Source organism: Micrasema longulum, unplaced genomic scaffold, assembly GCF_059751315.1.
Source record: "Micrasema longulum isolate JH-2025_06_02 unplaced genomic scaffold, ASM5975131v1 h1tg001296l, whole genome shotgun sequence".
Lineage (NCBI taxonomy): Eukaryota > Metazoa > Arthropoda > Insecta > Trichoptera > Brachycentridae > Micrasema > Micrasema longulum.
In genome coordinates this window covers 1-107,394 of record NW_028278483.1, presented here as the reverse complement: position 1 = coordinate 107,394, position 107,394 = coordinate 1, and the positions used below count along the sequence as shown (strand labels likewise).

At 37.2% G+C, this 107,394-nt stretch overlaps 6 protein-coding genes and 1 long non-coding RNA gene across 16 annotated transcripts; 4 read left to right on the top strand and 3 right to left on the bottom strand.

The window, feature by feature from the left end:
• Positions 1-412: 412 nt before the first annotated feature.
• On the bottom strand, positions 413-16,343 carry retm (real-time). Its single transcript, XM_088234840.1, has 8 exons — positions 16,114-16,343; positions 14,722-14,871; positions 8,175-8,306; positions 6,899-7,028; positions 4,628-5,428; positions 1,637-1,758; positions 1,106-1,361; positions 413-991 (listed from the first exon to the last, which is right to left on the bottom strand). The coding sequence occupies exons 1-8, from the start codon at positions 16,174-16,176 to the stop codon at positions 672-674; spliced, it is 1,974 nt and encodes a 657-aa protein (XP_088090966.1). The 5' UTR covers positions 16,177-16,343; the 3' UTR covers positions 413-671.
• Positions 16,344-27,368: 11,025 nt separating this feature from the next.
• Uba1 (ubiquitin-like activating enzyme 1) lies at positions 27,369-33,851 on the top strand. Its single transcript, XM_088234868.1, has 4 exons — positions 27,369-28,229; positions 29,180-29,828; positions 30,273-30,448; positions 32,051-33,851. The coding sequence occupies exons 1-4, from the start codon at positions 27,495-27,497 to the stop codon at positions 33,605-33,607; spliced, it is 3,117 nt and encodes a 1,038-aa protein (XP_088090994.1). The 5' UTR covers positions 27,369-27,494; the 3' UTR covers positions 33,608-33,851.
• Positions 33,852-41,034: 7,183 nt separating this feature from the next.
• Positions 41,035-55,909, top strand: Not3 (CCR4-associated factor Not3). 7 transcript variants are annotated; one of them, XM_088234873.1, is made up of 10 exons: positions 41,035-41,174; positions 41,804-42,036; positions 42,125-42,280; positions 42,367-42,546; positions 42,616-42,805; positions 42,879-42,982; positions 43,098-43,257; positions 43,350-43,424; positions 54,942-55,468; positions 55,553-55,909. In XM_088234873.1, exons 1-10 carry the CDS (start codon positions 41,138-41,140, stop codon positions 55,649-55,651), a joined length of 1,761 nt encoding a protein of 586 aa, XP_088090999.1. In that variant the 5' UTR covers positions 41,035-41,137; the 3' UTR covers positions 55,652-55,909. The 7 variants fall into 7 exon arrangements, with proteins under 7 accessions (XP_088090999.1, XP_088090998.1, XP_088091002.1 ...); XM_088234872.1 differs by having other exon boundaries at positions 42,601-42,805; XM_088234874.1 differs by having other exon boundaries at positions 41,043-41,427.
• On the bottom strand, positions 55,814-62,508 carry pths (probable ATP-dependent RNA helicase DDX47). Its single transcript, XM_088234878.1, has 6 exons — positions 62,299-62,508; positions 61,964-62,222; positions 61,716-61,882; positions 60,524-61,117; positions 56,223-56,351; positions 55,814-56,138 (listed from the first exon to the last, which is right to left on the bottom strand). Exons 1-6 carry the CDS (start codon positions 62,407-62,409, stop codon positions 55,962-55,964), a joined length of 1,437 nt encoding a protein of 478 aa, XP_088091004.1. The 5' UTR covers positions 62,410-62,508; the 3' UTR covers positions 55,814-55,961.
• A 4,914-nt stretch (positions 62,509-67,422) lies between these two features.
• Phf5a (PHD finger protein 5a) lies at positions 67,423-68,779 on the top strand. Its single transcript, XM_088234870.1, has 3 exons — positions 67,423-67,717; positions 67,802-67,992; positions 68,080-68,779. The coding sequence occupies exons 1-3, from the start codon at positions 67,666-67,668 to the stop codon at positions 68,170-68,172; spliced, it is 336 nt and encodes a 111-aa protein (XP_088090996.1). The 5' UTR covers positions 67,423-67,665; the 3' UTR covers positions 68,173-68,779.
• Positions 68,780-73,614: 4,835 nt separating this feature from the next.
• Positions 73,615-98,837, bottom strand: LOC148276025 (kinesin-like protein KIF12). Of its 4 annotated transcripts, XM_088234846.1 has the most exons (11): positions 98,636-98,837; positions 97,287-97,391; positions 96,934-97,213; positions 87,668-87,808; positions 87,443-87,584; positions 79,925-80,161; positions 75,153-75,271; positions 74,909-75,013; positions 74,157-74,277; positions 73,871-74,081; positions 73,615-73,798 (listed from the first exon to the last, which is right to left on the bottom strand). In XM_088234846.1, the coding sequence occupies exons 1-11, from the start codon at positions 98,794-98,796 to the stop codon at positions 73,672-73,674; spliced, it is 1,749 nt and encodes a 582-aa protein (XP_088090972.1). In that variant the 5' UTR covers positions 98,797-98,837; the 3' UTR covers positions 73,615-73,671. The 4 variants fall into 4 exon arrangements, with proteins under 4 accessions (XP_088090972.1, XP_088090970.1, XP_088090973.1 ...); XM_088234844.1 differs by having other exon boundaries at positions 73,871-74,277; positions 98,636-98,828; XM_088234847.1 differs by lacking the exons at positions 73,615-73,798; positions 74,157-74,277 and having other exon boundaries at positions 73,884-74,081; positions 98,636-98,828.
• LOC148276026 (uncharacterized) lies at positions 84,861-85,712 on the top strand. The gene is made up of 3 exons (XR_015823877.1): positions 84,861-85,057; positions 85,176-85,366; positions 85,518-85,712. It is a non-coding gene; the product is annotated as an uncharacterized LOC148276026 (long non-coding RNA).
• Positions 98,838-107,394: the final 8,557 nt, after the last annotated feature.

The window sequence follows — 107,394 nt, the reverse complement described above, 5'->3', positions numbered from 1 at the left end:
TCCGGGGAATGGTACATCTCATAGCCTAACTATATCTATAATTGACCTAACTACAGATTAGGCAGAAAATAAATTTTCTCGCCGGGGTTTTATCCTTAAATGTGTAAATATTGTAAAATAAATGCGTGATTCGATATCAGATCTACGGGGGACAGATTGACAATAGCAATGGATAATATAAGTGCGGATTCAATATGCTCAGAGCACAGAGTAACGAGTGAGGGGCAATAGTGGAATATATAAATATAACTACCAGCGGATTAACTCTCCTCGGTTTGCAGATTACACTGTCCAATTATCGACAATGCAGTTCCTCCTTATAATTCAGGAAGTAGTGTTATTGCCATAAACCTCTCAGTTTACCAAAGATAATAAACTGGAATGCGATATGTCATTTGTATTAAAAATAATATTTGTATATCTTTGTCTACACTATGTGTAATTGAACTAAAAATATTATAACTAATTAATTAATGAAAATTATGTCAATAAATTCGATGTTTATAGATCTGTACTGGGAATTAAGATTCCCAGAGAGTAGATTGAGGATTGACTGTGTAATAACCGTCGCAGCAATATATGAACGCAGACTAAGCGTAGAGTCGCAGCGGGGGTCAGGGCGACTCGAGCTGCGGAGACAGGGGAGGGGCGGCGCCCAGCGGAAGCCCGTATCACCGCGACGGGCACGACGAGCCGGGCCCTGACAGCGCGGAGAAGCCGCTGGCCCCAGACTGCAGGCTGCTCATGGAGCCGCGGTAGTCCTCCGAGTTGAGCACCTCGTAGAAGTACATCAGCTGCGCGCGCGCGTGGGTGAGGTCGTGGTGGGGCACGTGGCGCCACTGCAGCACGTACGCGCCGCGCTCCGTCATGACGTGCGAGCCCTGCACGCTCTCGCCGGCGCGGCACGCGGCCGGCGGCTCCGCGCGGCGCCAGTGCTCGCCCTCTCGCCAGCCCCGCTCCAGAACGCCGCGCGGCGCCACGGCGCCCGGCCCTGCGGACAGAACGCTCGTTACAGTCACGCTCCCACCCGGCGGCGCGCGCCCACCCGGCGGCGCGCGCCCACCCGGCGGCGCGCGCCCGGCCGCCTCTCGCGCTATACACTTACCCTTGTCCGGGACATCCGCGTGCGGGATTGACGCATCCACCTTCAGGACGGAGAAGCAGATGTCCTGGTGGACCACGTCAAAGTCCCAGGTGAGCACGCTGCAGGGGTCGTCATTACGCACCAGGACCTCGTGCGTCTGCCCCCGCGACAGTCCGACGCATCGGTAGATGGCGTCCTCACCCAGGGGGCCGCGATCCGCGTCCGCGCCGCTCACGTATAGGCCTTTGGGGACCAGGGAGCCCTCCTGCGCGGCGCACTACACACACACACACAGACCACATGTCAGAGCCGATTGGACCAAAACAAAACGCTATCAGACAAAGCTACGCAGTACGGACACAGAACAGGTGACTGTAACGGAACAGATAGTGCTGGGTGCCTGTTTCCTTACGTGGTATTCGTAGTCCGAGAGGAGGTAATAGTGGTGTGGTACTGGACTCCACGGCTCTACAATATGAGCCTATAACACGATGGAAGGGATTAGTGAGAGGCGAGTCGCAGCGAGAGGGGGACAGTGGAAGGAACACGTACCTGACAGGGACCCCCCAGGAAGTCGGGCACGTACTCTTGAGGGATGTAGTCAACCAGCCCGCCGGGACTCTGCAGGTAATCCTTACCACCATAAAACAGAAATTTGCTACGTGTGTTCTCATCTGCAACAATTTACAACAAATTATAAACTTTTCGACTTTGTCTCTTAGTTATTTAGCTCAACACGGGGCATCCTACTGAGGGAACATTCTCGATTATCTATATATATATATATATATAAAAGGCAATGTTCCTACGTGTATCCTCGATAGACTAAATAACTACTCAACCGATTTATGTGGGTTTTTTGCAAAACGATGAGCTTTGCCCCGGGCATTTTTATAGCTCTTAAATTTTCAATCTAATCCATAGAAAGAAAGTTAGGAGCGTAAATATTTTATTCATTGACAGGGCTGCATTTGACAAGAATGCATTTACTAAAAAAATGGGAGGATGTTATTTTTAAAAGGCATTAAAGGTCTGACATGCAGTTGTTTCTTTCCCACAGTATCGGGTGGGCATCTGCAAGACAGTGAAAAAAAAACATTGTTCAAATACGTATTTATCCTAATTTTCATGCTGCATATCTTCGCAGTCTATGTAAACCGAAACATGTCATGAACATATCTAATTTTAACTAAATACAATAATTGACATAGAACTTTCAATTGTGTTCATGTAATCCTCAGAGTATATACATCTGTAGAGGGATAACAAAACATTTTACCAATCCAATGCATGTTGCCTGTTATAGCGGACTAATTTTTTACAATATGTTCTAAATGAGAGAAAGGGAGACAAAAAAGAATCTGTGGGTATGGTCCTCATTTTTTGATTTGTAGTCGATTTTAGAATTTTACAATGCTCATTTTTTACGTACGCGGGCAGTATTGCTTCGAACTGTCAACGCTCTGTCGGTATTTTGATGATTGTTTAACGTATTTAGTGCTAATTACATCAAAATTCATTATGCCGACTTGTGCCATGAAAGGATGTTCAAATAGAACCGGAAAAGGGAGAAAACGCTTCAGTTATCACAGGTATTCATCAAATATTATAAATTTTTACATTAATAGGTTTTTTGGTAGTTTTCAACATAAATGTACCACTATTTTTTTACTATCAATTGAGCAATTATTATAGCATTTGTTTCTGTGTAATTCAAACACCTTATACATTGGATTTATGTAATTTAAATCATTTTTTTCAATCGTTTAAATCCAAATATTTCTTTAAATGTTCAAGACGTACAATCTCGATGACCTTTTACCGAGTCAACCGACATCTGGAAATAATTCTTTCTCTTTTTATCTCACTGAAAGAATGAGAAATTGTCGTTTATTGAATGTAACTAAAAGAGATGACAATACATCTGCGCCAATTTTTCAATGGTATTTTTATGATCACGTTTTGGGGCGGCTCTTATAATTAAGACTGCCAGGGCTGTGCATTACCTTAAAATATTACGTATTCACTTGAATGTTATTTAATAGTGTAATCATTAAATTTATAAGCATAATATAGTTAATTAAGGTTGTTTTTTTGAATTCCTGATAGATGAAATAGTAGAAAATAACAATTGGGTGTGTTCCAACCACTTTCTATACATTAATTTGGACAAAAAAAAAAATTGGTACGTGTAATAAATGGTGCCAGGCCGTGTTTTTAAAAACCTAACTCCCTATGGGTAAGTATACATTTATTTCATATTTATATACCATAAAGTCGGAAAAATCAGTGTACGTGCATGTATGAATGTTGAGGAAGCAAGGTCTACATGCAAAGACAGAGTGATATGGCGTTCTATCATCTCTGCCTATCTCTTCGGTGAAACGGCGTAATTTCTCCAAATCACTAAATTGGAAGTGGAGAAGTTTAAATAAAAAATTCAATTGAGATTATTGTTTTCAGTTCTCAAATCAAATAACGAATTCGGAAAATATTTTGGAATTTGAGATCTCGTTTAACCAGTTTTTAAAGATGTAAGTTACAACCTGCCGTCAGAGTAAGACAACATTTCAACAAATTTGTAAATTTTTAAATTCAATACATTAACTTTTTTGCAGTTTTACTTTTTTATTATGTGTAATTGCATAATTGTTTATTAGATAAATTATGTACCCAACAATGTCATTTATAATGTTTATTATTTGCTTACTTTTATTTATTAAAAATGTTTTTAGTAAACTTGTTTCTAAATTAAAATAGACATTTTTATTGTACTCCCTACTCCCACCGATCTCTGTAAAAAATCGCCTAAAGTCGTGCATTTGTGACAACCCTGTTTTATAAACATCTGGAAACGAAAACCGTCTTCACTAAACAAACGACCACGCCCCCTTTCCAAAAATTCTTACAAACTTTGGAATAGTACGGACTCTAAGATGTATATACTCTAAGATTTAATCTATATATGACTATTTTCTATTGATTTTTCTCTTTATTTCTTGTCATCAAATCAAATGCAATTTTCCACTCCTACTTTCCTTCGTCCATCCTCCACCACTCCTCACCAATTTCCTTTTTTTCTTTCCTTCTATCTCCTTGTTCTGTCCATATTTAAAACCGTCGTCGCTTTATTCTAGTATAATTAAGTGAATACGTGTCATCGGATGGAGGGCCATACTATTCTTATATTTACATTTATTATAGTTTCTATTTATATATGTACATTTAACCTGTACATCTGTTTGTATTCTAAATAAATACATATTATTTAAATGCATACTCAAATCTAGCAATGGCGAAGCATTGCCGGGTTCAGCTCGTACTAAATAAAACAAAATAGGTAAAAATAATAAATAAATGTACAGAGCTTGTTCATGTGAGCCGATGCAATGCGGCGCGTATCCTTAACTCCTTATTTTAAACAAAAACACACAAAAGACTTGATGTGTATTCTGTTCAAAGTTATCTAAAGTACAGTGCAAAGATAAATATAAAGTAACAATAGCAATCATGTAAAATAGTAACAGTAAAGAGAGTCGGTACCTATAAAAGTAGACACGATGGTCCAGAGTACAGGGAAGACACGCGGGGCCCGTATGACGAGCACGCGGCCCATGGTCTCCGGGTAGTTGGCCTCCACTATGGTGATGATGCGCAGCAGCGCGCGGATGCCGGGCCGCCACAGGTGGCGCATGGTGAGCCCCTCCAGGTCCAGCAGGAGGCACCAAGAGGCGGCGCCGCAGGCCTCCATGCGCGCCAGCCCCGCTTCGCACACGTGCAGCGTGAGCCGCAGCAGCCCGTCCTCGCCCACGGACTTGAGCAGCCCCTTGACGTCCATGTGGCCGAGGCGCAGCACGTAGAGCGGGCGGCCGTCGCGGTCGCGCTCGTGCCAAGCGCCCGGGAAGTAGTCGCGCACCACGGCGGGCGCGCGGTACTCGGCCAGCACGCGGCCCACGCGGTGCCGCTTGCGCCAGAGCAGCGACTGCGCCAGCATGTCACGCGCGCGCTCGGCGCTCCAGTCGCGCGCGCGCAGGAAGCGCAACAGCGTGGCGTCGCCGGGCGGCTCGCCCGCCGGCAGCTCGGCCGCCCAGGCGCGCAGCTGCAGCAGGCGGCGCTGCTGCAGCGGCGACAGCTCCCCGAGGCTGCCCCAGTCCGGCGGCGTCGCGGCCGTCTGGGGGCACGCGCCCTCTTCCCCTTCGTACACCGTCACGGGATGCTCCTGGCCGGCGCAGATCAGCTCCCGCACCTTCAGGTTGTCCTCCTCCGCTCCGGCCGTCCACTTGGCCACCGAGGTAATCCCCTCCGCACGAATCTCCGCCATGAAGTATTCTATGATTTCCTTACCTGCGTATGTTAATGGCTTTAACATACAAGTCATTATTTTATATTCCTTAAACTTAATAATTAATGCTAGTCTGAAAAAAATTGGAAATTATACGATTTCGTTTTTTTTAAACGTGTCTCAGTACTTTTAGACTATTTATTTAATAGCATTGTTTTATACTTTATTCTTAACAAAATATGTGACAAATAGTGAACAATGGAAATTTACAAAAATAGTGCGTCTGTAACCTTAAAATCATAAAATTTTATATGAATCCTTTAAAACCGTTTAAGAATGCATCAGTTTTTGACGCGAAAGTACCTAAATTTTGCTATTTAGAACACTACACCCATAATTAAAAAATTACAACAGTGCTACTAAAAGTGAACTGACATTTATTGATAAATATAATAATATACAAAATGATAAATCAAACCGCTTATACACGCGTTTGTGTAATATTCATGTAAAAAAGTGAATTTGAACAGGAATGTTGCGTCTCATAAAACGAAATAATACGGTCCAAAATGGACACCAAGTCATTGGAACAAAAGGCATAATAGTACTACACACGTGCATTTCCGGAAACTATCTACCAGCCAGCGGGCCACATGGCGACGGTACCTACCTACTGTCTACAAAAGCTTCTCTTCGGACATCTATCTCCCTTTGTTAACCATGGAGTTGAAACAGTGTTTGATTTATTTCGTTTTTTATTGCTTACTTCTTGGCATGAACACTTGACCAATTTACTACTATACTCTATTTTTTATAAATTTATTGATATTGTTTTAACTTTGCTGGAATTCCTCTCGTCCATGCGCTTTGTAGCTGCACGATGATTGGTTATCTAGCTTTAATATATCAACTTTAAAATACCTAAATTTTGTAAACGGGGTCTAGAATTCCAATCGTCTATGCGCTTAGTAGCTGCAAGGCGTGTTGTAATCTTACTCCTTTTTATTATTCATATTATTATTATTTTGTAATACACTAAATTTATTTGTCAATTTTTAAAATGTGTAAATGGGGGCTAAATTTCTAACTGTCTATGCGCTCTGTAGCTGCAAGAAGTCCTGTAATCTAGCTCCTATCTGTTATAATTATTGATTGATCTTAATTGAAAACGAGGAACTAGAATCCCAACCGTCCATGCGCTGTGTAGCTGCAAGACGTACTGGGATATTTATTAATTGTACAGCGCCCTTGAGGTGATTTTCACAAAAATGGCGCTTTATAAATTATCCAACTATATTTATATATATATATATATATATATATATATATATATGTAAGTAAGTATATAAATTGACAAAGATGCTATGGTAATGGATTTTTAATTACACGCTCGACAAAAAATTAAATATTTTAATTGAAATTAGTAAGCTGGAATCAAATTCATAATTTGGGATTGTAAATAGTTTGCATGTTCCGGTCTCATAATGGGAGACAACATTTTTCTATAGCACGGAGATTAACAATAACTATACCTTTAGATATATTCGCAGAATATTGTTTCATGGCAATCTTTTCAATGGCATTCTCGAATCCATAAAAATTCTTAACATCGAGTGTTACAGTTTGTTCGAAACACGTCCAGTCGACATTCTCCGGATGGACCTGAAACAGGACAACGTTAGAAAACTCCATCCCGATGATCTAGATTAGATCCTCGATACAATATATAAGTAACGCTTGACTGGTCTTCTGTGGCCCTCATCCGCACTGCAACGGAAAACTAGACGGACTTTATCTCAACCATTTGTCACAAGAAGGTAATGATAGCTTCAAATACCAAATTTCGACACTTTTCAAATTATTATATTTCACGAGACCTCATGAATGGTGGTAAACACTGCACAGGTGGATATGCCGGGATTTAATATGCATCCTCTCACAATTACTGACCATCATGACTGTCATTAGACAAAAGCGGCATTATAAAAAGCATCTCTAGCTACTTTTCTCTATGCAGAGTTGAAATTAACCTTTAGACAATAAAAAGCTATTTCTGCCTTGTTGATGTTATTAAACGCAGATAGAAAAACTAGAATAAGAAACTGACGATGAATTGCACACTCGCAAGTCAGTGTGAATTCAATATAGGTAAATTTTAATTTTGTAATTAGATATTTTCATCAAATAACAGAATCAAAATACATTTCAACATTGCTAGAATACGGTCTGAAAAGTTAGGTTAACTGCTAATGGCTTCTTTATTGTACTTTCAACAAAATAAGTTTAGGAAACTTGTGTTTCTATATTATTGTGAATATTGGAGGTCCGATCACATTCTGTTTTGAATAAATATTGTATTATATTTTTATGACACCGTTTCTTTTTACAGAACATACAGAACACAAGAGGAAATACATATTGCAATGTGTATGAAAAGCAATGTTCAGGGAGTGAGAAAGAATAGTTTTTTAAACTCGACTCTAAATAATTTGATGATGATTTTTTTTTTGTAGAAATACATAATATTAAATTGTGAATTTAAATGCTCAACTTTTACTGTCACAAAAATTAAATAAAAGAATTGAAAATTTGCAATTGATTTCCAAGCATGCATGCGTTTGTAATAATGGATACATTGCAGTTACATTGGTAGTAGCAATCAGTAGATACTTAAAGTAAGCGGATTCTACTAGAAATAATATGATCAGGCAGTAAAGTAAAGTAAAGTAAAGTTAGACAAGTCATCGTTCAGATAAGAGAAGACGGAATTCTCAATTAAAGTGCTACTCTACTAGAATGAATACCTACAAAATATCTGCACTTCTCAATGACTTGAACCCGGGTATTGAAGCTCTCGTTGGTGGCTTCGATATAAAGAGATTTGTTCTTCCTGTCCAAGTGGTTCTTCTGAATGAAATATATACTGTCCACGCCGATCATCTGCAATGGAAAGAAGAAAGATCATTTTATAAATACCCGTTACGAGGAGATGACCAAACCTATACAGCTACTCTATTATACCTGTACCTTGAAGGATAAACGGCGGGAGACACTTTAAGCCAAATGTTCAGGAAACTAGATTTTGTGATTGTGCGATTTCCAAAACATCATAACTTTTGAACCGAATGAGATAATTTCAATCTATAAAGAACTTTTATAAATAGTAATTATTTCGATATTAATAGTTCATATTAAAAAAAACATATCTGGGACTACTGATATTTTTTTATAAAGAAAGTGGAGTTCGGTGTTTTGTTCGCATATAAAATAGTCTTTTACGATAATTTCTGAATTTTTAACTTTAAAACGGCGAAAAGTGGACTCCCGTGTTTTATCCTCCGAGGTACAGATATTATCCCAGTAATAATCAGGAAGTACTGTATGCTGATGAAGCCGTGCTTCTTTCTAGCAACAAAGAGGACCCGCAATTTCCGGTGACAAAGGTCTGCGATGTTTGCAAGAAGAGAGATTTGCCGATGAATGTTGATAAATCCAAAGTGATGGTTTTTGAAAGAAATGCAAGTATGACTAAATGTGATATCATTGTTAACAGAATTTGTCTGAACCAGCCAGAAAGTATATTTACTAAGGATAGAAAGACTGAGAAAGATGTTAAAAAGAGGGGCCAGTGAAATAAACCTTGACAAATAAAGAAACTCGCAAATCTGAAGATGCGTGAATGTAGAGGGAGCGAGGTCTGTATGCAAAGACAGATTAAAGTGGCATTCTATCCTCTCTGCCTACTCCTAGGGGGAAACGGTGTGATGGTTTGTTTGTTTGTCTGTCTTTAAGAAGCCACTTAAACCACCCGATGACAGGTCATAATTCCAGGTAAGTTCCTGGACTTTCATATACCATTTGAGTAGACCCCAAGGGGGTAAAATTCAATACTCGTCTAAAATTGTTGATGTAATCAAATATTGTCGATCAACCAAATAAACCTACTGAAAATATAATGTGGTAGCAAAGTTTATTCAATAATGGAAATGTATAAAACATTTTGACCAACTATCACAAGTCTGTTTTTGGATGGACAGAGGATACTGCTTTTAGAAATAAGACAAATTAGAGTATGGCAAAACAAGGAAGAAAGAAAGGTGATCTTTCTGGCGCGGTGGGACGATGGAATCAAAAAACTAGAGCAAGAAAAGAAGAAAGCAAGGTTGAATCTGCTTAAGAAATTGCTGAAGGAAAAAGTACCAAGAACTTTCAAGAAAATACAATAATATTCTGGTAAGGGTAAAGTTTCCAAAACAGTAATGAAAGTGGACGTATAACAGCGGTAAAAGGAAAAGATGGAAAAATGGTGACAAATGATAGTGGAATAAAAACTCCTTGTATTCCAACACTTCTTTTGTTTGCCCATGGTCTCGACTGTATTATTCTGGGTGTCCACCAGCCATCATTTTGTCTCGCCAAGAGTTCTGCCCACTGCCATTTCAATTTCGCTGCACGATCCATGATATCCACGACTCCGGTTCGGCGCCTTATTTCTTCATTTCTTACTCTGTCTCTTAGACATACACCGAGCATCTGTCTTTCCAAGGATTGTTGCGTGCATTTTAATTTCTGACTACTTTTTTGTGTTACAGATATGGTTTCTAGTCCGTATGTTGTCACCGGCAATATGCACGATTCATATACTTGTCTTTTCAAGTATATAGGGACTTCTTTATTTTCAAAAATATATTCAAGTTTGCCAAAATCAGCTCAACTTAGCCCTATTCTTCTTGGTAACTCCGCTGTCTGGTTATCTTTACCAAGTTTGACTTTGTGTCCTAGATATATGTTTTCATCAACCATTTCGATTTTATTATTGTTAATCAAAATGTCTCTCCCCGTTGGACTCATAATCTTTGTTTTAGGAATATTCATTTCCAAACCAATCTGTTTTGAAGCCTCATGTAGTTCCATAATCATTTCGCCTAGTTCATCCATGTCTTTACTTATGACCACTATGTCATCTGCGAATCTGAGGTGACTCAAGTACATGCCATCGATCTTTACACCATTATTTTACCAAGTTAGTGTTTTAAATACATGCTCTAAGGCTAGCGTAAAGAGCTTTGGCGATATTGTGTCCCCTTGTCTGACACCTTTCTCTATTTTGATTTTATCAGTGTTTGTATCCTCATCAATCCTCACATTCATAGTAGCGTTGTCATAAATGAATATCATAAGATGATGGTACGACAGAGATAAGTATGGAAGAAATGAGAAGTGCTGCCAAATATATGAAGAATGGAAAAGTGCAAGGTTTTGATAATGTCGCTACGGAGTTTACAAAGGGTGGTGAAATAATTTTTGTATGGCTCCACAAGCTTTTTAATCAATGTTTAGGAAGAGGAATACACTCCTCCAGATTAAAGGAGGGGTGTTGTTATGCCTCTATATAAGGGAAAAGGCTCTAAGGTGGAATGTGGAAATTATAGAGCAATCAGCCTTATGAGCGCTGTTGGCAAAATGTACAGAAGAATACTGATTAAGAGAGTAAGAAAAGTTACTAAGGATAGAGTGTGGGATATACAGAACGGTTTTATGAATGGAAGAGGATGTATGGATATTTGCTTTACGAAACATGATGGAAGAATTTCTTGCTAGAGACCAAAAGCTTTTCATAGAGTTGACAGAGATACATAATGGAAGGTATTGTCGAAGTATGGAATGAGCGAAAATCTGACACGGGCTATCGCTTCTCTGTATAATGACAGCACAGCATGTGTTAAGGTAAATGGATCATACACATCGTGGTTTGAGGCAAACAGGGATGTGTGATGTCACTATGGATGTTAAATGTATGTATTGATAATTGTATGAGAGAACTATTTAAGAATGAGAACAAAAATGGATAATTTGACTGTCAATTGTCTTTTTTATGATTGTCTGATGATGCCGTGCTTCTTGCTAACAAAGAAGACCTGCAATTCTCGGTAACAAGTCTGTGATGCATGCGAGGGAAGTGATTTGCTGATGAATGTCGATAAATAGAATGTGACGGTTTTTGAAAGAAATTAAAGCGTGACTAAATGAGCAATCACGGAGAAGGGGGTTATACTGAAACAGGTAGAGGAATTTTTGTACCTGGAAAGTCCGTTTATTAGGGATGGAATTACTGAGAAAGATATTGGAAGGAGGGTGAGTGAACGGTGCACTTAAATCAACCTTGGCAAATAAATGTTTGTCGCAAGAGACAAAATAAGCAGTACACAATGGAGTCCCGGTGCCGTCTGTGACGTATGGACTTGGGAAAACAGGGATGAAAGTAGGGGGAGTGCTTCCAAAATGCAATCTCTCAGGCGAATGTGTGATAAAACTATCTATGGTAGATGCACAAATGTACATTGTGTTAGGCTGAGATAAGGATTATCGTCAAAATCAAGAAAGGAGCTCAGCCTTGCTTTGGACATGTAGAGCGAATGGACAGCGAAAGAAAGGCTAAAAAAAATTACGATGCGAATGTCGACTGATGCAGAAATGGAGAAAGCCCGAGAAAGACACGGCAAGACCAAATCCAACAAATGCTCGAAGATGGACATGTCATTAGTCGGAATAATCGGCGTGCGTGCATGAGAAGATGTATGAATGTAGAGGAAGCAAGATCTGGCTCAAGATTGGCGGCCTCCGTGGTGTAGTGGTCAAGACGCTTGACTCACGTACGGGAGGTTCCGGGTTCGATTCCCGGTGAGAACACAAAAATTAAAATGTGATTTTTCTCAAGCCTGGGTGCTCTGTGATGTAATTCACCACTGTAATTAGGCCTCCTGGCCTGTTGCGGTGCAAAAAAAAAAAAAAAAAAAAAATGTAAAAAAAAATCTGTATGCAAAGACAGAGTGATATGGTGTTCTTTCCCTCTCCGCCTACGGCATGATGGTTTGTTGTTGTGTATTCCCAGAGCCGGACCTGCTCTATAGCCTGCTCCATGTTCAGTTGGCACAGAGACCCAGGAATTAATTAGTGTTTATTCCCTCCAGCTATATTATAATAGTATAGGCTCATGCGAGAAATTTCCATCGAGTGTGGTAGGAGTAAGAAAACTAAAATTTGCTACGAGTCAATAAGTAAAAAGTTATTAAAATAAACTTTTTCCGTTTGGTATAAAGGGTAATCAACGCTATTTTCCCGAGTACCGATGACAGCTGGTGGCCAGTGGCCAGTTCAGTTATGAATAATTCATATACATATGCAAGTTCACACATAGCCAATCAATACAAGTACTAATTGGAAGGCTCTCATTATTAATTCATCGTACTTTCCATACCACGCATACACCGGAGGGCAACTAACACAACGTCGGCCTCCGGTAACTGTGAAACAAAGGCACACATTTTAACCAGTAGAGGTGTTTAAGATGCGTATTTCCAGTTGATGGTAGCAATACTGGGACGAGGATGAAGTTCAGCAGAATTTATTTTTAAGACGCAATTTCTTTTTAAAATATAATCATCGCTCATGTAGCGATGCTCGTCTGGAATCGTAAAGCAAAAATAAGAACACACAATGTTCAGACCAGATCAGTTGGAATAAGATAAAACTTTTATTTTATAGGTTGGTTGGGAGAAATTGCCATTTGGCAATAAGCCCGCCAATGTACAAAAAACATTATGTACAAAAAGTTAAATAATAATAATAATAAAGATTGAGGCGTAGAATGCGACTCCGAGAAAACTACTATTAATCACTTTGGATAATTGCAGATCACCATAGTCAACATTCAAGTCCATGTTAATTCATTTTTTTACCATAATGTTTTTTTTATGATATCGATATTATTTTTCAATTAAATAATGCCTAAAGAACCTTAAAAACCACTACGTTCATTTTACGTATATAACAATATAAAATGTATCAGTAAAAGTTAACCATATAAAAATATCACATTAAATCTTATTAATATTACTTAGGTTCAAAAGATCTTAAGAACTAATATAAAAAATACGCAACAAAATATTAAAATAACACGTAATATTAATTGTAAAAGGATATAATATTTTTCAGTCTGGAATAAAATGGCAAATAAGTGTCAGGGGTGAAGGTAAACCTGTAATCTATTCTGTACTGCTTATAGTTAAGTTATTAGTATATTATACAAATATAACCTTGTGACCGCATGTCATGTATCTACACGTATATTATATTATTTATCAAACAGACACCGAGTGATCCATAGGAATAAAAACTTTTTATATTCATTATTTAATAATAAATCGATACATTTTACAAAAATAAATTAACAAATAATATCATTTTGAGTAAACATAAATTTTTATAGAGCACTGCATATAACCCTCAGAATAAATTTTCAGTTAATTATAAAAATTTTTTTTTTTTTGAAAATCAACATTAATTATTTGATATTTATCATCATAACCAAGAAATACATCATAACCAAATAAATAAACAAACATATATTTTATTTGGTTATGACGTATTTCTTACAGGGAAATCTCATGCCGAGGAACGCATACTCCAATAAGTTTTTTTGACAAAGAAAAGTTTTTTTAAAGTTATAAATACACAAATAATTTTTCGGCACAGTAAATTGCACTGTTGCTAAAAGACAAATGACATAGTTTACATTATTAATAATACCCACCATAGAAGTCTTTTTTTTATTTTGCGGGTTCTAGAATCGACTATCACGTGTACTCGCCTGTCCCCGGACCTCACATAGATGGTAATGAGTATGATGATAAGGAGGATATATTTGGTCCCGGACATACAAGTTACAAATCGAGTCTGACTTTGTTTTTCTATTTAAAATATTATTTTTATTCTTAGTTTAAAAATATTATTTCCTTTTTTAAAAAATATTTTAGTGTTTTGCTATTATTATAAAAAAAAAAAAACCATCACGTCTTTAATCATGGGGGTAGGCAGAGATGATAGAAAGCCACATCACTCTGCCTTTGAATACATACCTCGCTCTCATCCTTACATCTTCTCATGCAAGAAAACCGATTATTCTGACTTTTGACCATCTTTGAGTATTAGTTGAATTTGTTCATGCTATGTCTTTCTCAGTCTTCCTCGTTTCCTGCATCCATCAACGTTCAAATCGTAAATCTTTTTAGCCGTTCTTTCGCTGTCCATTCGCTCTACATGTCCAAACCGATGCAGAATTCTTTTCTTGATTTTGTCGATAATGCTCATCTCTGCCTTACGGTACGGATCCCCACATTAGTGCACCTATCATACATAGTTTTACTATACATCCGCCTGAGAGATCGCATTTTGAAAGCATTCGGCTTACTGTTATCCTTGTTTTTCCAATTGCAATTTATGCCGTTTATGTAAAAAATATATCTTTTTAAATGATGATTATTCAGGATATTACAAGAACGAGTAGTCTGTTTACCTTCTTGAGCAGGTAGGGGGCCTCCACGTGCAGCTGGCAGCGTCGCGTGGTGTGACGCTGCGCCCAGTCGGCGCTCCAGCGATCCTCCGTGACGGTGCAGCCCAGCACCACGGGGATCTGCGGGCACCGCGGGAAGCGCCGCTCGTACGCCTGTCGGAACAGCGCCACTACATACAACCTTTCTATCCCGTTTGCACTTTAACAACAATAACGGCCAAATCGTATTGCGCTAATCCAATAGCCGGCAGAACTGTGACAGCAATTGTTATCAAGAAATAGGGTCACCTATAGAATGTGATAATTGTGCAGTACATCGATAATCAACAATGGTGGAATCCAAATCTCTAGCTATAAAAGTGTTAAATTACCCTTGCACGGTGTTATTGCGCCGGCTGTAATCAAATAACTTTATCTCCGCATCCCGCAAACTGCAGATTTGCCGATGACACATGAATCAGCTGCGGACACGCGAAACCCGATCCCCGGAGTGTTACATATACAAGGGTATTTCCAATAAAGGATTACTAAACATTACTCTCGAGTGCGGTGGATACGGCTCCCGCTCGGTTAGATGCACTCCTTATACTTGTCGATACAGCTTCTCTATTCCGTTCCATCGGCTTTGTCTTCACCCGTCTCCTTAGTTGGAAATGACCTTAATCTGTATAAAGCATCCGGTCTAGACGTAATTACTAATTACGCTCTTGTAGAACGGTGGAGGAATGAAGCCCCTAAACTTTGTTGATATTAATATTAACTTATCAGAAAGTGTTTTACAAAATTGTTTTAAAGCGGAATGAATTATAGAACACAGATTACCCTGAAGGTGATTCCAGCAATGGTAGTCGAAACGTCGGAACGAATCCAACATATACGGGATCACCCAAAAAAGATACATATCGATAACAGTGACCGTGAAAACCTACGCACCTATCCTTCTTGGACTCGTTTATTTTATTTAAATAAATCTTTACTCGACAAGATAAAAATTGTTGTGGATCTAATAACTAAAACGAGTGTTGATTTAGAAGCAGAAAAATATGCGTACTAATTCAAGCGAGAAAGGGTATCCACGGAAATCACGGGTGTATATATCACTTTCATATTATGCAACTTCCAATGATTGCGAATTTAACATTCCTAAACTGGCTATCGTAATTATGACAGTTTGAGCATGACCATATTTATCGTTTTTCTTAAGGGCACAGACTCGGTGCCCTTTCTCAATAAATTAGGTTAGGTATTAAAACAATATTTAGAAAAGTAGCGTAATAAAAGCGTTTGATAGCGATTTATAGTGGCCCTTTCATACATAGAAATTACCAATTATGACATTAAGAGGCCACAATTTGTGTTGAAAACATACAATTTATTATACTTTGAACTATTTACCACCATTACATCCTCGAATGGGTATTTGTACACCCTCATGGGTGACTGGTAGTCCTGCACCATAATTCATCAATGTGTAGCTAGTAAATAAATATAGTTCTGAAAGCGACAACACCTTCACATTTACTCGAGAGCTTTCACTATTCTCCACTCAATCCCTCAATTGACTGATTTGACTCAATGAAAAATAAATTCAATGAATTCGCATTGTTTCTATGGATTTAACATCTGTTGACAAATCCATAGAAAGAAATAGAAATAGTGGCTATATAGTGGTTGTTGTTTTTTTTCCTTTATTAGGGCCTTCTACCAAAACATGACAACATCGGCCAAAAACAAGTTACATTTATTTACAATAAAAATAAAAACAACACAAACAGAAAGGAATAACATATAGATACAAACAATAGACAACAAAAATAAATGTACTTTTTTTTTTGTTGTACATAGTGTTATTTGTAAATTGGCGGGTTTATTGCCAAATGGAAATTTCTTCCAACCAACCAAGTATAACATAAAATAATAATTGTTGTAATAAACATACAAATAAATTAACAAAATTTCAACATAAATTCCACTCCACTTCTCAAGAATCGAAATTAACTACTCTAATCAAATTGGAAATATCTGAGAAATCCACCCGGTTGTATTTTAAATGACCTATTTGCAGTTCCCATTTGCAGTTGATCCCCACAAAATGCCAGCCGTGGACTTTAAAATATTGAAGCTTTAATTACATTTCGAAATAATATACTGAATGCGAGTATGCCAAGCTAATTTAGAATCGAAATGAATGCCCAAAAATTTAATTTTGTTGGTAAATCCAATGCAAAAGTTTTCAATCAAAAGATTGGGAGGGAGTGATAAATTCGTTTTTCTCGTGATAACCATAATTTTACATTTTTCCGGGGCCAAAATGTGTTCATTTTTGGTAATCCAGGAATCAAACAAATCAAACAAATCAAGCGATAATTGTATTTGGTTCAACAGAAAAGGAAGTTCTTTATCTAAAATATAAATGTTGAAATCATCTGCAAATTGTAAAAAATCACAAGAATGATTGATACAGTAAAAAAGATCATGGGTATCAATATTAAAAAGAAGAGGACTAAGGGGACTACCTTCAGAAAGTCCTTTCCAAATGGATCTAGATCCCACTGTGTGGCCGTTGACCAAAATATCAACAGTTCTGCTAAGAAAGAGATAATTTACAGTTTTTGAGGACACATTCAGATAAAAAAGTTTTTTGATGAGAAGTTGAATTTTGACGTTATCATATGCTCCTTTGATGTTCAGAAAGGAAGCAATTAGAATTTCTTTTATACTTAAAGCGATTTGAATGTCTGTAACAAAAATAGAAAGGTTGTCTCGTGTTTTCTTTCCTCTCCTGAATCCAAATTGAAAATTTGGAAGAATTTTATTGCTTTCAACGAACCAATCAAGTCGATTTTCAACTAGATGTTCCAGATTTTTTTGAAAACAGGAAGATAATGCAATAGGTCTATATGAGGAGCCAATATGTGGATTTTTGCCAAGTTTCAAAATGGGAATGAGATACTGCACTTTCCAGGAGTCTGGAATACAACCTGAATCGAAAAACTATTAATGATCTCATTGTACTGTATAAAATTGTAAACTCTCTTTTTGGCGTACCAAAACTACTTGAATTGATTAATTTTAGAGTACCTGCTGTCAACACTAGGAGTACTTTATTGTTTTATTGCTACAGTACTTCTTCTAACCAACAAAACAATTCATTGATACCGAGACTGCATAGGTTAGGTCAGGGGTCAAACTTTGAAGCCATCGGGCCATAGTGATTTTTTCAGTTTGTTCCAAGGGCCAAACCAGTTTTAATTTTTCTGCCCTTAACTATATTTCTAGACTAGAATAGTCGCAAAGTGCTCGACCTAAGCAAACTTACGCTTTTTTGCATTTCAATTATTATTGTGTATTGTGACACTTAACGACATCTAGTGGCGAGTAGTGGTACTATGTATTGTACTATGTACTATCTATTTCAGCTACCCGCTAACAGGTGACATTAGTCGTAATTAAATATTTGGAATTACCGCGTTGGTTCGAGAAAGTTCTGGTTCTGGCTAGTGTATTCCGATCACTTCGAGTGATATGTCTGAAGTGTGAAAATGTTTGTATATGTCTGAAGTTCTAAAACCAGTCATATCAGTTGTTAACTTCATCAGATCCACTGGGCTGAATCACCGACAATTCCGCGAGTTTATTCAAGAGATTGGAGAAAATGACTTACCATATCATACTGCCGTACGCTTAGTTGCGGAAAAGTCCTTAAGCGCTTTTTTGAACTTCAAGCAGAGATCGATTTTTTTTTAAATGACTTCTCATTGCTGCTTCCAGCGCCCCTTTGCCGATTTAGAAAATAGTGAATGGATGTGGAAGTTAGTATTCTATGTCGATTTGACAAATCATATGAACGAACTGAATTTGAGATTGCAAGGAGGAAATCAGCTTCTTCCTGATTTATACACCAATATCAAATCCTTCAGGCAGAAAATAATACTATTTCAATCGCAATTACGTAAAAAATGTTTCACAAATTTTAAAACATGTGAAATATTCAGCCACACTATAGAGACTGAATTTCCCGTCGATTTTGCAATCGAAACTTTGAGTACTTTGAAAATAAATTTTGATACTTACTCGTTTCTCAGATTTTGATGTCATTGCGAATGAAATTAATCTTTTTCAAAATCCTTTTGATTCTGACATTGAAACCCTGGCTCCGGAAGTCCAAATGGAAATTATTGATTTACAGTGCAGTGATATGATTAAGAACAAATATCAAAATTCATCTTTGCTGGAATTTTATAAAAGTCTTCCACTGGAACAATTTGATAATTTGCATAAATTTGCTTGTGGGTTGTTTTCTGTTGTTGGTACTACTTACTTGTTTGAGAAAACGTTTTCCAAGATGAAGTATACAAAGAATGTTTACAGATCTCAATTAGCCGATGAGAATCTTAAATCTCTTTTGATAATTGGTACAAGTAAAATTGATCCACAACTACAAACTATTGTCTGTGGAAAATCACAATTACATAAATATCATTGGTGTTTTTTTTTTTACTGTGATTAGTGGGATTAATTTCAGTTATTTGTTAGTTATTAATATGTTTAAATTGAGATACTTAAGTTAAGTTTTCTGCGTCATCATTTCTGTCGTTATGTTTTACCTTGCAAGTAAATAAAACTGAGTAATTATCATTCTGTGTTTTCTTCTTCAACTTATCACAGCAATAGTAACAACAATAAATCATTGGCTGTCGCGGGCCAGATTGATGACAATAAATCATTGGCTGTCGCGGGCCAGATTGACGACACTGGTGGGCCGATTTGACCCGCGGGCCGTAGTTTGGAGACCCCTGGGTTAGGTAACACTTATGGAACGGCTGCAGACATTATGTCCAATTCTTTATTATCTTATAAGTCCACAATACCAAGTTTATTTGTAGCTGCTCGTCAAACTATTATTGACAATTCAATTCCTTAAATTAAAAAAATACTTACTTGTTTGTTTTTATTACCTTATACTTGTTTTATTATTTTTTTACTATTAGATCAAATTGCATTGTAGTATTGGTAAATACGCATTTCATATATACATATTTTTATTTCTTCTTTTTTCGTGATAATATAATTTATCTGTTTGAATAATTTTTACTTATTATTTATCTGTTCGAAAAATAATAGATGTTTCGATAATATCTGCTTTCAGAAATTTAAAAACATAGGTAATTCTTCTTCGTTTTTATTGGCTTTTTTCACCCCTAACTGGGGTGTTCTAGCCAGTGTCAAATTTAAAATAGACATTTAAATATTTACACATGTGTTAGTACTATATATACAAGTTAGTGTGTTAGTATTTAATATTACATGCACTTTACATAATATATAACTTATTTACAACTTAATACCATTTATAGCTACATATTTACATAAAACTTTAAATAAATGTTTATTGGGTGGGGACAAAAGAGTGAAAATATAAGTAGGGAATGGGACGCTGATTTTAGAGAGGTCAGATAGGAACTCAGGATAACAATCATTTATGGGGCATCCAAAGAAAATATGATTAAGATCTTCCTCCGTAAGCTGACATTCGCACATAGCAGAGTCCCGGAGATGGATTCTAAACAAATGAGAACTATTACAACAATGTCCAATGCGCATTCTGCATATGGAAGATGTCTCGAATTTGTTCAGAATAACTTTGAAGAACCAAGGCTTTTCTGTGACATTTGGTTTCAATTGGAAAAGGTGTCTTCCCTTTGCTTGGGAGGAGGCTACCCAATATTCTTACCATGTGCGAAGTTGCTTCTCCTTTGTCATAACGAGGAGATCACCTAGTGGTAGGAAATTACCATAGGCAGGATCCCCGGAATGGACCGCCTCCTTTGCCAACTCGTCCACCCTCTCGTTACCGGGAATACCACAATGGCTAGGGATCCAAGACATAAAAATGCTTTTATTGGATGCCTCTGATAAAGGTAGAAGAAATCGAGTTTCCACGCAGAGTTCGTCCTCGGGATAAGAGAATGGGGGGGGATTTGATTTTTTGTAAGGCACTCAGAGAATCCAACAAGATAAGAAACTTGCTATATTGTGAGCTTAAAGCGTACTTGACAGCTTCTCTGATTGCAATGCATTCCGTTGTAAATACAGATGCATTATTGAGCAATATGTACAATCTTTGGTAGTCGTCGTCTTCACAATATATGGCCGCACCCGTGTGGGATGGCGAATCTGACCGAGATCCATCAGTGTAGATCATTTTCCAACCTATCCGTCTTGACGACCGAATACGGTTGAATGTACACCGGGGCTGTAGGTGGCTTTCAACTCCGAATGTGAGTTCAATATTTGGGGCGTATATAGAAACATTAAATGGAAAACGATAAAGGGGAAGAAGGTCTTTAGGGTTAATGTTAAATTCAAAAGATTTGTAAAAATTAAAACTTTTGACTAGTAAAGGAGGCGGTTTATGGGACCAAAAGGATGATGATGTCACACAGTCAGAGAGAAATTTTACTTTTTTGATGAGTAGATTACTTTTTTGGACGGAGCATTTTAGCAAAAACCTATCCGCCAAATATTGTCTTCTCATTCCGAGTGGGGCATCAGAAGCCTCTACCTGTAAAGCGTTATTTGGAGAGGACTTCATTGCTCCGATGACTGGTCTCAGACTTTGGGATTGGATCCGGTCTAATCTTTGGAGATTCTTTTTTGAACACGGCTCTAAAAGGAATGAGGCATAATCGAGATGGCTCCGGATATACGCAGTGTAAAAAAGTCTCTGTATAAAAGGGTGGCTCCCTCACCATACTCGCGAGACTGCTCTTAACGTATTCAATCCGGCTTGACACTTGTTTACTCTATGGTTTATGCATGAGTTCCATGTAAGGTGAGTGTCCAAAATTACTCCCAAGAACTTAATCTGGGTCGTAAACGGGACTATCTCATCTCCGTGCTTAATTTTTATGGTTGGGATTTTTCACTGTCTACAAAAGGTTATGGCGTTACTTTTACCAGTCGATAGATCTAAGCCATGTTCCACTAACCAATTCTTGATGTTACTCATACTTAAATTTAGAACATTTTCTAGATTCTTTGGGTCCTTCCCACTTGCATACATGAAAAAATCATTCGTGTACTGAAGCAAACTTGCTTCCATAGGAACAATGTCGCTGATGTCATGCGTATAGATATTGAAGAGAATTGGGCACAGAACAGAACCCTGGGGCAGTCCCTTGCTCAACTCTCTCTCCACCGCAGCATGACCACGAACACTGATTTCTACCTTTCTGGAAAGAATCAAATTTGCTATGAAAGACGTGAGCTTTCGCGGGATTCCAATTTGCAGCATTTTAGTTTCTAGAATATGAATGATAACATTGTCGTATGCTCCACTTTTGTTCAGACAGACACCTATTAGGAACTCGTTCCTAGTCAGAGTGGCTCTGATCTCGGATGTCAGAATTGACACGCTTTCAATGGTGCTCTTTCTTTTCCTGAATCCAAATTGAGATTCGGGGAGAGTTTTCAAGCTCTCCACAAACCAGTCCAAGCGCTGTCTCACCATATGTTCCACCACTTTCAACAGTGTGGAGGAGAGGGCTATGAGGCGGTGGGAAGATCCAAAATTTGGGTCTTTGTTGGGTTAAGGGTAGGGATGATGGATTGGATTTTCGATGAAGGGGGGATGTTTCCTGATTCAAAGATCATATTGATCAGTGACAAGATGTAGTAGAGGGTAGGATCGCTGTTGTGTTGGATAAAACTATATAGGATACCGTCAATCCAACTGAGTCGGTAAGTCCGGCCAGAACAGTCTTCAGTTCATCTAAACTAAAGCTATGATCCAACCAGCTTCTATTAGTAAACTGGTACCAATAGGAAGACTCATTCCAGTTATTTGCGGTCTGCGGGGCTAGCCTGTTGGCAAACTCCTCAACCCACCCAAGGAACTCAGGATGTTTCACTAAAGGAGTAACAGAGTCTCTAAATCTACGTATCATGTTCCAAACGGCTGAAATAGGCACATCTCGTGACAAAGAGCAACAGAAGTTTTTCCATCCCTTTCTTTTCTTGTTTCTCAAGAGACGTTTTGTTTTGGCTTCAACCTGTTTGAAAGTTAACAGGTTTTCTAGGCTCATGTTTAAAGAGTAAACTTTAGCTTGCCCTTTTCTTTTCGAAACTGCCTCCGCACATTCGCTATCCCACCATAGGGCTGGAGGGGATTTATTTCCATTGCTTTTTTTCCTTTTAGGGACATGTTTGTCTGCTGCATCGACGATGTATGATGATAATGCTTCATAGCATTTCATTACATTTTTCTCTCCACTTAACCTTTTCTGTGATGTATCTCAGTCTACGTCTTCCCTCGTGGGATAGACCACTTTGGCAATATCTATGGCTGAACATGATGTTAACCACTATAGGATAATGGTCACTACCAAGAGTATCATCACTAATTGACCATTGTAGCGATGGTGCTATTGCAGCGTTGCAGATTGTAAGATCAACAAGAAAGGGGAAAGCACCCCCGTTAGATCCCGAAGGAAGTAGTCCATTCAGGAAAAAAAGAAGTGAAGGATAGCTTATGAACTGTCAAGCTGTAGCCCTGTAGATGCCTAGACTTCTATATTACCTTCTCTTAAATGTTTTTCATCTACGTTGTAATATGTTAATAAATGTGTAGTGTAATAACAAAGACAGGCATGTGTCGATTTGTCATGTAGATGAATTTAAAAGCTAGCATAACTTTTTTTACTGAGGTAGGTAGTCTGTGGCTAATTTTTTGCTTTTGCGCAAAATAATTATTTTACGTAATGAAACTAAGCTGATTTGGTATTTTTATATCACAATCAGCAATGACAGATTATTAGCCACGTGACTTCTTTTATCGCCCCGCCTCCGCCCTGCCTCCGCCTGCCTTTTATTGGTTGATTGACAGATAAGTGGTTTTTTAATACTAAATCAATGAGTAGATATTCGATTTTAAAATCAACGTCGATTTTTGATTACGTTTTTTTTATTCATGCTTGTCACACGAAATGAAACTATTCGAAAGTGTGAGTGAAAAACAAAAATCATTTTTGATTAAATTTTTACTTGAATGGCAGATTCTGTGCAGTCTTCTTCATCAATGACAGTCTTCTTCAAGTTAAGTCATGTCTTTCTCGGTCTTCCTTATTTTCTTCATTCATTAACATGCATTCGCATGGTAAATTCTTCAAGCTGTTTTTTTGCTATTCGCTCTACATGTCCAAACCAACGCAGAACTCCATCACATTGCAAGGATCTTGATTAAGTCAATAATGTCTGTCTCAGCTTTATATGATGCAAGAATGTCGACATAATCGAAATCTGATATTTATTAAATCTTCTAACAGCAACTTTTGGTTTTATGCCCCAATGTCCAGAATGTGTAGATTAGTCAATTAGTTACACAATTTGTAATTCTTTGGAATAGATTTCTCGGCTTTTTATAGATCTCATCACCATTAAAACAGTGGATGAAAATGGATTGGCATGGTTTAGCTCAAAATTTTACATGTTTATCGTGTTCATGAATATATTTTATTGCCCTTGTTTGTCTTTGCTACATAGTTTTATGTTATTTTTGTTCAGTTTCTTGCATATACTCGTATATTTCTTCGTGTAACTGTTGTAATTGATTAAGACTGTATCTATAATAAAATAATTAACATGTTCACCTTTCATATATTGTTTTAAGATGCATTCGCTTGAGATATTATATTTGTAGCTAACGCGCTACCGGCGTCGTGTAATGGTTCCACTGCAGTCACTAACGCACACGTCCCGATCCACTGGTTGTAAGGCAGCGGAGGCTAGGCGATCTTGTCAAACTCGTCAGGGCCGGAGATGTCCTCAGAAGGGCTTCTTACTTCAGGTTGAAGTTGCCGGTTCGCCGTGGTCAGGAATCCGTAGGGAGAGAAGTCCAAAATCCAAGTCCAGGGTGAAGCGAAGTGAAGTAGAATCGAGTAGAAAGCCGGGTCGGGGAGAAGCGAGTAGAGATGAGTAAAAGCCAAACGTCAGAGAAGAAGTGTCGTTTATTTTTGTCTGTACACGTTATATACCGTTCGCGCTACGTGCCCCACCATTCACCCCGCCGAGCGGGTCTAGCCGTCGTATGCCGCGCGGAGAGAGAGAGAGCGATAGAGAAGGCCTCACGCCCGCTCTATCTGTCTCCCTCCCTCCACGTATATAGGCACTACCCCCTCCAGCTCTCACGGCATTCTTGCGGCGGCAACGCAGCGCGAAACGATGAACATTCATAAATATACTTAAAACTAATTTATGAACTAAATGCCTATTCTAAATGTCTCGGTATGGAAAAGGCCAACCCCGAAAGTGACAAATACTAATCTTTATTGGAGGGCAGCTCATTTCTAACACATACCGAGATCCCTAAGTCTAAACATTTTAATATAGCGCAGTGGCGGTCCCTACAAGGGCCGCTTTCCGTTTGACGTCCGTAACAATATTTATCAGCTTACTTTCATCTTTGTTTTTCTGATTCTATATTTCACTCTTATGCATAAATGTCGGCACCAGGCTGAATTGCTAATTATGAAACTTATAAACTGTTAATTATGCCTTTGGCGATGAACATTTATTTGCATATGTTGATTTTAGTGCCCCGTTCATCCTTGTTCCGGGTACTCACCTTCCTTTTAATATCTTTCTTTATCTGATAACGTTTATATTTGGTTAAAATCACTTCTTTTAAAATTTTGTATTTTTTTTTTATTAAAAACTTTTAAGTCACTTTTTTGTAAAGTTTGAATGGTCTTTAGATTTAAACCACCGGTGAGCTCTGTAGCTGCAAGACATGTTGAAATCTAGCTCACGTATGTTACTGAAATTCAACAGAATCCCAACCAAGACGTGTTTATATGTTTATTGTGAAGATTTTTACAAAAATAGTGCTATAAAAATAATCATTCTAACAATATATTACAACGTCTAATTTTAAGGAATATGTTTTAAATGGTAATAGTGCAATGTTAATAAAATGTAAAACATATCCATGTATAAATGTTTGTGTTTATATATATATATACATATATATATATAGATATATATATATGTATATATACACTTTAAAAATAAATGTAAAACAAACTCCCTCTCTAAACACGAGTTTTCACTCTATTAGAGAGATAAAAACGTTATTCTTAATTATGTGTGTACAAACTATTTGTAATTTTATACTTATTTTGTCACGATTCTTATTCAATAAATAAATTTTAAAAATAAAAAAACATGCTACCGCGTTTTTCTACATGGATGAGTGACAGGGAGATCAAATTTTATCATCGGTTCGATGAAGATAATATAAGAATTTCTACATACTAATAAAAACAACCCGAGCACAAAAAAGTTTATTCTAGTATACCAGTAAAAAAAAATTTGTCATTTTAATTATGTTGCCGGTAACATTTATGTACGCGGTGTTCAAAAACACTGAATAGTGAAAAGTGTATGTTGTTATGCACAAAAAGGTTATTCATATTATAGAATGACTTACAGGACAAACGTACAATTGTAGTATACTTTTTGAAGGTATTTTTACATTTTATTTACCAAAAACCAAACACCGGATTGTCGTATTAAATGATTCTTTCTAGAGTTTCCCACAATCGCCACTGGCGGTAGCACCTCGTGATTGAATAATTTTAATTAATTAAAAAATGTGCTTGCGTTAATAATCCGCAATATTTTTATTTTTATTATTATTAGCAAATTTTATAAAAATAATGCAAACAGCTTGTTAGGGATGTTTTTAAAAAAAATATATTTTTTTTACTTTTTTGATAAAAATATAAAATTTATTAGATATATATTAAATAACTGTCAATAAGACATCACGTGTTTTTTTTTTGTTTTATTTATTAAAATAAGAAATTTGTCAATTCACCTTTTTTCATTTTGAAAACGTGGTTTGAAATTTTCTCAACTTTAATAATCTTTTTTCAGAAAACTGCGGTGTTTCAATTTTAAAAAATATTTTTCTCATATACCTTATTACACCATCTACCAACATACAGAACTTGTTTTCCGAAAATTTTTCATAAAATATATGTGAAGAACCCCCTTAAGGAAAAAACACAATAATGAGGAACTTTAGCCCTACGGGAAATTGAATACAAAAAATGTTTTCTTACGCGGGGTAAAAATTAGAGCATTAAATTGTAAGCCAAAGTTTCTTGAAAATGTACAGAAAAAATAAAAAAAAATATTTTGATAAAAACGCACTACTGACGTCACTGGTGTATGTGAATCAACCTATGATCTGAGAGCTATGGAAGATTTCCGGTCTGCTTGTCGCTTCTGGACCAATGGGAAGAACTGAATGAGAATAAGCGGAAATGAACCTCTGACGTTACACACGGAGTTATTTCAGAAATACAAAACTTTGAAAAATCGATATATGAAAAAAAAAAAAAATAATAAACTTAGTTTAACAGTATATTAACAAATATATTTTTTTTTTAAACCACTTAACTTGAGGAAGTTACAAGTTACAATTACAATCCAAGACAAACAAAAACGACCGCCACCACTGTTGGTCATAGACAATCTCCCACTGACTAGAACACCCAAGAAGGAAGGTGAAAAAGTCAATAAACAATAAACGAAGAAGAAGAAAAAGATAAAATAAATCATTTTCATATGCATCGTCCGAATAATGAATCATTTATAATTTTATCTCTGGTTCTGATTTTCCGGGAATACAGAAGGCCGTGATATATTTTTTTTATTGGTTGCGATATAAAAGACCGAACTTAGCGAAATACTGCGAGCCTTTGTGCCCGATGTCTAGTGCTGAAGTCGCCGATCATTCCGTTGACCCTCCGGCGAAAAAGCGGAAGCTTTGTGCATCAGACTGCAGAGCTTATTCTTCAGAAATGGCAAACAACGGATCTCGCGCTCACGATGATATCGACGATTCTCTGTACTCCAGGCAGCTTTACGTCCTGGGGCACGAAGCTATGCGACGCATGGCGCGCTCCGACATCCTGATATCCGGGATGGGGGGCCTCGGCGTGGAGATCGCAAAAAATGTTATTTTAGGCGGCGTCAAATCTGTCACTGTACATGACCGTGCAGTTTGCACACTGGCCGACTTGTCATCGCAGTTTTACTTGTCAGAGTCATGCGTCGGCGAGAATCGAGCGGAAGCTTGCTGCCCGCAGCTCTCGGAACTGAACCACTACGTGCCGACTGCCGCGTACACGGGGGCCCTGACCGAGGACTTTCTGAAGAAGTTCCGCGTCGTGGTGCTCACGTGCAGCAGTCTGGAAGAGCAGCTGCGCGTGGCCGAGCTGACGCGCGCCCTCAACATCGCGCTGATCGTGGCTGACACGCGAGGCGTATTCTCGCAAGTGTTCTGCGACTTCGGCGAGCGATTCGTGGTGGTGGACGCCAACGGCGAGAACCCCGTGTCCGCCATGATCGCCTGCGTGTCCCGCGATTCCGAGGGGGTCGTGACCTGCCTGGATGACACTCGCCACGGCTTGGAGGATGGCGATTACGTGACTTTCAGCGAGGTGAGTAGACTGCCTGTCGATACCTCGTTCCTTTATTTATAAATCCCATTTTTCGTGTTTTGTATTTATAGTAGACATAGAATACAAACTTGTTACGCTAAAATAGTAAATATTGAGATAATACGTCAAAGAGGTATGGGATTATTCCGAAGATTTACTTTCTTCATTTTCCATACTATATTATTTGTAACCCAAAGTGGCGACTGAAACTCGTGTAACAATCATTACAGAAATTAGGCAGGATTCCACTAGGATCCAGAGCGAGTATAAGGGGATAGATTTCATTCCTATTTATACCTTACATTTTTTATTTAATTCCCACTGACTTTAGATTTAATAATATATTATGTAATAAGAAAAAAAATTAGAAATTGGCTTCTTAATCGAGAGTTTTTATATTAATGTTCTATAAATAACTTGTTCAAATTTGATTCATATGTAAATGAATTTTTCATGATATATTTGTTTTTCTACTACTACTACTACTACTGCTACTGCTCCCTATTTTGACTAATGTTTATGTAAAGATATTTATTTCTAAGTAGGATTATGATTTATATAGGTAAACTTCACCAACAGGCCACAAAAAGTGGCTCGGTGACGTTTTTGTATTTATTAGGTGTATTTATTTTTATTCATGTGTACTTTTATAATTAATAAATAAATGAAAAAACTTAATTTGCATAGTTTTTGAAAACTTTCAGGACCTCATTCGGGAAATTGAGAAAAAAGCTATTTAAAATATCGCAACATAATAACAAAGTAACTTTTACATGTAGTAATCATCAGTGTCTCCAGCAATCCTTCCTAAATTCTCCTGTAAAATGTACCGAGTTAATAAATGTACAAATATATTTTTTACAGACTTAAATATTTAAATATCACGGTTCGGTGGCGAATGAATTATTTTTATTTACAAATGTGCACTAATGGAGTTGTCTGTGACGCAGGTACTAGGAATGACCGAACTGAACGGTTGCGAGCCCAAAAAAATAAAAGTTCTCGGGCCGTACACGTTTAGCATCGGGGACACGTCGGGATTGTCGGACTACGAGCGCGGAGGTGTGGTGACTCAAGTCAAGATGCCGCAGACTCTCCGCTTCAAGCCCCTGAGCGAGTCCCTCCGAGCTCCCAGCTTCCTGGACACCGACTTCAGCAAGTGCCACTTTCCGCGGCAGCTGCACCTGGCCTTCGCCACGCTGCACCGCTTCGTGGGGCGTGAGGGTCGCGAGCCGCGCGCGTGGAACGAGAGTGAGGCCTCTGCCTTCTTGGAAATGGCCCGTGAGGTGCGAATCGAGCTGGGACAGGATGAGGAGGCGGATGCGGAGCTACTGAGTACCTTCTCGCGCACTTGCGCCGGCCGCCTCGGGCCCATATGCGCCGTGGTGGGCGGAGTGGTAGCCCAGGAGGTCATGAAGGCTTGCTCCGGCAAGTTCAGCCCGGTGTTCCAGTGGCTGTACTTCGATGCCATCGAGTGCCTGCCCAGCGAGCCCCCTACCTTTTCGTCCGGGACCCCGGAGGGACGCTACTCCCTGCAAGAGCTGGTGTTCGGCCCGGACTTCCAGAACAAGCTCGGCGCGTTGCGCTATTTCGTTGTCGGTACGTACTCCCTCTCCATGAATGGTTTGAAACCGACCTTCCTGAAAATTAGCTTTGAATGTGAAAATGACAAATTTCTATTTTCTTTAGACGTAACGGTCCTTTCTTTAGACGCAACAATCGGCCAGCGCGTCGGTCCTGCGTATTGAACACTGAACAACTGAACAACATACAACAGCAACATACAACAACAACACACATACATTAATCAAATCTTTCTTATTCATTTCCCCCAATGTAATTCATATTTTATTTATATTGTCATAAATATAATGGTAAACAAAATAATGATAATCACAATGACTTTTTTAGTATGAAACAATATATTAACAATGCAACACCACACTGGGTGATGAATGGAGTCTCGATTTCATCTCATTTGGAATTGTATCCGTTTAAGTGAAGTATAATTATTAGTCCTTTAGTGTAGAATAATGTCGGCAGGTGCTGGTGCTATCGGCTGCGAGCTGTTGAAGAACTTTGCCATGATGGGAGTCGGGGCACGAGGGGGGTTGATCACCGTCACTGATATGGACTTTATAGAGAAGTCCAACCTCAACCGCCAGTTCCTGTTCCGTCCGCAAGATGTGCAAAAACCTAAATCCGCCACTGCTGCCAAGGTTACAACATTGATTCTACATTTCCAAACATTTATAGTGCTTATGGTCTGTCAATGGCAGGTTTAAGCTGCCACCTTACACACTGTATACCTACGGTCAGCATTTTCACATCTTTCTGTAAATGAATGAAAAACGAAACTATGCCATGCCATGCCGCCTTCTCAGTCCGCGTACTGTAAATATAATTACCTCTCTGTACCTAAGAAACGTTCACGGATTGCTTCAAAATAACACAAAAAACATTTTGTATTTCAAAATATCTACGTGCCAGTGACGATCCGTCTATAGAAGCGACGTAGGCATTGCTCGCTTAATGAAAATCGATTGTATCCATCCAATGAATTCGTCAAATCATTTTCAATATTGCTCTATTTGTTCTTCAATGTGATTTATTTTCATGTATATTTAAAATAAGCGCTCGATTACTTATTTATTTAATTCATTATTTCAAATATCTATTTGACGTAAAAAAAACATTATTAAATGGTCGAAAAAAGAATTTATGAATGCTGAAATAACAATAATTAAATTAACTTTAGTATTTTTCTCCGTGTCCTGTCGAATTAAGAATTCAGTTATGTCTGTAAAATGTAGCCAGAATCTTGGACCAATGTTTTCGACTCGATGGCTGCTGTCAGGTCAAAATCCTGAATAAGGATATCAAGTAGAGAAAATTACACCTCGGGGTCCTGGGCTTGATTCCTGGGAAGGAAATCTATACTGCAATATTTCATGTTATGGACTGGCACCTAAAGCGTCGGGCTGATTACCTCACCTTACCTTTGTGTAATGGATTACATCAAGTGTGCTAATACAGTTTCCTATGCACCGTCGGGTGCAGATGCAGATGCAGATGCAGGGGTATCATGATAATGATGAATGTTAATAACCTTTTATTTGAGATTTAAGTGACGACGAATCACCCACTATGGATACATGTCACCGCACGTCACTGCTAGATATACTTCACATGAAGTTCGGCAGACAGATCAAATCCTCGTATCTCACAAACACTGTGCGCGTAGCCTGTGCTTGGGCATTTATTACAAACTGATTGAACAAATATGCCGTTAAAATTATTCGAAAACCTGCCAATATCTGCAGAAAAGAGTTATTGATTCATAAATAGTAACGTATATGCCAACTATTAAATAAAAAATATCGAAGTATGTTAGGTTAGGAAGTAAAATTAAATCGAATCTTAATGAAATAACAGTAATAAAAAAGAATAACAATAGTCATGTTGTCGCTATATCATCTGACTGATGTATAAAATGTTGTAAATGATTCTTGCACCTTGTTCTAGGAATTTCATTTGAAAAACACTATAGGGTGTTGTAATCGGAATTTGAATGTTTATCTCCATTTTTTCTTCCTCTCATATCTCATCTTCATTTTTATATTCAATTTTAATTTCTCAAATTATTGTCTATTCATTTATGCAACTTGTAAAAAACAAATGTATGTGCATAGGTATATATAGAACTTGTGTTACTAATAACAAAAATAAGAAATAAAAAAATTGAAAATTGAAATATTTTTGTCGCGTAATTAAAGGGGAACCATTGTGCATTGTAGTAATTATAATATTATCCACTTCAGGTAATCAAGCGCATGAATCCAGAGATGAATATGCTGTCGCAGGAAAACCGAGTGGGAGCGGAGACGGAGAGTATCTACGATGACACCTTCTTTGAGGCTCTGGACGGTGTAGCTAATGCGCTGGACAACATCGACGCTCGCACCTACATGGACCGGCGCTGCGTGTACTACCGCAAGCCTATGCTGGAGTCAGGAACTCTGGGCACCAAGGGGAACACGCAGGTTGTCGTGCCCCACCTCAGCGAGTCTTACAGCTCCTCGCAGGATCCGCCGGAGAAGAGCATTCCTATCTGCACCCTTAAGAACTTCCCCAATGCCATCGAGCACACGCTGCAATGGGCGCGAGACGAGTTCGAGGGGCTGTTCTGCCAGGCGGCGGAGCATGCAGCGCAGTACCTGCGCGATCCGGCCGCCTTTCTGGAGCAAGCCGTGCGCCTGCCGGGTGCGCAGCCGCTGGAGGCTCTGGAGAGCGTGCACAGCGCCCTCGTGGGACGGCCTCTGTCCTTCGACGACTGCGTGCTCTGGGCTCGTCGCCACTGGCAGATGCAGTACTCCAACCAGATTCGTCAGCTTCTCTTTAACTTTCCTCCTGATCAGAGCACGACCTCCGGCCAGCCCTTCTGGACCGAGCCCAAGCGCTGTCCTCGGGACCTAGTGTTCAGTGTGGATGACCCCTTGCACCTGGACTATGTGGTGGCCGCGGCTAATCTACGTGCGCGAGTCTACGGCCTTCCCCCTTGTCGTGATGTTCGGCGTATTGCCGAGATCGCAGCTGCGATTCAGATCCCCGAGTTTGTTCCTCGTTCTGGAGTCAAGATAGCCGTCAATGATTCACAGCTGCAGCAAAATAACGAAGAGCTAGATCAAGATCGAACAGCAAAGCTGATATCGGAACTGCCGAGTTCCGAAATGCTAGGTGGTCTGAAGATCACTCCACTGGAATTCGAGAAAGATGACGATTCCAATTTCCATATGGATTTCATTGTCGCGGCATCCAATTTACGCGCGACTAATTATAGAATCGCTTCGGCTGACCGTCACAAATCGAAACTTATCGCTGGTAAAATTATCCCGGCTATCGCTACAACCACCTCTGTAGTGGGCGGGCTGGTGTGCTTGGAGCTATATAAGCTGACGCAGGGTATCAACTCGCTGGAGCGCCTTAAAAATGGATTTGTGAATCTCGCATTGCCCTTCTTCGCGTTCTCCGAGCCTATAGCTGCACCCAAGCTCAGCCCCGGTACGGATTGGACACTATGGGACCGCTTCGAGGTGGAGGGCGAGCTCACGCTGCAGGAGTTCCTGGACTACTTCAAGCGAGAGCACAAGCTGGAGATCACCATGCTATCGCAGGGTGTGTGCATGCTGTACTCCTTCTTCATGGCCAAGGACAAGCGCGCCGAGCGCCTGGGGCTGCCCATGTCGGAGGTGGTGGCTCGCGTGAGCAAGCGCCGCGTGGAGCCGCACGTGCGCGCGCTGGTCCTCGAGCTGTGCTGTAACGACGAGGAAGGTCAGGACGTGGAGGTTCCATATGTACGCTACACGTTACCCAAATAGCTGCCTTCCGACAGCCCCGGCTAGTGTGTTTCCCGAGTGTGCGTATCGCTGACAATGTACTACGCAGGGCCGCATTTACACCAATACGTAACAGACAATCCCCGAGAGGATGAGTGCTCGTCATGAGAATACTGAAAATTGTGAATTAAAAGTGAATACATTTATTGTAACCATTTTCCATAAAAATATTTATAATATACATATATATATATATATAATGCTGCACATTAAAATTAAAATAAAACCGATTTATTTTATTATTTTCACCAACGTTAATTCTGTTTAATCTTACTTCAGTTCTAAACACCCTCACTACGGAATAATGCAATGTTCAGATTTTACTGTATTGATTAATAAATGAAAACTGTGACATACACTTGACAATTAATTGACATAATACATGTTTGTTTAATTTATCTCTACAAAATTCTTAAGGCAGGAACATCCGCTCTCGGTATAGGTTTATATTATAATAGTATGTCGCTCACAGCCGATAATAAGATTCCCACTATTCACCCCCGATGGAGGATGGAGCCCGGGGAGCGTGGTGGAGAAATACCGAATGTGGCGTATCTCGATCATGGAGGTAAGGCGACCGGTTCGGTTCTTTGTGCCGACTGAACTGACGGTAGTTCGGTCTCTGAATATTACACATAGAATAATAGATATTATTAAACATCAATATGTCCTGAAGTCGTTGAAAATAATTTTTTTGTCGGAAAAAACTCAACTCTGATGAAAAACTTGGATAGAGGACCAAACTTACTAGTTATTAATAAAAAAACTCAACATTCTATACATCAATGTTTGTAGTCTAAAACCCGAAATAGATAGTATAGAGATGCAAAATTATGACAAATGTAACAAACTTCTGCTGGGAAGGCAGAGAAGGAGGGGTGGGGTAGTGATATGCATATTAAGAAAAACTTAAGACAATGAAGAAAAATATACCTCAAATATTCTAATAAATCTCACAAAACGGGAAATCAATTTATGCGCCACCTATAAACAAGTTGACCAGATAAAACTGAAGTCTTTGGTTTTATAATTTACGAGCTGAACCCGGCAATGCTTTGCTGTTGCTTGATTTGAGTTCTTGCTAAATAGATTAAATGAACACAATCGAAAGTTTGAAATCAGTTATTGTATTTAGTTCAAATTAAATAGGTACATAAACATTATTATTTTGGTGTTTCTGTTTACATAAATTATGAGGACAGAGAATTTCGATAAAAAGTTATTCGAACATTGTTTTCCTGTCACTGTCTTGCAGATGCCTCCCCGATACTGTGCGAAAAAGACAACTGCATGTCAGACCTTTTGTTAGTATTGACAAAATTGACATTTCGCTCTACCGTTTTCCGCACCTCAAAACTGAACTGATTATGATATTTTTTTAGACAGAATAAAATTTTCTGTATCGGAATGTTTTGCGTTTTCCAAAAATAGTTATGGTTGTATACCGTGCGCCCGAAGACAACAGATAAAATTGTGCTTTTTTATGGGTTTGAATGGTTCTATTTCCCATAATAAACCATTTTTTTTTAATTAAACAATTTAGGGCACACGTGTTTAAATATCTATAGTAAAAAAGAGCTTTGCGCTGGTTTAGACATGTAGAGCGAATGGAGAACGAAAGAACGGCTAAAAATATTTACAATGCGAATGTTCATGGACCCAGAAATAAAGGAAGACCGTGAAAGACATGGCAAGACCAAATCTAACAAATACTCGAAGATGGACATGGTAAAAGTCGGAATAATCGGCGCGCGTTCATGAGAAGATCTATGAATGTAGAGGAAGCGAGATCTGAATGCAAAGATAGAGTTATGTGGCGTTCTATCCTCTCTGCCTACCCTTACGGGATAGTTTGTTGTTATTCTAAAAAAAACATTTCTCTAGTGCCATAATTCAGAGAGAAAATACTTGAACACGTTTGTATGAAGAAAAGTCAGACCGAGTTTCCTCTTAAGGTTAAACGTAATTAAGTATACTTAAAAAACTTGAGTAAAAACCGTTCGGATAAACGTAAAAAAGATGTTGTAACTTTTCATTGGTAAATAAGTAGGTACTTGTTTATGATTTAATTTTAAATCTAAAAGTAATATGTAGATATTAAAAAATTGAATTTAAGTAGGTACCGAAGTATTTTTTTTTTTTCTTTATTAGGGCCTACTACCAAAACTTGATAACATCGGCCAAAAACAAGTTACATTTATAAACATAAGAAAAACATAAACAGAAAGGAATAACAATATAGATACAAACAAAAGACAACAAAAATATTAGTACAAGAATAACATCAAAATATCAATTGTAATAATAAACACATATCCAAACCAACAAAAATTTCAACATAAATTGAAATAGGCACTAACAGAAAAACCCACCAAAACCTGATAGTGCCTATTTAACAAAAAATAGAAACTTACAGTAAAATTAGAAGGAAGATAGAAAATAACTAGAAAAATTACAACAAAACAATCAAAATATTACTTGTTTATATTTGAATTCCAAATCATATAATAATCAATTATTTTCAAATAAAGAATTCTTTTAGCACATGTCTAACTCTGCTCAGGGATGCACTTGAGTCAGGAATGTGATTTTCAAAAATGTATAAAATCTCAGTTGATATTATTTTAGTCTAATCAAAAATCCAGTAAAATGAGATAAATGGGTAGAAATTATAAGGAATTAAATGAAGAAATCTCATTGGGATCCACAAAAAAACTAATGCTGTCTGTAAACATTCAAAAACAAACTTTTTTTATACTGAAAAAAATTACATCCATCCATTTTTTTGTACATTCTCAGTGAATACAACCCTGGTAATGAATAAAAAAAAGATTTACGCTCCTAACCTTCTCATGGCAAAGATGTACATTTATATGAAAACTGCACGTAAATCGGACCGGTAGTTATCGAGTCTACCGAGGAGAACCATTGGAACATTGCCTTTTAAATATATAGATTTAGAAATAAGAATTTATGAAAATAAAGGAAAATCAATAATAGTAGGTAGGGTATTCTAACATCAATATACTGGGAAATTACTATGTATTGACTATTGATGAAATTTCACCCAAAAAATATACAAGAGGGAAAAATGAAATGTGATAAAAGTTTATTTTTTTCCCTTTATTAGGGTTTATTTCAATTTATGTTCAAATTTTACAAGTTTAGTTATGCCGCATAACTTATAATAAACGCATAACTTATGCGTTTATTATTACAAATATCATTAATTTTGTTATTCTTATATATTTGTTTTTTTAAATGTTTATGTACATTTTGTTATTCATTGTCTTTTCTGGTCTTGTATATATGCTTATAATTTGTAAATGCATGCAACTTGTTTTTGGTCAATGTTATCATGTTTTGATATATGTTGATGATATTAATTTGATCGTGTAATTACAAATATTACAGAAATCAAACACACCATAGACTTTGAAGACGCTCCTATGCACTCTTCTCAGTGACCATAGAGCGCTCTATCTAAACTTAGAATTACCTGTTGAAAAACAAACATGCACCTTAGAAATAACATATTACACGAAACTAAAAGAAAAGCCATTGGCTAAAATATATGAAAGCAATAGTTATAAACAATTACAAGATACATCCATCTAAAAGGAAATCAAAAAGAACACAAAAACCAAAGTGAGAAACTTCACTACATCCATAAAAGAGGGTTGGCTAGCCGAAGTAATGTACCCATACAAAGAAAGGAAAAATAATTAAATAATATTCAAGAAACAAAACCAGAAACATAGATAAAGTATATATCAGCAAATTAAAAAAAAACAACATTACCGACATTATGCAAGACAACAACAATAAACATGGTAAAATAATAAGAAATATCTGATTAGGAACAAAATTACAATCATAACTCTTTGCAATATTATCATATTACTCTAGAAATGATTGAATGTGTCTGTCCTCTTTCTGTACGGGCCCATTTTGCCCGCTGGACGTCCGGTCACATGGGCAAACTAAGCTGCAGACCCCCCCGACCTCAGACCACCCACCTCACCCTACCACCTCATCCGACCACGGAGTAGCCGGATTACGAAAGACGCCACTCTTCCAGTCAACGAGGACGACAAAAATATTGTATATATGAAACTCCTAGCGATCGGATCCTCACATGTGTATTTTAAAAAAATATTTTTAAAGTTACAAATGGCAGATGAAATATTTATATACATTCTGGTAAAACAGTTTTTTTTTCAATTAATAAAAAAAAAAACAAAAATCTTAGCTTATATAATATTTTAATGTTTCACAGATCGGCCGCTAGATGGTAGTAGTAAAAGGAGTTTTTAAATGTTTTTATAGCATTTGGTATGTGATGAATTAAAAAAAATATATAATAACAACAGACAGGCAGAAAAAGTAGCATGCTGAGCAAACAGAAAAAAGTGAGTATTTGGTTTGTGGTGTAATTAAAAGAAATAAAAATAATAACAGACAGTCAGAAAAATTGCTTTAATCACATTTAATTTTTGTGTTCTCACCAGGAATCGAACCCGGAACCTTCCATGCGTGAGTCAAGGGTCTTAACCACTTTATCATGGAGGCTGCCGGGATAATAATAAATAATAATAATATTTGGCTGATTTATACAGCGCCATTTTTGTGTAAAATCACCTCAAGGGTGCTTTACAATTAAACTTGCATGCTAAAGTGACATATTATGTTTTCTAATTTAAAATTGAGGGTATGATAATCTAAAGATGTGAGATTTTAGTTGGGATCTGAACTGACTGGGATTGTCAATGATTCATAAGTTTGAAGGTAATTGGTTCCAGGCAGAAGGGCCGGCCACGGCAAAAGCACGATCTCCGAATCTAGTGTTTGGGGAGCGCTGGATTTTGACAAGTTTTCCTCTGCCTGAATCTGATGCTGATCTAAGAGTAGATTTTCTTTGACATGTATTATAATACAAAGGTCCAATGGGTATCTTGGAGCCATTTCATGAAGGGATTTGAAATACTGTCCAGCAAAGCTTGTATTTTATTATCTCTGGGCTTTTTAACCAGTGCAAATCTCGAAGATGCTGTAAGATGTGAGAATATTTTTTACTTTCGTATTAAGCCTTGTTGCTGCATTGAAAACAGATTGAAGTTTATCAGTTTGGTATTTTGGGAGATTTGCGTATATTCTATTACAGTGGTCTAGACGCAAAACGACATAAGCATTCACAAGAACTTTAGCCGACTGTTGCCTGCTAGTTAGCATATAATTTAAATAAAACTGAAAGATCAGCTTTTAAAAAGTGACATAGGGGAGATTTCAAATAACAAATGTATATTACACCAATGTAGGGGAGAAGGGAGAACCTTGCCAGTGAGTTAAATGGAGCATGTCTGAATATTTCAGAAAAATAAAAAGTATTCTTTATCTCAGGTCAATAATGATAAAAGAAATCTGTCAAAGAATTTATTGTCTCAAAAAACTGCATCACCAGGATATGATAAAATCGAACGCGCAATAGTAAAAAATCCCAAATGAAGCTTGGTCATAACAAAATGAATTAACACGCATATAAAGTTGGGGATCTACCTGGAGGAACTAAAAACTGTAAGAATTACTCTTATTTGTAAGGGTGGAGATAGAACGGAACCTAGTAACTGTATTTATAAATTTGATATTTGAAGCACTAACTTTGTGGTTATTCATGTAATAAAATAAATACAACAACTTTGTTTAATTAAAAAAATAAATACAACAAGTTTGTTTAATTAAAAAAATTAAAACATGGTTGAGGATCATGTAAAGAGCCTAAACATATTGACTGAAAAATAACATGGGCTCCAAGAAAAGAAAGGAACTGGAAGAACTCTTTTAAACTTGGTAAAATACATATTGCAAATATGCATATGCAACATATGCAAATTTGTGTAACATGCGTTGTAAATCATCTTCTAATTCTATTGTTACGTCTGCGTAACATGTGACGTTAACAATCATAAAATATCTCCCTTAGTTCTAGATTTACCACTTCCTTCATTCTTGAAAGAGTTTTTATTTGTTTATTTATTTTGTTTGTAAATGAAACTGTTCAAGTTTTATTGGTTTATATTTTGTTATATCTTTCATCTTTTGTTTAACTTGTTTTGTTTCCTTGTAGTTCTGAACAAAACATACTTTAAAAAAAAATAGTACTACTTTAATCCCTAATTGAGTTGTAGCAACTCCTGGGAATATAATAAACTCTAATATGCTTTGTATTATATGATAATTAAATAAATAAAAATAAACCAACATGGACCTAGGTAAAACCTATAATTAATACTTAATACATTATTTATTGATTTGGTGTTTATTTTGTAGAACTCCATATTTAAACTTATAATTAGAAATCAAACACTGATTTGAGTATACTGAACACTTTATTCTATTTTTACAAATATAAACATATAAAAATAAAGACATTCGTTTGAAAATGCCCTAATAAGGCGAAGCTACTGTCACGAAGTTTTTATTTTTATATGTTTATATTTGTAAAAATAAAATAAAGTGTTCAGTAGACTCAAATCAGTGTTTGATTTCTAATTATAAGTTTTAAGACTTAATAAGTACTATACATAATTACTATATGCAAAGTTCAAAATCAAAGCAAAGTAAAATAATATTTACAAATCAGGAACACTGCGTAATGCTTTATCTAGGGAAATAAAAAATAAGAAGTTAACTTTTGCCTTCAGAGTAAAACAGCATCTAATCAGTCAAATAAATGAGTGCATGACGTATTCAACATAGGTAGATAATTAACATATTTTACGAATAATCCTCAATTCTTTCTTTGGGTTTATGTATAATTTTACATAAAATAAAATATATGAAAAAACACATAAAAATAAAATTGTTCTCAAATAAATAAAAATACAACGTAGAACTGTAGCACACCTACAATCAAGTAAAAAACAACACCAATGAAAAATTAAACAGGATATTTTTGTTGATCGACTGGAAGTTATGGCATTGACAAAGTTGTAGAAAATGTCTTTTGACTATAAGTATTTCTTTGCATGAAGATAAGAAGAGAAATCTTATTGAAAACTGACAAATCTATCTAAAATCTACCAACCTTTGTACTTATACCTTTCATGTGTGAATATGATATATTTATTTCAACGGGGACGAAGCAGTTAATAATACGAAAGTCTGGGCATTTACAGAGCTTATGTGAGTTTAAGGTGATCTTAATTTAATCGGCAAGTTGTACTTAGTATGTGTTGCAACCTAGAAAGGTATTTTTAAATCAATAATTGAAAGCTCGTACTGTTGAATTTAGTACTGGGAAATTATTATCACGTTGCCTATATTTATAAAAGGCATTATAAAACAATACGGATTTAAAAATAACTCGTTATAAGGAATTGTCAAATTTAAAATACGGGCGCGCAATGAATAAATAAACATGAACTTTGTGCGCGTGCGCATTCGTGCAAGTGTACGCTTCTGACTTGGAAGAGAATTTGTGGTTAAAGTATCGATAAAAGCTTTTAAATCCAAATGAGAGATAATTGTTTTAAAGGAAAAATCAAATCCTGTAAGATTGATATATTAGTCTTGATTTTAAGTTACAATACAAATAATGATATTTGAACGTTTAAAGTTATTAAATGTAAGCGGCTTTCGGTAGCCATCTTGAAAAGGAACAAAGCTTCTGATGTGCAGTTTATCTGTTTATCATTTTAAAATTGTGCATTTTTTCACTGTAAATAAATTTGTATGATCGGGATATGTGCGAATCATTCTTCCACATGTGTACATAGCCATGGCCGCGACGAGGAAATTGCAAGGTAAGATCGAAACCTGCTGTCAGGTTAAGGTTTGCCCCATATTTTTGCGGTTGTCGAATCTTGCAGAATACAATTATATTCCCATTCTCCTCGTTCTTTAATCCTTTTAAACGAAGAAAACATGTTCTTTTTTATTTATTCCGCTATCTTTAGTAATTTTAATACAGAAAATCAGAGTTTTGACGACGCTGTCAGTGGCTAAGCGAACTCGCCAGATCGCCGTAAATAGCGCGTTCCGGCTGCACTAGGCGGTATAGGTAATGTTATCATGTTTGACGCGCGCAGAGGAAACTCGGAAACGGCAATCGTCGTTCTAGATAATCTACATTAATATTATTATAAAAACTTTAAGAGGTTATTGCGTGTGATGTTTCAGGTGAAATAGATCGCTGTTTAAAGAAAGTAACGGAGGGTGTAGAAACGTTCGAAGATATTTGGCAAAAGGTGCACAATGCCACCAACAGTAATCAGAAGGAGAAATACGAAGCGGATCTCAAGAAAGAGATTAAGAAACTGCAGAGGCTACGCGACCAAATTAAGTCGTGGATTGCTTCCGGGGAGATTAAAGACAAAAGCACCCTGTTCGACTATAGAAAACTTATTGAAACGGTAAGGGGGCTCATTTGGCGGTCGATCGTCGATAGATAAGCATCGTGCTCGTCCGGCACGGTAGCGTAATGTTTAATTTCCGTTTCAGCAAATGGAGAGGTTCAAGGTAGTGGAGAGGGAAACCAAGACCAAGGCCTATTCCAAGGAGGGGCTCGGGGCGGCCCAGAAGCTGGATCCCGCGCAGAAGGAGCGCGAGGAGATCTCCTTCTGGCTCATCACGTCCATCGACGCTCTCAACTTGCAGGTGCGTTGCGTTCGCGGGATTCGCGCGTCGCTCGGCCGCCACTCGCACGCGCGCCGCCCTCATTAACGACCGCCTTTCTGTTACAGCTCGACCAGTTCGAATCCGAAATAGAATCCATACTGGTCAGTAAAAAGAAGAAACTAGATAAAGAGAAACAGGACCGAATGGAAGAATTAAAGAATAAAGTGGAAAAGCACCGGTTTCACATTAAAAAGTTGGAAACACTGCTGCGGATGCTGGACAACATGTCGGTGGAGGTGGACAAAGTAAGTTATTCCCGACATTGGCGGGGAGAATATCAGTGGCAGCGCGTAATGCAGACCTTTACTTCCCAGATCCGGCGGATCAAGGACGACGTGGAGTACTACGTGGAGTCCTCGCAAGACCCGGACTTCAACGATAACGACTACATATACGACGACATTATCGGCATCGACGAGATCGAGCTCTCCGGCACCGGCCTTCCCTCCTCCACCAACACGGACAGCGACGGCAGTCCCGGCTCGCCCGCCAGCGCCGTCTCAGGTGCGTGCTCCTCTGGCCGCTTTACGCTTCTTTCAACTCGTCTTTCTCTTTCTCACGTACTCGTCTCTTGCAGGGATCAGCCCGGTGGCGTCGCCGATTCCCAACCCGCTCGACCGCTCGGCCGACTCGGTGGATCTCATGGAAAAGAAGAAAAAGATGGAAGATATCATCTCCAAAGTGAGTGGGTTCGAGTTGTTCTGTCATTGCACCGCCCGAGTGCCTCAGCCGACAGTGTGATCTTGCGAGTATCGTCCTATACCCGTTATAGTTTACCGAGCGTCTCTTTTTGCAGCCGGTGAAGCCGACGGCCGTGCGGGCGGTGAGCAGCAGCTCCAGCAGCGGCAGCAGCGCTCCCGAGGGCCACACGCCCCCCAAGGGCGCGCCCGCGTCCTCCACGCCCAGCAAGGCCCTGCTGGGCAGCCTGTCGCCCGCCACGCAGGCCTTCATCTCGGGTGAGCATCCCCCGACACTCCTTCCCTCCTCCCTCCCGCCCGCCCGTCCGGGAGTGTATTTACTAATCTGTGTTGGTTGCTTGTGGCCGCAGCTCCCACTAACCCGCCGCCCCCGCCGCCGGGCTGCCCCCCCGCGCCCCCCGCCCCCCTCGCCCAACACCACAACCGTGAGTTCCGCTCGAAGAGAAGTTCTATAACCTTTCGAGTCACTGTAGTATATGTGTGTCCTTTTTGTATTATTCAATGGTGCTGTGTAATTATGTTTTATAGTTTGCAGTAGCAGTAGAGGGTTGTTTGGACTCAGTTGGTCCACCTTAATTTTTAATTTAAACCATATGCATCAAACATTTTTGCTGAACACAAAATAACATCAAAAGCTATTTAAAGATATTTTTCTGAACTTTGTGGACATCATCTAGGTACTTAAACTATGACAATTATAAAAGGTGGATATAGGGGTAGGTAGAGTGGATATGGATTATTTTCTTGTATACTTATGTACACGTTGATCATTCCATTTCCAAGTATTAGTGGAATCTATCATGGCATGTCTTTCTGTTCTCACATCCCGCTATTACAGCACCTTACATTAGTTCTCCTAGCATACGTTGTGTCGCTTTTACATAGTGCGAGAAATGCTACAATAACTTTCCAATACAAAAAAATATAAAAAGTGGCTACTTTACCCACTGTGCAACATTCACTTTTCCTCTGCCCTTTCGTAGATTTTGTTTGTGAAGCTGCATTATTTCCCCTATCAGGCGATGCCTGAAAAAGCATGTCAAAATGTTCCACTCCCCGGGGAGTTCTAGTTAGTTAAGTGTTTGTTTGATTAATATATAGATTGTACATGAATGTTGAATGTGTAAAATACAGACTGCCCCATCCCTGCCGAGTGCAGTTTTTCCAATTCTATTCATATTTAAATTTCGCCGGTATGACGGCCGTGAAAATAACACCCTCACCGATATCCGCATTATTGAACAATAGCTGTTTATTTTGTCACATCTTTGTCAAAATACGGAATTAATCTGTAATTGGCCAATTGAACAGAATTAAAAATACAATTAGATAATATCGTATCGTAAGGTTTCTGGCACGAGTTGGATTTCGCTAGTTGTGGGATATTTTTATTTTTTTCATTTGGTCTTAAAATAGTACAAACATTATAATATATGAGTGTTCTAATATTAACTTGCATCTCATTATCATTAAACTATATATTAATTATCAACATTTTTCAACTATAGTACACTTGAAGTTTACATTTCATCACAACACTAAGGTGGTAATGAAAAAGATCGCAGATAACAAAACATTTTCAATTTCGGGAAGAACCAGAAGATTTGATAAGGGTTCCGACACCGACCCTTCGATTCAATGATATTCGTTGAATCACATCAACGAGTTCTGCGGCTTTGTCTTCTTGCGAAATGACAGCCTTACTTATAATTAAGTTTCATATCCGTGTTCACATTGATTAGAAAAACCTTAGTAAACTTTGTTGAGGAATAACCATTCATTATTTTGTGAACAAACATTACAGTTGACGCACTGCCATAATTTTTGTTTGTTTTAGCATCAATTTGATCCTAGTGTATCCATTTCGTCTCAAAATTAATCTCCTAGTCCTATTCTGCAGAACGGTAAGTTTATTTTTTCCTCTTCAGTAGTCAAAAACAAAATACTACTTCTGCATGAATCTGCACTTACATATCTTCTAATTCATCCCATAAGAGAAACTTTCCTTGCTATCTTCTTCGTCATATTCTGGGAAAAGGTCAGCCTAGAATCTATGATAATCCCCAAATATTTCATCTCTTTCACCTCCTTCAATATTTCTTCATCCATCACTATTGTTGGTGAAATAGGTATTTTTCTATTTCCTACGCTTGTAAACTTAGTTTTATTTGTATTTAGCTTAAGTTTATTCTTCTTGAACCGTATTTTAATATTTTTAAGGTGGAATTTTTTAATTGTTTATTATTATTGAGATATATACTAGTGCATCATAAAGAAGATAATAAATAGTATAGGCCCAAGAACTGATCCCCGCGGTACTCCCAATGAAATCAGCGTCAAAGTCAATCAAGCAATCAAAGTCTTCCGTGCGATTGGTTTGCTTCATGCATGGTCAGTCTCCGCCCGTCTCTATCCTCGGCTCGTCTCTTCAACTCGGGGTATCCACTACAACGCATGTCGAAGATAATCTGGTCTGTAATTTGTGCCTTCGCACATGCCCTCCGCAATCGTAAGAAGCAGGCCTGGGGGTTTTATGTAATGGCCTATCCATTCGGCTCGCTGTTGCGCAACTTTATTGAGCGAGCACCTGGACTGTTTAATACCTCGGTGTTCCCGACATGTTCCCCAACATGCGCCTGTAGCACCACATCTCAAACGCCTCCAGCCGCCCCCGTTCTGCCTGTCCGACTGTCCACGTTTCGCTTCCATACGATAGTATGCTCCAGACCAGAGTTTTAATGAAGTTTTTTCTTGTTTTTGAGCATATATTATTAGATTAAAAAATCTTAGATTTCTTATTGAATGCTATTCTCGCTTGTTTTATCCGGCTGACTATTTCTGATTTTGATCGACCATCCTAAGTAATTTTGCTGCCCAAATAAACAAAGACAGTCAATAAGACTATCGGATAGAATATCTCCAATTTAGTCTGATATCCATTACTTTCAATATTCTGTGAACCATTTTCAAGCAATTCCATGTATCCCAATTTTCTTAAGTTTTAAAATAATTATTTCTTTTAAAATCTAAAAATACTGAAATTGTGTATTTATTTTATTTACTATGGAAATCATACAGTCTTTTTAATAAACACAAGGTACGAGATAACAATTAAAAAAAGTAAGATCAATTACAGATTTCACATTAATTTATTATGAATACAGAAGGAGAGGGGAAAAAAAGAAATATTATAAAAATGCAATTAAAAGTACACAAAAGCTTTTACCTCTTCCAATCTGCCTTCCAATCTTCTATTACAAAATGAAGGGCCATTTCACACGAGTGATTATACCCAAATCCACTCTCTTTCCAAAAATGCTACAAGCTGGTTTTTTACAATATATTCCTAAATTTGTTCATACTTAGGCAGAGTATTTATTGATCTTATTTAAATCTTCACATTCACAGTGTAAGCTCATCTAAAATCAAATAAAACCATAAGTAGAATATTATAAAACATTATTTTTTGTATTTATAAAATACTCAGAGTAATAATGCGCCAAGCTATAAAGGAGCCCAAATGTAGGAAAACCATTCTATAACTATTGGGTATTAAGTTAGCTACAGTTCGCAGCAAAACAATGGGCCGTACTCAGGTCGAGAATTGCCAAATGGATATTAATTTGCATTGTAAATATTTTTTAATATGTACGTGTATTTATTATTGCAGGGTTATTCCAATTTATATTTCTATAATTCGCCTATATTTATTTTATAAAACTTAAAATACATGCGTGTGTTTATTTTATTTATTTATTTATTCATTTTATTCACAATATACTTATGTTACATTTATTGAGACATAAATCCCAACTCCATGAAACCAAACCGTCCGTCACATCTCCGAAATGGCGAGTCGTAGCGGCCTGAAATTTGGACACGTCATTTTAGATGTGATTTCAAGGTTAATATTGCTATTTTCGAGCAAAATTTGAATCGACCTCTACTCCATAAAATCTTAAACTTTTTTTCGGCCCCGTCATATTGCCCGTAATTATAACTGTCATTATCAACAGTAAACATACTTTAATTCACAAATTTATCTCCTAAATTGAGAAAAAATAGTATCTGAAGTAAATATGTTGATATAAGGAAAGTTTTTAAGCAACATAATACACGTGTCGGGACAATAAATGCCAAAAATCAATGTAAATCATGGGAAAATATTCGAAATCAATTACCTGTAAAAATTGACTCCTTTAACACCTTTGACGCTCCTACTGCTGCAATCAAACATACTGCAATTCACCATAGTTGATTTTTATTTATTATAATGTAAATATCAAAGTTATTTACAAACATAGCCAAGCATATTGACAAAAGCATCCGATCGAACCGTTGTGTTTATGTTGTCAAACAAAACAAAATGACCACCAATTGTTTGCTAACCAACATCGCTTGCGTTCTATGAAACATAGTGATAGGGCTTCTCTACAGGTTCACGCATTATTACTCTGAGATAAAATACGAAATATTTATATTTACTTTTTTGACAAATATTATTTGATGCCAGTTATGAAGAGATCTCACTTTAAAAAAAAAATTGTAGTTTCTAACTTGTTACAGAAACCCGAAGATATATTATATTATAAGTATTATATTGGGCTGTAAATTTCTAAATCAAAAATAAATAAATAATAATTTGAGTGGTAATGATTTAAAACTGTTAAAATTCTAATTTGGTGTTTATTATGTGCGGTATAAAATAACATAATGTAAGTTAACCGCTCGCTTGCACGATGACAGAGTAGGGGGATGCAAAATCTACCCCAACTGCCGAGCATTTTTCTGCGTGCACTGATTTTTACTTATAAGTATATTAATACTTGCATATTTATTTATTTATATATACGCTCAATGGGCATTTTTAAGGACATATGTATACATAGAAAATTATTATAAAAGAAAGTAGAAAGACACAGTGGTATATAGTAGACTCGGTGGGAGTGGAAGCGGGAGAGAGGTGTTTATAATTGGATTTGATGAATCAATCAGTGATTACGATCATCATACGTGAAAGAAGACAACTTGTTATCAAAGAAATCAAGACTGGTATGTTTGTTGGCAGACCTGAGAATTCTGGGCATAGGGGAATGAAAACCATAGTTAGTTCTATGATTATCGGTATGAAAAAGTAAGTTTTGTCTGAAGTTTCTAGTTGGGATATTTAATTCTATCGAGCTCAGTAGTTCAGGCGCATCAAAGAGTGAGTTGAGAATTTTAAATATGACTAGAAGGTCGGATTTATTTTGATGGTCTTGAAGAGAAGATATATTTAAGCTAGTTTCTAACTCATACATATATTGGTCTCTGGATAAGCCCAACTTCCAGCTTCTATCATAATATGGAGACCGGATAACAGAGGAATACTCTAGGTGCCGGCGAACTAGGGAACAGAAGACAGTTTTAAGGGTATTGATATTTTTTAAGTCAGTTGTGCTTCTGTTAATAAAAATCCAAGGAGTTTTAAGGATTTATTGATAACATGTTCAATATGAGAGAGGCAATGAAAGATCTATTATCGACTACGTAGTCATTGACTCTAGATTGAAGCCTGTGACAGTTGATATGCGGGGGTGTACATAGGAGCTGAAATGGAAACAGATCACTTCTTGGTGGTATCAAGAGTAATCTTGTTTCAAGGATGGCGGTCCAAGACCCGCAAAATGCAGGCACCTTCTAGAGTCAAAGTTGAAAAACTCCAAAATGATTGCATAAAAGATAATTTTCAAAGGGCCGTAAATCTTAAGACTGATAGATGAATGTGTGGAAAATATGAGTATTGATGTAATTTGGGAATGTTTGAAAAACGGTATGTGTGAATCAGCGATGGAAGTATGCGGCATAACGATACAAGGAAGAAAGAAAGGTTATGCTTGGTGGGACGATGTAATAAAAAAAATAGTGCACAAAAAGAAGGAAGCGTGATTAAATCTGCTGACAGTGAATAAAGCGGTTGGTAGTACGCAGAATTAAAAAGCATATATTATGAATGTAAGAAGAGAGTGAAATAAGGTGTGTGTGAACGAAAGAAATTGTTGAAAGAAAGAGAGGGAATCAAAATGACCGAGAGCTTCCAAGAAAATATATAAATATATTTGGAAAGCGGTAAAAAATTCCCGAAACAGTAATGAAAGTGGATGTATGACAGTTATAAAAGGAAAAGATAAAAAAATGGTGACGAATAATAGTGGAATGAAAACGAGATAGAACGAGGTGTATGAAACACATACAGGAAATATAAGCACTGCAGCACCTCCTCAACTAAGTTTAAATGCAGATGGTGGTACGACAGAGATAAGAATGGAAGAAATAAGAAGTGCTGCCAAATATATGAAGAATGGAAAAGCGCATGGTTTTGATAATGTTGCTACAGAGTTTATAAAGGCGGGTGGTGAAGTAATTTTTATATGGCTGCACAAGCTTTTGAACCGATGTTTAGAAGAGGAATACACTCCTCCAGACCGGAGAAGGGCTGTTGTTATGCCTCTATACAAGGGTAAAGGTTCAAGGGTGGAATGCGGAAATTTTAGAGCAATCAGCTTTTTGAGCGCTGTTGGCAAAATGTATGGAAGAATACTGATCGAGAGAGTAAGAAAAGTTACAAAGGATAGAGTGTGGGATATTCAGAGCGGTTTTATGAATAGAAGAGTATAATAATAATGTTTGGATAATTTGTATAGTGCCATTTTTGCGAAAATCACCTCAAGGGCGCTGTACAATAAATAAATATCCCAACACGTCTTGCTGCTACAGAGCGTATGGACGGTTGGGATTCTAGTTCCTCGTCTCCAAATATGATATATTACAATTATGATATATATGAGCTAGATAACAGAACGTCTTGCAGCTACAGAGCGCATGGACAATAAAAAATCTAGCCCCTATTTACATTTGTATGTATGGATCAAATCTTTGCTTTACGAAACACGACAGATAAATTTCTTGCTAAAAACCAAAAGCTTTTCTGTGCATTTGTCGATCTGCAAAATGCGTTCGATAGAGTTGACAGAAAAATTATGGAAGGTGTTATCGGAGTATGGAGTGAGCGGAAATCTGACACAAGCTATTGCTTCTCTGTATAAAGACAGCACAGCATGTGTTAGGGTAAACGGATCATACACATCGTGGTTTGACATTCATAAAGGAGTGAAGCAGGGATGTGTGATGTCACCATGGTTGTTCAACGTGTATATCAATAACTGCATGAAAGAACTGAAAGGCTTAAGAATGGGAGCTAAAATGGGTGATTTAAATGTCAATTGTATTTTGTATGCTGACGATGCCGTACTTCTTGCTAACAACAAAGAGGAACTGCAATTCTTGGTAACAACGGTCTACGATGTATGCAAGGGAAACGATTTGCTGATGAATGTCGATAAATCGAATGTAATGGTTTTTGAAAGAAATGAATGTATGATTAAATGTGAAATCACTGTGAATGGAGTTATACTAAAACAAGTAGAGGAATTTGCGTATCTGGGAAGTATTTTTACTAGGGATGGAATGACTGAGAAAGATATTGAAAGGAGGGTGAGTGCCGGGAACAGAGTGAACGGTGCACTTAGATCAACCTTGGCAAATAAATGTTTGTCGCAAGAGTCAAAATTAGCAGTTCACAACGGAGTCCTGGTCCCGACCCTTATGTATGGGAGCGAAGTATGGACTTGGTAAAACAGGGATGAAAGTAGGCTGAATGCTATCAAAATGCGATCTTTCAGGCGAATGTGTGGTAAAACTATGTACGATAGATGCACAAATGTTAAGATCCGTACATTATGTAAGGCTGAGACGAGCATTATCAACAAAATCAAGAAAGGAGCTCTGTGCTGGTTTGGACATGTAGAATGAATGGACAGGCGTTCTATCCGTGATTGTTTGTTTATGTTCAATATGAGTTGTAAAAGAAAGTTTAGTGTCAAGTATAATACCCAAATCTCGTATACTAGACACACGGATGATAATATTTCATCGTTCAGTGAGTAGTCGTATATGATTGGATTTTCCAGATGAAAAAATCTCATAACCTCGCACTTACTTAAGTTGAGATGGATTATTGGATGAGCACCAGGTGCTAAAAAAACAGTAAATCAGATTGTAATAGTGAACAATCGGAATGGTTGTCAATCTGTTGGAGAATCTTAGTGTCATCAGCAAACAGCCAAATTGATGAAGTAAAAAAACATTTTTTTAGATCATTTCTGAATATATTGAATAGCAAAGGAGCGAGGTGAGCACCTTGCGGTACACCCGGAGATATATTAATGCTGTTTGAGGTGGAATTATTTACCCGTACAAACTGTTTCCTTTCACCGAGATGTGACAATAAAAATGGATTATGAATTTCAAACTAAGAAAGTTTGGTCACCAGCATTTGGTGATCGACCTTGTCAAAAGCTTTGGAAAAATCGGTATAAATCACATCAAATTGTTTATTTTTCTCCAGACCCCTAAATATGGTATCGGTAAAAGACAAGAGATTGATCATGGTGGATTTACCAGACCGAAAATTAATTTACCTGACCGAAAGTAATTTTACGCATTGATATTGCTTGGAATAATTAAGATATGTGAGATAGAATTGAGATTGGTATAGACCAATAGTGTTAGTGACATCCGATTTGTTTCCAGATTTATAGATAGGTGTAATAAAAGATGATTTCCAAGCTACTGGAAAGTCACCGGATTGAAGCGATAGATAGGGGTAGTTGGGGCTTTTTACTAAACAAATATATTCAAATATCATTTAAATTCATTTTAAAGCAACTATTCCTATGCCACGAAGCGCTAAAACCTTTTTATTTTAAATATATATATCTAAGTAGATTGGAGAGCGATAAATATATCGTCGGTCGATATATTATGGCAACAACTAAGGTCAACTGTATTGTGGTAGTCGAATGTTGGGACAATTAGAAGAGTATAAGGTTGAAAAGTGGGAGGCGAGAATATTAACCATGTCTCGTTCATTGTTAGCAGACTGATTTCCAAACACCACACTGGAAGGAAGTCCATTTTCTTTCAGTTTCTGAGAAACAAATTGCCAGAATATTTTAGGATTTGTTTAGGTCATTCTCTGTAGCGTAACATGTCCGTGATTCGATTTTAGCCAGATAGCGGATGTGGGAAAAGATATTATTCAGCACCAGTTTGCTTAAAGATTAAACATTTTAATTTAAAATACCTCAAGGGCGCTTTACATAGTGATTCTATTGTTAAATTAATTTAATTGAAGCTTTTAAATTTGTAATTTAATTAAAACCATTTATTTTGTTTTCACATGCTACGGATTTATTCAAATGATTTAGAAAACAAGTGGGTTTTAAGTTTTTTCCAAAATATCACTTCACTTTCACAGCCTCGCACCTTTGCTGGGAGAGCATTCCATGCCATAGGGCCTGCGACCGCAAATGCGCGTTCACCAAATTTAGTGCGCTGTTTGCGTAGAGGTATAATAACTTTTCCTCTCGCCGTAGACGTAGCTGATCTAAGCGTGAGACGCCTGTCAGCTAGTTCATCTGGAATGCATAGTTCCCTTAGATATTCCGGAGCAGAGTTGTGCAGTGACTTATACATAAGCCAACAGAGTTTGTATTCGACCCTCTGTGGAAAACGTAGCCAGTGTAGTTCCCGAAGAAGTAGTGGAGTGATATGACTGAACTTAGAGATTCCGAAAATAGGTCTCGCTGCGGCATTCAATACAGATTGTAGGCGAGTCATTTTGTTCATTGGTAGACCTGCATAGATACCATTACAATAATCGACTCTAGACACTACAAACGCGTTTATTAATTGACAGGCGGCATCAACTGGCAAATTTTTGCATATGCATTTAATTTGTCTCAGCTGATAGAAGCATGAACTTATCTTTCTACTAATTTGAGCGTCAAGAGAAAGGTCAGAATTGAGTAAAACTCCCGGTAGTTTAATGGTGGGTAAAGCGGTACTCCCTACATTGGGTAGAGCCGTATCCTGGATCAAATTCTGTCGTCTGGCTGAAGCCACCCACAGTTGTTCAGTTTTTGATGGGTTTGATGTTAGTCTGTTTTCAGCCATCCAGTTTCCTATTTTCTTGATGCATCCATCAATTAAATTGACAAGCACACTTCTCTCGCCTGGTTTGCAATAAAAATAAATCTGCGTATCATCTGCATAGCACCACACACACATTCAACCACATTTGACTACAATCCACATTCTTTGATAATGTTCTCTATATGTTTAGTGTAAAGGAGATAGAGGAGTGGTCCGAGTACTGACCCTTGAGGCACTCCTGCAGACGGATGATGGATGATATTAATTTGTGGGGGCCTAAAGTCCACATTAATAAAAAAAAATATTTTATGGCGCAGATCTGCGTGTACCGACATTGATAGCCGAGAACCGAGCGGTTAATTCACGTTAAATCTAATTGTTGATAACGACTAGTAAGGATTCGATTGTTATGCTAGATTTATTTGGCGCATGAATAGTAAAGTTGTATTGCACCACCCACCGCTGTTTCACTCATATTGCCGGAGTTCCGATTCTGTTCTAATTCTCTAGCAATACCCCTTGATACCCCTGATCTACTGAAATTGATTTCATTCTATGTACCACCTAGGTTAAGCAGAACATCTACAATATTTTATTGTCGAAATTCTCGAACGGTAGCTCAATATAACTCACCTATTGTTAGATTACAGAATACCGGGAATGAATATGCATCATATTTTGATATATTTAGTTTATCTCTGCCTAACTTAAAAAATAAAGTGACCAACATATTTTTATCAAAAAGAGCAAATCATCTTCAGAAGATTGGGTTGGAATAGTTATAATTTGATTGATTAATGTATTTTATTATTGTATAATTTTTTTTAAATATATATATTTCAAGTAATTAATAATGTGTACAGTACGAGTATATTAATATTTCATACTCGATTTAAAAAAAAAAAAATTTTTTTAAGCACTTTTTATACCACATATATGTAAATGGCAGAAATGCCGTATATAAATAAATAAAAAAATAATTAAAAAAATACATATGTACAGCTGTACACTGCAGCTCTATACTGGACTTGTCACAGTCACAGTCACCGGTCGCAGCAGTCCTCTTAATCACAGAGGGGCAGCACGTGCCCAGTATCTGTGTTGTTTGGATGACAAAACCATAGTCGTGTTTCATAACAAGGCTACGGAAATCTAATGGAGCATTTCTCATAACGATGGCATGAAATAGTCCTCGAGTAATGAACATAGAATATATTTGGGATGCGATTTCACCAAGAAACGCGCTGGCATTATGTGCCGAGATAACTTTAAACTATTAATCCTTTATATAACCACTAATTTTTATTAGTGGTCGAAAACAAAGTTGTTCTATTTATTTTATTATAATGAATAAGTGCACAAAGTTAGTGCTTCGAATATAAAATTTATATTAATCCTTTAATTATTAAACACGAGTAATGTTTTTTTGAAATTTTGTGATAAGCTAGGTTTATATATTTTTATAGGTAAATAAAAAAACAATACTTTTCTTCTCTCTTAAAAAAATCAAGTTTTGAATAAATGCTTATTAAGTTCTAATAAATTTGAAATTAAAAATCGTAAAATCGATTCCATATAGATAGGACACTTGGAATAATTTTTTAGTGTAGCAATATTAATAGAGTATTTTTTAGAGTGGGATCCCAAATATAAAAGGAAGAGTTGACATTGACAGTTGGCAGTTGTCAGTCGGTAGTTTCGGCTTCGCTAAGACAGGAATATAGTTCCACACGAAGGGGAAAGTTGGCACTGTGCCAACCTGTTCAGTCAACAAGTCCCGTTGGATTCGCTCCAAATATATCACAGTCTCAAAACCACTGTCATTGCGAGAATTATAATTTGTGTAATTTCTGGACGAAAATAGCTTTTCATAATAGATAATAATGAATCCGGTTGTCGGTGTGCAGACGTAGTGGAGAATGGCGCGGAGATGAGCCCGCCCGCGAGCCTGCGGCACATGGCCGCCCAGGCCGTGCAGCGTGCCGGGCTGGCGGGAGCGCGCGGCGCGGGCGCGGGGGCGCGCAGCGCAGGCGGCGGCGCGGCGCACATCCCCCCGCTGCTGGGCGTGGCCCCGCTCGGCCCCGAGCCGCTGCAGCCCGACCAGCGCCTGCAGTTCCAGCTCATGGAGGCCGCCTTCTATCACCTACCGCACCCCTCGGACTCCGAGCGCATGCGCACCTACCTGCCCCGCAACCTGTGCCCCACGCCGCCCTACTACAGTCAGGCCATGCTGCCGCACTCGGACACCGTGGACTTCTTCCAGCGCCTGTCCACGGAAACGCTTTTCTTCGTCTTCTACTACATGGAGGGCACCAAGGCGCAGTACTTGGCGGCCAAGGCGCTCAAGAAACAGAGCTGGCGCTTCCACACCAAGTACATGATGTGGTTCCAGCGCCACGAGGAGCCCAAGATCATCAACGAGGAATACGAGCAGGTGAGTACCGAGCGCTTGGTCTCCCGTGCCCCGCCGGCGGCGGCGCCGGTGCCCTAGTAACCGCCCCCTTTCCTCCTGTTGCAGGGCACCTACATCTACTTCGACTACGAGAAGTGGGGGCAGCGCAAAAAGGAGGGATTCACCTTCGAGTACAAGTACTTGGAGGACCGCGACCTGAACTGAGTGCCCCTCGGTGTGCTGACGGCCAATAGACTTATCCCCAACTGTCGATAGTTTTCACTTGTGTAAAAAGTTTATCGAGAAAACGGTTATAAATAATAATTTAAAATATCTGTACAGATCTATTCGTATAGAAATAAATAATAATAAGTAAATACGATCGTGTTGTGATTTTTATCTCTCGCGTAGATAAGTTTTTTATTTGTTATTTTTTATTTATAAAAATTATTATCCTCGATATAATAAAAGGTGTATCGGAAGGAGATGTAGTTTGATTTAATCCAAAGGAGAGGTCAGCGAGACGTTGTTCATTCTAGTGCTTTGGTTTGTGTCCCCCTCTGCCCCTTCCGCCGCCCCGTCCGCGCGGCGCGCCGCCCCCCCCGATCCGTCTGCGCACGCCGCTGGCCTCCTCGGTGTCGTCGTCCTCCCCGCCAGCCTCGCGCCTCCTCTTCCCGCCTCCGCCCCTCTTGTCGGTCAGCTCCTTGAGCTCCTGCAACAATACGGAATGCGGTCAGTAGAGAGTGGAGCCGGCCAGTGCCGCGCCGTGCTGCGACCACTCGCACGAGGTACTTACGATCTTGGTGAGGCGCTGCGCCTCGGCCACCCGTTCCTGGAGGACCATGACCTCGGCTTCCTCGGTCGGGTAGAGTGGCAGCCGCTTCCCGATAAGTTGCTCTATCCGCTGGTACAGCTCCACATCGTACTGGGGGTAAATGGAAAATTTATTTAACAATATTTTGAGTTTGTTCAAATTTTTGTGACTGGATTCACCCCTTCTAGGGAGTTATTAAGATTAACATATTACAACAGAAATGGAGAACAATTTAGAAAAGAAAATACGGAAGTCTAGGCAAGTGTAAATTAAGTAAAAAATAAATAAGTACATTAAGTGTAAATTTGAACATTCATACTTCTTCAATGAAGTTCAGTGGTTTTTTATATCTGTTAATAGACTATCAAATTAAGCAAAAACAAAAAAATATGTCTCAAGTTCTCTTTGTCGAGTAATCCTGATTGGTTATTTGGCTTTCCGGTAACTGGAAATCTATCACCACACTCTTATCATTGGTTGATTTCGCAGAACTAGCAACTTCGTTCGACATTTTTATGTATCGTGTTATCAGCGCTATGAATTTTTCAATATAGTATTTTTGAGATCACTCCGCGGGTGACGCCTCGAGTTCTCTCCCCATTCTCATCTGGCAGTTGTGCTGATTTGTCAGTTGACTTATCGTAAACCGGAAGTTCATCACAACTCTCTTATCGTTGGTTAATTCATAAAAACTAGTAACATCGTTCGAAGTAGTTTGTTTTTATTAAAATAATATATTTTTAAGAAACTCTGCTGTACAATTGAACGCTCCAATTTTTACCGTACGTAAGAAAACATCCAATTTCCCTAGGCATTGCACTTAATTTTTCCATATTTGGATTTTTGCATCTTTAACTTCACTGTTGTAATATGTTATTTAGTATTTACAATTTTGATTTATTTTTTATTAACTATGAGTATACCTATATGTAAAAAAAAAACTTCAGTCAGCATTTCAACCATTTATTATGGTAATTATTTTTTTCTATTTATTTGTTGTATACTACTGTTTATTCTTATTCTTAAGTAAAATTTTATTCAGATCTTTAGACAGACAATTGAATCTCACGTTAATAAACATTTTCATTAAAGAATTATCATAATAAATTGAGAATAAAATTTTATACTTTTCAAACCAATTTGAGGAAGTAATCGAGATGATAACTTCCGGTAGTGACCCGCACCAGAATGACGCAAATCTAGCGGACAATGAGAACGTGGCATTCCCGGTTAATAATGTGGCAGGATCTTTGTTTTATTATTATACTATGTAAAATATCTTCCTCGAGTCCTCCTATTCTAAGGGGGACCGGACTGTGTAGTGTTTACAATTGGAGAATTTTGCAGAAAAATAATCCTAGGACCTTTGTCCAAATATTGTGTTAATGGGAAGAATATCGACCATGATATTATTTCTCGGCCTTGTTATTTATTCATGTTCATGTTCACGAGCAGGGGATGACGAAAAGTATGAAACCTTCTCCCATTTGTTCTAAATCATTCTCAGTGACAAAATAATCATTTTGCTGAGATGGAAACTCGATAGTAACAAGAACCACTAGTTTCAAAGCAAACAAGCTTCTTTGTCGAGGTTTTTGTAACTAAAAAAAAAAATTGTGATTAAAAACAAAGTTGTTTTATTTATTTTATTATAATGGATAGCCGAAAAATTAGTGCTTCAAATATAAAATTTAAATTTGAATGATAATTAATAATGTTTCATAAAAGTCCCCAGTATGACCGCCTGTTTTCACTAAACATTAATGTTGTAAAATATTGTGTGTTTGCATTTACTGTCACTAATGTCAAATAATCATCGTTTGTGCATGAGATGTATAAATACAGAGGAAGCGATGTATGTAAAGATAGTGATGTGGCGTTCTATCTTCTCTGTCTATTGCCCACTACGGATAATACTGTTTTGTAATTTTCTTTCTGTATAGTATGTTTTTTATGCATATTCTCACATGCGAAAAAATACAATATATACTGTTAAGTGTCCTCGGCACGGGTTACGCACTGAGGACACATTATTTTGAATGTTAAGAATTTTATAAAATGCAAAAAATGAATGAATTAATTAATTAATTAATTAATTATTAATAGGTACTAATAAAATAATGACTGATTATACTGTCGATATTATGAGATGTACATATTTTATATTTAGAAGACACTGAGAAAAATTAATAACCGGGAATGCTAAGAGTCCACGTTCTCTCAGTTGCGTTTCCGTAAGAATTATATATTTTTTTCAGTTTTAATAGAATTTAGTTTTTTCTAATGCTACTAAATATTGAAAATCCCGAAGTTTAAGTTGGTGATCGGTGGCTTCCGAGTGATAATTAAACTCTTCTACATTTACAATGAGGTATGTCCCTATAATTAGATACATGGATACTTTACCAGTTACTCGATAGCATCATAATGACGTATGATTAAACCGACGATGGAACATCAGTAAACCGATGACAGACCGCACACTACACTCGATGGACAAAAGGCGTAAAAGCAAGAACAACACTGATTAATATAGAAATCTCCAGAGGAGAATGAGGAATGAAATTAGCGAGGCAAAGGAGGAACGGATGAAGTGTCAGTGCGAAGAATTGGAACTGCATTTATTTAATAAACGCCCAGAGGGCTTTAAAAATATACGGTTAAAAGTACATAAAGCATTATGGAAAATAACATTAAATAAAATCGTAACGAACACACAATAAATTCTAAAAAAAGAAATAAAGTGAAGATGAGTAGAGAAACACATTAAAAAGAGGAGAATTGAGGGGGTGGCCATTCGATAGATAGGATAGCTGATTCGATTGCAGCAGGAGTGTTGTGGAGCAAGTCCAACAGTTCAGCATAATTATTACAGTTCTGTGGATGCTCACTAGGGGAGGGGAGGATGGTGGGTGAAGTTTGTCCTGCTGTACTCGCACTAGAACATGTGTCTGGTGGTCGTTGTGGGCACACGAATATCACTTTGTGCATTAGAGTGAGGTCAGCAGTTGTCTTTCTGGCGGAGATCAATGATAACCTCAACTCGGACATCAAAGTTTGGTAGCAAATTTCGTCTACAGGTTTACCCTTTTTGAACTGAATGTAGCATAAAAACTTCAGCTGAACTCTTTCCAGGTTAAAAGAGTTGAAGTTGTACATAGGGCTCCAGACCGACGATGCGTATCCCAGTTGTGATCGGACCAGAGCGCAATACAAAGATTTTATTGAAACGATGCTACTAAAATTTGTCGTATTCCGGATAATGAAGCCCAGCATCTGCATTTTGATCGTAATCATAAAACTTTTATACTGCATAAGAGACTAAAAGAATTAAAAGGTACCACATGAAAAACAACTCCATCATGTTTGATCGATGACTCTGATAAATTGATATTAGACTAAAAGAAAATTATGCTTACATGGGAGAAGTATATTCTATATCTGGTTGAGATCCACATTTGTGACATAGGTCATAAAGCAGCATCATTAAATGCAGTGACTACAGACTAATTAGTCTGATAAGTCATGTCCTGAAATCGTTAGGATCACTTTCAGGAGTTTAAAGTTCAGATAGAGATGGCACGGAAGTGCTTTTTCCATATTGGGTATGCGAGTTGTGCGACGCAAATATTGTCATGGTTGTAGAATAATGACGCATGTGATTTTCTTCAACTTAGCACGAGAGCGGTAAGTACAAAAGTATATCCTTTGATATTTTTTTTTGAAACCCGGAAGATAAAGCCTTTACGAAATCTTTTTAAGATCAAATATGTAAAAAAGTCGATGTTGCGTTTTTCACATATCCGTCGTTTTACGATCACATATCACGTATCTTATCAGTATTTCTCTAAGCTGGACTCTCACCCCAGGTATCACAAACTTCAAGCATTAAAATTGTGGTACTATAGAAGAATGCTTAAAATAACACAAATAGACAGAGCTCGCAACGAAGAAGCATTAAGACATATGAAAAAAGAAAGAGAAATGATAAATATACTTAGGACATATAATGCGGGGAGAGAAGTGCAAAATAGTCTATCATATTTGAAGGAAAATGCAGTGTAGCAAGAAGACGTATCTCCTGGCTTAAAAATTGAAGAGAGTGATTCCAGGGTAGCTCTAAATCCTTATTTAGAGCGGTTGCGGACAAAGTGAAAATTGCCACGATAAGAAGAATATTGAATGGGCGTTTATTTCATAACCTCTTCGTGATAAATGATAGTTGAGCTATATCCGGATAAAATACAAATCCAGTCAGGTTAAGGTGGTAAAAGTTGCTATACCTGAGTGACAAAGGTGATGGACTTGCCGGCGCGACCGGCGCGCGCCGTGCGGCCCACGCGGTGGATGTAGTCCTTGCTGTGCATGGGGATGTCCAGGTTCAGGACGACGTCCACGTGCGGGATGTCCAGGCCCCGCGACGCCACGTCCGTGCACACGAGAACGGAGCGGGCGCGAGCCCGGAACTTGGCCAGCGCCGCGAGGCGCTTGTGCTGCGTCATCTGCCCGTGCAGCGGCACGGCGGCCAGCCCCAGCTGGCGCAGCAGCAGCGCACTCCGCAACGTGTTGCTGCACGTGGAGCAGAACACGATGAAGGAGTTGCCGGCCATCTCGTTGAGCACGTGCACCAGGTACACGTCCTTGTACTTGACGGGGATGAAGAGGTAGTATTGCTGCAGTTTCTCCACCGTCTGGTACTTGCTGGAGACCTCCACTTTGGCGGGATCCTGGAGGGAGGCTCGCTGCAACTTCTGCACCTTCTTGGTCATGGTGGCGGAGAACAGGAAAGTGCGGCGCTCTCGAGGGATAACCTTGAGAATTTTGTCCACCTCTACTTCGAAGTCCATGTTGAGAATTCTATCGGCCTCATCCATTACCTTGAACATATTTATTTTTTGTAAATTAACCTTCCCTCGGAATAACTAAGATGTTCACCTCACTCGTGAAAGTTTTAAGTTCGATTCCCGGTGAGACCGCAATAATTGAATGTAACTGTTAAAGCCTAGGAGTTTTACGCAGTAATTCACCACTGGGATATGATCCCCCGCACGTTGTGGTTCTAAACTACTAAGTTCTTTTAGTAGAAATATGCCTATTCAACTTTGGGAGAATGACATCGCCATGTGACTCGGTCAACTCTGCCGCGACATGACAGTTACCTCGCTTGTTCCTCGAGGCATCACATCATATGAATTTCCGCACCTAATGATGCATAGGGCACTACATACACCAATCGCAGCTTATCTTTATCATTTGTTGTCACATGAAGGTAAGATGATCAGTCTTACGCTTCAGGCGCTAGTCCAGACTTTGAAATATTATAGTGTAAAAACATATTTTTAAATAAATATTCCATGTCAACCATGCCAGGAATCGAACCCAAAACCTCTTGCATGGTAGGCGAACGCGCTAACCGCTGCATCACGAGGTTGATTCCTAAAATAAATTAGGCATAAAATAGAATGGCAAACTCACCAGGAATTTGATGGCCTTGAGGTTGAACCCTTTGGTGTTCTCCAGGTGGTCCACGAGGCGGCCCGGGGTGGCGATGAGGATGTGCGGCTTGCGGGACAGCTGCAGCGCCTGCGCCACCATGTCCATGCCCCCCACCACCACGGCGCACTTCACCCCGATGCTGGAGCCTGTAACGAGCCGGGCTGTAATGCGTGTTCGTGCGCGCGCTCGCGCCGGCGGCCTCCACTCCTACACTCGACTCGACTCACCCAGGGCTTCGAACTGCTCCGCGATCTGGAAGGCGAGCTCCCTCGTGGGAGTCAGCACGAGGGCGAAGTAACGCTGGGGGCGCTGCAGTAGCGCCTGCAGGATGGGAAGGGCGAAGGCGCCCGTTTTGCCCGACCCCGTCTCCGCGAGCCCTATCATATCTCTGCCACCGAGCGCCACGGGAAGCGCTTCGCGTTGGATCTTCGACGGAGACTTCCAATTTAAGCTTTCACATGCCTCGCACAGAACATCAACTAAACCCTGTTAAAAAAAAACAGAAAATAAAAACGAAACAACATAACCTAAGTGAAATGTCAAAATTGTCATTTTAACTAACCAAACTTTGCCAAGTAACTTCAGTGTCCTCCTCGGGGATATCTTTATGGTCGATTTCAGTTTTGCTTTCTTTTTCTTCATCGGAACTAACTAATTTATCGTCGTCAGACATTTCAACTTTACTTTATCCGACTGTTGGTGAAAAATGACAACACACGTGTACTGTCACACCGACGCACACACCCTCGCATATACTATTGTAGTATAATATGTATACCTCACGCGCCGTTCACAGTGCATATTCGCTGATGTAAACACAGTTACTTATAAAAACAAACCTAATGTCTATGCTGGATGATTGTCTATGATATAAGAGTATAGTTTGTGGTCTAGGTTCAAATTATTATGATCAACAGTTTTTTGGAATAACAAAGTGAAATTACAATAGGGAAATATCAGTTTAAAAAAAAAAAAAAGTAAGAAAGGTTGATACGAGCTATACATACGTGTCTACGATATTTATGCATTAAAACTACCGATGAAAGTAGTCGAAGGAAAGTAGTCGACTACATTCGATGGGTAAATGTAGTCGATTGAAAGCCCGAATGCAGTAATGTAGTCGAATGAATTCACTCAGAATATTGGGTAGCCTCTTCCCAAGCCAAGGGTAAACATCTTTTCCGACTGAAACTAAATGAAACAGAAAAGCCTTGGTTTTCCAAAGTGATTCTGAACAAGTTTGAGACATCCTCCATATGCAGAATGCGCATTGGGCACTGCTGCAATGGTTCTCACCTGTTCAGAATCCATGTCCGGGATTCTGCCATTTGCGAATGTCAGCTAGATGAGGAAGATTTAAACCATATTTTTTTTGGAGGCCCCATAAATGATTGTTATCCTGATTTCCTATCCGACCTCTCTGATATTAATATCCCATTCCCTATTCATATTCTAACTCTCCTGTCCCCTCGTGTATTTAAAATCCTATGTAAATATGTAGTTGTAAATGGCGTAAAGCTGTAAATATGTTTTATCATTATATGTATATATTATATTAAATACTAACATACTAACTTGTACATATTATATTACTAACACATGGGTATATATGTAAAAAAAAAAATACTAGACACTGGCCAGAACACCCAAGTTGAGATGTGAAAAGGCCATGAAAATACGAAGAAGAAAAAGAAGAATGAATTCACTCGACTACAAATAGACCAATGGGCGAGCTTTACGCCGACTATCGAATGAATTAGTAATTTCCAAACTAATGAATTCACTCGACTACAAATAGACCAATAGGCGTGCGTTAAATTCATTCGACTACAAATAGACCAATGGGCAAGTCTCACGCCGAATATCGAATACATTAGTAATTTCCAAACTAATGAATTCACTCGACTACAAATAGACCAATAGGCGTGCGTTAAATTCATTCAACAACAAATAGACCAATGGGCGAGTCTCACGCCGAATATCGAATGAATTAGTAATTTCCAAACTAATGAATTCACTCGACTACAAATAGACCAATAGGCGTGCGTTAAATTCATTCGACTACAAATGGACCAATGGGCGAGCTCTACGCCGACTACTTTCATCGACTACTTTCATCGCCAACTAATTCGTTATTACGTAATGGGTGCTGGGATCTGGCGGACGCGATAGTTGAAATAAAATGCTTTTGTTTTTTGTAGTTATGTCAGCACAGATAAAATAAAAATGTATATTAATATAATTAATATATAAAGTGCATCATTTTACAATAACAATAAAATAAAGTGACGTTTGTTTATAGGTCAGCTGCTAGCCTATTTGTGTACTTAATAATAATAAAATTTATATTAAATCCATCCGATCTGAAATATCAACACAATAACAGCTGATTGTAGTTTTACATGCGTGACCTAAAGTATATACTCTAATACCCGTATGCAGAGACAAAACTTAAGGTGAGGAAAGTACATTCTAATTTCAAATGCAGAGAATAACCCGAAGGTGAAGACAATAGAATGTACTTTCCTCACCTTAAGGTTTGTCTCTGCATACGGGTATAAGGACCTAAACAATAAATATGAAACAAAAATATTTTAATTTTCATCCTTTATTTGGCAGATAAATATTAGGTTATGTCAAGTAATGATAACCACAGACTATAATAATACCCATGTAAATATTCTTATTATAATAAAGTAAGGATCATGGTTTACATTATTATTATTGCCATAGTTTAAAAAAAAACAAACTGACGTACCTAATGTTTGGATAATTTATATAGCGCCATTTTTGTGAAAATCACCTCCTATGCAGGTTTATAATTTGTTGCTCTACGGGTGGTATTTTTTAATTTTCAAACCATGTCTCCATTTTCCCATTTGTTTGTTTGAAAATCAGTATTAATTTGTTTTTTAAAAAAAAAATATTTTTTAATTTTTTTTTATTAGGGTTACACACAATAAACACACGACTTTTTTTATATTCACGTCCTGGCTTTCTAGAAATAAAATCCGTATTAGAACGTGACTTCTGTTTTTCATATAATATTATTAGTTTAAGTAAAATAAAAATTCAAAACATTAGAAAATATTCTAGAATGTAGCCAACTCTAAGTTTTCATACAATGTAGGTATCAGTTTTTGCTTGTGTTCATATTGTTATTCCTTTATATTTGTGTTGTTTTTAATTTTAATTTGTAAATCTATGTCACTATGTTTTTGGCCGATGTTATCACATTTTGGTAGAAGGCTCTTTTTCTTATAAAGGAAAAAAAAGTACCTAACATTCCCAAAGCATGGATATTTCTCCCGAAAAACGGAGTTTGTCTTTGAATAAATTTCTGTGTCTATTATCTATGGTATACCGGAAATAAATGATTCATTCGAATGATTAGTTCGATTATTTCCTTCATTCGATTAGTAAATTTGGTCGATTATTTTCATCTCTAATTAAAACCTTTTTTCCCGTAAAATAAGCCGGTATTTTCATTATTCATTATAAAGTCAACCCTTGATAGTATCGGGAAAAACGCGGCGAAGTTTTCAAATATTTAAAGAATTAATATAACCTTCTAGTAGATGTATATACTCTAAGCTTCTAGTACAGTTAACATTGAAAGCCCCCACCCACTTACCCGAATCTGTTTTAAAGGTCTTGTGGCCCCTTTTCAGATCCGGACATTGGAAAAACAATTTATTTATCTCTAGATTTAATGAACGGTAAATTTAATTATTAAAAAAAAAAATCTTTGTTTCCAAAAGATTCGCATATTTTTATTTTTTGAATTTACATTTACTGCTTTCAATGCGCCGATCGCCATCAGAGCAACCAGTCAAGTATATACAGTCAATGTGTTTGTCACCCTCAATCAAATTTTCCCAATTCTGACGGCGATGGGGTATGTTAGTTCATTAGCTTGTTAGTCAACCAGAAGAAACAAGTCCGATCGGAAAAACCAGAACCGTTACCACTCCTCTACCAGCCAAATTGTTCAAACCGATAAGGACCAAAAAATATAAATCATTGATCATAAATTCACTCCATTCCTAGCACCACTCGGGCGCCGACAGGGGCCGTGGCGTAGTTGATTAGACGGCCAACTATGAAACTGGCGTCGCGTGTTCGATTCCCGCCAGTTGCAAGAAAAAAAATTCAAGAAAGATTTTTTTCTCAATTGGTTTGGGTGTTGTGGTGTATATTTCATTACCTCCTTTCATATCCCCTCTATCCTAACTGCTGACAAGCCTCGAAATAGAGGCTTAGCGGGTTATTCCTTTGAAAAAAAAAAAAACTATTCAAGACGAAAACCTAGAATCAACTTATTCAAAATCTAGTATCCTAGTCAAGACCTATCAACTAATTTATCAACCGACCGACAAAAGTTGACAGATGGAAGAGTTGAGGAAATGTAGATGTTTAAACATAGGCAGAACGGTGAATGTTACACAGTTTGTAAAGTGGCCACTTAAACCAGCCAATGACAGTACGTAAGCCCAGTAAATACCTAGACTTCCATATTCCCTTCTCAATTTTTTTCCCCTTTGTTGCAACAAATTTTGATTTGAATATCGGATACTTTTTACCATGAGAAATCCCGCTAGTCAAAAAGCTAGTAAGTCATAAAACAGTTTTATTTATTTGTTTCAGAGCTGAGAGACAAAAGAATGCACCGGACTTTGATCTCCAGTCAAATTAGTGTCAAGTCTGTTTTCTGAGAATTATTTGACTTTCTTGGCAAAAATAACCTTTAATTTTTATTATTTATTCAAAATAAATATACCAAGTAATATGATAAGACATTTTATTAAACTTAAATATTTTTAAAAAGCTTCGAGTTTTTCGTGGCTTTGTAGAAATAAAATTCTTTTGGGCTTTAAATTCATTTAGTTAGAATTAAAATAATATTATCATGCCGGGGATTTAAAAACAGGGAAACGTATGGCGAATTAACTTTTACTCCACATATCCGATACGGCACCGGGAAGACGCGATCTTCCGTTTCAAGTTTCCGTTCGGTGGATGTTCCCGTTTCCTCTTAGTTAGCGGAGAGACGGACAGCTTCCGTCCAGTCATACGCGCGAACGCAGAACTTCATTTTTACAGCCTCCAAGATAATCAAATCTCATTTTAATTTTCTCAACCTTGCCGCCATCTATCTCTCGAATAACTAAACTACCGCATAACATACATATTTTTCATTTTCCATTTATTATAAAAGTATATAAAATACTGTCCAGTAAAAAAATCGAATCATTAGTAGCATAAAAAATGCTTTGAATTTTTTAATTTTGAATTCCCGCTAAAACGATCATTTCATTGGCCACGCCCCTAATACGTCATTATTCATGTTTATTTTTTCCTGGCCATTGAAATTTGTTTGGAACATTATCGCGAATCTCGACGTCAAAACAACCAAAGCCATAAACATCGCATTTTTCTAGCAAAGTATTTTTATTAAATTTATTTATGAAAACATTTCTCCACAATATCAATGATTTTGAAAATACAATTAATTATTCTAAATTCATTTCATACATTTTTATCGATATTAGTAGAATACGATATTTCCCTATTAGAATTTTCAATATTCAAATTCAAATTCAAAGCCGAATATGAAAATCGCATCGAAATATTACACGCAAGCCATAGACAATCCGTAATACTAACTAAATAGTTTGTGGTTGTTGGTATAGTGCAGTAACCAAAGTATAGGTGGCGTTATTGCATCCCTGCAACATGTCATAAAATGTATGTAATTTCTATTTTCTATGGTCTGTGTACGGGTTATATCAAATGGCCCGCGCTAACCTAAATGTTTTTAATTGTTTACAATAAATTCTCTGTATTTATGTCCATTATATCGTTAGCATAGCAATACTCGTGTAGAGTTTTACGAGTCGCTATAAATAGTTGTAATAATTAATACCAAATGGCAAAACATCACCCAGATTTAATTTTTTGTAGGAAACAACCCGGCGTCGGTAAGAATTTACAAATATTCAATCTTATGATAATAATTATATTTTTTTGATGGATGTAATCGGATACCTATCTATTTATTACAGCTATCGGCCGATTGTGCGAGAAATGCGACGGCAAGTGCGTTATCTGCGATTCTTACGTCAGGCCATGCACTCTGGTCAGGATATGCGACGAGTGCAATTACGGCTCGTACCAAGGCCGCTGTGTCATCTGCGGCGGTCCCGGGGTGTCGGACGCCTACTACTGCAAGGAGTGCACCATCCAGGAGAAGGACGTGAGTACCTGTACGCGTAGCCAGAACCGGCACTTATCCGAGTACTCATCTCTCACTTCACCCGCTGACCCGCTTCTTGTGTTTCAGAGAGACGGCTGCCCCAAGATCGTCAACTTGGGAAGCTCCAAAACAGATCTGTACTACGAAAGAAAAAAATATGGATTTAAAAAGTTCAACTAGGGCTGTATTCCGCATATTCTACAAAAAAAATAATTAAGAACTCGGAGGCTTTATTTCTATTTGTCCGCAATTCCATCTTTTACAGTCGCCGTAGTGTGGAATGTTCTTGACGTCGTATTGTCTACGAAAGCCGCTAGTTCTGGATCCTCACCATCGCTGTGCTTATGCCGTGTTTGTACCCGGGAATCAATCTGTTGTAATATGAATAGCTATCCTGCTCGTAAATTCAAATTGCGTTTTTTGTCGGAATCAAGGAACCAATTATATGTATTTTATTTCATTAAACATTGTAAATATGTTGGAATTGGTGATCCTAATATTATCTTTCCTTAAAACTGCCTTTTAAATCTTTACCGTAGCTAAACCTTTTTTCCAGATATGATTTGTCTTAAGTATGATATATAAAACAAACTAATGAAGACAATAATAAATAGGTTGGTATTATTGCATAAGTCAATGTGCTTGTTCTGTTGAATTAAACGAAGAGGAGTTGTGTACTCTATGTTCATACTATTCTGTATTTATTTAGTTATTAAAATGGACTAATCTTTAAGTAGTGTCTAAGTTTTTTGAATAATGCTGATAAAAATGCACTCGATAAAATGAATTCTCGTGTGTTTTATATGCCTCCTTGAAGTATTACCGTCGGGACAAACTCCGTATACCTATTATATCGTTCCTCTCGACCTATCCGACGATAATCCGCACACCACGGCCACTTCGCAACGATGACTTTCATCATTTGTCACTAATTTTCCCTCTTTGCCCATTACTGTTGTCGTACATCCACTTTCATTACTGTTTGGAAACTTTTTTTTTTCCTCTTTCCTTCGGCAATTTCTTTCCTTCGCACACATCCTGTTTGACACTGTTCTTATGTAATGATAATTATATTTATTTATTTTGTTCGTTACGCCCGAGGGGCATTTACAAAAATGAAAACACACGCTAACATTCTTAAAAATAAAACGCAAAATATACAGAAAAAACATGTGAAATTAGTTATAAAAATTAGAAAAGATGAAATAAAAAATTTATACAAAGTAAAAACAATAAATAATGAAGGGAACCAAGAAAAAACAGTAAGCGTAAAAACTAAAAATGCAAAGATATAAGCCGAGAAAATAAATTCTGTAAAGCACACAGAGTAAATAGTAAATACAGTGTTACGGTAAGCAAGAAAGTAAAATAAATAATAAATTGAGCGTATTATCGCAAAAAAAGAAGAAATAAAAAAATATTTAAAATGCGTATTTGCCAGTAACTTAAATGCAATTGGATATTATACCAAATAAAAACAAGTATAGTGTAATAAAAATAAACAAGTAAGTAATTTCGTATACATTTTTTAGAACAGTGTGTCCTAAAAAACAGCTCAACTCAGTTGACAAATTTAGCCATGCTTCCTTCTTTTTTGATTTTTTTTTACTGTCCTACCAAATTGTATTTTATGCCAGCATTATGGTATGGTATGTAGGTGAAATAATTCAATTAGACGAATCTCACCCGCATAAATAAAGGTTTCAACTCTTTAACTTCACAAACATCAACAGATGAAAGAATTGAAGGAATATAGATGTTCAAATATAGGCAGAATGGTGAATGTTACACAGTGTGTAAAGTGGCCACTTAAACCAGCCATTGACAGGTCATAAGCCCTGTAGATGCCTAGACTTCTATATTACCTTCTCTTAAATGTTCTTCATCTCTGTTGTAATATGTTAATATAAACAGCTCCCCAGGGAGTTGAATCCAGTCCTTGTCTACAAAAATTTGGACAAACTCAAAATATTCTTCATTATGATGGTTTAGTTTTAAATTGACACTTTTTAAAGCAATTTATGAATCAGTTTGTTAAATTTATTGCTGATGCTCATTTTTATAAAATATGACTAATTTTCAGTTTTAATCTAACTTAGAAAATAATTTGCCCTATAACATTATGTATATTGTCCGCTTCATGGTCTAATGGTCAGCTCAGTTGCCTACCTTGCGAGAGGTCTTGGGTATAATTCCTGACATGAACAAGTCATAATGTTCCTTAAATCTGGCCCTCGAACAGTTATATTTAGTGTTCCTCCCTCGGTGCTTCACTCCTTGGTTTCCTTCTCCAAGTTGGCTATTGATTGGGAATTACACAAAGTCGGAGACTGGGTCGATTACTTAAGATGCGGTCATTGTCAACTTTATGGCCACATAGCATCTCGATGCACCGCTGACTCACCTACTTGTTCCCACTGTGCCAAACTCTGACGTAACCGTGGTGCCTGCCCTAGCCCTGACTAGTCTCCGGTTTGTACTACATGCAAATTCTTTACAAAACCTGCCATCCACATAACGGGAACTAGAGACTGCCCCGCGTGTCAATCTGCCGAAACAAGAAAATTGTCACAGATTGTTTTTTAGTCCAAAACTAAAACGTCTGAATCTCTAACATAGTTTCTCTATTTATTATCAGAACATTCGAGGTATAAACACTTAGCTAAATACCTTGAGATGTAATCTTTCTACAGGATGTTAATACGATTTTCTATTTTTTTTTACTGAAACCTGGTTATCTGACAATATCATGTCATCCAAACTTGACTAACTGAGTACAATGTATTTCGTTGTGATCATTCAGCAGCTTCAAATAAAAATCGAGGCGGTGGTGTTATGATATGTGTCAATAAGTTGTATTCTTGTTACACCGTTGAGTCTTCTAGCAATGTTGCAGATCAAATTATATTATATGTTTTAGTTGGTTCCAAGAAAATTATAATTGGTTGTGTCTGTATGCTACGTTCTTCGTCTATTGATACTTACAAGGTCCATACAGAATTAGTAGAGTGAGTTTCCACTGATGCGAGTTCTGTGCTAATATGTGGAGATTACAACTTGCCTAAAGTATCTTGGATTTATGATGGAGATGGGGTTAAAACACAAAGCCCCAAATAAATATTTAATATTTGGAAAAAAAATCACAAATTGTATAAATCAACTGGCAACCTAATAAAATACCAAATATTTTTTCAATTGAGAAAAATTGTAAAAGCGAAACAAAAATCTGTTGGTGTTTTTATTAACAACACTGAGCAAATAATAAACGAAGACCCAAAAAAGTTCTGGAAGTTTGTCTTGGATAAGCGTAGTGGTCATCGTATACCGTCCATTATGTTCCTTAATGACGAATGAGCAACTAATGGTGCTGGCATTACAAATCTTTTTGCAACTCATTTCTCATTCATTTTTGTAGAAAATAATTCTCCATGCTGCACTTTCCCATTGCTTTTTTCTAATTCTGTAGATCTAAACAGTTGCACAATATCTAGTAATGATGTTTTCCTTTCTATGAACAAATTAACCAGTAAAAAGACTACTAGACCCCCCGATGGTATACCAGATATATTATCAAAAAATTGTTGCTACACTCTCGCTATACCAATTTTATTCTTATCTTACTGGTAGGAAACTCTTGCTTTTGGCTCTTCGCGGATGATAGCAAAATTATTAAAATAATTCAAACTTTAAAAGACTTTTTTCTTCTTCAATCAGACATCAACTCTTTTAACCAATGGTGCAAAGTCAACAGATTAGAACTGAATATTAAAAAAATGCAGAATAATGACATTTCATAGAACAAAACAACCGATTTCCTTCAAGTGCCGTATAGAAAACTACAAAATTGATGTAGTTAAGTCCATCAGAGATTTAAGAGTTATTTTGGACTATAAATTAACATGCTTACAACAAGCACATAGTAAATAAATCACTGAAATTACTTGGCTTCATTTACAGAATATCCTCTGATTTGACTAATGTCCGCACTATCAAAACTCTTCATTGCTCCACTGTTTGCCCTCTTCTAGAATATGCCTCTGCAGTTTGATCTCCATTCTATGTGAATTGTATAAATCACATTGAATCAGTCCAACATCGCTCGCTTTGAAAAGTGGGGTGGATGCTTGGACTAGAGAAAGGTAATTATTCTTATGTTGATATAGAGTCAATGTTAAATATTTCTAGTCTACAAAAACGTAGAACTAATATTGACTATATATATGTTCGGTATTCTAAATGGTATAATTGATTTGCCATTATTACTGGGACAGGTAAAATTATATATTCCGACTTGTAGGTTGAGAAAGAATGAAGTACTGTTTATCGATCAGCATAGAACAAACTATGGTCTTAATTATCCAATGACCTGTTTTTGTCGTATTGTTAACTCAAGCCAATATTCTTTTTTAATGTTTTTAACTGTTCTTATAATGTAATATTTACCCCTATGAATTGTATAAATTAACAATGTCCGTACATAAAGACTTTATAGTACAGCAATGTTTTTGAGTAAAATGGACATGCTGATTTCAAAACTGTAGTTCACATTTTTTTTTTTCTCTACAGATTATCGTAGTTTGACGACTCTCACGACGATTATTTTTTTTATTTACAAATGTACTTCTTTCCTTTCCTTTAGATAATATCTGTCTATCATTTTGCATCCTAAGTGCTTAAACAGACCCAATGTATATATGTGGGGGTTTACCATTCCCAGTCAAGCGACAAACATCGATGCATTTGTCAGGCTCTTTTGAAATAGAGGAATACAAGTATGGAAAATATCGAAGTGACACCAACAATGCATATTTTGAAATTGAAGATGGTTTCGTTCATAAGGGATTTGATAAGCATAAGTTCAATGATTTGATATGAGATTTGGGACTATCCAAAAAGGATTCAGAACTCTTAACATCAAGACTAAACAAGAAAAACTTGCTTGAAAAGGGAGCTAAGGTATCCTATTTTCGATCAAGAGAAAGTGCTGCTGAATACTTTCGTAATGTACATTGTATATATAGTTTAATAGAGGAGTTGAGAATTCCAGCCTATAATACAATTATTGAATAGTGATTGTTCTTTGTTAACTCAAAGCGAAGCTGTAAGTGAAATTTATTACCTACATATGTTTGTTTTGCATTTGGTAAAATAATTTTACTATTTATATGAACACAATTTGACTTACAGTAACATTGTATGAATAAAATGATTCTCTGTGAACAGAATATTGAGAATTTTTTCATTTATTTTACTTTGTATGCATATCTTGTACAATTTTTGGGACAAAGAGAGGGTATCCTGTAACATAAAAAGCTGACCTGATAGAAAACAACCGGGGTTATTTTTGGATTCAGACGCCAAAAGTTGGTCAAAAACTAGTCTCAGATTTAACTCGATTAAAATTGTGTTCCCCGGTGAAATAAAATATTAACGAGAATATTGTATTTTATTTCTTGAACATGTAAATATATTTATTATATTGTTCTCGCTAGAAGGTTCGCTGAAACAGATTTCTCTCATTATGATATCCAATTAAATTGAATCTCTCTTATTCAGCCAACTTTTCTAAATTAGCAAAACATTAAATAATGTACGAGGTAGGCGGAGAAAGGAAAAAGAATGTGTAGTTAACATTATATACATTTTATTAACACTTTCTAAAGGAGCCGGCTGGGGATTTCAGCTGGAGTTGCGGGGGTTCGTCCACACATTGGGCGGAGAGCCGGGAGTGTGCACCGTGGACATGCCCAGCAGGTCTGAGGATAGGGTCGGTCGCGCCGGGATGATGGGGGAGCGGCAGCAAACCCTAAAACCGATGAGTCCACTTGAAACTGGATTATATCTATTCACTTTTCGTGACAAAATAAAGACAACTTACGAATTTACATCCTCCAGCTTCTTGAGTAGCCTTTCGTTTTCCCGACACAGTATCTCCTGGTCGCGCAGCAGAGCTTCCCTGGTGGAGAAGAGTTCGGAGTTGTCCCTTCGCAGCTGGCGGTTGTCTCGCATGTAGAGGCGCGTCAGGTCCGCCAGCTCGGCGCCCTCCAGGAGCTCAAGCTCCACGGGTGGCGTGGAGGCTGCACGGGGACCTGCAGCAGGAAGGGTGGATTGTGTGAATACAGGCCGGCGCGTACAGTCACCAGTGGGCATATGACAACACTCACCGGCTGACTCGAGGGCCGCCGGCTCTCCGTGGTAGTGGAGAACAGATTTCAAATGGTCATTTTCTATCTGTAAGGCGTCCACATCTCTCTTCAAACGCAAAATAAGGGCATCTCTAGGATCCTATAATTATTGATCAGAAATAATATTAATAAATATATTTATTAACTTTTTCATAGTAACTTAACGGAATAATGTAAATACAATAAAGCCAGATAAATGTAAATGTGCCAAATTGACAGGGCCAATGGTGCCAATTGCCGCTAATTGTTAAGAGTGTGTGCCGAGTTTTTTCTTACGACTCGAGGTGTCCGCAAATTCGCATTCATTTGAAAATGCTCTAACAAGGCGAAACAATTGTCACAAAATTTTTATTTTTATATTTGTAAAAATAAAATAATGTGTTCAGTAGACTCAAATCAGTGATTTCTTATATTATAAGTTTACATATAAAATATATCATTTTTGAAGACTATCCCTCCGAGATACTTTGGGGATTGCTAGTGGAGATTTTCATTTGTAATTACTTAATAATAACCTAAATTAAAAGTAAGTATTTACAAATATAACAGTCGGAAAAATCGGTACATACAGATGTCCTATATCCATGCGGTCCAGCGGAAAATTCGGAGAAAAGTGGTTTATATTACTCAATATGGGTTATAGCGGCGCATCAGTACCTTCGCTTTTTTACCGTTGATATGGTTTTCTCTATATTTAAATATATATTTTTTTAAATGATGAAAGGGCATACCATTTTTACTACTGGCCTAGTTTTGATTCTTTTTGCCCTCGCAGCATACCGGAGGGTGTTACTGGACTCGCTCGAGTTAGACTGGGACGGGGAAATGCACGCAATCTGTAAGGAGACGGTAAAGGTAAAGAGTCAGAAGCGAGCCACAGCTGCTAGCACATCGGTGTGTAGTCAGTGAGGATATAAGAGTCATTAATAACCACTGCCAGCAGAATGACAATGGGTTGAAATGTGCATTTCTAACCATGAGCGTGACTCCACTGCCAGCGAGACTATCCGCCAGTAGCTTGGTGAGTTTACTGTCTCGGTATGGAATATGACCGCTCTTGCGTTTTGAATCACTCAATGACGCTATACAGTATCCTGGAACAAGAACGTCCATAAATAAAATATAAAGTTTAGTGTTGGAGGGGCCGGAGTAAAGCAGGTGTCTTCGTAAGGTTTTAATGTTTTAGAGGCCAGTCGAGAAGAGTTAGAATAACAATAATTATATAAATGGAAATCATCTATGAATAAATATTGTTAAAATGCTTTACGAGTTTTTCTAAAAAATCCAATGAATATTATATAAAGTTATCTAATAATATTTCCAGATAAATAAATGCTTTACAAAACAAAAAGATAATATTAACTCACTTTTATTATATTTTAAAAACTTATCCCTATCGGTGCATCACATCACATCAAGCAAGAGCTTCGAAATTGCCGTTTACAAAAAATTATATTTATATTTGAATATTAATTGTTATAAGCTTTGTTAATCACTCATGAACAAATATTTACCAATGAAAAGTTACACAATCCTTTTTATAATGTTTATTCGAAAGGTTTTTACACGTTTTCATGACATGAGTAGGCATTTTTGTCAGGCAACTTAAGACGCGTTGGGCATGAGTTGAATATCATCATTTTTAAGGCTCAGGGCATGTCTATGTTTTATATTAAAATATAAGGAATTCAAGGAAAGAACCTTATAGGGATCCACCATAAACTAATGCTGATTGTTAACGTTAAAATACAAACTTTTTTATATGTTTATGATTCATATAATTAATTGTATTTCTTTCACACTTATAGATTACGCAGACAGGGTATAGTTTAAGCTTATAACCGAATCATAAGTACCTACCAAAAATGAGTAGGTACCTTTCAATTTTTGGTAGCATATACATGCTCGTTGAATGCAGCCTTGGATAATTTAACAGTACTTTACTAAGTTACTACTATGGGTACGTTTTCATGTCACTGCTTTTTAAAAAAAATAATTCTAGAGGGCATGCCTATGTATTACCTATACATTATACGTCAACGGTTCGGAACCACGCTTCAGTAGGTACCTACCTGCCATGGTCGATGCAGGGAGTCTCCCGAGCGCACGGTGGTTCTGCGTCTATGGAGGGGCGGTCATAGCCTTTTGCTGTTGTAATAAACATTCAAAGCAAATGCTACTGTATTAAAAAAAAAAACTTTTTCATAAGAATGACTAATTTCGGATAAAAAACAACTAATTTTGATTGAAATATATGGTTTAATAGTTAAATAAAATAGGAAAAAAAAATATACAACAATGCCCAGATAGCAGTGAAACTTGGTACAAACTTGATTTAAGATTGATGGAAGGTTGAAAAGGAAAATTTGACGCGACAAGTTTTTATCAAAAGTTGCTGGAATATTGTTATGACAAATTTAAAGAGATGGGTTTCATGTCATTTTAAATGCGCGGTTATTTAATTACGCATTTGTCATTGGACTTTTTTCCGGCGATTTTAAAACTTTTAGTATTGTCGAAGTGTTAATACTCTGTTTAAAGGATAAACTATTAATATGCCACTGAGGAAAAAAACATTAAAAATGAGTTTTTGTTGCACTGTCACTCAACAAAACCGTCTTGTCAAGAGCTCTTTAAAAGTAAGTATTATATTAATATCTCATCCACTGCATAATGCTTACAATAGTTTAAACTGATTGATTATTAAATATCACAAACATTATACTATTATTGAATTGAATTATGTTTTATTTACAGAACGAAAAGGCTGTTGATAATATATCGATATAATAAACCAATACTTTAACCCCAGAGGCTCTTATACTTCACAAAAGTTAACAGATGGAAGAGTTGAGGAAATGAAGATGTTTAAACATAGGCAGAACGCTTAATGTTACACAGTTTGTAAAGTGGCCACTTCAACCAGCCAATGACAGTACATAAGCCCAGTAACTACCTAAACTTCCATATGTCCTTCCCAAAATGTTTTCCCTTTGTTGCATCAAATTTTGATTTGAATATCGGATACTTTTTACCATGAGAAATCCCGCTAGTCGAAAAGCTAGTGAGTCATAAAACAGTTTTATTTATTAATTTCAGAGTTGAGAGACAAAAGAATGCATCGGATTCTGATCTCCAGTCAATTGACATGAATTATTTGTCATCACATCATCTGACTTTCTTGGCAAAAAAAACCCGTAATTTTTATTATTTATTCAAAATAAATATACTGAGTAAAAATAACAAGATATTTTATTTAATATTATTATTTTTAAGAAGCTTCGTGTTTTTTGTTTTTTTTTCAATTTTTTTGTTTTTTTTTTGTATTTTTTGTTTTTGTTTTTTGTTTTTTTTTTGCTAAATAAATCCAAACATCATGCAAGTTTGTTGAATGGTAACTAGGATGTTTGCTTTAAACTTGCCTCAAGCTTACAGAGTTGCAATCTCAAACTTGGGTCAAGCTTGAACTCTTGATACTTCAAACTTGATACAAGCTTGAGGCAAGTTTAAATTGCTATCTGGGTGATGCTTAGTATAAACTCATAAAAACCTTATAATTTCTTAATATATCGGTTTATTTAGTAGGTACACAAAAATTACATTTCGACACAAAAATACATAGCGAAAGAGTACAAATATAAAACTAAACATACAAAAAAGTAACGGTTTATGAAAAATCTAGTATGGGTGTAGTCATTTAAAAAAAAATAAAAAATTAACACATAATATTTACAAAAATCTACATTTTCAAAAAAACTTATTAAAAACTATTAGTTGCACTTAAAAAAAATAAATTAACACAAAACAATTCTAATATCTACCTCTTTGGACAATATAGACTTCTCCTTACGAGGCAAATTCCTAAGGCTTGAAATTAAGGGATCTGAAGTAAGAAGAAGTCTATGTTCTTACATATACGCGATATCTTTATCGGTACCTATTCGATGAAGTGCGTGACATTTTTCGTGTGTTGTCGCGCCTATAAAGCTTAATATTTTTGTTGCCCGTTTCCGCTGCTTCCTCAGATAACTCTCCATTAGATAATAATGCATGCTCAATCTCCTCAGACCCATGAATAAGTATTTTATGGACAAAATATGGCAAGTAGCACCATGGATATTCCTGAACTAGTTGTTGATCAGTTGAGAGATAGGTACCTACTACTTCGTCAGTACTGACTTGTGAAAAAGATGTATTAAATCTAATAATAATAAATCTAATCGATCGGAGTAATTTTATAAAATATTTACGGCAGAATCGTGTACCTTTGATAAAGTTGCTAATCTTCTACGTTTTTTTCCTGTGTCGGATCATTTGAAAACGGCATCTCTTGTAGCTGCTTCTGGACTCCCTCTGTACGTTGCATGGATCGCAAAAGGTCGCATTCTTCTGTCACATTTAACGATTCAACCAATCAGAATATTTACCGACCATTTTTGGTTTTGAACGGGCACATTGCATCGAATACTTCGTTTTTTTGCATAAGTAATCACTACGATTTTTCAAGTTATTTGTGTCGATATTTTCTTCATTGGGTAATTGTTCGGCCAACACATGTAAAGTATGGCGTTTTTTCCACATTTTTAGCTAGCCAAATGTCAAACAAGTGCATCCGCGTAAATAAACACTTGTAAAGAGATCCTAAAAAAAAAATTACAAAAAAATCAGGCATGTAATTTTCCTTAAATTTTTTATGCGTGTGTAATGTACGGAGTGTATGGCTCATATCAAACCCCGGAGCAGAGTTGTGCAGATAAAAATGTATATATAATAAATTAAATGTTCTTATGAACATTATGAAGTAAATAAGACTGGGGGCAGAGCGGGTCAAAATAGTTAAAAGTTTATGGAAACAAAAATAAAATTTAAAATTTAAACAAAATTTGTGCATTATGTAGCAGGGACACTAATCAAAAACAACTATTCATTTACGCTTCAAAGTATATAAAAATTATCAAACATACCTTCAACTTGAATTTCCATCACAAAAAACACACATTAATTCCTAATTCCGAGAAATATAGAACGGTGACTAAAAAGCGCACTGATTACAATAATTAGCACTTTCTTGGATGAACTCACTTTCGATGCTGAAATACAAATGAACCCTTTAGGAATCCTAGATAGTTTTTATACTTTCAGTTAATTTGGCTATTAGTCACTAACTACCTGCAATGACACATCATAATTCGGACATCAATATAGGTCCCGTTACAGGACTACATACAGGACTACCGTTGAGCGGTGCGGCGCGTGGCGCGACTCATTGTTTTTATGATTAAAATGATTTTATTTTTATTAATACATTTTTGTATATATTTGTTGCAACAGAAAGGAAAAACATTTCGAGAAGGTAATATGGATGGTCGGTCTGCGCATGTACAGGGCTTATCACTTGTCATTGGCTGGTTTAAGTGGCCAAAGTGGCCAAAGTGTAAAGTACACACTGTGTAACGACATAAATCCAGTAAGTTTGCAAACATTTGGATATACTCGAAATATTGTTTTTAATGTTTTTTGTCGGTATATTTTTTATATATTTTCATTTGACAACGGCTGGTCAGATGAGCCAGGGCCATACTGTTTATTCGAAAAGAACCTATTGTGCGATGTCGTTAAAGATGCATTCACATTAATATTCGCACTGGCCACGGCGCGGATCTGAAGGGCAGGCTAGGTAACTAGTAACTAGGAGGAAAAGTAAGTGGGCAGGTAACATGCGGAACATAGTTGGTAAGCATTCTCACCGAGCACCATAAGGCTCTTGTTAATGTTGTTGGCTTCCTCGAGCGTCTTTCCCTGGCTGTGCGTCTTTTTGGTGACCTCGCTGCCCGCCAGGTCCACGAAGTTCACCTTCCCGCGCCGGCTAAGGAACACGCCCCCCTCGGCCGGCTGCTCCGAGCCGATGTGCACCGTGAGGATGGTGTGACTCCGCGAGGAGTGCTCGTTCATGCTGTGGGACCCCACGGCTCGATTTCTCATACCTACCTCCGCGACAAACCTTTACTTTAATTTTGTTCTTGAACACTGACGGTATATACAATGACTCACGGTGATATTCGTACAAGCGCGCATTCGGATATTTGTGTTGAATATCTGCAAAACTATCGTGTATATTTTTGTCCTTTGTTATAATTTCCGGGATAGTTTGGGATGTAAAATAAAAATAAAGGACGAAAATAAACATAAAAGTCAACATAAATATCCGAATACGCGCTTGTACTGTTATGTAGGTAGTGCATATTTATCTCAGAGTAATGATTCGCTAGAGAAACCCATTAGCTCTATTGTATAGAACAAAAGTGTGCCAATTTTTTGGTCTGTCTTTTAGTTTAACAACAAACGTGTAACGGACGCTTTCGGTGTGCGCTTTCAATTCTCGAACTGAGAACATGCGGCCCGTTGTATTACTGTAAACTGTAGCTTACTTCGTGGTTGATAATCACATAATGTTTTTTCTCCGTATGGGCGACTCTATTAGCCAGTGGCGTATTATTACTCTTAGATATTTACTAAGCGAAGAACATTACAATTTAAATTCTCTTTTATACGGATGAGAAAATTGGACAGATTGTGACTTAAAAGTAATTATTAATTGTATTATTATTATTATTATTACCATACCTTTATGTTAATATTATTCTGTCCCAAAGTGAGTTTGTTGTAACTCCCGGGAGTACAAAAAAAATTGTATGATTTAATAAAAAAAAAGTGTTGTGACTCGTGACACAAATTGAAATATTGTATAGTACCTATGTGAAACATGTGAAATATAAGAAAAATTAGAATACACCCTTGGAACTTTGATGAATTTTTTTACTCATATTCTAAACTTCCATAAAAAAATATAAAGATATTGGATAAAAGGCCACCAAGACAATTTTTAAGAAATTGGATTCTCGTTGAATCCATTCCGTTTCTGACTACTGGGGTATTATACAAAATATGTAAAGATCAAATGAAAGGCCGCCAAGACAAGTTTAAAACGACTAGATTCTCGTTAGAATTCATTTCGTTATTCAATAATGGAAATAATAATTTTTAAAAACATACTTGCTAAATAATCAAACAATGACTGCTGGTAAAATTATGTTATAAATCAGTTGATTAGGCGACAATCAATACCATTTTAAAGTTGTAAATGCGTCTAGAGTGTCTCGTTACGAGGGAAGCATTTGACATTATTTTGAAACATGCCCTAAAATATATAATAAACTTATGTGTTTAATTACTAAAATCATATAAAAACTTACAAATAAAAAACTTTTTTATCTATCTGCCTGATCCTGATCCATTCATATAGTCGTTATATATTGTTATACGTATTATATGATGATAACATAAAACCCTCCTATTCCGAGGGTTGGTATTCTGAACGGGATTGCGCGCGAAGAGATCGCTCAACAAGCGTGTATTTAGTAAGTAAATACGCGTTAAAAATGCGTTTTCTACGCGCGCTTTTGCGTTCAGAATACCACCCCAGAGCTGGCAATCCAAACGGTCTCGCGGTCGTATTATCTCGTGTATTTACATACAAAATACAAGAGTAAAACGTTTATTCGTCCTGCGAGAGTGGTTCAGAATAGGACCCCAGGTGACGGTATACGCCTTCTAGTATATAAAAAATCTGATCTCAAAGCAAGAAAATACTTCACCTTTTTCATTTTGTTTCTGCCAATGATCCAGGACACGGTATTTAAAAACAGTGTAAATAGCATAGACTCACAAGCAAAAAGGGTAAAACATTGTAGAACAGGCATACAATTGAAATACTGCACGGCAATAAATCGACTCCGACGACAAATCACCGTATTATTGTGTTTAGATCATTTTTTCCAGAGTTTACTACAACAGCCACTGGTAGCAGCACCTCCCCGTGCAGTAGTTTTGATTAATTATTTTAAAATCTATCTTCGTTAATATTCCCAATACTACCTATGTGTTTTGTTTTGTTTTTAGTAAAGACTAGCGGACTCGACAGACGTTGTCCTGCCCGAACGTTGACTTGCATGAATTAGCTATTAGCTGGTTGAATAAACATTTTTTTCGCAATCAATTACGCACGTTATTTATTTCGGACTTTATTGACATATTTACATACCTATTCGTAATAAGGGTTTGTTTCTCGTTTTATCTCCACATGTGATTGGCTGAGAGGCCTCATTGTGCTCTAATCAAAATCGTGCAAAAATCACTACTCTAGTGTCACAATCTATGGAGAAAATACGTGAATGCGTGTTAACGTAAGTCAGACCGCGTTTTACCCTGAGCCTTTTAAAATTATGACACTCAACTCATACCCAACGCGAATTTAGTCATTCTTTAATCACCAGCCGTGTTTTGATGTGTGCTTGACATTAATTTAGAAACAAAAATTAAATTACAAAAATACATCGTTTTAACTTTACATTTTTCGTAAAATTACATATTTTATTTGTACGAATAATTCCCAATCAGCAAAAGTGCTGGTATGAGGGGATATAATTTATAATGACACAATAGTATTAATAAAAAGTCGATAAAATGACATCACATATCACTTAATCGGGCTGTAAGAACTGTTGTATTCAGGTGTTTTTTAAGTACGTATATATTGTTTTGTACATTTTTTAGGTCATTAGAAGGTGAATTGTAAAAATTTATTGCGGTACTTTTATACAAAACTAAAACTTAATTGTTTAACGCTCTTATATTTCTTGTTTGTATATTGCAGTTAAAATTTAATTGATTATTTGTCTTTAAATGAAAAGAACTATGCTTGATTGTGTCGTGAAAGCGTGAAAAAACTATTCGAACTAAAGGAAAAAGACTTTTCATTGAAAAGGGTACTTGTTTATGATTGAATTCCAAAACTAAAAGCTATTGATATTCAAATATTGAATTTAAGTAGACACTTAGGTACTTGTTTATGGTCGAATTCCAAAACAATTTTTTTTTATTCACGAACATTTGCTTGCCTGCTATGAGCTGGTTCAACAAAAGTTATTTTGTAAATAAGGACACACGTTATTTATTATTCCTTTTTTGAGCTATTTATAAATTGGTAATATGGGTAATTTTTTCGTTCGTTTCGTTTCGTTATCCTCATGGCTAAGAGGCCTCGTTGTGCTTACATCAAAATTGTGCAAAAATCATTGCTCTGTTGCCATAATCCAGGGAGAAAATACGGGAATACGTGCTTATGAAAAACAGTCTGATCGCGAAACATCTAAGCCTGTTGGTTTAGCATTCGTTTTTTGTTTATTTTATTAGTTAAGAGGCCTCGTAATACTCAAATTAAAATCGTGCAAAAATTTCTACTCTAGTGCCATATTCCGTGGAGAAAATACGGGAATACGTGTTGATGAATAAAAGTCAGACCACTTTTTACCGTGAGCGTTCTAAAATTATGACACTCAACTCATGACCGACGCATATTTGGTCATTCTTAATCCACCAGCCAGGTTTTTACGTGACCTTGACATTAAATTCGAAACCAAAATAAATAAAAAGAAAAATGCCTGATTGTGTCGTAAAAATGTGCAAAAACTGTTCGAATAAAAGAAAAAAAACTTATATTATATATTCGTAATAAGGGTTAGTTTTTCGTTTTCTCTCCTCATACGATTGGCTAAGGGGCATCGTCGCGCTCAAATCAAAATCATGCAAAAAGCACTACTCTATTACCAATAATCCATGTAGAAAATATAGGAATATGTGTTAATTAAGAAAATTTAGAGCGTGATTTACCCTGAGCTCTCTAAAATTATGGCACTCAACCCATGCCCAACGCGAATTTAGTAATTCTTTAATCGTAAGCCGTGTTTCGAGGTCACGGACCTTGACATTTAATTCGAAACCAAAAGAAGAGAAAAAACTAAGATAGACCAGATCTTGTCTTATTTTTTTTTGGCCTGGCTTAAAAAATGATTTCGTTGTATTTTATTTTATTTGTACCCGTATTTAGTATAAGAAAATGTGTTTACCCTTTTTGCAATGGACTGTATAAGTCCGTCAGTAAATAAATAATAATCTGTATTGTGAGAGTGTGCAAAAACTTTCCGGATAATACTTTTCATTGATATGTAGGTACCTACCCAGATAGCAGTGAAACTTGGTACAAACTTGATTTAAGATTGATGGAAGGTTGAAAAGGAAAATTTGACGCGACAAGTTTTTATCAAAAGTTGCTGGAATATTGCTATGACAAATTTAAAGAGACAAGCTTTGACAAAACTTGCTGGAATCTTGTTATGTCAAGAATGGTATTTCAGAATCCGAAAGTCATATAGTGATGATCAACACATTGCCATATACATAAAAATATGGAGAGAATTCCTTTTTTTATTTTTTTTATTTAAACTGTTATATTTAATCCCAGGACTTTTCTACAAGACCGATTTTTTTTTTGGCACCACAACAGGCCGTGAGGCCCAATTACAGTGGTGAATTACAGCACAGTACGTCCAGCCTTAAGAAAATCACATTTAATTTTTAAGTTCTCACCAGGAATCGAACCCAGAACCTTCCATGTGTGAGCCAAATGTCTTAACTACTACACCAGGGAGGCCGCCGAATTAAATTAGTGCATGACAAATATCCAAAAAAATGGTTAATTCCAAACAACATTCAGATTGGCAATACTATCAAAGTCACAGAAAAATTATATATTTCACCGTTTTTGTCCGTGGGTTTCATGTCATTTTAAATGCGCGGTTCTGTAATTACGCATTTGTCATTGGACTTTTTTCCGGCGATTTTAAAACTTTTAGTATTGTCGAAGTGCTAATACTCTGTTTAAAGGATAAACTATTAATATGCCACTTAGGAAAAAAACATTAAAAATGAGTTTTTGTTGCACTGTCACTCAACAAAACCGTCTTGTCAAGAGCTCTTTAAAAGTAAGTATGATATTAATATCTCATCCACTGCATAATGCTTACAATAGTTTAAACTGATTGATTATTAAATATCACAAACATTATACTATTATTGAATTGAATTATGTTTTATTTACAGAACGAAAAGGCTGTTGATAATATATCGATATAATAAACCAATACTTTAACCCCAGAGGCTCTTATACTTCACAAAAGTTAACAGATGAAAGAGTTGAAGAAATGAAGATGTTTAAACATAGGCAGAACGCTTAATGTTACACAGTTTGTAAAGTGGCCACTTCAACCAGCCAATGACAGTACATAAGCCCAGTAAATACCTAGACTTCCATATGTCCTTCCCAAAATGTTTTCCCTTTGTTGCATCAAATTTTGATTTGAATATCGGATACTTTTTACCATGAGAAATCCCGCTAGTCGAAAATCTAGTGAGTCATAAAACAGTTTTATTTATTTATTTCAGAGTTGAGAGACAAAAGAATGCACCGGACTCTGATCTCTAGTCAATTGACATGAATTATTTGTCATCACATCATCTGACATCACATCATCTGACTTTCTTGGCAAAAATAGCCCGTAATTTTTATTATTTATTCAAAATAAATATACTGAGTAATAATAACAAGATATTTTATTTAATATTAACATTTTTAAGGGGCTTCGTGTGTTTTTTTGGTTTGTGTTGTTGTAAAAAACAAACATCATTCAAGTTTGTTGGATGGTAAATAGGAAGTTTGCTTTAAACTTGCCTCAAGTTAACAGAGTTTTTTCTTTCAATATATTGAAGATGTTATTATTTGTAAACGTTGAGTACAAAGATATAGATATAGATATAGATATAGATATAGATATAGATATAGATATAGATATAGATATAGATATAGATATAGATATATATATAGATATAGATATAGATATAGATATAGATATAGATATAGATATAGATATAGATATAGATATAGATATAGATATAGATATAGATATAGATAGATAGATAGATAGATAACATAGTGAGTGCACTTAATCTATCTTGGCTCATTGTCCGGCGTTTTTTAAAGGTCTCAATTGCTTTAACTTCGAAAAACATCTTTCACTCTGAGCTGTCGCCATCGTAATTCCGCTAATAAAAATTACTATTAACTTTTAAAACACAAAGAAACTACTGAAAATATACAGGATTTAAATTTTAAGAGTCAATATGAATTTAGTGCATATGAAACAGGAAGCTAACAATATATTTAAATAATATTAATTTACAAAGCTCAATCAATCATTTCAATCTTGTAAAAGGGGACGGGAAACTATAACAATGTTTTGGGTATATCCAAATGTTTACAGACTGGCTGAATTTCCTCCCTAGGGATCTAAATTTAGATCTAAATTTGTTGCAATTGAGAGTATGTAAAATACATAAGAATTCATTTATCATCATATCGCTTCCAGTCTAGACCGATGCAATGTTGTATTACTATTATCAATGTTATTTTAATATTCCTTGTTTCATATTGGTATCTCTACCGGGACAATGCTCGCGTTCGAACTAATTTTGGGTGAAACGTTTCGATATTCATGTACGGACGATACGTTTCATCTCATTCTTTCTTATGCAAAAATGTAAGGAGAATACATTAGCTTTGGGACAGTTACAGAAATGACACGCGCATTCGACATAAAAGTAATATAGTGGATTTGACGGGCACGTGCCGTGATTTTTCTCAATAATATTCTAGAGAGGTGATTTTCACAAAAATGGCGCTTTGTAAATTGTGATAAAATATATAAAAAAATAAGATTAATAGGTACTTACATGTTTGAATAAACGATTTTTAAAAAATATTTTATGAAACCTTATTAACACCTTACAACCGACATAAAGTACATTTTACAGAAGAGAATATAGAATTCCAGGCATCCACAGGGCTAATGATCTGTCATTGGCTAAGTGGCTACTTTAAGCTCTGTGTAACATTTACCATTCTACCTATATATTTGAACATCTATATTTATTTATTTATTCACACTCTTTATCAAAATACAATTCCATGTTCACTCGACTCTTCCATCTGTTGACGTTTGTGAAGCTCAGAACAGCTCCCTATGGGCCTGAATCCAGTCCTTGTCTACAAAAATTTGGACAAACTCAAAAAATTGTTGAAAAAACCTAACTACATTATATTATATGCTTTCTTTATAATAAATTTTAGGTACATATTTTTTAAATTAGTAGCAAATTTTGGGGGGTCATTGACCCAGTGGACATAAAGGAAAGCCGCCATTGTGTACACACTTGCCGCGGGATACTACTTAAAGAAAAATAAAAAACAATTTTACGTGGTCAGTTAGGCATTTTGTGCTCTATCTCTATACTAGTTTATGCAGGGAGTTTACCTTCTTCTAAAACGGCGAATAGATCATCGAGCTGCTCACAATCCACCGTGAAGAGATTCTCCACGAAGAAGCCGCGTGCCTTCTGCGACCAGCGAACTGCCAGCGGCTTGCGGGCGCTGCCCGGGTTTAGCAGGTCCATCACCTGCGGATCGAGAGACGAAGCGAGATGTAGGGGACGCCTCTCGGTGGGGTGCGGGGGGCCCCCGGGAGGGCCGCGAGACTCACCTTCTCGTTGTAGATCTCTAGGAAAGAAGCCTTCAGCACGAAGTGTATGTCGCTGCGCCGCTGCAGGAGCTGGAACAGGTGCACGAAGGAGCGCACCACGAGCCCGTGCTCCCCGGAGGCCAAATTGGATCGGCTGTCGAACTGCAACACTCCTAATATCAGATATCCTCCGCCGACACGATGATTGTACTAATACCTAAGTATTAACTTAAGTTGTGTCTGTTTTCTTCAAAATTAAAAAAAATATTCATACATTCATACGTCGGCGTCGTTAGAAAGAAAAATTTCTGGCCGATAAAATATTGTGTTTGTTTTTACGATACAATATATTGTTAATTTCATTTGATTACAAGTCTTCAAAATGGAATGTCAAGTAGACAAAAGTGAACATTTGAACATCGACACCATTTTCTGTACTCGTTGAATCGAGGGAATAAAGCTGTTCGCGACATTTACCCAGTGTACTGGAAGATGCTATGAATAATTGACTAATTTATTGTAAAAAAGTATTAAAATGTTTTTAATTTGAAATAAGAACTTTTTGTGTTACAACGTTTAATTATTAGTGTGGCCAGATATGAAGGAAAGTGAAAACGCGTACAAAAAGATCCAGAATACCACCCCTGAAATATCGGTTTATACAATCCAAAACAGTAAGAAAACATAATATTAGAAACATACAGCACAGTATTATACACTATTAATATATAAGTAAATAGATTCAAGTAACATTTTTCAATTGCTACACTTTTAGATTTACTATTCCACTTTTCGTTTTTTAGTTCATCGAGCAGTTTATTAAAGTGAGAACACCCAATATTTTCAAGAGATGTCAGCAAGCTGAACTTCGTTGAGGGAATACATGAGCGATTTTTTGAGTTTAGTGTATTGTGGTTGTGAATATCATGATAAAATGTGTGTTTAAAATTTGTGTGAGCAGAAAAGTTTATGATATTCAAAAAGTGCTGATGATGTCATGTAGTGCCATTCATTACCATGAAAGGAAGTATTTTTGTCTGTACCTGTCTGTCAAGGATATTTCGGTAAATAGATATTTCGGTAAATAGATATTTACCGAAATATCCTTGACATGAGAGTCCCATTTCAGTCCAAGAATGTTTCTCAGAGCTCTATTCTGGAGAACTTGTATCTCCGAGATCTGATTTTTGTTAGCTAAATCCTAAACACATGATAGGTATATAGGGTAGGTGGGAATGCATAGATAGCATAGCAGACGGCTAAATAAACGGGGTGAGGAAGCAAGCCACGAAGTCTATGCAAAACGCCAGTGACAGATGCTATTTTCGATTTTACCTGTTCAAATTGGTAGCTCCATGAAAGTTTGGAGTCAATAAGTAGTCCCAAGTAAGTTAGTAATATTGGTCTTTTTAAAACAGCCAGTTCCGAGGGGAATGCCCTGCTTGTTCTCATTCAGACTTAATTTATTTAATCTCATCCAGTCAGCTAGACTATTGAAATCTGTCTCCATTATCTTTTCGAGTTGTTTCAGGTTACTATTATGGTAGAAAATAACATTATCATCGGCATACAATTTAAGAGTGCCCCTTAACACTTAGTAATGTCATCAATATAAATGAGGAACAAAAGTGGACCTAAAATAGACCCCGGCAGAACTCCACAAGTTTTTCTACCCAGACCACTGGATTCTTGACCAACTTGAACCGCGTAATATCTGTCAGTAAGAAAGTTTCGAAATGTTTCCAGAGGCATGCCAATTATGCCCAAATGCTCCAGTTTACTTAATAGAATCCCGTGGTCCACCGTATCAAAAGCTTTTTTTAAGTCTATAAAAATAACCGAAGTAAATTTACCATCATATATTTTTTTTGTAGATTTGAGACAAAGTCATAAGCAGCACATTTAGCGGCGTATTTGAAAACATTCGTAACCCGTACTGTTGACATGCAAGAATTTTATTGGCGGTCAAGTACTTAGAGAGCATGTCTTTTAGAGTTTGTTCGAATATCTTAAAAAATGTATGTAATTATGACCTATGTACATTACAAACATATTTAAAGGCATACATAACACGAATAAATTAATGCTAAAATTTAAATATACAAAGATGGCAAAATAAAAATACCCAGCAATTATAGAAAAAGGATGCTATCCTCTATGAACCTTTTTTCACTAATATGAAAGATGTCGATATCCGAAGAGATACGGTTGAGTAAAGACATATGTGACATATTATGTCCTGTTTCTATGTGGAGTTCGGCAGAAGCCGACTTTTCAGAGTAGCCGAGCCGGCAGCCTACAACGAATGCAACACGGGACAATTCTGTGTCTACGTCCGCACAAATAACACTGATGATGGGCGCTGTAATGCGATACCGAAAGTTGAAAATAGTGCGAATGACACACGGCATAATTATTAGAGATGCTACGAATAGTGATTTGGCCAAATACCAAATATTCGTCCACGCTCTTGGCCAAAGCGCCGAATATTCAGCAGCCGAATGTTCGGCAAAAAGCGTGTTCATTTTGCTCGTGACAGGTTATGACCTGTCTCATTGCGGTGCGGGCGTATTTGTTTAATTTGCAAGTAGATCATGTCACATCATCACATTGTGTTTTAGGTAACTCAATTCTAGTTGAGGCCATCCAATACATTCAAATAGTACTTTGATGTCCCACTTTGATGCCACTCTCGAAAAGGTGACGACCACAGGATGCGCTCAGGGATCCTCCTGCAGACCGAGCTTCTGGAATTACATCTTAGATGATGTACTCCAGAAAGACTTGGGTTCGGGAGTCAAACTGAAGGCTTTCGCGGACGACCTGCTCTTGACAGCCGTGGCAGAAATACAACAGAACTTAAGAGGATGACAGACGATGCGCTAAATATTATCACAACATTGGGCTCTAAAGCCAAACGCCAATTCGCAGAAGACAAAACCGAAGCAATGTTATTTATCAAAAGAAAGGACCGCCAGCCAGCCATTCACATGAACGGAGTCCAGTTAAATTACGTGGGCCACTTTAAGGTTTTCAGTCTTACCATAAATCGCAACCTTAATCGGTCCAAACACGTTGCCAGTGTTTGTAAACAAGCCGCGGGCATTACAAATAAACTCGTGAGAGCCGCCAAATCTACATGGGGCTCGTCGCTGGAGGATATGCAGCGAATAAATGTAGGCGCTGAAGAGCCTCTGATCACATACGCCTCAAGCGTGCGGGTGAACGCGGTCAACAAGAAAGTCAACCGAAAGAAAAAACTCTATCCAATGACAAATAACCATCAGTTCATGCAAGGGATACATAACAATCTCCCTGGTATCAGCACAGGGTTTGAGTGGATTTATGCCACTCGATCTGAGGATCAGAGATCTTACAGAGGCATATGAGGTAAAGAAGAGTCTCGCCTTGCAAAACTTGCCACTGAGCAGGTTTTATCAGGGGATAGTGATAGATTTATAGTGAGAGGCTATTTCTCAGTTCCTCATCCAGCGGAGTGCTATCCGATAGATCACGGCTACGAAGATCAGGTCCTGCCTGGGATGGCACGGAACGAGTTGAAGATCTTCACAGATGGCAGTCTCTTGGTCGGCAAAGTGGGTGCAGCTTTTGTACCTTACAATAGCGTCAGAGAGCTGCCGCCGAGAAAGTTGAAACTCGGCGATTTCTGCTTCGTATTTCCGGTGGAACTTTTTGCAACCAGAAAAACCCTAACCTTTGTTTTGAAGAAGCCACCGAACAGATGGAAGCAAATAACGATATTGACAGACTAAAAATCTGGTGTCCATGCAATAACAGACTGAAATTCGGTCAACCCTATTTTATTTTTATTTATTTCGAATACAAACAGACGTACAGGTTAAATTAATATAAAAAAACTTTATAAAATGTATTCATTGTAGGGCCTGCTATCCAATTATATGTATTCACTAAATAATACTGTAATAAAGCGACGACGGCTTAAATTTTAAAGTTTGTAAAAATATTAAAATAAGATAAATATGGACAAAACAAGGAGATAGTAGGAAGGAAAAGAAGGAAATTGATAAGGAGTGGTGAAGGATGATTGAAGGAAAGTAAGAGTGGAAAATTGCATTTGATTTAATGATTAAAAGAATTATAAATGAAGAGCAAGAAAAGAGACAAAACGTCTATTCTCTATTAGTTCTCTTCTGTACATATCGTATGAAGTGTTAAATATATCAAGACTATTATATTTTTGTTAAATACTTCACATATACGAGGGATCGTAGAATGTTTCCGATGATTAATTTTAATTTTACGAATATAGAAAATATCAGAGAGTTTAGTTGGCCTGGAGGGGACATGATAAGCAGACTAATGAGTTCTGGGGAATCGAATTTATTATTTACAATTTTGTAAAGCAGGATGTGATCAAAAATATCTCTGATGTGTGCTAATGAATCAAAGCTATGACATTTTAATGAAGCTATGTAATTTGGAATATGCAAATGTAATTTGTATTCTAGTATTTTTAGGAGTTTTTTTTAACACTATCGATTTTATTAATATTTAATTTATAACCAGGAGACCAGATAGCAGTGCAATATTCAAAATTGGGGCGTACGTATGTTATGTATAGCGTTATAAGTGTACCTAAATTTTTAAAAGATTTACACAGCCGCATGATAAATCCAGTCATTTTGTATTCCTTGTTAATTATTGTTTCTATATGACTATTGTAATTTAATTTTGAGTCCAAAATAATTCCCAAGTCACGTATTTCGTTTGCTTCTCTAATTGTGTTTTCATTTATCATATAGTCACATTTTATTTTATTTTTATTTCGAGTAAAAGATATTTTGTAACATTTTGAAACGTTGATATGAAGTTTGTTTTCAATACAGTAATTTAATAATGCATTATAAGTCTTGTTGTAATTTTTCACAATCATCTCTACACTTGACTTAAAGGTAAAAAAAATTATCGTCAGCAAAACAAAGGTAATGGGCATTTTCGAAACATAATTGAATAATATAAATAAAGGCATTTGAAAAAAAGTGGCCCAAGGTGTGATCCCTGTGGTACACCAGAAGGTACACTATTGAAATAGACATCAGATCAGACATCTAGAAGCTACAATGCAGACGCCAGAACGTCTAGGTACATCGGCTGGATAAGGGGACACTGCGGAATTCTTGGCAACGAAAAGGCTGACAAAAAGGCTTAGGAGGCTACGCTCAAGAAGAAAGCCCCCAATTTTGCCAATTTCCCGCTCATTTTTGCCAAAAAAAAAATTCGAAGCTGGACCCTTCAACTCTAGAATGATCGTTTTTTTAGCGAAACTACCGGAAATGCGACTAAAATATGTTTTCCTACCATTTACCATGCCTATGATTTCAGGAAAATGCAGAAGGCTGGCTTCAAGCTTACCCACACGGCACATTTAAAGTCTTCTTTTTTTTTATATTTATTTAAATGTATTTATTTAATGCCAGGCAAACGCAATAAGGTGACTAATCCGTACTTGATTTACTTTAGCTAGATTTCCCCCTAAGAGTAGCCCCTGAATAATTTTTAAATAAATACAAAATAATATAATAAATGTCAAACCACCTTAATTTTACCGTGCCGTGTGGATTTAGACGATTCGTGCAAATTGGGACTAAGTGTTCAATAAACACACACTATATTCCTTCGGAAGTCTATGAATGTATTGGTTTGCCTCAACTAGAATTGAGTAACCTATACCTATTTATTTAACATGTCATAATAAAGATGTACGTGCCATATGATTTATTGGGTTTCTTTTTAATCGCACGGAATTAATGAATGAATCCATTTTTATTAAACCATGGTATTTTTGGCTTATACATGGCATCTGAATTAGCCCCCGACCTCGCAGAGTCATGGATTTTTTTAACTTCAGTCAGGTAAGTTGACCGCAGACTTTAAATTTTCAATTTTAATTCTTTAACAGAGAAACCTAGGTTTCCAACGGTGGCTATAATTGCCTCCACGGCATTTTTTTTTAACATTGTTTGTCCCTATAAATTGGGCAATCAATGTGCCGCGTTATAACCAGTCGTGTTCGCTATAAAGAGTAAGTAAGTACTATGTAAAATGTAAATGAACTTAAAAATATGTAAAAAATAATAAAAATTAAAAAACTTCCAAGTGACACAATCTCACGCCGAGAAAGTCGCTGTCGTCACAAGGTCCTGTCTCCTGTCTGTGCGTGTCCATACGAGGACAATACGATGCGGCCGTTGGCCAGTGTTGGCATGCCGAAAAAATAAATATCCCAACTTGGCCATTTTTCAATTACCTATGTTTTTAAATTTCTGAAAGCAGATATTATTGAAACATCTATTATTATTCGAACAGATAAATAATAAGTAAAAATTATTCAAACATATAAATAATAATAAGTAAAAAAGCTCATTCATAAATTCTCGTAACGGTAACGTGAGACGAGGATGACCAAGGAAGACGAGGCATGATCAGATACGCCAAAATCTTAAGTCTGGTCATGTCAAAATCAAGCAGAACTGAAAGGCATGTATGACAAGATGTATAAATTTGGAAGAAGCTAGGAATGTTTGCCAGGATAGACGTGTGTGGTGGTCTATTCTCTCTGCCTACAGAGGGGTAGGGACGAGGAAATGGCGTGATGATGATAGTAGCAGTGGTAGTAGCATAAAATCTCGTGATACATAAAATTTGAGGTGTACAAGTTTTAAGATTTTTTATTTATCTTGCTGTAAGTATATGTATCCCAGAGACTTATTATTCGAGACTTTCGGAACTCAGGGCAGCAAAAAACACATTCTTATTCAATAGCATGTATACACAATATTAATAAGACGACAAAGGTATACACGGTATTGAGGAAAACAAAATTAAGAATTATGAATTTAAGTAGAAGTAAGAATAAACAAAAAAATATTGCTAGGATCATTTTTCGAATACTTACAAAAACTAACATTTTATAAACTCGCATTTGCAATGATTTAAGTAAGTATAATAGTAATAATAAAAAAGAATTTAAGTTTATTCAAAATTTAACATTAATTAATAAAATAATTAACAAAACGATGTGAACGAAAATTCAAAATAAAAGCATATCACTAATTTGAGGTTAAAATAAAACAACAACATGTATTACTTGTTTTCATATATTATACTCTGATTATGCTTATTTACTAAACCTTAACCTATTTTATACGTATAGTAGGTACTGCTAGATATTAAGTTTTTTTGTGTGTAAAATTCCTGCTAATGTCCTCGTTGATAAACGAAAACGTATTATTCTGTTGCTCAAAATTCCACAGATTTCTAATCTTTTTCCAAAAAACTCCCGCTGGCGGCCGCGCGCGGTGGTGGGGGTAATAATTGTTCCGCCGAAATAGCTTGTCTGTCTATCTCGGTGGCGATGTCCCGAGACATGATTTTGTCCTACAATTGCTCTTTACACGTGGACAATGGTCGAGTCCTGCGCGCGGTGGTGGGGGTAATCATTGTTCCGCGGAGGATAATTTGCTCCCGGCCTGCCCGTCTATCTCAAAGGCGATGTCCAGAGACAAAGTCTTGTCCTACAAATTGCTGTTTACACGTGGACAATGGACAATGCACGTGGACTTGGGAAAAAACAATGTTGTATTGTCCACGAGTAAACAAGGCTTTAGACTCACCTTAACTGTCGAGGATTTTACTAAAGAATAAAAATACTAAAAAAACATAGATGAATATCTCTCGATATCAAAAGAAGAATGAAGCCCTTTATACAAGCATTTTAGGTTAAATATTTTTGTTTTTACGAAAACTACCCATAAAAACATGATCTGTTTATCTTGAGTAATCCAATAGGACCTTGGAGTAATAACACGCCACTGGCTGATAGAGTCGCTCATGCGGAGAAAAACCATTATATGATCGTTTACCACGAAGTTAGCTACGGATTACGTTTAGCTCGGGTCGAGATTTGCAAGCGCAAACCGGAACCGTCCGTTACACGGTTGTTGTTAAAATTATTTTAACCAAACCAAAAGGAACGCTTTGTTCTATGCAATAAATAGAGCTATATTACTTAGACCTAGAACAAGATTTTGTAACTGTAATTACCTATGAATACTAGCAGGCAACATGCTAGGAGGTTCAGCCCTTCGGGTCGTACAATTTATCTTTAGTTGTCAGGAGCAAACTAAATATAATAATGAATCAGGTCGTCTGTACAGTAAATATGTCCTTAAAAATGCCTATTGGGCGTATATATAAATAAATAAACAAATTTTAATTGAAATTAAGTCGATACTACCTTCGATACGGAGAAAATATTTGTACCTCAGAGGCAGATGGATGCAAATCCAGAATTTGATGAAATGACATTTCGATTTTCGTATCAAGTTTATGATCGTGTCCATTGATTAAAAAAAATAATTAGTCTTATAATGAAATAACCAATGTATTAAGATACTGAATATACATATTAATACTATAAATTATTAGAAATCACTTAGAGAAAGTATATTCTTTAGACTCTTGTTGAACATTTGACATTTGGATTTGCATCCGTCTGCCTCTGAGGTACATATATATATATATTATATACACTTGTTTTGAGTTTGTCAAAATATTCGTAAACAAGGACTGGATTCAACCCCCTAGGGAGGTGTTAATGTTGATATTAATGCATGCGATTGAATTATTATTATTATCATTAATCATAGGTACTTAGGCGTATTTTGATGGACGAAAACTGCGATTATAATAACGCGTCTCGGTGAACAGCGCAACAGCGCAACACCGGGAAGACCCGGTCTTTAAGTCAAGAGAAATGAAACATTTTATCGAGTTTTACTGATTTTTGATATCCCTATACTTTCACTTTTCACCCACTACACTTCGCTTTAGGTACTCGGCCAAGTGGGTTGATCACAGTCGTGTTAATGTGGGACATGCATGTATAGGGGGGAGGGGAGGGTGGGTGGGCACCATGCCTTCACCCGCCTAAAACGGTCACAAATTATTGATCCTGAAAAGTGTAAACAATTTTTATCAGTCTTAAATACTCGAGACTCGACGTAGAATTTTCTTTGGAATATATTTTTGTTTTTTTGTAGTTGTTAAATTTGACCGCATTCGCTATATCGCATCGCTCGATTGATCGATCGTACATAATCAATACTCAGTACTCAGGTTCACGTATAACTTAGTATATACAATATGCATGTGGGCAATATGGCTATCTACGAACTGCACGTAGACGCAGTACCCAGTGTTAAATGATGGGTAGTTTGTAAAGCTTCGAAGGCCGTTTGACTTACCAGGTGAGGGGGACCCGTGAGTGTGTGCGTCTTGCCGCTGCCCGTCTGGCCGTAGCAGAAGGCGGTGCACGAGAAGCCCTCCACGGCCATCTCCAGCAGGCGCGTGACGCCGCAGTGCTGCAGCACGTCCTGCTGCGTGGCCGCCGGCTCGAACACGGCGTTGTAGCTGAATAGCTTGGGCTTCTGGCCCGGCGTCGCGCACAGCACCTGCCCGTCCCCGGGGAACTCCACGACGGAGCGCTCGCCGGCCTGGCGCTCGCGCTGGCTCAGCGGCCGCACCCTGCAAGCACGCCACCGGAGTCAGTCACTGCGCCGTTGGCCCGCACCGCGTGACGCGCGCCGGCGACACTCACCTGACCACCACGTTGATGTTGTCCTCCCCGGCGCCCGGCTGGGGCGTGTCGCCGGACAGGCTGCGCTCCGGCCCGTCGGAGCTGCTGAGGCCGCTGCCGCCGGAGCTGCAACGAGGACGCGCGTGAGCGACCGCCACCGCACCCGGCCGAACTTGACCTCGGGGAGGAACTGGGGCGGCGGTAGCGTGTGGCGTGTGGCGTGTGGCGTGTGAACCATATTTCAGTTGATCGCGGAATTCCGTTTTTAACTTGCGGAGGGTTAGATTGACGTAATCATCATAGTCGCAACCTTCGCAGCCGATCGGGCACAGCGCTGGTGAATCAAGTCAGCGTATTCCGACCGTCCGCTACATGAACGTGAAGGTATCCGTCTCACGCTCTAGGTGCCAGTGCATGGACCGTGTGGAACGACATTTTAAATAATACGCATTTAAGGTAGACTATGCCAGGACTCGAACACGGAACCTCGAGCGTGGCAGGCGAATGCGCCAACCACTACGCTAATAGGCGGACTTAAAACCCCCATGAAAAACTACCCATGTCTAATCGATAATAATATTATAAGAATTATTACCCCATCATTCGATGAACATCATCTCATCATTTTTAGTTCACGAGGTTTCAGGGTTCGATTCCAAACGGGATAGAGGGATTTTTTTCGAGTCAATTATGACTTATCATTTCAATAATTAAGTGATTACACTTAATTATTGAAATGATAAGGTATTTATAGTATGCGTGTATAAAACAAAGCTGTTTTACAATTCGCGCATTTATACTAGGGGTAAAAAATCTAAAATAATAGTAACATTTTTAAAATCATAATATTTATGTTTCGTTACAAAAGGAATACCCATTTAAAACATTTACTTTTTTACTAACGATCAAACAACCAGGCCTTTGTGGGCGAATATAATATTTATATTAAATCTAAATAAAAATAGTTTTGCAATACTGAAATTGAAAAAAGGGCACAATATAAATGTTTTTTTAATTAAATACACGAGAATACCAATAAATTAATAATCTAATTGATGATGACTGTATGAGTGTTTCACCAAGATTTGTAGAACTATGAAGTTCCTACTTTTATTGACCGCGGCATATACGGTATCATCATCATCCGCGCCGAGTGGCGAGATGTTTCATGTCGATCCGACGAGGAATCGAACATGGCACCTCGAGAAAGTTCGGCGAACGCGCCGACCACAACATGACTGGACTGGATTCCAATTGGAAACACACGGTCAGGATTTTGGTTCTATTTCACACAAAATTGTCTTAATACGACATGCAAAATAAGTTTGAAAAAACGTAGTAATATTCAGTCAGTCAGAGTCTTGGCTTACCAACCGCCGGCGGACCGGCGGGTGTGCGTGTGCGGGGGCGGGGTGCCGGACAGGCTGTCGACCGAGCGGGACAGGGGGCCGCGGGCCAGGGGGCGCGCCGGCGGCGGGGGGGGCCCGCGGTCGGGCAGCGAGCGCAGCAGCTGCAGGCTCCGGAGGGACATGTTCGCTCGGGGCGCGGCCGCCGCTCGCGTGCCTCTCCGCGGACTGCGGCCACCGCGCCGGGCGGACCCTCGGCGCTCGCCACGCGCCACGCGGCCCTGTACCGCGGATCGATACTCGATAAAGCTGGCTTACCTACTATTCACCGTGTCGCCAGTTGCCAGTCGCCAGTCGCCAGTCGCCACACCACCGCCCCCGCTACGGTTCAAGCGGTGGTAATGAATAAATTATGCTATTGGATGCGCTACACTGCACTCTGTCACTGCTCTTCCGCTGCGCCGACCGATTAATGTACGCACCTGCAGCCAGAGCGATGCACGAAGTCCGTCATAATGATTTATTCGTGTTTTTCAACTAATTTTAATAAATAATTCTAGCTCAGAGGGCTTTTAACGTGACAGGTATGAAACTAACATTAAAGTGCCATATTATTATATATTTATATTTAAAGTAATGCCTAGTAGGATAAGACCCGAGCTGAGGCTTACTTACATTGACTTCACTTACATATTATATAATCATATATTACTTATATATTATTATTCTGTCCAAATGCTGGATAAATGAATCTTATATTCCTAAATATCATTCTCGTAATAATAAACTACAAAATGATGGCGTCACAATTACACATTAGCTTTCACAAGTAAGGAAGTATGTTTTCCACATTCCAATTGTATAGAAGTCAGAATTAATAATATAATGATTAGGGAGATACAAACATTAATATTAATTATATTATTATTTTGATGTTTGTTATATATTATTGATTATAATATGCACTCACAAGCTATTGAATACAGAAACAAGTTGTACATATGTAGCTATATTGACCACGTTTTCGTGAAAAGTTTACTGTATACTAGGGGCAGTTGTATTGGCCGAAACGGAAATTTCGGTCACTAATATGCAGTATTTAATTATATTCATATTCACATACTAAAATTATATAAACTAAAATTATTAATCAAAATAATGTGACCTCACAGGGGTTACCCGTGCCGAAAACACAATATACGTCTTAAAATATTTTTACATTTGAGAATAAACAAAGAAGACTAACTTATTAGACAGAGATAATTAACGAAATGTTCAGACAGTTTTAAACATTACGTATTTATTTTTATAATTAATTAATGGACATCTACATTATTTATGTTTAAAAAAAAAACAATAAAAGAATGAAAACTTATGTTTTCATAAACTATGTATTTGTGGAGCATACAAATGTAGCATAACTGATCACTATGCAAATATTATAAGTGTAGCAACCTTGAACCTTGACACCACCCGACCACCTCCACCCGAGAGACAGTATTATTGTAAAATTGTTGATTACAATTTATTACCTTACGAAATAACAGAAGAAAACTGGTCTCCAGTCTATTCAAATAATGACCCAAAATATTTCCTACGAACACTTTGTCTCGTTATAAACATAGCGTGAGTCTTTTCCTCAGCGAATTGCAGTTTGGTGGAGCTCTCCCATTTGATGAGTTTTTGTAATGTATTGTTCACTTTGTTTTCGAGGTTTTCTGTGTCGTCGTCAACTGCTATAAGGAGGAGATCGTCCGCAAAAGTCCGACCTTCTCCAAGTCCGACTCCCCAAGGGTCCGACCTTCTCTTCTCATGCTTGCAGCTTTTTTGATCTCCTTATGCGGGTAACAGACGAAAACGCTGACGATAATTTCGTGGTTATTGGTGATTTCAATCTTAGTGACATAAAATGGAACAGATCCCTAGATGAAACGTATCTAACGGCAACTTCTTACACACATTCAGTTAGTGCACGGCTCATAGATCTCATATCATATACAAATGCGAAACAATATAATCATGTACACAACTCGAATTTAAGATGTCTGGACCTTGCTTTGGCAAATATGGAATTAAAAGTAACACGTTCTTTTACTCCAATAGTGGCTGAAGATAATCACCATCCAGCACTGGAAATTGATATAATTAAATTAAATACTTTGCCACTAGAAGAGTTGCCGAACAAACGGTATATTTTCCATAAAGCAAATTATACTGCTATCAATGAATATCTTATAAGCATTGACTGGCAAGACGACTTCAATGAAATTAATATTGATCAAGCTGTCGACTCTTTCTACAATTATCTTCATAAAAGCATTGAATGTCATGTACCATAAAAAATGCCAAGAACCACTAAATTCCCATTATGGTACTCTAAGGCTCTAATTAAGGTTATAAAAGAGAAAACTAAATACCAAAAAAAATGGAAAAACTACAACAACATTGCTGACAAACATACTTTCAACTTGTTACGATCTCGTCAAAAGCGTTTGAACAAAGAAGATTTTTATAACTATATACGCAACACAGAAACAAATATAATTAATGCTCCAAAATGCTTCTGGACGTATGTTAAAAGCAAAAGAAAAAATAATTCTATCCCAAAATCAATGCGTTATGGCGGTGATATAATTGAAGAGGGTATTAATATATGTGAAAAGTTCTCCGAATACTTTCATTCTACATTTAACCATTATAATCAAATACATGTTCCAGACAATACTAGACTAGTAAGTGACTTACAGTGTATATAAATGATGTTGATATTTGCGAAAATATAGTGAATAAATACCTTAGTAAACTTGACGTCAGTAAAGGTGCTGGAAGTGATAAAATACCTACCATCTTTGCCAAAAATTGCGCCAAATCTTTAGCTTTGCCACTAACGATATTGTTTAATTGGTCTATTCGTGATGGAATATTCCCCAAACGATGGAAAGAAGCTTTAATAATTCCCATATACAAATCAGGGTGTAGAAATGAAATAAATAACTACAGGCCTATATCAATTCTTTCAGTATTCAGTAAAATGTTTGAATCCATCGTTTACGATCAGGTTTATCCAGCGATTAAACAATACTTAAACGTCAATCAACATGGTTTCGTTCGTGGAAGATCTGTTCTAACTAATTTAGTGCACTTTACTGACTATGTTCATTATAATATGGACAAAAGAACACAGGTTGACGTTCTATACACGGATTTTTCGAAAGCATTCGACAAAGTTTGTCACTCAGTTCTTAAGGAAAAATTAAAACTAATTGAAATTCACGGTGATCCATATAGATGGTTTTGCTCTTATATAAATAAAAGACTTCAAGCCGTGGTTGTGAATGGGTTTGTATCTTTATATAAATGCGTTCCTTCTGGAGTTCCCCAGGGATCGATTTTAGGTCCACTTCTTTTAATGTTTACATGATCGGGTTGTGGTCCTGTGGCTAGTGTCTCGGACTCACGGACCAAAGGTCTGTGGTTCGAATCCCACTCTACCCCAACTTGATTCCATTTTCTAATAGTGAGTTATTTACAACTCGTTGAAAATGGCCCTCAAAATTAAATATTTGGGTAAATCATAAGAATGCAAATATTTCTTTTATCAAAAAAAAAAAAAAAGAAAATGATATTTTTTACTGCTTTGAGTTTGCCTTTTTTTCCCTGTACGCCGATGATATGAAAATTTTTACAAAAATTGAATCCTTAAAAGATATTAACAATCTTCAAAAAGACCTAGATAGGGTCGTTAAATACTGCGATCATAACAAACTTTATTTAAATGTCTCCAAGTGCTACAAAGTGTCTTTTACTAATAATAAATTTTTAAAACCATCCTTTTACAGTATTAATGGATGCACAATTACCGAAGTTGATTGTATTCGTGATCTTGGTGTATATTTGGATAAAAAATTGTCTTATGAGAAACATATAGAGAAGATGGTCAGCAAAGCCTACAAAACATTAGGCTTTATAATAAGAGTATGTAAACCATTTAACTATCCACAAACACTAAAAATATTATATTTTGCACATGTCCGCAGTATTCTTGAATATTGCTCTACAGTCTGGTCTCCTCAATACTCCAAATACATTTTAAGAATTGAAAGGATTCAAAAAAATTTTATGAAGCATCTAAACTATCGACAAAATGAACATTTTAATAACTATGAAGAAGCTGTACTATATCACAATATTGAAACCTTACAATCCAGAAGAACTATATCTGATACCGTCTTCCTTTACAAAATAGTAAATAACAAATTAGATTGTCCCCAACTTCTTGAGAAAATTAAAATTCGTATCCCTCAGCGCACAACTCGGCTGCAGCAATTGTTTCATGTTGGAAGATCAAGCACAAATAACAACAAGAATGCACCTTTTCCCAGAATCTTAAATAGTTATAACAAACATTTTTTTGAAATTGATATATATTTTCTAACTTTAATTAACTATAAGAAAAATGCCATTGCAGATAATAATCATTTAATTTAATCAGTACTATCTATTTAACATTTGTAATTTGTTATATACTTGTACATTTGTATTTATGTCTAAGAGGAAAAGCTGATCTGAAGCTACTCCGTGGGGATCCGTAAAATGTTTTTTTTTTAAAATTATTTAAAAATTATAATAATAAATTAAATTTTGTACTTTTAGTTGTTATTAATTTTTTTATTTTTTGCAAGTGATATGATACGGAGTGGCTTAATACAGGTACGCTTTTTTTAAATTTTTTTACATTCTATTTAGTTTTTATATAGAAAACTATAATTGGCCTAAAATTTTGGTTTATTTGTATAAACTGTATTTTTTGTTGTAATGGCTGTTGTTTTCTATAAATAAATAAATAAAATAAAAAAAAAAAAAAAAGCCCGTATCTCCACTCCTTCGCCAATATAATTCCAAAAACTGGGACCGCATGCTGAGCCCTGGATACATCCCTTTCTTGTTGTTTTTTCCAAGGTGGTATCGTAATGCGTCAGGCTGACTGTTCTCCCGTCCAAGTAGCTCTTCGCTAAATGGTACAGATTGTCTGGACAGTTTTTGGTTTTCAGCTGTTTGAGCAGGAAGGGCCACCACGCATGGTCGAAGGCGCCTTTTATATCCAAGGATACCGCTACTGCCAGGTTTCGATGGGTATAAGCCCTTTTGAGTGTGTTGATGCTACCAGTGCGTCCTCTGTGGATCTCTGTGGCATAAAGCCGTATTGGTTCATGCTTAGTTGGTTGTTGTGGTGGAAATTCCAATTCAGTCTGTTGATCAGCAACTTTTCTAGCATCTTTCCAAAGATTGGAAGCAGTCCAATAGGCCTATAAGAGCTCAGTCAAATCATCTTTACCGGGCTTAGGTATGACTACGACTATGGCCTTCTTCCATATTTTAGGAAAGTACATTGTTCTGAGGCAGGCATTGTACATCTCTAAGATAAGTTCAGGTTCCAGACGGTACACTTGCAAGCAAATGTCACTATTTAAGTGGTCGTTTCCTGGGACTTTGTCGGGGTTCATGTTAGTGAGGATTTCTTCGATTTCTTTCTTCTTGAATGCAGGATCGGACTCATCAGTGCTGTTATATGCGTTTAAATTATCTTTTCTGACTTTGGCCTGTTCCTCATTATCTTGCGCAATGTCATCGTCGGGGAAGAATTTGTCGATGAGTCCTCTGGCAGTTTTTTCGGCCGTGTCGAGATGGAGATTGCCATTTTGTACTCTCAAGTAGCTGCTGGAACAATTTTTCTGGATTTGTTTAACACTCTGTGTATTGTTTCCCATGCAGTTTCCCTGTTTTGTTGACTGCAATATGATTTCCAAGATTCTGTATTTGCGTTGGTTATGGCTTTTTGTAAGTATCTCTTTTTTCCATATACTCTTAGAGCACTTGCCTTCTTCTGACTGGTCCAACATTTTCTAATTTATGTTTGGCTCTTCTTAAACACATCTTCGTCATTCGTTCATTCGTTCTTTCATCTTAATTCACCACTGAAAGCGTTGTGGTTAGTTTCCAAGAATTTATGCTTGATGCAGTTTATGCATTTAGCTTGCTTATCTTTATTTTGGCATTCCTTGTAGACGTGTTCTTCAGCGCAGTGTGCGCACGACAGTTTATTTTCGCAGAAGGTCTTCGTATGTCCAAACTGGAGGCACTTGTAACACTGGATGAGCTGACTTTCGTCCTCTGCTTGGACTCGCTGGTAGCCGATGTTTATTTTTGCCGCAGCTGTAAGTGCTGACCACGTTTTTGGGTCCACTTGGCACACAACGTTTGTCAGAAGTCCGTTACGGTTTCTCTTCCGATATTTGATTTTAAGTACCTCTTCAATGTTAAGACCGTGATTTTGTCGTTTAATAGAAGTATTTAGATCTTTTTCGGTTACGCCTTTGATTAGTCCTTTAAAAATAATGTAAGGGTTTTTGCGCACTCCTTTGTTTATTTTTAACGCACCACTTTTGCTTATTTCCTCCCTCAATTTTATAGTGTCCTCTTCCGTTGTACAATTTACGATGACTTTTTTATTTGATGTTTTCCTAATTCTAGATATGCCAATCCCTTGGCTTCTGACATTTACGGATCTTTTCAAAATACCTTCTATTTCCTCGCTTGACTTGGTGTCGTCACCAGATGTGACGATCATAGCATAAGTTTTTTCCTATAAGGTTTTATATGCCCGCTTGTCACCTCAGGTTGGGTTAGGTTTTTTTTTTTTTTTTTTTTTCTTTGTTGTGTCACTTGATATCCCTTGCTTATAACTATACAAGGTGATATTTTTGGGCTGTTATTTTTGTTAGGCTTTGTGCATGATTTTATTTGTTAATGTATTGTCAACTTCAGCTTCAACAAGCTGTGACATGGACTATTTGCACTTTCCGATATTTGTCTAGTGCCTATCCATCTTCGTCCCGCCCGCCCACGTTTTACCAAACAATGTCGCGATTCCCAGTCCAGTGTCACGCCTCATGCACAGGCGGTCACCTTGCGGTTTTTGCCAAGTGCGCGCTGCGTACACTAACCTAGTCACCACAACATATCATTTTTTTAAGATTTTTCTCGATTATTTCAGGATCATACTAGAATGTAAAATTTTCCTAGATTTTCCAGGGTTTTCCAGGATAGGATTAGACTTCGAAGTTTTCCAGATTATCCTCGATTTTCTGGGTTTTTACGAGATTGTAAAATAACATCGGAATTTTCCAGGATTGTATAAGACTTAAGAGTTAGGAGGGTTAAGGTCAGGTCAGCAAGGGTATACAAAGGTCAGGCCAAGTCAGCAAAGGTCAGGTCATAAGGGCAAAGGTCAGCAAGGGTCAGGTCATGAGGGCAAAGGTTAGCAAGGGTCAGGTCGGAAGGCAAAGGTCAGAGGTCAAATGTAAAATGTCAGGTCAGCAAAAGTTAGAGGTCAAATGTCAAAGTCCAAATGTCAGGTCAGCAAAAAGAGGGGCAGCAAAGGTCAGAGGTCAACTATCAAAGGTTAAATATGAGATAAGCAAAGGTCAGAGGTCAAAGGTCATTAGTCAAAGTTTAAAGGTCAAATATCAAAGGTCAGCAAAGGTAGGGGTTCAGCAAAGATCAGAGGTCAAATGTCAAAGGTTAAATGTCAAAGGTTAAATGTCAGATAAGCAAAGGTCAAAGGTCAAATGTGAAAAAAAAATGTCAAAGGGCAGCAGAGGTGGGGGTTCAGCAAAGGTAGGGGGATCAGCAGAGGTCAAAGGTCGGCTGTCAAAGCTTAGGAGGTCAAATGCAAAATGTCAGCAATTGAGGGGGTCAGCCAAGGTAAGAGGTCAAATGTCAAATGTCAGAGGTCAAATGTCAGGTTAGGTTAGGTTAGGTAATAAACTTTGAAATTTTCCGGATTTTTCTCGATTATTTCAGGATCATACTATAATGTAAAATTTTCCAAATTTTCCTATATTTTCCGGGGTTTTCCAGGATAGGATAAGACTTCGAAGTTTCCCAGATTATCCTCGATTTTCCGGGTTTTTACGGGATTGTAAAATAACATCGGAATTTACCAGGATTGTATAAGACTTAAGAGTAAGGGGGGTTAAGGGTCAGCAAGGGTATACAAAGGTCAGGCCAGGTCAGCAAAGGTCAGGTCTTATGACCCTTATGGGCAAAGGTCAGCAAGGGTCAGGTCATGAGGGCAAAGGTTAGCAAGGGTCAGGTCGGAAGGCAAAGGTCAGAGGTCAAATGTAAAATGTCAGGTCAGCAAAGGTAGGAGGTCAAATGTCAAAGTTCGAATGACAGGTCAGCAAAAGTCAGAGGTCAAATGTCAAAGTTCAAATGACAGGTCAGCAAAGGTCAGAGGTGAGCAAAAGGTTAGGTTAGGTTAGGTTAGGTTAGGTTAGGTTAGGTTAGGTTAGGTTAGGTTAGGTTAGGTTAGGTTAGGTTAGGTTAGGTTAGGTTAGGTTAGGTTAGGTTAGGTTAGGTTAGGTTAGGTTAGGTTAGGTTAGGTTAGGTTAGGTTAGGTTAGGTTAGGTTAGGTTAGGTTAGGTTAGGTTAGGTTAGGTTAGGTTAGGTTAGGTTAGGTTAGGTTAGGTTAGGTTAGGTTAGGTTAGGTTAGGTTAGGTTAGGTTAGTTAGGTTAGGTTAGGTTAGGTTAGGTTAGGTTAGGTTAGGTTAGGTTAGGTTAGGTTAGGTTAGGTTAGGTTAGGTTAGGTTAGGTTAGGTTAGGTTAGGTTAGGTTAGGTTAGGTTAGGTTAGGTTAGTTAGGTTAGGTTAGGTTAGGTTAGGTTAGGTTAGGTTAGGTTAGGTTAGGTTAGGTTAGGTTAGGTTAGGTTAGGTTAGGTTAGA

What these genes read in the sequence shown, in the direction of transcription:
- retm (XM_088234840.1), bottom strand. Translation starts at nt 16,176, where the DNA reads ATGGTGCAGGACTACCAGTCACCCATGAGGGTGTACAAATACCCATTC. An exon ending in CATTCGAGGATGTAATGGTG is followed by an intron (nt 14,872 to 16,113) that starts GTAAATAGTTCA and finishes CTGTTCCGACAG; the next exon opens with GCGTACGAGCGGCGCTTCCC. An exon ending in CCCCCTACCTGCTCAAGAAG is followed by an intron (nt 8,307 to 14,721) that starts GTAAACAGACTA and finishes TTTCCATTGCAG; the next exon opens with ATGATCGGCGTGGACAGTAT.
- Uba1 (XM_088234868.1), top strand. Translation starts at nt 27,495, where the DNA reads ATGTCTAGTGCTGAAGTCGCCGATCATTCCGTTGACCCTCCGGCGAAA. An exon ending in ATTACGTGACTTTCAGCGAG is followed by an intron (nt 28,230 to 29,179) that starts GTGAGTAGACTG and finishes TCTGTGACGCAG; the next exon opens with GTACTAGGAATGACCGAACT. An exon ending in AATCCGCCACTGCTGCCAAG is followed by an intron (nt 30,449 to 32,050) that starts GTTACAACATTG and finishes TATCCACTTCAG; the next exon opens with GTAATCAAGCGCATGAATCC.
- Not3 (XM_088234871.1), top strand. Translation starts at nt 41,403, where the DNA reads ATGGCCGCGACGAGGAAATTGCAAG. An exon ending in CGCGACGAGGAAATTGCAAG is followed by an intron (nt 41,428 to 41,803) that starts GTAAGATCGAAA and finishes GTGATGTTTCAG; the next exon opens with GTGAAATAGATCGCTGTTTA. An exon ending in GCCCGCCAGCGCCGTCTCAG is followed by an intron (nt 42,806 to 42,878) that starts GTGCGTGCTCCT and finishes CGTCTCTTGCAG; the next exon opens with GGATCAGCCCGGTGGCGTCG.
- pths (XM_088234878.1), bottom strand. Translation starts at nt 62,409, where the DNA reads ATGTCTGACGACGATAAATTAGTTAGTTCCGATGAAGAAAAAGAAAGC. An exon ending in TCAAGGCCATCAAATTCCTG is followed by an intron (nt 61,118 to 61,715) that starts GTGAGTTTGCCA and finishes AATATGTTCAAG; the next exon opens with GTAATGGATGAGGCCGATAG. An exon ending in CGCAGCGCCTCACCAAGATC is followed by an intron (nt 56,139 to 56,222) that starts GTAAGTACCTCG and finishes GTATTGTTGCAG; the next exon opens with GAGCTCAAGGAGCTGACCGA.
- Phf5a (XM_088234870.1), top strand. Translation starts at nt 67,666, where the DNA reads ATGGCAAAACATCACCCAGATTTAATTTTTTGTAGGAAACAACCCGGC. An exon ending in TAGGAAACAACCCGGCGTCG is followed by an intron (nt 67,718 to 67,801) that starts GTAAGAATTTAC and finishes TATTTATTACAG; the next exon opens with CTATCGGCCGATTGTGCGAG. An exon ending in GCACCATCCAGGAGAAGGAC is followed by an intron (nt 67,993 to 68,079) that starts GTGAGTACCTGT and finishes CTTGTGTTTCAG; the next exon opens with AGAGACGGCTGCCCCAAGAT.
- LOC148276025 (XM_088234844.1), bottom strand. Translation starts at nt 98,796, where the DNA reads ATGTCCCTCCGGAGCCTGCAGCTGCTGCGCTCGCTGCCCGACCGCGGG. An exon ending in CGCCGGTCCGCCGGCGGTTG is followed by an intron (nt 97,392 to 98,635) that starts GTAAGCCAAGAC and finishes TCCTCGTTGCAG; the next exon opens with CTCCGGCGGCAGCGGCCTCA. An exon ending in TAGAGATCTACAACGAGAAG is followed by an intron (nt 87,585 to 87,667) that starts GTGAGTCTCGCG and finishes CTCGATCCGCAG; the next exon opens with GTGATGGACCTGCTAAACCC.